Genomic DNA, 144,179 nt, shown 5'->3' with positions numbered 1-144,179 from the left:
AGGACTTCTACATCATTAACAGTAAGCCTAGAGGTCAACAATAGGACTTCTACATCATTAACAGTAAGCCTAGAGGTCAACACTAGGACTTCTACATCAGTAACAGTAATCCTAGAGGTCAACAATAGGATATCTACATCATTAACAGTAAGCCTAGAGGTCAACAATAGGATATCTACATCATTAACAGTAAGCCTAGAGGTCAACAATAGGACTTCTACATCATTAACAGTAAGCCTAGAGGTCAACACTAGGACTTCTACATCATTAACGGTAAGCCTAGAGGTCAACAATAGGACTTCTACATCATTAACAGTAAGCCTAGAGGTCAACAATAGGACTTCTACATCATTAACAGTAAGCCTAGAGGTCAACAATAGGACTTCTACATCGTTAACAGTAAGCCTAGAGGTCAACAATAGGACTTCTACATCATTAACAGTAAGCCTAGAGGTCAACAATAGGACTTCTACATCATTAACAGTAAGCCTAAAGGTCAACAATAGGACTTCTACATCATTAACAGTAAGCCTAGAGGTCAACAATAGGACTCCTACATCATTAACAGTAAGCCTAGAGGTCAACAATAGGACTTCTACATCATTAACAGTAAGCCTAGAGGTCAACAAAAGGACTTCTACATCATTAACAGTAAACCTAGAGGTCAACAATAGGACTTCTACATCATTAACAGTAAGCCTAGAGGTCAACACTAGGACTTCTACATCATTAACAGTAAGCATAGAGGTCAACAATAGGACTTCTACATCATTAACAGTAAGCCTAGAGGTCAACAATAGGACTTCTACATCATTAACAGTAAGCCTAGAGGTCAACAATAGGACTTCTACATCATTAACAGTAAGCCTAGAGGTCAACACTACGACTTCTACATCATTAACAGTAAGCCTAGAGGTCAACAATAGGACTTCTACATTTATAACAGTAAGCCTAGAGTTCAACACTAGGACTTCTACATCATTAACAGTAAGCCTAGAGGTCAACACTAGGACTTCTACATCATTAACAGTAAGCCTAGAGGTCAACACTAGGACTTCTACATCATTAACAGTAAGCCTAGAGGTCAACACTAGGACTTCTACATCATTAACAGTAAGCCTAGAGGTCAACAATAGGATATCTACATCATTAACAGTAAGCCTAGAGGTCAACAATAGGACTTCTACATAAGAAACAGTAAGCCTAAAGGTCAACAATAGGACTTCTACATCATTAACAGTAAGCCTAGAGGTCAACTATAGGACTTCTACATCATTAACAGTAAGCCTAGAGGTCAACAATAGGACTTCTACATCATTAACAGTAAGCCTAGAGGTCAACAATAGGACTTCTACATCAGTAACAGTAAGCCTAGAGGTCAACAATAGGACTTCTACATCATTAACAGTAAACCTAGAGGTCAACAATAGGACTTCTACATCATTAACAGTAAGCCTAGAGATCAACAATAGGACTTCTACATCATTAACAGTAAGCCTAGAGGTCAACAATAGGACGTCTACATCATTAACAGTAAGCCTAGAGGTCAACAATAGGACTTCTACATCATTAACAGTAAGCCTAGAGGTCAACACTAGGACTTCTACATCATTAACGGTAAACCTAGAGGTCAACAATAGGACTTCTACATCATTAACAGTAAGCCTAGAGGTCAACACTAGGACTTCTACATCATTAACAGTAAGCCTAGAGGTCAACAATAGGACTTCTACATCATTAACAGTAAGCCTAGAGGTCAACAATAGGAATTCTACATCATTAACAGTAAGCCTAGAGGTCAACACTTGGACTTCTACACCATTAACAGTAAGCCTAGATGTCAACACTAGGACTTCTACATCATTAACAGTAAGCCTAGAGGTCAACAATAGGATATCTACATCATTAACAGTAAGCCAAGAGGTCAACAATAGGACTTCTACATCAGAAACAGTAATCCTAGAGGTCAACACTAGGACTTCTACATCAGTAACAGTAAGCCTAGAGGTCAACAATAGGACTTCTACATCATTAACAGTAAGCCTAGAGGTCAACACTAGGACTTCTACATCATTAACAGTAAACCTAGAGGTCAACAATAGGACTTCTACATCATTAACAGTAAGCCTAGAGGTCAACAATAGGACTTCTACATCATTAACAGTAAACCTAGAGGTCAACAATAGGACTTCTACATCATTAACAGTAAGCCTAGAGGTCAACAATAGGACTTCTACATCAGTAACAGTAAGCCTAGAGGTCAACAATAGGACTTCTACATCATTAACAGTAAACCTAGAGGTCAACAATAGGACTTCTACATCATTAACAGTAAGCCTAGAGGTCAACAATAGAACTTCTACATCATTAACAGTAAGCCTAGAGGTCAACAATAGGACTTCAACATCATTAACAGTAAGCCTAGAGGTCAACAATAGGACTTCTACATCATTAACAGTAAGCCTAGAGGTCAACACTAGGACTTCTACATCATTAACAGTAAACCTAGAGGTCAACAATAGGACTTCTACATCATTAACAGTAAGCCTAGAGGTCAACACTAGGACTTCTACATCATTAACAGTAAGCCTAGAGGTCAACAATAGGACTTCTACATCATTAACAGTAAGCCTAGAGGTCAACAATAGGACTTCTACATCATTAACAGTAAGCCTAGAGGTCAACACTAGGACTTCTACATCATTAACAGTAAGCCTAGAGGTCAACACTAGGACTTCTACATCATTAACAGTAAGCCTAGAGGTCAACAATAGGATATCTACATCATTAACAGTAAGCCAAGAGGTCAACAATAGGACTTCTACATCAGAAACAGTAATCCTAGAGGTCAACACTAGGACTTCTACATCAGTAACAGTAAGCCTAGAGGTCAACATTAGGACTTCTACATCATTAACAGTAAGCCTAGAGGTCAACACTAGGACTTCTACATCATTAACAGTAAGCCTAGAGGTCAACAATAGGACTTCTACATCATTAACAGTAAGCCTAGAGGTCAACAATAGGACTTCTACATCATTAACAGTAAATCTAGAGGTCAACAATAGGACTTCTACATCATTAACAGTAAGCCTAGAGGTCAACAATAGGACTTCTACATCAGTAACAGTAAGCCTAGAGGTCAACAATAGGACTTCTACATCATTAACAGTAAACCTAGAGGTCAACAATAGGACTTCTACATCATTAACAGTAAGCCTAGAGGTCAACACTAGGACTTCTACATCATTAACAGTAAGCCTAGAGGTCAACACTAGGACTTCTACATCATTAACAGTAAGCCTAGAGGTCAACAATAGGACTTCTACATCAGAAACAGTAAGCCTAGAGGTCAACAATAGGACTTCTACATCATTAACAGTAAGCCTAGAGGTCAACAATAGGACTTCTACATCATTAACAGTAATCCTAGAGGTCAACACTAGGACTTCTACATCAGTAACAGTAATCCTAGAGGTCAACAATAGGACTTCTACATCATTAACAGTAAGCATAGAGGTCAACAATAGGACTTCTACATCATTAACAGTAAGCCTAGAGGTCAACAATAGGACTTCTACATCATTAACAGTAAGCATAGAGGTCAACAATAGGACTTCTACATCATTAACAGTAAGCCTAGAGGTCAACAATAGGACGTCTACATCATTAACAGTAAGCCTAGAGGTCAACAATAGGACTTCTACATCATTAACAGTAAGCCTAGAGGTCAACACTATGACTTCTACATCATTAACAGTAAGCCTAGAGGTCAACAATAGGACTTCTACATTTATAACAGTAAGCCTAGAGTTCAACACTAGGACTTCTACATCATTAACAGTAAGCCTAGAGGTCAACACTAGGACTTCTACATCATTAACAGTAAGCCTAGAGGTCAACACTAGGACTTCTACATCATTAACAGTAAGCCTAGAGGTCAACAATAGGACTTCTACATCAGAAACAGTAAGCCTAGAGGTCAACAATAGGACTTCTACATCATTAACAGTAAGCCTAGAGGTCAACAATAGGACTTCTACATCATTAACAGTAATCCTAGAGGTCAACACTAGGACTTCTACATCAGTAACAGTAATCCTAGAGGTCAACAATAGGATATCTACATCATTAACAGTAAGCCTAGAGGTCAACAATAGGACTTCTACATCATTAACAGTAAGCCTAGAGGTCAACACTAGGACTTCTACATCATTAACGGTAAGCCTAGAGGTCAACAATAGGACTTCTACATCATTAACAGTAAGCCTAGAGGTCAACAATAGGACTTCTACATCATTAACAGTAAGCCTAGAGGTCAACAATAGGACTTCTACATCGTTAACAGTAAGCCTAGAGGTCAACAATAGGACTTCTACATCATTAACAGTAAGCCTAGAGGTCAACAATAGGACTTCTACATCATTAACAGTAAGCCTAAAGGTCAACAATAGGACTTCTACATCATTAACAGTAAGCCTAGAGGTCAACAATAGGACTCCTACATCATTAACAGTAAGCCTAGAGGTCAACAATAGGACTTCTACATCATTAACAGTAAGCCTAGAGGTCAACAAAAGGACTTCTACATCATTAACAGTAAACCTAGAGGTCAACAATAGGACTTCTACATCATTAACAGTAAGCCTAGAGGTCAACACTAGGACTTCTACATCATTAACAGTAAGCATAGAGGTCAACAATAGGACTTCTACATCATTAACAGTAAGCCTAGAGGTCAACAATAGGACTTCTACATCATTAACAGTAAGCCTAGAGGTCAACAATAGGACTTCTACATCATTAACAGTAAGCCTAGAGGTCAACACTACGACTTCTACATCATTAACAGTAAGCCTAGAGGTCAACAATAGGACTTCTACATTTATAACAGTAAGCCTAGAGTTCAACACTAGGACTTCTACATCATTAACAGTAAGCCTAGAGGTCAACACTAGGACTTCTACATCATTAACAGTAAGCCTAGAGGTCAACACTAGGACTTCTACATCATTAACAGTAAGCCTAGAGGTCAACACTAGGACTTCTACATCATTAACAGTAAGCCTAGAGGTCAACAATAGGATATCTACATCATTAACAGTAAGCCTAGAGGTCAACTATAGGACTTCTACATCATTAACAGTAAGCCTAGAGGTCAACAATAGGACTTCTACATCATTAACAGTAAGCCTAGAGGTCAACAATAGGACTTCTACATCAGTAACAGTAAGCCTAGAGGTCAACAATAGGACTTCTACATCATTAACAGTAAACCTAGAGGTCAACAATAGGACTTCTACATCATTAACAGTAAGCCTAGAGATCAACAATAGGACTTCTACATCATTAACAGTAAGCCTAGAGGTCAACAATAGGACTTCTACATCATTAACAGTAAGCCTAGAGGTCAACAATAGGACTTCTACATCATTAACAGTAAGCCTAGAGGTCAACACTAGGACTTCTACATCATTAACGGTAAACCTAGAGGTCAACAATAGGACTTCTACATCATTAACAGTAAGCCTAGAGGTCAACACTAGGACTTCTACATCATTAACAGTAAGCCTAGAGGTCAACAATAGGACTTCTACATCATTAACAGTAAGCCTAGAGGTCAACAATAGGAATTCTACATCATTAACAGTAAGCCTAGAGGTCAACACTTGGACTTCTACACCATTAACAGTAAGCCTAGATGTCAACACTAGGACTTCTACATCATTAACAGTAAGCCTAGAGGTCAACAATAGGATATCTACATCATTAACAGTAAGCCAAGAGGTCAACAATAGGACTTCTACATCAGAAACAGTAATCCTAGAGGTCAACACTAGGACTTCTACATCAGTAACAGTAAGCCTAGAGGTCAACAATAGGACTTCTACATCATTAACAGTAAGCCTAGAGGTCAACACTAGGACTTCTACATCATTAACAGTAAACCTAGAGGTCAACAATAGGACTTCTACATCATTAACAGTAAGCCTAGAGGTCAACAATAGGACTTCTACATCATTAACAGTAAACCTAGAGGTCAACAATAGGACTTCTACATCATTAACAGTAAGCCTAGAGGTCAACAATAGGACTTCTACATCAGTAACAGTAAGCCTAGAGGTCAACAATAGGACTTCTACATCATTAACAGTAAACCTAGAGGTCAACAATAGGACTTCTACATCATTAACAGTAAGCCTAGAGGTCAACAATAGAACTTCTACATCATTAACAGTAAGCCTAGAGGTCAACAATAGGACTTCAACATCATTAACAGTAAGCCTAGAGGTCAACAATAGGACTTCTACATCATTAACAGTAAGCCTAGAGGTCAACACTAGGACTTCTACATCATTAACAGTAAACCTAGAGGTCAACAATAGGACTTCTACATCATTAACAGTAAGCCTAGAGGTCAACACTAGGACTTCTACATCATTAACAGTAAGCCTAGAGGTCAACAATAGGACTTCTACATCATTAACAGTAAGCCTAGAGGTCAACAATAGGACTTCTACATCATTAACAGTAAGCCTAGAGGTCAACACTAGGACTTCTACATCATTAACAGTAAGCCTAGAGGTCAACACTAGGACTTCTACATCATTAACAGTAAGCCTAGAGGTCAACAATAGGATATCTACATCATTAACAGTAAGCCAAGAGGTCAACAATAGGACTTCTACATCAGAAACAGTAATCCTAGAGGTCAACACTAGGACTTCTACATCAGTAACAGTAAGCCTAGAGGTCAACATTAGGACTTCTACATCATTAACAGTAAGCCTAGAGGTCAACACTAGGACTTCTACATCATTAACAGTAAGCCTAGAGGTCAACAATAGGACTTCTACATCATTAACAGTAAGCCTAGAGGTCAACAATAGGACTTCTACATCATTAACAGTAAATCTAGAGGTCAACAATAGGACTTCTACATCATTAACAGTAAGCCTAGAGGTCAACAATAGGACTTCTACATCAGTAACAGTAAGCCTAGAGGTCAACAATAGGACTTCTACATCATTAACAGTAAACCTAGAGGTCAACAATAGGACTTCTACATCATTAACAGTAAGCCTAGAGGTCAACACTAGGACTTCTACATCATTAACAGTAAGCCTAGAGGTCAACACTAGGACTTCTACATCATTAACAGTAAGCCTAGAGGTCAACAATAGGACTTCTACATCAGAAACAGTAAGCCTAGAGGTCAACAATAGGACTTCTACATCATTAACAGTAAGCCTAGAGGTCAACAATAGGACTTCTACATCATTAACAGTAATCCTAGAGGTCAACACTAGGACTTCTACATCAGTAACAGTAATCCTAGAGGTCAACAATAGGATATCTACATCATTAACAGTAAGCCTAGAGGTCAACAATAGGACTTCTACATCATTAACAGTAAGCCTAGAGGTCAACACTAGGACTTCTACATCATTAACGGTAAGCCTAGAGGTCAACAATAGGACTTCTACATCATTAACAGTAAGCCTAGAGGTCAACAATAGGACTTCTACATCATTAACAGTAAGCCTAGAGGTCAACAATAGGACTTCTACATCGTTAACAGTAAGCCTAGAGGTCAACAATAGGACTTCTACATCATTAACAGTAAGCCTAGAGGTCAACAATAGGACTTCTACATCATTAACAGTAAGCCTAGAGGTCAACAATAGGACTTCTAAATCATTAACAGTAAGCCTAGAGGTCAACAATAGGACTCCTACATCATTAACAGTAAGCCTAGAGGTCAACAATAGGACTTCTACATCATTAACAGTAAGCCTAGAGGTCAACAAAAGGACTTCTACATCATTAACAGTAAACCTAGAGGTCAACAATAGGACTTCTACATCATTAACAGTAAGCCTAGAGGTCAACACTAGGACTTCTACATCATTAACAGTAAGCATAGAGGTCAACAATAGGACTTCTACATCATTAACAGTAAGCCTAGAGGTCAACAATAGGACTTCTACATCATTAACAGTAAGCCTAGAGGTCAACAATAGGACTTCTACATCATTAACAGTAAGCCTAGAGGTCAACACTACGACTTCTACATCATTAACAGTAAGCCTAGAGGTCAACAATAGGACTTCTACATTTATAACAGTAAGCCTAGAGTTCAACACTAGGACTTCTACATCATTAACAGTAAGCCTAGACGTCAACACTAGGACTTCTACATCATTAACAGTAAGCCTAGAGGTCAACACTAGGACTTCTACATCATTAACAGTAAGCCTAGAGGTCAACAATAGGATATCTACATCATTAACAGTAAGCCTAGAGGTCAACAATAGGACTTCTACATCAGAAACAGTAAGCCTAGAGGTCAACAATAGGACTTCTACATCATTAACAGTAAGCCTAGAGGTCAACTATAGGACTTCTACATCATTAACAGTAAGCCTAGAGGTCAACAATAGGACTTCTACATCATTAACAGTAAGCCTAGAGGTCAACAATAGGACTTCTACATCAGTAACAGTAAGCCTAGAGATCAACAATAGGACTTCTACATCATTAACAGTAAACCTAGAGGTCAACAATAGGACTTCTACATCATTAACAGTAAGCCTAGAGATCAACAATAGGACTTCTACATCATTAACAGTAAGCCTAGAGGTCAACAATAGGACTTCTACATCATTAACAGTAAGCCTAGAGGTCAACAATAGGACTTCTACATCATTAACAGTAAGCCTAGAGGTCAACACTAGGACTTCTACATCATTAACGGTAAACCTAGAGGTCAACAATAGGACTTCTACATCATTAACAGTAAGCCTAGAGGTCAACACTAGGACTTCTACATCATTAACAGTAAGCCTAGAGGTCAACAATAGGACTTCTACATCATTAACAGTAAGCCTAGAGGTCAACAATAGGACTTCTACATCATTAACAGTAAGCCTAGAGGTCAACACTTGGACTTCTTCACCATTAACAGTAAGCCTAGATGTCAACACTAGGACTTCTACATCATTAACAGTAAGCCTAGAGGTCAACAATAGGATATCTACATCATTAACAGTAAGCCAAGAGGTCAACAATAGGACTTCTACATCAGAAACAGTAATCCTAGAGGTCAACACTAGGACTTCTACATCAGTAACAGTAAGCCTAGAGGTCAACAATAGGACTTCTACATCATTAACAGTAAGCCTAGAGGTCAACACTAGGACTTCTACATCATTAACAGTAAGCCTAGAGGTCAACAATAGGACTTCTACATCATTAACAGTAAGCCTAGAGGTCAACAATAGGACTTCTACATCATTAACAGTAAACCTAGAGGTCAACAATAGGACTTCTACATCATTAACAGTAAGCCTAGAGGTCAACAATAGGACTTCTACATCAGTAACAGTAAGCCTAGAGGTCAACAATAGGACTTCTACATCATTAACAGTAAACCTAGAGGTCAACAATAGGACTTCTACATCATTAACAGTAAGCCTAGAGGTCAACTATAGGACTTCTACATCATTAACAGTAAGCCTAGAGGTCAACAATAGGACTTCTACATCATTAACAGTAAGCCTAGAGGTCAACAATAGGACTTCTACATCAGTAACAGTAAGCCTAGAGGTCAACAATAGGACTTCTACATCATTAACAGTAAACCTAGAGGTCAACAATAGGACTTCTACATCATTAACAGTAAGCCTAGAGATCAACAATAGGACTTCTACATCATTAACAGTAAGCCTAGAGGTCAACAATAGGACTTCTACATCATTAACAGTAAGCCTAGAGGTCAACAATAGGACTTCTACATCATTAACAGTAAGCCTAGAGGTCAACACTAGGACTTCTACATCATTAACGGTAAACCTAGAGGTCAACAATAGGACTTCTACATCATTAACAGTAAGCCTAGAGGTCAACACTAGGACTTCTACATCATTAACAGTAAGCCTAGAGGTCAACAATAGGACTTCTACATCATTAACAGTAAGCCTAGAGGTCAACAATAGGACTTCTACATCATTAACAGTAAGCCTAGAGGTCAACACTTGGACTTCTTCACCATTAACAGTAAGCCTAGATGTCAACACTAGGACTTCTACATCATTAACAGTAAGCCTAGAGGTCAACAATAGGATATCTACATCATTAACAGTAAGCCAAGAGGTCAACAATAGGACTTCTACATCAGAAACAGTAATCCTAGAGGTCAACACTAGGACTTCTACATCAGTAACAGTAAGCCTAGAGGTCAACAATAGGACTTCTACATCATTAACAGTAAGCCTAGAGGTCAACACTAGGACTTCTACATCATTAACAGTAAGCCTAGAGGTCAACAATAGGACTTCTACATCATTAACAGTAAGCCTAGAGGTCAACAATAGGACTTCTACATCATTAACAGTAAACCTAGAGGTCAACAATAGGACTTCTACATCATTAACAGTAAGCCTAGAGGTCAACAATAGGACTTCTACATCAGTAACAGTAAGCCTAGAGGTCAACAATAGGACTTCTACATCATTAACAGTAAACCTAGAGGTCAACAATAGGACTTCTACATCATTAACAGTAAGCCTAGAGGTCAACAATAGAACTTCTACATCATTAACAGTAAGCCTAGAGGTCAACAATAGGACTTCAACATCATTAACAGTAAGCCTAGAGGTCAACAATAGGACTTCTACATCATTAACAGTAAGCCTAGAGGTCAACACTAGGACTTCTACATCATTAACAGTAAACCTAGAGGTCAACAATAGGACTTCTACATCATTAACAGTAAGCCTAGAGGTCAACACTAGGACTTCTACATCATTAACAGTAAGCCTAGAGGTCAACAATAGGACTTCTACATCATTAACAGTAAGCCTAGAGGTCAACAATAGGACTTCTACATCATTAACAGTAAGCCTAGAGGTCAACACTAGGACTTCTACATCATTAACAGTAAGCCTAGAGGTCAACACTAGGACTTCTACATCATTAACAGTAAGCCTAGAGGTCAACAATAGGATATCTACATCATTAACAGTAAGCCAAGAGGTCAACAATAGGACTTCTACATCAGAAACAGTAATGCTAGAGGTCAACACTAGGACTTCTACATCAGTAACAGTAAGCCTAGAGGTCAACATTAGGACTTCTACATCATTAACAGTAAGCCTAGAGGTCAACACTAGGACTTCTACATCATTAACAGTAAGCCTAGAGGTCAACAATAGGACTTCTACATCATTAACAGTAAGCCTAGAGGTCAACAATAGGACTTCTACATCATTAACAGTAAATCTAGAGGTCAACAATAGGACTTCTACATCATTAACAGTAAGCCTAGAGGTCAACAATAGGACTTCTACATCAGTAACAGTAAGCCTAGAGGTCAACAATAGGACTTCTACATCATTAACAGTAAACCTAGAGGTCAACAATAGGACTTCTACATCATTAACAGTAAGCCTAGAGGTCAACAATAGGACTTCTACATCATTAACAGTAAGCCTAGAGGTCAACAATAGGACTTCTACATCATTAACAGTAAGCCTAGAGGTCAACACTAGGACTTCTACATCATTAACAGTAAACCTAGAGGTCAACAATAGGACTTCTACATCATTAACAGTAAGCCTAGAGGTCAACACTAGGACTTCTACATCATTAACAGTAAGCCTAGAGGTCAACAATAGGACTTCTACATCATTAACAGTAAGCCTAGAGGTCAACAATAGGACTTCTACATCATTAACAGTAAGCCTAGAGGTCAACACTAGGACTTCTACATCATTAACAGTAAGCCTAGAGGTCAACACTAGGACTTCTACATCATTAACAGTAAGCCTAGAGTTCAACAATAGGATATCTACATCATTAACAGTAAGCCAAGAGGTCAACAATAGGACTTCTACATCAGAAACAGTAATCCTAGAGGTCAACACTAGGACTTCTACATCAGTAACAGTAAGCCTAGAGGTCAACAATAGGACTTCTACATCATTAACAGTAAGCCTAGAGGTCAACAATAGGACTTCTACATCATTAACAGTAAGCCTAGAGGTCAACAATAGAACTTCTACATCATTAACAGTAAGCCTAGAGGTCAACAATAGGACTCCTACATCATTAACAGTAAGCCTAGAGGTCAACAATAGGACTTCTACATCATTAACAGTAAGCCTAGAGGTCAACAAAAGGACTTCTACATCATTAACAGTAAACCTAGAGGTCAACAATAGGACTTCTACATCATTAACAGTAAGCCTAGAGGTCAACACTAGGACTTCTACATCATTAACAGTAAGCATAGAGGTCAACAATAGGACTTCTACATCATTAACAGTAAGCCTAGAGGTCAACAATAGGACTTCTACATCATTAACAGTAAGCCTAGAGGTCAACAATAGGACTTCTACATCATTAACAGTAAGCCTAGAGGTCAACACTACGACTTCTACATCATTAACAGTAAGCCTAGAGGTCAACAATAGGACTTCTACATTTATAACAGTAAGCCTAGAGTTCAACACTAGGACTTCTACATCATTAACAGTAAGCCTAGAGGTCAACACTAGGACTTCTACATCATTAACAGTAAGCCTAGAGGTCAACACTAGGACTTCTACATCATTAACAGTAAGCCTAGAGGTCAACACTAGGACTTCTACATCATTAACAGTAAGCCTAGAGGTCAACAATAGGATATCTACATCATTAACAGTAAGCCTAGAGGTCAACAATAGGACTTCTACATCAGAAACAGTAAGCCTAGAGGTCAACAATAGGACTTCTACATCATTAACAGTAAGCCTAGAGGTCAACTATAGGACTTCTACATCATTAACAGTAAGCCTAGAGGTCAACAATAGGACTTCTACATCATTAACAGTAAGCCTAGAGGTCAACAATAGGACTTCTACATCAGTAACAGTAAGCCTAGAGGTCAACAATAGGACTTCTACATCATTAACAGTAAACCTAGAGGTCAACAATAGGACTTCTACATCATTAACAGTAAGCCTAGAGATCAACAATAGGACTTCTACATCATTAACAGTAAGCCTAGAGGTCAACAATAGGACTTCTACATCATTAACAGTAAGCCTAGAGGTCAACAATAGGACTTCTACATCATTAACAGTAAGCCTAGAGGTCAACACTAGGACTTCTACATCATTAACGGTAAACCTAGAGGTCAACAATAGGAGTTCTACATCATTAACAGTAAGCCTAGAGGTCAACACTAGGACTTCTACATCATTAACAGTAAGCCTAGAGGTCAACAATAGGACTTCTACATCATTAACAGTAAGCCTAGAGGTCAACAATAGGACTTCTACATCATTAACAGTAAGCCTAGAGGTCAACACTTGGACTTCTACACCATTAACAGTAAGCCTAGATGTCAACACTAGGACTTCTACATCATTAACAGTAAGCCTAGAGGTCAACAATAGGATATCTACATCATTAACAGTAAGCCAAGAGGTCAACAATAGGACTTCTACATCAGAAACAGTAATCCTAGAGGTCAACACTAGGACTTCTACATCAGTAACAGTAAGCCTAGAGGTCAACAATAGGACTTCTACATCATTAACAGTAAGCCTAGAGGTCAACACTAGGACTTCTACATCATTAACAGTAAGCCTAGAGGTCAACAATAGGACTTCTACATCATTAACAGTAAGCCTAGAGGTCAACAATAGGACTTCTACATCATTAACAGTAAACCTAGAGGTCAACAATAGGACTTCTACATCATTAACAGTAAGCCTAGAGGTCAACAATAGGACTTCTACATCAGTAACAGTAAGCCTAGAGGTCAACAATAGGACTTCTACATCATTAACAGTAAACCTAGAGGTCAACAATAGGACTTCTACATCATTAACAGTAAGCCTAGAGGTCAACAATAGAACTTCTACATCATTAACAGTAAGCCTAGAGGTCAACAATAGGACTTCAACATCATTAACAGTAAGCCTAGAGGTCAACAATAGGACTTCTACATCATTAACAGTAAGCCTAGAGGTCAACACTAGGACTTCTACATCATTAACAGTAAACCTAGAGGTCAACAATAGGACTTCTACATCATTAACAGTAAGCCTAGAGGTCAACACTAGGACTTCTACATCATTAACAGTAAGCCTAGAGGTCAACAATAGGACTTCTACATCATTAACAGTAAGCCTAGAGGTCAACAATAGGACTTCTACATCATTAACAGTAAGCCTAGAGGTCAACACTAGGACTTCTACATCATTAACAGTAAGCCTAGAGGTCAACACTAGGACTTCTACATCATTAACAGTAAGCCTAGAGGTCAACAATAGGATATCTACATCATTAACAGTAAGCCAAGAGGTCAACAATAGGACTTCTACATCAGAAACAGTAATCCTAGAGGTCAACACTAGGACTTCTACATCAGTAACAGTAAGCCTAGAGGTCAACATTAGGACTTCTACATCATTAACAGTAAGCCTAGAGGTCAACACTAGGACTTCTACATCATTAACAGTAAGCCTAGAGGTCAACAATAGGACTTCTACATCATTAACAGTAAGCCTAGAGGTCAACAATAGGACTTCTACATCATTAACAGTAAATCTAGAGGTCAACAATAGGACTGCTACATCATTAACAGTAAGCCTAGAGGTCAACAATAGGACTTCTACATCAGTAACAGTAAGCCTAGAGGTCAACAATAGGACTTCTACATCATTAACAGTAAACCTAGAGGTCAACAATAGGACTTCTACATCATTAACAGTAAGCCTAGAGGTCAACAATAGGACTTCTACATCATTAACAGTAAGCCTAGAGGTCAACAATAGGACTTCTACATCATTAACAGTAAATCTAGAGGTCAACAATAGGACTTCTACATCATTAACAGTAAGCCTAGAGGTCAACAATAGGACTTCTACATCAGTAACAGTAAGCCTAGAGGTCAACAATAGGACTTCTACATCATTAACAGTAAACCTAGAGGTCAACAATAGGACTTCTACATCATTAACAGTAAGCCTAGAGGTCAACAATAGGACTTCTACATCATTAACAGTAAGCCTAGAGGTCAACAATAGGACTTCTACATCATTAACAGTAAGCCTAGAGGTCAACACTAGGACTTCTACATCATTAACAGTAAACCTAGAGGTCAACAATAGGACTTCTACATCATTAACAGTAAGCCTAGAGGTCAACACTAGGACTTCTACATCATTAACAGTAAGCCTAGAGGTCAACAATAGGACTTCTACATCATTAACAGTAAGCCTAGAGGTCAACAATAGGACTTCTACATCATTAACAGTAAGCCTAGAGGTCAACACTAGGACTTCTACATCATTAACAGTAAGCCTAGAGGTCAACACTAGGACTTCTACATCATTAACAGTAAGCCTAGAGTTCAACAATAGGATATCTACATCATTAACAGTAAGCCAAGAGGTCAACAATAGGACTTCTACATCAGAAACAGTAATCCTAGAGGTCAACACTAGGACTTCTACATCAGTAACAGTAAGCCTAGAGGTCAACAATAGGACTTCTACATCATTAACAGTAAGCCTAGAGGTCAACAATAGGACTTCTACATCATTAACAGTAAGCCTAGAGGTCAACAATAGAACTTCTACATCATTAACAGTAAGCCTAGAGGTCAACAATAGGACTCCTTCATCATTAACAGTAAGCCTAGAGGTCAACAATAGGACTTCTACATCATTAACAGTAAGCCTAGAGGTCAACAAAAGGACTTCTACATCATTAACAGTAAACCTAGAGGTCAACAATAGGACTTCTACATCATTAACAGTAAGCCTAGAGGTCAACACTAGGACTTCTACATCATTAACAGTAAGCATAGAGGTCAACAATAGGACTTCTACATCATTAACAGTAAGCCTAGAGGTCAACAATAGGACTTCTACATCATTAACAGTAAGCCTAGAGGTCAACAATAGGACTTCTACATCATTAACAGTAAGCCTAGAGGTCAACACTACGACTTCTACATCATTAACAGTAAGCCTAGAGGTCAACAATAGGACTTCTACATTTATAACAGTAAGCCTAGAGTTCAACACTAGGACTTCTACATCATTAACAGTAAGCCTAGAGGTCAACACTAGGACTTCTACATCATTAACAGTAAGCCTAGAGGTCAACACTAGGACTTCTACATCATTAACAGTAAGCCTAGAGGTCAACACTAGGACTTCTACATCATTAACAGTAAGCCTAGAGGTCAACAATAGGATATCTACATCATTAACAGTAAGCCTAGAGGTCAACAATAGGACTTCTACATCAGAAACAGTAAGCCTAGAGGTCAACAATAGGACTTCTACATCATTAACAGTAAGCCTAGAGGTCAACTATAGGACTTCTACATCATTAACAGTAAGCCTAGAGGTCAACAATAGGACTTCTACATCATTAACAGTAAGCCTAGAGGTCAACAATAGGACTTCTACATCAGTAACAGTAAGCCTAGAGGTCAACAATAGGACTTCTACATCATTAACAGTAAACCTAGAGGTCAACAATAGGACTTCTACATCATTAACAGTAAGCCTAGAGATCAACAATAGGACATCTACATCATTAACAGTAAGCCTAGAGGTCAACAATAGGACTTCTACATCATTAACAGTAAGCCTAGAGGTCAACAATAGGACTTCTACATCATTAACAGTAAGCCTAGAGGTCAACACTAGGACTTCTACATCATTAACGGTAAACCTAGAGGTCAACAATAGGAGTTCTACATCATTAACAGTAAGCCTAGAGGTCAACACTAGGACTTCTACATCATTAACAGTAAGCCTAGAGGTCAACAATAGGACTTCTACATCATTAACAGTAAGCCTAGAGGTCAACAATAGGACTTCTACATCATTAACAGTAAGCCTAGAGGTCAACACTTGGACTTCTACACCATTAACAGTAAGCCTAGATGTCAACACTAGGACTTCTACATCATTAACAGTAAGCCTAGAGGTCAACAATAGGATATCTACATCATTAACAGTAAGCCAAGAGGTCAACAATAGGACTTCTACATCAGAAACAGTAATCCTAGAGGTCAACACTAGGACTTCTACATCAGTAACAGTAAGCCTAGAGGTCAACAATAGGACTTCTACATCATTAACAGTAAGCCTAGAGGTCAACACTAGGACTTCTACATCATTAACAGTAAGCCTAGAGGTCAACAATAGGACTTCTACATCATTAACAGTAAGCCTAGAGGTCAACAATAGGACTTCTACATCATTAACAGTAAACCTAGAGGTCAACAATAGGACTTCTACATCATTAACAGTAAGCCTAGAGGTCAACAATAGGACTTCTACATCAGTAACAGTAAGCCTAGAGGTCAACAATAGGACTTCTACATCATTAACAGTAAACCTAGAGGTCAACAATAGGACTTCTACATCATTAACAGTAAGCCTAGAGGTCAACAATAGAACTTCTACATCGTTAACAGTAAGCCTAGAGGTCAACAATAGGACTTCAACATCATTAACAGTAAGCCTAGAGGTCAACAATAGGACTTCTACATCATTAACAGTAAGCCTAGAGGTCAACACTAGGACTTCTACATCATTAACAGTAAACCTAGAGGTCAACAATAGGACTTCTACATCATTAACAGTAAGCCTAGAGGTCAACACTAGGACTTCTACATCATTAACAGTAAGCCTAGAGGTCAACAATAGGACTTCTACATCATTAACAGTAAGCCTAGAGGTCAACAATAGGACTTCTACATCATTAACAGTAAGCCTAGAGGTCAACACTAGGACTTCTACATCATTAACAGTAAGCCTAGAGGTCAACACTAGGACTTCTACATCATTAACAGTAAGCCTAGAGGTCAACAATAGGATATCTACATCATTAACAGTAAGCCAAGAGGTCAACAATAGGACTTCTACATCAGAAACAGTAATCCTAGAGGTCAACACTAGGACTTCTACATCAGTAACAGTAAGCCTAGAGGTCAACATTAGGACTTCTACATCATTAACAGTAAGCCTAGAGGTCAACACTAGGACTTCTACATCATTAACAGTAAGCCTAGAGGTCAACAATAGGACTTCTACATCATTAACAGTAAGCCTAGAGGTCAACAATAGGACTTCTACATCATTAACAGTAAATCTAGAGGTCAACAATAGGACTTCTACATCATTAACAGTAAGCCTAGAGGTCAACAATAGGACTTCTACATCAGTAACAGTAAGCCTAGAGGTCAACAATAGGACTTCTACATCATTAACAGTAAACCTAGAGGTCAACAATAGGACTTCTACATCATTAACAGTAAGCCTAGAGGTCAACAATAGGACTTCTACATCATTAACAGTAAGCCTAGAGGTCAACAATAGGACTTCTACATCATTAACAGTAAGCCTAGAGGTCAACACTAGGACTTCTACATCATTAACAGTAAACCTAGAGGTCAACAATAGGACTTCTACATCATTAACAGTAAGCCTAGAGGTCAACACTAGGACTTCTACATCATTAACAGTAAGCCTAGAGGTCAACAATAGGACTTCTACATCATTAACAGTAAGCCTAGAGGTCAACAATAGGACTTCTACATCATTAACAGTAAGCCTAGAGGTCAACACTAGGACTTCTACATCATTAACAGTAAGCCTAGAGGTCAACACTAGGACTTCTACATCATTAACAGTAAGCCTAGAGTTCAACAATAGGATATCTACATCATTAACAGTAAGCCAAGAGGTCAACAATAGGACTTCTACATCAGAAACAGTAATCCTAGAGGTCAACACTAGGACTTCTACATCAGTAACAGTAAGCCTAGAGGTCAACAATAGGACTTCTACATCATTAACAGTAAGCCTAGAGGTCAACACTAGGACTTCTACATCATTAACAGTAAGCCTAGAGGTCAACAATAGGACTTCTACATCATTAACAGTAAGCCTAGAGGTCAACAATAGGACTTCTACATCATTAACAGTAAGCCTAGAGGTAAACACTAGGACTTCTACATCATTAACAGTAAGCCTAGAGGTCAACACTAGGACTTCTACATCATTAACAGTAAGCCTAGAGGTCAACAATAGGATATCTACATCATTAACAGTAAGCCAAGAGGTCAACAATAGGACTTCTACATCAGAAACAGTAATCCTAGAGGTCAACACTAGGACTTCTACATCAGTAACAGTAAGCCTAGAGGTCAACAATAGGACTTCTACATCATTAATAGTAAGCCTAGAGGTCAACACTAGGACTTCTACATCATTAACAGTAAGCCTAGAGGTCAACAATAGGACTTCTACATCATTAACAGTAAGCCTAGAGGTCAACAATAGGACTTCTACATCATTAACAGTAAACCTAGAGGTCAACAATAGGACTTCTACATCATTAACAGTAAGCCTAGAGGTCAACAATAGGACTTCTACATCATTAACAGTAAGCCTAGAGGTCAACAATAGGACTTCTACATCAGTAACAGTAAGCCTAGAGGTCAACAATAGGACTTCTACATCATTAACAGTAAGCCTAGAGGTCAACACTAGGACTTCTACATCATTAACAGTAAGCCTAGAGGTCAACACTAGGACTTCTACATTTATAACAGTAAGCCTAGAGGTCAACAATAGGAATCCTACATCAGTAACAGTAAGCCTAGAGGTCAACAATAGGACTTCTACATCATTAACAGTAAACCTAGAGGTCAACAATAGGACTTCTACATCATTAACAGTAAGCCTAGAGGTCAACACTATGACTTCTACATCATTAACAGTAAGCCTAGAGGTCAACACTAGGACTTCTACATCATTAAAAGTAAGCCTAGAGGTCAACAATAGGAATCCTACATCAGTAACAGTAAGCCTAGAGGTCAACAATAGGACTTCTACATCATTAACAGTAAACCTAGAGGTCAACAATAGGACTTCTACATCATTAACAGTAAGCCTAGAGGTCAACACTAGGACTTCTACATCATTAACAGTAAGCGTAGAGGTCAACAATAGGATATCTACATCATTAACAGTAAGCCTAGAGGTCAACAATAGGACTTCTACATCAGAAACAGTAAGCCTAGAGGTCAACAATAGGACTTCTACATCATTAACAGTAAACCTAGAGGTCAACAATAGGACTTCTACATCATTAACAGTAAGCCTAGAGGTCAACAATAGGAATCCTACATCAGTAACAGTAAGCCTAGAGGTCAACAATAGGACTTCTACATCATTAACAGTAAACCTAGAGGTCAACAATAGGACTTCTACATCATTAACAGTAAGCCTAGAGGTCAACACTATGACTTCTACATCATTAACAGTAAGCCTAGAGGTCAACACTAGGACTTCTACATCATTAACAGTAAGCCTAGAGGTCAACAATAGGAATCCTACATCAGTAACAGTAAGCCTAGAGGTCAACAATAGGACTTCTACATCATTAACAGTAAACCTAGAGGTCAACAATAGGACTTCTACATCATTAACAGTAAGCCTAGAGGTCAACAATAGGACTTCTACATCATTAACAGTAAGCCTAGAGGTCAACACTAGGACTTCTACATCATTAACAGTAAGCCTAGAGGTCAACAATAGGACTTCTACATCATTAACAGTAAGCCTAGAGGTCAACACTAGGACTTCTACATCATTAACAGTAAACCTAGAGGTCAACAATAGGACTTCTACATCATTAACAGTAAGCCTAGAGGTCAACACTAGGGCTTCTACATCATTAACAGTAAGCCTAGAGGTCAACAATAGACTTCTACATCATTAACAGTAAGCCTAGAGGTCAACAATAGGACTTCTACATCAGTAACAGTAAGCCTAGAGGTCAACAATAGGACTTCTACATCATTAACAGTAAGCCTAGAGGTTAACACTACGACTTCTACATCATTAACAGTAAGCCTAGAGGTCAACAATAGGACTTCTACATTTATAACAGTAAGCCTAGAGTTCAACACTAGGACTTCTACATCATTAACAGTAAGCCTAGAGGTCAACACTAGGACTTCTACATCATTAACAGTAAGCGTAGAGGTCAACAATAGGATATCTACATCATTAACAGTAAGCGTAGAGGTCAACAATAGGACTTCTACATCATTAACAGTAAGCCTAGAGGTCAACACTAGGACTTCTACATAATTAACAGTAAGCCTAGAGGTCGACAATAGGACTTCTACATCATTAACAGTAAGCCTAGAGGTCAACAATAGGACTTCTACATCATTAACAGTAAGCCTAGTGGTCAACAATAGGACTTCTACATCATTAACAGTAAGCCTAGAGGTCAACAATAGGACTTCTACATCATTAACAGTAAGCCTAGAGGTCAACAATAGGACTTCCACATCATTAACAGTAAGCCTAGAGGTCAACAATAGGACTTCTACATCATTAACAGTAAACCTAGAGGTCAACAATAGGACTTCTACATCATTAACAGTAAGCCTAGAGGTCAACAATAGGACTTCTACATCATTAACAGTAAGACTAGAGGTCAACACTAGGACTTCTACATCATTAACAGTAAGCCTAGAGGTCAACAATAGGACTTCTACATCATTAACAGTAAGCCTAGAGGTCAACAATAGGACTTCTACATTTATAACAGTAAGCCTAGAGTTCAACACTAGGACTTCTACATCATTAACAGTAAGCCTAGAGGTCAACAATAGGACTTCTACATCATTAACAGTAAACCTAGAGGTCAACAATAGGACTTCTACATCATTAACAGTAAGAATAGAGGTCAACAATAGGACTTCTACATCATTAACAGTAAGCCTAGAGGTCAACAATAGGACTCCTACATCATTAACAGTAAGCCTAGAGGTCAACAATAGGACTTCTACATCATTAACAGTAAGCCTAGAGGTCAACAATAGGACTTCTACATCAGTAACAGTAAGCCTAGAGGTCAACAATAGGACTTCCACATCATTAACAGTAAGCCTAGAGGTCAACAATAGGACTTCTACATCATTAACAGTAAACCTAGAGGTCAACAATAGGACTTCTACATCATTAACAGTAAGCCTAGAGGTCAACAATAGGACTTCTACATCATTAACAGTAAGACTAGAGGTCAACACTAGGACTTCTACATCATTAACAGTAAGCCTAGAGGTCAACAATAGGACTTCTACATCATTAACAGTAAGCCTAGAGGTCAACAATAGGACTTCTACATTTATAACAGTAAGCCTAGAGTTCAACACTAGGACTTCTACATCATTAACAGTAAGCCTAGAGGTCAACAATAGGACTTCTACATCATTAACAGTAAACCTAGAGGTCAACAATAGGACTTCTACATCATTAACAGTAAGCCTAGAGGTCAACAATAGGACTTCTACATCATTAACAGTAAGCCTAGAGGTCAACAATAGGACTCCTACATCATTAACAGTAAGCCTAGAGGTCAACAATAGGACTTCTACATCATTAACAGTAAGCCTAGAGGTCAACAATAGGACTTCTACATCAGTAACAGTAAGCCTAGAGGTCAACAATAGGACTTCTAAATAATTAACAGTAAACCTAGAGGTCAACAATAGGACTTCTACATCATTAACAGTAAGCCTAGAGGTCAACAATAGGACTTCTACATCATTAACTGTAAGCCTAGAGGTCAACACTAGGACTTCTACATCATTAAAAGTAAGCCTAGAGGTCAACAATAGGACTTCTACATCATTAACAGTAAGCCTAGAGGTCAACACTAGGACTTCTACATCATTAACAGTAAACCTAGAGTACAACAATAGGACTTCTACATCATTAACAGTAAGCCTAGAGGTCAACATTAGGACTTCTACATCATTAACAGTAAGCCTAGAGGTCAACAATAGGACTTCTACATCATTAACAGTAAGCCTAGAGGTCAACACTAGGACTTCTACATCATTAACAGTAAGCCTAGAGGTCAACAATAGGACTTCTACATCATTAACAGTAAGCCTAGAGGTCAACACTAGGACTTCTACATCATTAACAGTAAACCTAGAGGTCAACAATAGGACTTCTACATCATTAACAGTAAGCCTAGAGGTCAACACTAGGACTTCTACATCATTAACAATAAGCCTAGAGGTCAACAATAGGACTTCTACATCATTAACAGTAAGCCTAGAGGTCAACACTAGGACTTCTACATCATTAACAGTAAGCCTAGAGGTCAACAATAGGACTTCTACATCATTAACAGTAAGCCTAGAGGTCAACAATAGGACTTCTACATCATTAACAGTAAACCTAGAGGTCAACAATAGGACTTCTACATCATTAACAGTAAGCCTAGAGGTCAACAATAGGACTTCTACATCATTAACAGTAAGCCTAGAGGTCAACAATAGGACTTCTACATCAGTAACAGTAAGCCTAGAGGTCAACAATAGGACTTCTAAATAATTAACAGTAAACCTAGAGGTCAACAATAGGACTTCTACATCATTAACAGTAAGCCTAGAGGTCAACAATAGGACTTCTACATCATTAACTGTAAGCCTAGAGGTCAACACTAGGACTTCTACATCATTAAAAGTAAGCCTAGAGGTCAACAATAGGACTTCTACATCATTAACAGTAAGCCTAGAGGTCAACACTAGGACTTCTACATCATTAACAGTAAACCTAGAGTACAACAATAGGACTTCTACATCATTAACAGTAAGCCTAGAGGTCAACATTAGGACTTCTACATCATTAACAGTAAGCCTAGAGGTCAACAATAGGACTTCTACATCATTAACAGTAAGCCTAGAGGTCAACACTAGGACTTCTACATCATTAACAGTAAGCCTAGAGGTCAACAATAGGACTTCTACATCATTAACAGTAAGCCTAGAGGTCAACACTAGGACTTCTACATCATTAACAGTAAACCTAGAGGTCAACAATAGGACTTCTACATCATTAACAGTAAGCCTAGAGGTCAACACTAGGACTTCTACATCATTAACAATAAGCCTAGAGGTCAACAATAGGACTTCTACATCATTAACAGTAAGCCTAGAGGTCAACACTAGGACTTCTACATCATTAACAGTAAGCCTAGAGGTCAACAATAGGACTTCTACATCATTAACAGTAAGCCTAGAGGTCAACAATAGGACTTCTACATCATTAACAGTAAACCTAGAGGTCAACAATAGGACTTCTACATCATTAACAGTAAGCCTAGAGGTCAACAATAGGACTTCTACATCATTAACAGTAAGCCTAGAGGTCAACAATAGGACTCCTACATCATTAACAGTAAGCCTAGAGGTCAACAATAGGACTTCTACATCATTAACAGTAAGCCTAGAGGTCAACAATAGGACTTCTACATCAGTAACAGTAAGCCTAGAGGTCAACAATAGGACTTCTACATCATTAACAGTAAACCTAGAGGTCAACAATAGGACTTCTACATCATTAACAGTAAGCCTAGAGGTCAACAATAGGACTTCTACATCATTAACAGTAAGCCTAGAGGTCAACAATAGGACTTCTACATCATTAACAGTAAGCCTAGAGGTCAACAATAGGACTTCTACATCATTAACAGTAAACCTAGAGGTCAACAATAGGACTTCTACATCATTAACAGTAAGCCTAGAGGTCAACAATAGGACTTCTACATCATTAACAGTAAGCCTAGAGGTCAACACTAGGACTTCTACATCATTAACAGTAAGCCTAGATGTCAACAATAGGACTTCTACATCATTAACAGTAAGCCTAGAGGTCAACACTAGGACTTCTACATCATTAACAGTAAACCTAGAGGTCAACAATAGGACTTCTACATCATTAACAGTAAGCCTAGAGGTCAACACTAGGGCTTCTACATCATTAACAGTAAGCCTAGAGGTCAACAATAGACTTCTACATCATTAACAGTAAGCCTAGAGGTCAACAATAGGACTTCTACATCAGTAACAGTAAGCCTAGAGGTCAACAATAGGACTTCTACATCATTAACAGTAAGCCTAGAGGTTAACACTACGACTTCTACATCATTAACAGTAAGCCTAGAGGTCAACAATAGGACTTCTACATTTATAACAGTAAGCCTAGAGTTCAACACTAGGACTTCTACATCATTAACAGTAAGCCTAGAGGTCAACACTAGGACTTCTACATCATTAACAGTAAGCGTAGAGGTCAACAATAGGATATCTACATCATTAACAGTAAGCGTAGAGGTCAACAATAGGACTTCTACATCATTAACAGTAAGCCTAGAGGTCAACACTAGGACTTCTACATAATTAACAGTAAGCCTAGAGGTCGACAATAGGACTTCTACATCATTAACAGTAAGCCTAGAGGTCAACAATAGGACTTCTACATCATTAACAGTAAGCCTAGTGGTCAACAATAGGACTTCTACATCATTAACAGTAAGCCTAGAGGTCAACAATAGGACTTCTACATCATTAACAGTAAGCCTAGAGGTCAACAATAGGACTTCCACATCATTAACAGTAAGCCTAGAGGTCAACAATAGGACTTCTACATCATTAACAGTAAACCTAGAGGTCAACAATAGGACTTCTACATCATTAACAGTAAGCCTAGAGGTCAACAATAGGACTTCTACATCATTAACAGTAAGACTAGAGGTCAACACTAGGACTTCTACATCATTAACAGTAAGCCTAGAGGTCAACAATAGGACTTCTACATCATTAACAGTAAGCCTAGAGGTCAACAATAGGACTTCTACATTTATAACAGTAAGCCTAGAGTTCAACACTAGGACTTCTACATCATTAACAGTAAGCCTAGAGGTCAACAATAGGACTTCTACATCATTAACAGTAAACCTAGAGGTCAACAATAGGACTTCTACATCATTAACAGTAAGAATAGAGGTCAACAATAGGACTTCTACATCATTAACAGTAAGCCTAGAGGTCAACAATAGGACTCCTACATCATTAACAGTAAGCCTAGAGGTCAACAATAGGACTTCTACATCATTAACAGTAAGCCTAGAGGTCAACAATAGGACTTCTACATCAGTAACAGTAAGCCTAGAGGTCAACAATAGGACTTCCACATCATTAACAGTAAGCCTAGAGGTCAACAATAGGACTTCTACATCATTAACAGTAAACCTAGAGGTCAACAATAGGACTTCTACATCATTAACAGTAAGCCTAGAGGTCAACAATAGGACTTCTACATCATTAACAGTAAGACTAGAGGTCAACACTAGGACTTCTACATCATTAACAGTAAGCCTAGAGGTCAACAATAGGACTTCTACATCATTAACAGTAAGCCTAGAGGTCAACAATAGGACTTCTACATTTATAACAGTAAGCCTAGAGTTCAACACTAGGACTTCTACATCATTAACAGTAAGCCTAGAGGTCAACAATAGGACTTCTACATCATTAACAGTAAACCTAGAGGTCAACAATAGGACTTCTACATCATTAACAGTAAGCCTAGAGGTCAACAATAGGACTTCTACATCATTAACAGTAAGCCTAGAGGTCAACAATAGGACTCCTACATCATTAACAGTAAGCCTAGAGGTCAACAATAGGACTTCTACATCATTAACAGTAAGCCTAGAGGTCAACAATAGGACTTCTACATCAGTAACAGTAAGCCTAGAGGTCAACAATAGGACTTCTAAATAATTAACAGTAAACCTAGAGGTCAACAATAGGACTTCTACATCATTAACAGTAAGCCTAGAGGTCAACAATAGGACTTCTACATCATTAACTGTAAGCCTAGAGGTCAACACTAGGACTTCTACATCATTAAAAGTAAGCCTAGAGGTCAACAATAGGACTTCTACATCATTAACAGTAAGCCTAGAGGTCAACACTAGGACTTCTACATCATTAACAGTAAACCTAGAGTACAACAATAGGACTTCTACATCATTAACAGTAAGCCTAGAGGTCAACATTAGGACTTCTACATCATTAACAGTAAGCCTAGAGGTCAACAATAGGACTTCTACATCATTAACAGTAAGCCTAGAGGTCAACACTAGGACTTCTACATCATTAACAGTAAGCCTAGAGGTCAACAATAGGACTTCTACATCATTAACAGTAAGCCTAGAGGTCAACACTAGGACTTCTACATCATTAACAGTAAACCTAGAGGTCAACAATAGGACTTCTACATCATTAACAGTAAGCCTAGAGGTCAACACTAGGACTTCTACATCATTAACAATAAGCCTAGAGGTCAACAATAGGACTTCTACATCATTAACAGTAAGCCTAGAGGTCAACACTAGGACTTCTACATCATTAACAGTAAGCCTAGAGGTCAACAATAGGACTTCTACATCATTAACAGTAAGCCTAGAGGTCAACAATAGGACTTCTACATCATTAACAGTAAACCTAGAGGTCAACAATAGGACTTCTACATCATTAACAGTAAGCCTAGAGGTCAACAATAGGACTTCTACATCATTAACAGTAAGCCTAGAGGTCAACAATAGGACTTCTACATCAGTAACAGTAAGCCTAGAGGTCAACAATAGGACTTCTAAATAATTAACAGTAAACCTAGAGGTCAACAATAGGACTTCTACATCATTAACAGTAAGCCTAGAGGTCAACAATAGGACTTCTACATCATTAACTGTAAGCCTAGAGGTCAACACTAGGACTTCTACATCATTAAAAGTAAGCCTAGAGGTCAACAATAGGACTTCTACATCATTAACAGTAAGCCTAGAGGTCAACACTAGGACTTCTACATCATTAACAGTAAACCTAGAGTACAACAATAGGACTTCTACATCATTAACAGTAAGCCTAGAGGTCAACATTAGGACTTCTACATCATTAACAGTAAGCCTAGAGGTCAACAATAGGACTTCTACATCATTAACAGTAAGCCTAGAGGTCAACACTAGGACTTCTACATCATTAACAGTAAGCCTAGAGGTCAACAATAGGACTTCTACATCATTAACAGTAAGCCTAGAGGTCAACACTAGGACTTCTACATCATTAACAGTAAACCTAGAGGTCAACAATAGGACTTCTACATCATTAACAGTAAGCCTAGAGGTCAACACTAGGACTTCTACATCATTAACAATAAGCCTAGAGGTCAACAATAGGACTTCTACATCATTAACAGTAAGCCTAGAGGTCAACACTAGGACTTCTACATCATTAACAGTAAGCCTAGAGGTCAACAATAGGACTTCTACATCATTAACAGTAAGCCTAGAGGTCAACAATAGGACTTCTACATCATTAACAGTAAACCTAGAGGTCAACAATAGGACTTCTACATCATTAACAGTAAGCCTAGAGGTCAACAATAGGACTTCTACATCATTAACAGTAAGCCTAGAGGTCAACAATAGGACTCCTACATCATTAACAGTAAGCCTAGAGGTCAACAATAGGACTTCTACATCATTAACAGTAAGCCTAGAGGTCAACAATAGGACTTCTACATCAGTAACAGTAAGCCTAGAGGTCAACAATAGGACTTCTACATCATTAACAGTAAACCTAGAGGTCAACAATAGGACTTCTACATCATTAACAGTAAGCCTAGAGGTCAACAATAGGACTTCTACATCATTAACAGTAAGCCTAGAGGTCAACAATAGGACTTCTACATCATTAACAGTAAGCCTAGAGGTCAACAATAGGACTTCTACATCATTAACAGTAAACCTAGAGGTCAACAATAGGACTTCTACATCATTAACAGTAAGCCTAGAGGTCAACAATAGGACTTCTACATCATTAACAGTAAGCCTAGAGGTCAACAATAGGACTTCTACATCATTAACAGTAAGCCTAGAGGTCAACAATGTGACTTCTACATCAGTAACAGTAAGCCTAGAGGTCAACAATAGGACTTCTACATCATTAACATTAAGCCTAGAGGTCAACACTAGGACTTCTACATCATTAACAGTAAACCTAGAGGTCAACAATAGGACTTCTACATCATTAACAGTAAGCCTAGAGGTCAACACTAGGACTTCTACATCATTAACAGTAAGCCTAGAGGTCAACAATAGGACTTCTATATCATTAACAGTAAGCCTAGAGGTCAACAATAGGACTTCTACATCATTAACAGTAAGCCTAGAGGTCAACACTAGGACTTCTACATCATTAACAGTAAGCCTAGAGGTCAAGACTAGGACTTCTACATCATTAACAGTAAGCCTAGAGGTCAACAATAGGATATCTACATCATTAACAGTAAGCCTAGAGGTCAACAATAGGACTTCTACATCAGAAACAGTAATCCTAGAGGTCAACTCTAGGACTTCTACATCAGTAACAGTAAGCCTAGAGGTCAACAATAGGACTTCTACATCATTAACAGTAAGCCTAGAGGTCAACACTAGGACTTCTACATCATTAACAGTAAGCCTAGAGGTCAACAATAGGACTTCTACATCATTAACAGTAAGCCTAGAGGTCAACAATAGGACTTCTACATCATTAACAGTAAACCTAGAGGTCAACAATAGGACTTCTACATCATTAACAGTAAGCCTAGAGGTCAACAATAGGACTTCTACATCATTAACAGTAAGCCTAGAGGTCAACAATAGGACTTCTACATCAGTAACAGTAAGCCTAGAGGTCAACAATAGGACTTCTACATCATTAACAGTAAGCCTAGAGGTCAACACTAGGACTTCTACATCATTAACAGTAAGCCTAGAGGTCAACACTAGGACTTCTACATCATTAACAGTAAGCCTAGAGGTCAACAATAGGAATCCTACATCAGTAACAGTAAGCCTAGAGGTCAACAATAGGACTTCTACATCATTAACAGTAAACCTAGAGGTCAACAATAGGACTTCTACATCATTAACAGTAAGCCTAGAGGTCAACAATAGGACTTCTACATCATTAACAGTAAGCCTAGAGGTCAACACTAGGACTTCTACATCATTAACAGTAAGCCTAGAGGTCAACAATAGGACTTCTACATCATTAACAGTAAGCCTAGAGGTCAACACTAGGACTTCTACATCATTAACAGTAAACCTAGAGGTCAACAATAGGACTTCTACATCATTAACAGTAAGCCTAGAGGTCAACACTAGGGCTTCTACATCATTAACAGTAAGCCTAGAGGTCAACAATAGACTTCTACATCATTAACAGTAAGCCTAGAGGTCAACAATAGGACTTCTACATCAGTAACAGTAAGCCTAGAGGTCAACAATAGGACTTCTACATCATTAACAGTAAGCCTAGAGGTTAACACTACGACTTCTACATCATTAACAGTAAGCCTAGAGGTCAACAATAGGACTTCTACATTTATAACAGTAAGCCTAGAGTTCAACACTAGGACTTCTACATCATTAACAGTAAGCCTAGAGGTCAACACTAGGACTTCTACATCATTAACAGTAAGCGTAGAGGTCAACAATAGGATATCTACATCATTAACAGTAAGCGTAGAGGTCAACAATAGGACTTCTACATCATTAACAGTAAGCCTAGAGGTCAACACTAGGACTTCTACATCATTAACAGTAAGCCTAGAGGTCGACAATAGGACTTCTACATCATTAACAGTAAGCCTAGAGGTCAACAATAGGACTTCTACATCATTAACAGTAAGCCTAGTGGTCAACAATAGGACTTCTACATCATTAACAGTAAGCCTAGAGGTCAACAATAGGACTTCTACATCATTAACAGTAAGCCTAGAGGTCAACAATAGGACTTCCACATCATTAACAGTAAGCCTAGAGGTCAACAATAGGACTTCTACATCATTAACAGTAAACCTAGAGGTCAACAATAGGACTTCTACATCATTAACAGTAAGCCTAGAGGTCAACAATAGGACTTCTACATCATTAACAGTAAGACTAGAGGTCAACACTAGGACTTCTACATCATTAACAGTAAGCCTAGAGGTCAACAATAGGACTTCTACATCATTAACAGTAAGCCTAGAGGTCAACAATAGGACTTCTACATTTATAACAGTAAGCCTAGAGTTCAACACTAGGACTTCTACATCATTAACAGTAAGCCTAGAGGTCAACAATAGGACTTCTACATCATTAACAGTAAACCTAGAGGTCAACAATAGGACTTCTACATCATTAACAGTAAGAATAGAGGTCAACAATAGGACTTCTACATCATTAACAGTAAGCCTAGAGGTCAACAATAGGACTCCTACATCATTAACAGTAAGCCTAGAGGTCAACAATAGGACTTCTACATCATTAACAGTAAGCCTAGAGGTCAACAATAGGACTTCTACATCAGTAACAGTAAGCCTAGAGGTCAACAATAGGACTTCCACATCATTAACAGTAAGCCTAGAGGTCAACAATAGGACTTCTACATCATTAACAGTAAACCTAGAGGTCAACAATAGGACTTCTACATCATTAACAGTAAGCCTAGAGGTCAACAATAGGACTTCTACATCATTAACAGTAAGACTAGAGGTCAACACTAGGACTTCTACATCATTAACAGTAAGCCTAGAGGTCAACAATAGGACTTCTACATCATTAACAGTAAGCCTAGAGGTCAACAATAGGACTTCTACATTTATAACAGTAAGCCTAGAGTTCAACACTAGGACTTCTACATCATTAACAGTAAGCCTAGAGGTCAACAATAGGACTTCTACATCATTAACAGTAAACCTAGAGGTCAACAATAGGACTTCTACATCATTAACAGTAAGCCTAGAGGTCAACAATAGGACTTCTACATCATTAACAGTAAGCCTAGAGGTCAACAATAGGACTCCTACATCATTAACAGTAAGCCTAGAGGTCAACAATAGGACTTCTACATCATTAACAGTAAGCCTAGAGGTCAACAACAGGACTTCTACATCAGTAACAGTAAGCCTAGAGGTCAACAATAGGACTTCTAAATAATTAACAGTAAACCTAGAGGTCAACAATAGGACTTCTACATCATTAACAGTAAGCCTAGAGGTCAACAATAGGACTTCTACATCATTAACTGTAAGCCTAGAGGTCAACACTAGGACTTCTACATCATTAAAAGTAAGCCTAGAGGTCAACAATAGGACTTCTACATCATTAACAGTAAGCCTAGAGGTCAACACTAGGACTTCTACATCATTAACAGTAAACCTAGAGTACAACAATAGGACTTCTACATCATTAACAGTAAGCCTAGAGGTCAACATTAGGACTTCTACATCATTAACAGTAAGCCTAGAGGTCAACAATAGGACTTCTACATCATTAACAGTAAGCCTAGAGGTCAACACTAGGACTTCTACATCATTAACAGTAAGCCTAGAGGTCAACAATAGGACTTCTACATCATTAACAGTAAGCCTAGAGGTCAACACTAGGACTTCTACATCATTAACAGTAAACCTAGAGGTCAACAATAGGACTTCTACATCATTAACAGTAAGCCTAGAGGTCAACACTAGGACTTCTACATCATTAACAATAAGCCTAGAGGTCAACAATAGGACTTCTACATCATTAACAGTAAGCCTAGAGGTCAACACTAGGACTTCTACATCATTAACAGTAAGCCTAGAGGTCAACAATAGGACTTCTACATCATTAACAGTAAGCCTAGAGGTCAACAATAGGACTTCTACATCATTAACAGTAAACCTAGAGGTCAACAATAGGACTTCTACATCATTAACAGTAAGCCTAGAGGTCAACAATAGGACTTCTACATCATTAACAGTAAGCCTAGAGGTCAACAATAGGACTTCTACATCAGTAACAGTAAGCCTAGAGGTCAACAATAGGACTTCTAAATAATTAACAGTAAACCTAGAGGTCAACAATAGGACTTCTACATCATTAACAGTAAGCCTAGAGGTCAACAATAGGACTTCTACATCATTAACTGTAAGCCTAGAGGTCAACACTAGGACTTCTACATCATTAAAAGTAAGCCTAGAGGTCAACAATAGGACTTCTACATCATTAACAGTAAGCCTAGAGGTCAACACTAGGACTTCTACATCATTAACAGTAAACCTAGAGTACAACAATAGGACTTCTACATCATTAACAGTAAGCCTAGAGGTCAACATTAGGACTTCTACATCATTAACAGTAAGCCTAGAGGTCAACAATAGGACTTCTACATCATTAACAGTAAGCCTAGAGGTCAACACTAGGACTTCTACATCATTAACAGTAAGCCTAGAGGTCAACAATAGGACTTCTACATCATTAACAGTAAGCCTAGAGGTCAACACTAGGACTTCTACATCATTAACAGTAAACCTAGAGGTCAACAATAGGACTTCTACATCATTAACAGTAAGCCTAGAGGTCAACACTAGGACTTCTACATCATTAACAATAAGCCTAGAGGTCAACAATAGGACTTCTACATCATTAACAGTAAGCCTAGAGGTCAACACTAGGACTTCTACATCATTAACAGTAAGCCTAGAGGTCAACAATAGGACTTCTACATCATTAACAGTAAGCCTAGAGGTCAACAATAGGACTTCTACATCATTAACAGTAAACCTAGAGGTCAACAATAGGACTTCTACATCATTAACAGTAAGCCTAGAGGTCAACAATAGGACTTCTACATCATTAACAGTAAGCCTAGAGGTCAACAATAGGACTCCTACATCATTAACAGTAAGCCTAGAGGTCAACAATAGGACTTCTACATCATTAACAGTAAGCCTAGAGGTCAACAATAGGACTTCTACATCAGTAACAGTAAGCCTAGAGGTCAACAATAGGACTTCTACATCATTAACAGTAAACCTAGAGGTCAACAATAGGACTTCTACATCATTAACAGTAAGCCTAGAGGTCAACAATAGGACTTCTACATCATTAACAGTAAGCCTAGAGGTCAACAATAGGACTTCTACATCATTAACAGTAAGCCTAGAGGTCAACAATAGGACTTCTACATCATTAACAGTAAACCTAGAGGTCAACAATAGGACTTCTACATCATTAACAGTAAGCCTAGAGGTCAACAATAGGACTTCTACATCATTAACAGTAAGCCTAGAGGTCAACAATAGGACTTCTACATCATTAACAGTAAGCCTAGAGGTCAACAATGTGACTTCTACATCAGTAACAGTAAGCCTAGAGGTCAACAATAGGACTTCTACATCATTAACATTAAGCCTAGAGGTCAACACTAGGACTTCTACATCATTAACAGTAAACCTAGAGGTCAACAATAGGACTTCTACATCATTAACAGTAAGCCTAGAGGTCAACACTAGGACTTCTACATCATTAACAGTAAGCCTAGAGGTCAACAATAGGACTTCTATATCATTAACAGTAAGCCTAGAGGTCAACAATAGGACTTCTACATCATTAACAGTAAGCCTAGAGGTCAACACTAGGACTTCTACATCATTAACAGTAAGCCTAGAGGTCAAGACTAGGACTTCTACATCATTAACAGTAAGCCTAGAGGTCAACAATAGGATATCTACATCATTAACAGTAAGCCTAGAGGTCAACAATAGGACTTCTACATCAGAAACAGTAATCCTAGAGGTCAACTCTAGGACTTCTACATCAGTAACAGTAAGCCTAGAGGTCAACAATAGGACTTCTACATCATTAACAGTAAGCCTAGAGGTCAACACTAGGACTTCTACATCATTAACAGTAAGCCTAGAGGTCAACAATAGGACTTCTACATCATTAACAGTAAGCCTAGAGGTCAACAATAGGACTTCTACATCATTAACAGTAAACCTAGAGGTCAACAATAGGACTTCTACATCATTAACAGTAAGCCTAGAGGTCAACAATAGGACTTCTACATCATTAACAGTAAGCCTAGAGGTCAACAATAGGACTTCTACATCAGTAACAGTAAGCCTAGAGGTCAACAATAGGACTTCTACATCATTAACAGTAAGCCTAGAGGTCAACACTAGGACTTCTACATCATTAACAGTAAGCCTAGAGGTCAACACTAGGACTTCTACATCATTAACAGTAAGCCTAGAGGTCAACAATAGGAATCCTACATCAGTAACAGTAAGCCTAGAGGTCAACAATAGGACTTCTACATCATTAACAGTAAACCTAGAGGTCAACAATAGGACTTCTACATCATTAACAGTAAGCCTAGAGGTCAACAATAGGACTTCTACATCATTAACAGTAAGCCTAGAGGTCAACACTAGGACTTCTACATCATTAACAGTAAGCCTAGAGGTCAACAATAGGACTTCTACATCATTAACAGTAAGCCTAGAGGTCAACACTAGGACTTCTACATCATTAACAGTAAACCTAGAGGTCAACAATAGGACTTCTACATCATTAACAGTAAGCCTAGAGGTCAACACTAGGGCTTCTACATCATTAACAGTAAGCCTAGAGGTCAACAATAGACTTCTACATCATTAACAGTAAGCCTAGAGGTCAACAATAGGACTTCTACATCAGTAACAGTAAGCCTAGAGGTCAACAATAGGACTTCTACATCATTAACAGTAAGCCTAGAGGTTAACACTACGACTTCTACATCATTAACAGTAAGCCTAGAGGTCAACAATAGGACTTCTACATTTATAACAGTAAGCCTAGAGTTCAACACTAGGACTTCTACATCATTAACAGTAAGCCTAGAGGTCAACACTAGGACTTCTACATCATTAACAGTAAGCGTAGAGGTCAACAATAGGATATCTACATCATTAACAGTAAGCGTAGAGGTCAACAATAGGACTTCTACATCATTAACAGTAAGCCTAGAGGTCAACACTAGGACTTCTACATCATTAACAGTAAGCCTAGAGGTCGACAATAGGACTTCTACATCATTAACAGTAAGCCTAGAGGTCAACAATAGGACTTCTACATCATTAACAGTAAGCCTAGTGGTCAACAATAGGACTTCTACATCATTAACAGTAAGCCTAGAGGTCAACAATAGGACTTCTACATCATTAACAGTAAGCCTAGAGGTCAACAATAGGACTTCCACATCATTAACAGTAAGCCTAGAGGTCAACAATAGGACTTCTACATCATTAACAGTAAACCTAGAGGTCAACAATAGGACTTCTACATCATTAACAGTAAGCCTAGAGGTCAACAATAGGACTTCTACATCATTAACAGTAAGACTAGAGGTCAACACTAGGACTTCTACATCATTAACAGTAAGCCTAGAGGTCAACAATAGGACTTCTACATCATTAACAGTAAGCCTAGAGGTCAACAATAGGACTTCTACATTTATAACAGTAAGCCTAGAGTTCAACACTAGGACTTCTACATCATTAACAGTAAGCCTAGAGGTCAACAATAGGACTTCTACATCATTAACAGTAAACCTAGAGGTCAACAATAGGACTTCTACATCATTAACAGTAAGAATAGAGGTCAACAATAGGACTTCTACATCATTAACAGTAAGCCTAGAGGTCAACAATAGGACTCCTACATCATTAACAGTAAGCCTAGAGGTCAACAATAGGACTTCTACATCATTAACAGTAAGCCTAGAGGTCAACAATAGGACTTCTACATCAGTAACAGTAAGCCTAGAGGTCAACAATAGGACTTCCACATCATTAACAGTAAGCCTAGAGGTCAACAATAGGACTTCTACATCATTAACAGTAAACCTAGAGGTCAACAATAGGACTTCTACATCATTAACAGTAAGCCTAGAGGTCAACAATAGGACTTCTACATCATTAACAGTAAGACTAGAGGTCAACACTAGGACTTCTACATCATTAACAGTAAGCCTAGAGGTCAACAATAGGACTTCTACATCATTAACAGTAAGCCTAGAGGTCAACAATAGGACTTCTACATTTATAACAGTAAGCCTAGAGTTCAACACTAGGACTTCTACATCATTAACAGTAAGCCTAGAGGTCAACAATAGGACTTCTACATCATTAACAGTAAACCTAGAGGTCAACAATAGGACTTCTACATCATTAACAGTAAGCCTAGAGGTCAACAATAGGACTTCTACATCATTAACAGTAAGCCTAGAGGTCAACAATAGGACTCCTACATCATTAACAGTAAGCCTAGAGGTCAACAATAGGACTTCTACATCATTAACAGTAAGCCTAGAGGTCAACAATAGGACTTCTACATCAGTAACAGTAAGCCTAGAGGTCAACAATAGGACTTCTAAATAATTAACAGTAAACCTAGAGGTCAACAATAGGACTTCTACATCATTAACAGTAAGCCTAGAGGTCAACAATAGGACTTCTACATCATTAACTGTAAGCCTAGAGGTCAACACTAGGACTTCTACATCATTAAAAGTAAGCCTAGAGGTCAACAATAGGACTTCTACATCATTAACAGTAAGCCTAGAGGTCAACACTAGGACTTCTACATCATTAACAGTAAACCTAGAGTACAACAATAGGACTTCTACATCATTAACAGTAAGCCTAGAGGTCAACATTAGGACTTCTACATCATTAACAGTAAGCCTAGAGGTCAACAATAGGACTTCTACATCATTAACAGTAAGCCTAGAGGTCAACACTAGGACTTCTACATCATTAACAGTAAGCCTAGAGGTCAACAATAGGACTTCTACATCATTAACAGTAAGCCTAGAGGTCAACACTAGGACTTCTACATCATTAACAGTAAACCTAGAGGTCAACAATAGGACTTCTACATCATTAACAGTAAGCCTAGAGGTCAACACTAGGACTTCTACATCATTAACAATAAGCCTAGAGGTCAACAATAGGACTTCTACATCATTAACAGTAAGCCTAGAGGTCAACACTAGGACTTCTACATCATTAACAGTAAGCCTAGAGGTCAACAATAGGACTTCTACATCATTAACAGTAAGCCTAGAGGTCAACAATAGGACTTCTACATCATTAACAGTAAACCTAGAGGTCAACAATAGGACTTCTACATCATTAACAGTAAGCCTAGAGGTCAACAATAGGACTTCTACATCATTAACAGTAAGCCTAGAGGTCAACAATAGGACTTCTACATCAGTAACAGTAAGCCTAGAGGTCAACAATAGGACTTCTAAATAATTAACAGTAAACCTAGAGGTCAACAATAGGACTTCTACATCATTAACAGTAAGCCTAGAGGTCAACAATAGGACTTCTACATCATTAACTGTAAGCCTAGAGGTCAACACTAGGACTTCTACATCATTAAAAGTAAGCCTAGAGGTCAACAATAGGACTTCTACATCATTAACAGTAAGCCTAGAGGTCAACACTAGGACTTCTACATCATTAACAGTAAACCTAGAGTACAACAATAGGACTTCTACATCATTAACAGTAAGCCTAGAGGTCAACATTAGGACTTCTACATCATTAACAGTAAGCCTAGAGGTCAACAATAGGACTTCTACATCATTAACAGTAAGCCTAGAGGTCAACACTAGGACTTCTACATCATTAACAGTAAGCCTAGAGGTCAACAATAGGACTTCTACATCATTAACAGTAAGCCTAGAGGTCAACACTAGGACTTCTACATCATTAACAGTAAACCTAGAGGTCAACAATAGGACTTCTACATCATTAACAGTAAGCCTAGAGGTCAACACTAGGACTTCTACATCATTAACAATAAGCCTAGAGGTCAACAATAGGACTTCTACATCATTAACAGTAAGCCTAGAGGTCAACACTAGGACTTCTACATCATTAACAGTAAGCCTAGAGGTCAACAATAGGACTTCTACATCATTAACAGTAAGCCTAGAGGTCAACAATAGGACTTCTACATCATTAACAGTAAACCTAGAGGTCAACAATAGGACTTCTACATCATTAACAGTAAGCCTAGAGGTCAACAATAGGACTTCTACATCATTAACAGTAAGCCTAGAGGTCAACAATAGGACTCCTACATCATTAACAGTAAGCCTAGAGGTCAACAATAGGACTTCTACATCATTAACAGTAAGCCTAGAGGTCAACAATAGGACTTCTACATCAGTAACAGTAAGCCTAGAGGTCAACAATAGGACTTCTACATCATTAACAGTAAACCTAGAGGTCAACAATAGGACTTCTACATCATTAACAGTAAGCCTAGAGGTCAACAATAGGACTTCTACATCATTAACAGTAAGCCTAGAGGTCAACAATAGGACTTCTACATCATTAACAGTAAGCCTAGAGGTCAACAATAGGACTTCTACATCATTAACAGTAAACCTAGAGGTCAACAATAGGACTTCTACATCATTAACAGTAAGCCTAGAGGTCAACAATAGGACTTCTACATCATTAACAGTAAGCCTAGAGGTCAACAATAGGACTTCTACATCATTAACAGTAAGCCTAGAGGTCAACAATGTGACTTCTACATCAGTAACAGTAAGCCTAGAGGTCAACAATAGGACTTCTACATCATTAACATTAAGCCTAGAGGTCAACACTAGGACTTCTACATCATTAACAGTAAACCTAGAGGTCAACAATAGGACTTCTACATCATTAACAGTAAGCCTAGAGGTCAACACTAGGACTTCTACATCATTAACAGTAAGCCTAGAGGTCAACAATAGGACTTCTATATCATTAACAGTAAGCCTAGAGGTCAACAATAGGACTTCTACATCATTAACAGTAAGCCTAGAGGTCAACACTAGGACTTCTACATCATTAACAGTAAGCCTAGAGGTCAAGACTAGGACTTCTACATCATTAACAGTAAGCCTAGAGGTCAACAATAGGATATCTACATCATTAACAGTAAGCCTAGAGGTCAACAATAGGACTTCTACATCAGAAACAGTAATCCTAGAGGTCAACTCTAGGACTTCTACATCAGTAACAGTAAGCCTAGAGGTCAACAATAGGACTTCTACATCATTAACAGTAAGCCTAGAGGTCAACACTAGGACTTCTACATCATTAACAGTAAGCCTAGAGGTCAACAATAGGACTTCTACATCATTAACAGTAAGCCTAGAGGTCAACAATAGGACTTCTACATCATTAACAGTAAACCTAGAGGTCAACAATAGGACTTCTACATCATTAACAGTAAGCCTAGAGGTCAACAATAGGACTTCTACATCATTAACAGTAAGCCTAGAGGTCAACAATAGGACTTCTACATCAGTAACAGTAAGCCTAGAGGTCAACAATAGGACTTCTACATCATTAACAGTAAGCCTAGAGGTCAACACTAGGACTTCTACATCATTAACAGTAAGCCTAGAGATCAACAATAGGACTTCTACATCATTAACAGTAAGCCTAGAGGTCAACAATAGGACTTCTACATCATTAAGAGTAAACCTAGAGGTCAACAATAGGACTTCTACATCATTAACAGTAAGCCTAGAGGTCAACAATAGGACTTCTACATCATTAACAGTAAGCCTAGAGGTCAACAATAGGACTTCTACATCATTAACAGTAAGCCTAGAGGTCAACACTAGGACTTCTACATCATTAACAGTAAGCCTAGAGGTCAACACTAGGACTTCTACATCATTAACAGTAAGCCTAGAGGTCAACAATAGGATATCTACATCATTAACAGTAAGCCTAGAGGTCAACAATAGGACTTCTACATCAGAAACAGTAATCCTAGAGGTCAACACTAGGACTTCTACATCAGTAACAGTAAGCCTAGAGGTCAACACTAGGACTTCTACATCATTAACAGTAAGCCTAGAGATCAACAATAGGACTTCTACATCATTAACAGTAAGCCTAGAGGTCAACAATAGGACTTCTACATCATTAACAGTAAACCTAGAGGTCAACAATAGGACTTCTACATCATTACCAGTAAGCCTAGAGGTCAACAATAGGACTTCTACATCATTAACAGTAAGCCTAGAGGTCAACAATAGGACTTCTACATCATTAACAGTAAGCCTAGAGGTCAACAATAGGACTTCTACATCATTAACAGTAAGCCTAGAGGTCAACAATAGGACTTCTACATTATTAACAGTAAGCCTAGAGGTCAACAATAGGACTTCTACATCAGTAACAGTAAGCCTAGAGGTCAACAATAGGACTTCTACATCATTAACAGTACACCTAGAGGTCAACAATAGGACTTCTACATCATTAACAGTAAGCCTAGATGTCAACACTAGGACTTCTACATCATTAACAGTAAGCCTAGAGGTCAACACTAGGACTTCTACATCATTAACAGTAAACCTAGAGTACAACAATAGGACTTCTACATCATTAACAGTAAGCCTAGAGGTCAACATTAGGACTTCTACATCATTAACAGTAAGCCTAGAGGTCAACAATAGGACTTCTACATCATTAACAGTAAGCCTAGAGGTCAACACTAGGACTTCTACATCATTAACAGTAAGCCTAGAGGTCAACAATAGGACGTCTACATCATTAACAGTAAGCCTAGAGGTCAACACTAGGACTTCTACATCATTAACAGTAAACCTAGAGGTCAACAATAGGACTTCTACATCATTAACAGTAAGCCTAGAGGTCAACACTAGGACTTCTACATCATTAACAATAAGCCTAGAGGTCAACAATAGGACTTCTACATCATTAACAGTAAGCCTAGAGGTCAACACTAGGACTTCTACATCATTAACAGTAAGCCTAGAGGTCAACAATAGGACTTCTACATCATTAACAGTAAGCCTAGAGGTCAACAATAGGACTTCTACATCATTAACAGTAAACCTAGAGGTCAACAATAGGACTTCTACATCATTAACAGTAAGCCTAGAGGTCAACAATAGGACTTCTACATCATTAACAGTAAGCCTAGAGGTCAACAATAGGACTCCTACATCATTAACAGTAAGCCTAGAGGTCAACAATAGGACTTCTACATCATTAACAGTAAGCCTAGAGGTCAACAATAGGACTTCTACATCAGTAACAGTAAGCCTAGAGGTCAACAAAAGGACTTCTACATCATTAACAGTAAACCTAGAGGTCAACAATAGGACTTCTACATCATTAACAGTAAGCCTAGAGGTCAACAATAGGACTTCTACATCATTAACAGTAAGCCTAGAGGTCAACAATAGGACTTCTACATCATTAACAGTAAGCCTAGAGGTCAACAATAGGACTTCTACATCATTAACAGTAAACCTAGAGGTCAACAATAGGACTTCTACATCATTAACAGTAAGCCTAGAGGTCAACAATAGGACTTCTACATCATTAACAGTAAGCCTAGAGGTCAACAATAGGACTTCTACATCATTAACAGTAAGCCTAGAGGTCAACAATGTGACTTCTACATCAGTAACAGTAAGCCTAGAGGTCAACAATAGGACTTCTACATCATTAACATTAAGCCTAGAGGTCAACACTAGGACTTCTACATCATTAACAGTAAACCTAGAGGTCAACAATAGGACTTCTACATCATTAACAGTAAGCCTAGAGGTCAACACTAGGACTTCTACATCATTAACAGTAAGCCTAGAGGTCAACAATAGGACTTCTATATCATTAACAGTAAGCCTAGAGGTCAACAATAGGACTTCTACATCATTAACAGTAAGCCTAGAGGTCAACACTAGGACTTCTACATCATTAACAGTAAGCCTAGAGGTCAAGACTAGGACTTCTACATCATTAACAGTAAGCCTAGAGGTCAACAATAGGATATCTACATCATTAACAGTAAGCCTAGAGGTCAACAATAGGACTTCTACATCAGAAACAGTAATCCTAGAGGTCAACTCTAGGACTTCTACATCAGTAACAGTAAGCCTAGAGGTCAACAATAGGACTTCTACATCATTAACAGTAAGCCTAGAGGTCAACAATAGGACTTCTACATCATTAACAGTAAACCTAGAGGTCAACAATAGGACTTCTACATCATTAACAGTAAGCCTAGAGGTCAACAATAGGACTTCTACATCATTAACAGTAAGCCTAGAGGTCAACAATAGGACTTCTACATCATTAACAGTAAGCCTAGAGGTCAACAATGTGACTTCTACATCAGTAACAGTAAGCCTAGAGGTCAACAATAGGACTTCTACATCATTAACATTAAGCCTAGAGGTCAACACTAGGACTTCTACATCATTAACAGTAAACCTAGAGGTCAACAATAGGACTTCTACATCATTAACAGTAAGCCTAGAGGTCAACACTAGGACTTCTACATCATTAACAGTAAGCCTAGAGGTCAACAATAGGACTTCTATATCATTAACAGTAAGCCTAGAGGTCAACAATAGGACTTCTACATCATTAACAGTAAGCCTAGAGGTCAACACTAGGACTTCTACATCATTAACAGTAAGCCTAGAGGTCAAGACTAGGACTTCTACATCATTAACAGTAAGCCTAGAGGTCAACAATAGGATATCTACATCATTAACAGTAAGCCTAGAGGTCAACAATAGGACTTCTACATCAGAAACAGTAATCCTAGAGGTCAACTCTAGGACTTCTACATCAGTAACAGTAAGCCTAGAGGTCAACAATAGGACTTCTACATCATTAACAGTAAGCCTAGAGGTCAACACTAGGACTTCTACATCATTAACAGTAAGCCTAGAGGTCAACAATAGGACTTCTACATCATTAACAGTAAGCCTAGAGGTCAACAATAGGACTTCTACATCATTAACAGTAAACCTAGAGGTCAACAATAGGACTTCTACATCATTAACAGTAAGCCTAGAGGTTAACAATAGGACTTCTACATCATTAACAGTAAGCCTAGAGGTCAACAATAGGACTTCTACATCAGTAACAGTAAGCCTAGAGGTCAACAATAGGACTTCTACATCATTAACTGTAAGCCTAGAGGTCAACACTAGGACTTCTACATCATTAACAGTAAGCCTAGAGATCAACAATAGGACTTCTACATCATTAACAGTAAGCCTAGAGGTCAACAATAGGACTTCTACATCATTAAGAGTAAACCTAGAGGTCAACAATAGGACTTCTACATCATTAACAGTAAGCCTAGAGGTCAACAATAGGACTTCTACATCATTAACAGTAAGCCTAGAGGTCAACAATAGGACTTCTACATCATTAACAGTAAGCCTAGAGGTCAACACTAGGACTTCTACATCATTAACAGTAAGCCTAGAGGTCAACAATAGGACTTCTACATCATTAACAGTAAGCCTAGAGGTCAACACTAGGACTTCTACATCATTAACAGTAAACCTAGAGGTCAACAATAGGACTTCTACATCATTAACAGTAAGCCTAGAGGTCAACACTAGGACTTCTACATCATTAACAATAAGCCTAGAGGTCAACAATAGGACTTCTACATCATTAACAGTAAGCCTAGAGGTCAACACTAGGACTTCTACATCATTAACAGTAAGCCTAGAGGTCAACAATAGGACTTCTACATCATTAACAGTAAGCCTAGAGGTCAACAATAGGACTTCTACATCATTAACAGTAAACCTAGAGGTCAACAATAGGACTTCTACATCATTAACAGTAAGCCTAGAGGTCAACAATAGGACTTCTACATCATTAACAGTAAGCCTAGAGGTCAACAATAGGACTCCTACATCATTAACAGTAAGCCTAGAGGTCAACAATAGGACTTCTACATCATTAACAGTAAGCCTAGAGGTCAACAATAGGACTTCTACATCAGTAACAGTAAGCCTAGAGGTCAACAAAAGGACTTCTACATCATTAACAGTAAACCTAGAGGTCAACAATAGGACTTCTACATCATTAACAGTAAGCCTAGAGGTCAACAATAGGACTTCTACATCATTAACAGTAAGCCTAGAGGTCAACAATAGGACTTCTACATCATTAACAGTAAGCCTAGAGGTCAACAATAGGACTTCTACATCATTAACAGTAAACCTAGAGGTCAACAATAGGACTTCTACATCATTAACAGTAAGCCTAGAGGTCAACAATAGGACTTCTACATCATTAACAGTAAGCCTAGAGGTCAACAATAGGACTTCTACATCATTAACAGTAAGCCTAGAGGTCAACAATGTGACTTCTACATCAGTAACAGTAAGCCTAGAGGTCAACAATAGGACTTCTACATCATTAACATTAAGCCTAGAGGTCAACACTAGGACTTCTACATCATTAACAGTAAACCTAGAGGTCAACAATAGGACTTCTACATCATTAACAGTAAGCCTAGAGGTCAACACTAGGACTTCTACATCATTAACAGTAAGCCTAGAGGTCAACAATAGGACTTCTATATCATTAACAGTAAGCCTAGAGGTCAACAATAGGACTTCTACATCATTAACAGTAAGCCTAGAGGTCAACACTAGGACTTCTACATCATTAACAGTAAGCCTAGAGTTCAAGACTAGGACTTCTACATCATTAACAGTAAGCCTAGAGGTCAACAATAGGATATCTACATCATTAACAGTAAGCCTAGAGGTCAACAATAGGACTTCTACATCAGAAACAGTAATCCTAGAGGTCAACTCTAGGACTTCTACATCAGTAACAGTAAGCCTAGAGGTCAACAATAGGACTTCTACATCATTAACAGTAAGCCTAGAGGTCAACACTAGGACTTCTACATCATTAACAGTAAGCCTAGAGGTCAACAATAGGACTTCTACATCATTAACAGTAAGCCTATAGGTCAACAATAGGACTTCTACATCATTAACAGTAAACCTAGAGGTCAACAATAGGACTTCTACATCATTAACAGTAAGCCTAGAGGTCAACAATAGGACTTCTACATCATTAACAGTAAGCCTAGAGGTCAACAATAGGACTTCTACATCAGTAACAGTAAGCCTAGAGGTCAACAATAGGACTTCTACATCATTAACAGTAAGCCTAGAGGTCAACAATAGGATATCTACATCATTAACAGTAAGCCTAGAGGTCAACAATAGGACTTCTACATCAGAAACAGTAATCCTAGAGGTCAACTCTAGGACTTCTACATCAGTAACAGTAAGCCTAGAGGTCAACAATAGGACTTCTACATCATTAACAGTAAGCCTAGAGGTCAACACTAGGACTTCTACATCATTAACAGTAAGCCTAGAGGTCAACAATAGGACTTCTACATCATTAACAGTAAGCCTAGAGGTCAACAATAGGACTTCTACATCATTAACAGTAAACCTAGAGGTCAACAATAGGACTTCTACATCATTAACAGTAAGCCTAGAGGTCAACACTAGGACTTCTACATCATTAACAGTAAGCCTAGAGGTCAACACTAGGACTTCTACATCATTAACAGTAAGCCTAGAGGTCAACAATAGGATATCTACATCATTAACAGTAAGCCTAGAGGTCAACAATAGGACTTCTACATCAGAAACAGTAATCCTAGAGGTCAACACTAGGACTTCTACATCAGTAACAGTAAGCCTAGAGGTCAACACTAGGACTTCTACATCATTAACAGTAAGCCTAGAGATCAACAATAGGACTTCTACATCATTAACAGTAAGCCTAGAGGTCAACAATAGGACTTCTACATCATTAACAGTAAACCTAGAGGTCAACAATAGGACTTCTACATCATTACCAGTAAGCCTAGAGGTCAACAATAGGACTTCTACATCATTAACAGTAAGCCTAGAGGTCAACAATAGGACTTCTACATCATTAACAGTAAGCCTAGAGGTCAACAATAGGACTTCTACATCATTAACAGTAAGCCTAGAGGTCAACAATAGGACTTCTACATCATTAACAGTAAGCCTAGAGGTCAACAATAGGACTTCTACATCAGTAACAGTAAGCCTAGAGGTCAACAATAGGACTTCTACATCATTAACAGTAAACCTAGAGGTCAACAATAGGACTTCTACATCATTAACAGTAAGCCTAGATGTCAACACTAGGACTTCTACATCATTAACAGTAAGCCTAGAGGTCAACACTAGGACTTCTACATCATTAACAGTAAGCCTAGAGGTCAACACTAGGACTTCTACATCATTAACAGTAAGCCTAGAGATCAACAATAGGACTTCTACATCATTAACAGTAAGCCTAGAGGTCAACAATAGGACTTCTACATCATTAAGAGTAAACCTAGAGGTCAACAATAGGACTTCTACATCATTAACAGTAAGCCTAGAGGTCAACAATAGGACTTCTACATCATTAACAGTAAGCCTAGAGGTCAACAATAGGACTTCTACATCATTAACAGTAAGCCTAGAGGTCAACACTAGGACTTCTACATCATTAACAGTAAGCCTAGAGGTCAACACTAGGACTTCTACATCATTAACAGTAAGCCTAGAGGTCAACAATAGGATATCTACATCATTAACAGTAAGCCTAGAGGTCAACAATAGGACTTCTACATCATTAAGAGTAAACCTAGAGGTCAACAATAGGACTTCTACATCATTAACAGTAAGCCTAGAGGTCAACAATAGGACTTCTACATCATTAACAGTAAGCCTAGAGGTCAACAATAGGACTTCTACATCATTAACAGTAAGCCTAGAGGTCAACACTAGGACTTCTACATCATTAACAGTAAGCCTAGAGGTCAACACTAGGACTTCTACATCATTAACAGTAAGCCTAGAGGTCAACAATAGGATATCTACATCATTAACAGTAAGCCTAGAGGTCAACAATAGGACTTCTACATCAGAAACAGTAATCCTAGAGGTCAACACTAGGACTTCTACATCAGTAACAGTAAGCCTAGAGGTCAACACTAGGACTTCTACATCATTAACAGTAAGCCTAGAGATCAACAATAGGACTTCTACATCATTAACAGTAAGCCTAGAGGTCAACAATAGGACTTCTACATCATTAACAGTAAACCTAGAGGTCAACAATAGGACTTCTACATCATTACCAGTAAGCCTAGAGGTCAACAATAGGACTTCTACATCATTAACAGTAAGCCTAGAGGTCAACAATAGGACTTCTACATCATTAACAGTAAGCCTAGAGGTCAACAATAGGACTTCTACATCATTAACAGTAAGCCTAGAGGTCAACAATAGGACTTCTACATCATTAACAGTAAGCCTAGAGGTCAACAATAGGACTTCTACATCAGTAACAGTAAGCCTAGAGGTCAACAAAAGGACTTCTACATCATTAACAGTAAACCTAGAGGTCAACAATAGGACTTCTACATCATTAACAGTAAGCCTAGAGGTCAACAATAGGACTTCTACATCATTAACAGTAAGCCTAGAGGTCAACAATAGGACTTCTACATCATTAACAGTAAGCCTAGAGGTCAACAATAGGACTTCTACATCATTAACAGTAAACCTAGAGGTCAACAATAGGACTTCTACATCATTAACAGTAAGCCTAGAGGTCAACAATAGGACTTCTACATCATTAACAGTAAGCCTAGAGGTCAACAATAGGACTTCTACATCATTAACAGTAAGCCTAGAGGTCAACAATGTGACTTCTACATCAGTAACAGTAAGCCTAGAGGTCAACAATAGGACTTCTACATCATTAACATTAAGCCTAGAGGTCAACACTAGGACTTCTACATCATTAACAGTAAACCTAGAGGTCAACAATAGGACTTCTACATCATTAACAGTAAGCCTAGAGGTCAACACTAGGACTTCTACATCATTAACAGTAAGCCTAGAGGTCAACAATAGGACTTCTATATCATTAACAGTAAGCCTAGAGGTCAACAATAGGACTTCTACATCATTAACAGTAAGCCTAGAGGTCAACACTAGGACTTCTACATCATTAACAGTAAGCCTAGAGGTCAAGACTAGGACTTCTACATCATTAACAGTAAGCCTAGAGGTCAACAATAGGATATCTACATCATTAACAGTAAGCCTAGAGGTCAACAATAGGACTTCTACATCAGAAACAGTAATCCTAGAGGTCAACTCTAGGACTTCTACATCAGTAACAGTAAGCCTAGAGGTCAACAATAGGACTTCTACATCATTAACAGTAAGCCTAGAGGTCAACACTAGGACTTCTACATCATTAACAGTAAGCCTAGAGGTCAACAATAGGACTTCTACATCATTAACAGTAAGCCTAGAGGTCAACAATAGGACTTCTACATCATTAACAGTAAACCTAGAGGTCAACAATAGGACTTCTACATCATTAACAGTAAGCCTAGAGGTTAACAATAGGACTTCTACATCATTAACAGTAAGCCTAGAGGTCAACAATAGGACTTCTACATCAGTAACAGTAAGCCTAGAGGTCAACAATAGGACTTCTACATCATTAACAGTAAGCCTAGAGGTCAACACTAGGACTTCTACATCATTAACAGTAAGCCTAGAGATCAACAATAGGACTTCTACATCATTAACAGTAAGCCTAGAGGTCAACAATAGGACTTCTACATCATTAAGAGTAAACCTAGAGGTCAACAATAGGACTTCTACATCATTAACAGTAAGCCTAGAGGTCAACAATAGGACTTCTACATCATTAACAGTAAGCCTAGAGGTCAACAATAGGACTTCTACATCATTAACAGTAAGCCTAGAGGTCAACACTAGGACTTCTACATCATTAACAGTAAGCCTAGAGGTCAACAATAGGACTTCTACATCATTAACAGTAAGCCTAGAGGTCAACACTAGGACTTCTACATCATTAACAGTAAACCTAGAGGTCAACAATAGGACTTCTACATCATTAACAGTAAGCCTAGAGGTCAACACTAGGACTTCTACATCATTAACAATAAGCCTAGAGGTCAACAATAGGACTTCTACATCATTAACAGTAAGCCTAGAGGTCAACACTAGGACTTCTACATCATTAACAGTAAGCCTAGAGGTCAACAATAGGACTTCTACATCATTAACAGTAAGCCTAGAGGTCAACAATAGGACTTCTACATCATTAACAGTAAACCTAGAGGTCAACAATAGGACTTCTACATCATTAACAGTAAGCCTAGAGGTCAACAATAGGACTTCTACATCATTAACAGTAAGCCTAGAGGTCAACAATAGGACTCCTACATCATTAACAGTAAGCCTAGAGGTCAACAATAGGACTTCTACATCATTAACAGTAAGCCTAGAGGTCAACAATAGGACTTCTACATCAGTAACAGTAAGCCTAGAGGTCAACAAAAGGACTTCTACATCATTAACAGTAAACCTAGAGGTCAACAATAGGACTTCTACATCATTAACAGTAAGCCTAGAGGTCAACAATAGGACTTCTACATCATTAACAGTAAGCCTAGAGGTCAACAATAGGACTTCTACATCATTAACAGTAAGCCTAGAGGTCAACAATAGGACTTCTACATCATTAACAGTAAACCTAGAGGTCAACAATAGGACTTCTACATCATTAACAGTAAGCCTAGAGGTCAACAATAGGACTTCTACATCATTAACAGTAAGCCTAGAGGTCAACAATAGGACTTCTACATCATTAACAGTAAGCCTAGAGGTCAACAATGTGACTTCTACATCAGTAACAGTAAGCCTAGAGGTCAACAATAGGACTTCTACATCATTAACATTAAGCCTAGAGGTCAACACTAGGACTTCTACATCATTAACAGTAAACCTAGAGGTCAACAATAGGACTTCTACATCATTAACAGTAAGCCTAGAGGTCAACACTAGGACTTCTACATCATTAACAGTAAGCCTAGAGGTCAACAATAGGACTTCTATATCATTAACAGTAAGCCTAGAGGTCAACAATAGGACTTCTACATCATTAACAGTAAGCCTAGAGGTCAACACTAGGACTTCTACATCATTAACAGTAAGCCTAGAGGTCAAGACTAGGACTTCTACATCATTAACAGTAAGCCTAGAGGTCAACAATAGGATATCTACATCATTAACAGTAAGCCTAGAGGTCAACAATAGGACTTCTACATCATTAACAGTAAACCTAGAGGTCAACAATAGGACTTCTACATCATTAACAGTAAGCCTAGAGGTCAACAATGTGACTTCTACATCAGTAACAGTAAGCCTAGAGGTCAACAATAGGACTTCTACATCATTAACATTAAGCCTAGAGGTCAACACTAGGACTTCTACATCATTAACAGTAAACCTAGAGGTCAACAATAGGACTTCTACATCATTAACAGTAAGCCTAGAGGTCAACACTAGGACTTCTACATCATTAACAGTAAGCCTAGAGGTCAACAATAGGACTTCTATATCATTAACAGTAAGCCTAGAGGTCAACAATAGGACTTCTACATCATTAACAGTAAGCCTAGAGGTCAACACTAGGACTTCTACATCATTAACAGTAAGCCTAGAGGTCAAGACTAGGACTTCTACATCATTAACAGTAAGCCTAGAGGTCAACAATAGGATATCTACATCATTAACAGTAAGCCTAGAGGTCAACAATAGGACTTCTACATCAGAAACAGTAATCCTAGAGGTCAACTCTAGGACTTCTACATCAGTAACAGTAAGCCTAGAGGTCAACAATAGGACTTCTACATCATTAACAGTAAGCCTAGAGGTCAACACTAGGACTTCTACATCATTAACAGTAAGCCTAGAGGTCAACAATAGGACTTCTACATCATTAACAGTAAGCCTAGAGGTCAACAATAGGACTTCTACATCATTAACAGTAAGCCTAGAGGTCAACAATAGGACTTCTACATCATTAACAGTAAGCCTAGAGGTCAACAATAGGACTTCTACATCATTAACAGTAAGCCTAGAGGTCAACAATAGGACTTCTACATCAGTAACAGTAAGCCTAGAGGTCAACAATAGGACTTCTACATCATTAACAGTAAGCCTAGAGGTCAACAATAGGATATCTACATCATTAACAGTAAGCCTAGAGGTCAACAATAGGACTTCTACATCAGAAACAGTAATCCTAGAGGTCAACTCTAGGACTTCTACATCAGTAACAGTAAGCCTAGAGGTCAACAATAGGACTTCTACATCATTAACAGTAAGCCTAGAGGTCAACACTAGGACTTCTACATCATTAACAGTAAGCCTAGAGGTCAACAATAGGACTTCTACATCATTAACAGTAAGCCTAGAGGTCAACAATAGGACTTCTACATCATTAACAGTAAACCTAGAGGTCAACAATAGGACTTCTACATCATTAACAGTAAGCCTAGAGGTCAACAATAGGACTTCTACATCATTAACAGTAAGCCTAGAGGTCAACAATAGGACTTCTACATCAGTAACAGTAAGCCTAGAGGTCAACAATAGGACTTCTACATCATTAACAGTAAGCCTAGAGGTCAACACTAGGACTTCTACATCATTAACAGTAAGCCTAGAGATCAACAATAGGACTTCTACATCATTAACAGTAAGCCTAGAGGTCAACAATAGGACTTCTACATCATTAAGAGTAAACCTAGAGGTCAACAATAGGACTTCTACATCATTAACAGTAAGCCTAGAGGTCAACAATAGGACTTCTACATCATTAACAGTAAGCCTAGAGGTCAACAATAGGACTTCTACATCATTAACAGTAAGCCTAGAGGTCAACACTAGGACTTCTACATCATTAACAGTAAGCCTAGAGGTCAACACTAGGACTTCTACATCATTAACAGTAAGCCTAGAGGTCAACAATAGGATATCTACATCATTAACAGTAAGCCTAGAGGTCAACAATAGGACTTCTACATCAGAAACAGTAATCCTAGAGGTCAACACTAGGACTTCTACATCAGTAACAGTAAGCCTAGAGGTCAACACTAGGACTTCTACATCATTAACAGTAAGCCTAGAGATCAACAATAGGACTTCTACATCATTAACAGTAAGCCTAGAGGTCAACAATAGGACTTCTACATCATTAACAGTAAACCTAGAGGTCAACAATAGGACTTCTACATCATTACCAGTAAGCCTAGAGGTCAACAATAGGACTTCTACATCATTAACAGTAAGCCTAGAGGTCAACAATAGGACTTCTACATCATTAACAGTAAGCCTAGAGGTCAACAATAGGACTTCTACATCATTAACAGTAAGCCTAGAGGTCAACAATAGGACTTCTACATCATTAACAGTAAGCCTAGAGGTCAACAATAGGACTTCTACATCAGTAACAGTAAGCCTAGAGGTCAACAATAGGACTTCTACATCATTAACAGTAAACCTAGAGGTCAACAATAGGACTTCTACATCATTAACAGTAAGCCTAGATGTCAACACTAGGACTTCTACATCATTAACAGTAAGCCTAGAGGTCAACACTAGGACTTCTACATCATTAACAGTAAGCCTAGAGGTCAACACTAGGACTTCTACATCATTAACAGTAAGCCTAGAGATCAACAATAGGACTTCTACATCATTAACAGTAAGCCTAGAGGTCAACAATAGGACTTCTACATCATTAAGAGTAAACCTAGAGGTCAACAATAGGACTTCTACATCATTAACAGTAAGCCTAGAGGTCAACAATAGGACTTCTACATCATTAACAGTAAGCCTAGAGGTCAACAATAGGACTTCTACATCATTAACAGTAAGCCTAGAGGTCAACACTAGGACTTCTACATCATTAACAGTAAGCCTAGAGGTCAACACTAGGACTTCTACATCATTAACAGTAAGCCTAGAGGTCAACAATAGGATATCTACATCATTAACAGTAAGCCTAGAGGTCAACAATAGGACTTCTACATCATTAAGAGTAAACCTAGAGGTCAACAATAGGACTTCTACATCATTAACAGTAAGCCTAGAGGTCAACAATAGGACTTCTACATCATTAACAGTAAGCCTAGAGGTCAACAATAGGACTTCTACATCATTAACAGTAAGCCTAGAGGTCAACACTAGGACTTCTACATCATTAACAGTAAGCCTAGAGGTCAACACTAGGACTTCTACATCATTAACAGTAAGCCTAGAGGTCAACAATAGGATATCTACATCATTAACAGTAAGCCTAGAGGTCAACAATAGGACTTCTACATCAGAAACAGTAATCCTAGAGGTCAACACTAGGACTTCTACATCAGTAACAGTAAGCCTAGAGGTCAACACTAGGACTTCTACATCATTAACAGTAAGCCTAGAGATCAACAATAGGACTTCTACATCATTAACAGTAAGCCTAGAGGTCAACAATAGGACTTCTACATCATTAACAGTAAACCTAGAGGTCAACAATAGGACTTCTACATCATTACCAGTAAGCCTAGAGGTCAACAATAGCCTAGATGTCAATCGGTGTTTAGTGTAAATCCCATGTCACAACTTTAAGTTAAAGATGCAGTCTGGGATCTTATGCACAACAAATTTGTAACATATTGTATGAATTGGATTCCTAACATAATATACGAACTGCAAAAACAATTCTACAACATATCATACGAAATGGATGACGTAATACACAATTGGATGACGTACTGTAGTACCTAAACGTGAGCACTACTTTCAAAACTACTGTCTGAAATTATACAAAAGTTCTGGAGCATCACTTGAATGTTACGTGAGCGTTACTAACCCATTGATCAAAATGTTGTTCATTGTTGTTCTCGCCATTCTCCACCCACGACTCCTAATTGGTCAATGGTCACTGCGGACATAGGAAAGCAATTGCATACTCCTCGAGTCCTCTCTCCTTGCCTCCTTCTCAAAACCCATTGGAGGCGAAGGTCAGAGGGGCGGGACCTCTGGCATTCTCATCCAATGGGTTTTGAGAAGGAGATGAGGAAAGAGGAAAGAGGACACAATGAGTATGCAATTGAGATATTCCCATAGTCTGCTGCCAGAACAAAAAACAGATGCGCAGTTCTAAATTAACCACTAGATGGAGGCATTTACATACACTTTATCATGTTAAAACCACACATCTGTTAGAGAAGAAAGGGTTTACTCACTCAACCACAGAGTATCTTTGACTCAACTCAACATGTATAGCAGTTAGATAGTAATATTTCATTGAACTAGAAAATCTGGGACTTTTAAGAGGAACTTACCAATATGACCAATAACGCTCCTCGTTGACATTACAGAGCAGTGCAGTCAGGAGCTGATAATGAACAATAGATGGAGATCATGGTGTTATCCAGTATTAATATGTTTCATTCAGTAAAGAGTTATTGATAACATAACACAGCCTGGGGAAATTACTATTCAGAAGATGAAGGACTGGGAATCTAGGAAAGGTCTAAATGTCACTGGATCATATTGGTTGTCATTGTTTTCTTAAATGAAATGGAACCTATACTTCAACATACAATACATAAGAGAAAGTCATGACAAAAGTAACAGGTCTACATCATAGCTGTGATTTGTCAGTTGATAACTGTCAACATGATGTCTGTTGCCCTAGAACGATGCATGAAGAGTGTCTACTACCCAGATGCAATTTCTCCATCTCTCTCTCTCACACACACACCTCCAGATGAATGATGGGAACCAGGGCGCTTCATTAAAAGCCTGCTGTTAGACAGACCGTGATTGCCAGCTGTGATTTCCACCTTCAATTGGATTTAACCTTTTCAAATGTACAGAGCCCATTTAATTTTAATAACAATTAAAATCAATTAAATCACATTGTTGTTGTCTTGTCTGGTGTTGTTTTTCTCCTACTCTCTCTCTCTCTCTTTCTCAGTCTGTTCTGCATCTCTCTCAATATTGCCGTATCCATTCCAACCCTACCCGGGGGTAAACCTGTCTGGTTAGATTGCAGGCGATCAGTGTTTGTAATCGGGTTTGGTCTCCTCTCCTGCAGAGATGTGGCTGGTCATTGGGGCTGTGGCTGGACCGAGCGGTCAGACAGATGAGAGGCCTCAGTGCTGGCCAGAGCCATAAAGAAAAGGTCATCCCTGACAGCAACAACAGGCTAATTGACACGCTGCAATCGAATGGCTTTTATTTATCTCACCAGGTAGGTAGGAGGAGTCAGATGGGCGCGTGTTCTCCTTTGCGCTGACGGCTTAATAATACAGACAACAAACACTGAAAGATGAACTTATGTGTGTTTCACCCTTTTCATGCCTGGAGTTTCCCACTAAGAACATATGTGCCGAGTGTCTCTCAATTAGTCTAGATGGGTGCTATACACTGTAAGTAGTAGGACCCTCCCTTGATTGTAAAGGACAGTGACCTAGTGTCTATCTGAGTGTATACACGTGTTGATTCATGTGTTGATATTTAAGATGGAGCCTAGGAGGTGCTGTACATCTATGCCCCCCTACAGAGTCCACCACCCCCCAGTCAGGCATTGCACATAGAGGTGTGACATAGAGTCACCTCAAAAATGATTGACACCCTTGATAAAGATGAGCAAAAAAGACTGTATAAAATAAATGATATAAATACTGAGCTATATTGTACGCTCAACAAACATTTTAAAATTATATAATTTTTTACTAATACAATTGCTCAGGAAATATATTTTGTTTAACAAAATAATCAATAAAATTATTCTCAAAAAGAATTCTCGGCGCATACATTGAGTGTACAAAACATTAAGAACAGCTGCTGTTTCCATGACAGACATGACAGAGCCAGGCTCACTGGTTTGTGTGAAGAACTGCAACGCTGCTGCAACGCTGCTGGGTTTTTCACGCTCAATGGTTACGTTTTTTATTTTACCCCTTTTTCTTCCCAATTTCGTGGTATCCAATTGGTAGTTACAGTCCTGTCTCATCACTGCAACTCCCGTACGGACTCGGGAGAGGCGAAGGTCGAGAGCAGTGCATACTTGAAACACAACCCAACCAAGCCACACTGCTTCTTGACACAATGTCCACTTAACCCGGAAGCCAGCCGCATCAATGTGTCGGAGGAAACACCGCACACCTGGTGACTGTGTTAGCGTGCACTGTGCCTGGCCCGTCACAGGAGTTGCTAGTGCGCGATGGGACAAGGACATCCCTGCCGGCCAAACCCTCCCCTAACCCGGACGACGCTGGGAAATTGTGTGCCGCCCCATGGGTCTCCCGGTCGCGGCCGGCTGCGACAGAACATGGACTCGAACCCAGAATCTCTAGCGGCACAGCTAGCACTGCGATGCAGTGCCTTAGACCACCGTGCCACTCGGGAGGCCCTCAACAGTTTTTGATAGTATTTTTTTATCCAAATAATTTTGGAGTTGACTGTATCTGTAGGGTCTTTTTACTCTTCCAGCTGACACCCAGTCACCCTTGGCTGTAGCATGGCTGACTCTGGCACAGTTCCCCCAGTTTACCATTCAGCTCTCTGGGAGTTTCAGGGAGTGCCTCAACACCACATTGTTGGCACTTACTAGTTCCTCCAGTTAGCTTAAACTGGCAGATGACATCTTGTTGATTTTCTCAATTCTATTATTTTCTCCAAAAAGATAAACAAAATCTTGTTCGACGGTTTTCCAGAATAATAACAAAGTTCTGGACAAAGAAAAATATTTTTGGAGAAAGTTTTGAACATCAATGGCCAACCAACCGATATTTGGTTGTGCACGGTTGTTTTCCAACTCATTGTATAATTTCACAACCCTGGGATAGAGTGTGTGTGATTTGTTTCCAGACATCTGGAGCGGGATAGAGAGTATTCCTGAGCTCTAGCTCAAGTGTGGGTCAGCTTGCTCTTTGGTTGGAAAAGAGGATCCATAATGGGGTGAAAGTGGCCAGAGAAGGTGGGAGACAGCTGGCAGAGGAAGGTTTGTTAGGTAGGCCAGTTATTAGTTTGTTACGAACCAATAAGTAGCCTACGGATATTGTTGCACTCACTTTCTGTAGGGGTCCTAGGCCTAGTTACATGGTCTGTAACCTGAATGAATGTGTGCATTTATGTGAGAAATCAGCGTATGCGCCTAGGTGTTGAAGATACATGTGCCCAGGGAGACAGCAACCTAAACTTGGTCCAGGGCCAGCTCTGTCCACCTTGACCTCTTGGTTGGCCAGTCAAAGCAGATTATTATTTGTTCACATGGTGAGGAAACATAAATATGTACAAAAGGGAAACTACAGGCATGCCCAAACTAAAGACTATAAAACCAACAAAGGGCCTCCTGCCCACCAAACCAATCAGCAGCCTCACGGCACTCCAAGCAGGCACTCTGGCTGATTATTGATTACATGTCTGATTACTGAGCACAGACACAGGTCACCTTCCCCTGCTCAGATGTTGCATCCATCAACCAATGGTTGCGTGCCATCAACTGTGCCAGTCGGGCACCAGATTGCTACAACATATGATGTGGTTAGCTGATACGTAAAATAGCTATGCAGGCGTTGTAAGATCTGACATGCGTCAGCAACATCTGGGCAGAGGAATGCGCCCGCACTGTAAACACCAACCCATGTCCCCTTGTCAATCAATCTTATTGTTTGATTGATAGGAAATTGAAGTTGATTTATAGGATATTCTGCTTGATTACTAGGGAATTATTAATGTATTTGCTAGATTTTTTATTTTTTTTTATTTTGGGGAAGTGGTAAATTAGGCTTTACACCGATTTATCAATCACTCTAACCATCTTTTCTCTGTGACGCCAAATAGCATTCCACACCAACCAATAAACCCTGCTTCAAATTAGTTACACAGCTGATCCTATTGTCACTATGAAGAGCTTTTGTGCATCTCTGATTGGTGATTCATTTGTATGTCTCTTAGAAGCAGCTGAAACTGGATGAAAAGTCCTATTATTAATTGTCAATTGATCAAATGACAGTTGTAGGGAGCTTTTTCTTCTCACTGTGTGGGTGGGTATCTGACTCAGTAAGACTTAACATTGCTGGGGTACTTAAATCTCTTCACATCTGTAGGTCACACGGAGAGGCTTATAGGCACAAAGGAAATTCACCAAAATATGAACCAGAGGATTTCTAAAAGAAGCTGAAGTGTAAAGTAGAGTATGATGTTTGAGACAGAGTGTTTAGAGCCAACACACACATCCTAAGGAGCCCCTCAGAAATCTAATTTGACCTGACTGCTTGTGCCATTCTCCTGGTATGATGACTACCCAGCCAGGCTACATATATGCACATGGTACAGTGCTGTCCTACATAAGGGATGTTCAGGGACATTAACAGGGCTCAACGCTGGTAATGACAGCTTGCACTAGGTCTCGTCAGGCACATTGTGTACTTCCATAGATCAGGGCCTAAATTATAAAATGTGCTCAGCGTGGAGTCAGTTCTTCAAAGTGAGGACATACAATTTAGAACATGTGCATAAGCATCTACTGTATATAAAATAAATCACATATAGACTACCGGTCAAAAGTTTGGACACACCTACTCATTCAAGGGTTTTTCTTTCTTTTTTACCATTTTCTACATTGCAGAATAATAGTGAAGACATCAAAACTATGAAATAACACATATGGAATCATGTAGTAACCAAAAAAAAGCGTTAAACAAATCAATATATATTTTATATTTGAGATTCTTCAAAGTAGCCACCATGCCTTGATGACAGCTTTGCACACTCTTGACCGGTAGTGTAAATGAATACATTATAACACATTTTATTTGTAAATCTAATTCAAAATCAAAAGAAAATGCACATTTCCACATCATGTTCTGTTAATAAATTACAATATTGGTGTAAATTTCACACAATGATCAAATCTATGCATGAGAACATTTTAGAAATTATAGAATTCTATAAACAAGATTTTCAAACCCAACCCAACCACCTACTGGAGAAATACTAAAAGAGCAAATGTTCTATAACCTGTAGGTAGGTAGGACTGGGTTCTGAACGGAGAGTTCAGAGATTCTGCTCTTTTATATAACCTGTATGGAATATGGTATATACAGTTGAAGTCGGAAGTTTACATACACCTTAGCCAAATACATTTAAACTCAGTTTTTCACAATTCCTGATATTTAATCCAAGTAAAGATGCCCTGTCTTAGGTCAGTTAGGATCACCACTTCATTTTAAGAATGTGAAATGTCAGAATGATAGTAGAGAGAATGATTTATTTCAGCTTTTATTTCTTTCATCACATTCCCAGTGGGTTAGAAGTTTACATTCACTCAATTAGTATTTGGTAGCATTGCCTTTCAATTGTTTACCTTGGGTCAAACATTTCGAGTAGCCTTCCACAAGCTTCCCACAATAAGTTGGGTGAATTTTGGCCCATTCCTCCTGACAGAGCTGGTGTAACTGAGTCAGGTCTGTAGGCCTCCTTGCTCGCACAGGCTTTTTTAGTTCTGCCCACAAATGTTCTATAGGATTGAGGTCAGGGCTTTGTGATGGCAACTCCAATACCTTGACTTTGTTGTCCTTAAGCCATTTTGCCACAACTTTGGAAGTATGCTTGGGGTCATTGTCCATTTGGAAGACCCATTTGCGACCAAGCTTTAACTTCCTGACAGATGTCTTGAGATGTTGCTTCAATATATCCACATCATTTTCCTTCCACATGATGCCATCTATTTTGTGAAGTGCAGCAGTCCCTCCTGCAGCAAAGCACCCCCACAACATGATGCTGCCACCCCCATGCTTCACGGTTGGGATGGTGTTCTTCGGCTTGCAAGCATCCCCCTTTTTCCTCCAAACATAATGATGTTCATTATGGCCAAACAGTTCTATTTTTGTTTCATCAGACCAGAAGACATTTCTCCAAAAAGTACAATCTTTGTCCCCATGTGCAGTTGCAAACCGTAGTCTGGCTTTTTTTATGGTGGTTTTGGAGCAGTGGCTTCTTCTTTGCTGAGTGGGAAGTGTTTTACTGTGGATATAGATACTTTTGTACCTGTTTCCTCCAGCATCTTCACAAGGTCCTTTGCTGTTGTTCTAGGATTGATTTGCACTTTTCGCACCAAAGTACGTTCATCTCTAGGAGACAGAACGCGTCTCCTCCTGAGCGGTATGATGGCTAAACTTCCCACTTCAACTGTACTTGGCCTGTAGGTTTCTCACAAATTGGGATATGGTGAGAGGAATGGGCAGGGTAAATGCAAATGAAATACTGTAGTATTTACTCTAGTAAATAAAAATGTGTTTTGCGGACTATAGTGTAGTATTTAGTTTAGTATTTAATACAATGTTTTTTGGGGATAATACTGTAGTATTTACTATAGTATTCTACAGTATACTGCAAAATTCTATACTAAGTTGTTCACATGATCGAGGGATATTATTGTGTAGTATAGTATTCTACATTATACTACAGTTAACTACAGAATTCTATAGTAAGTACTGTAGTATTCCATAGTAAACTTTAGTATTATTTAATGTGGGCTAAATCTATAAAGAAACAAAGTGCTGTAGCCTAAGTTCATATTACAAGTGCATGGAAATCAACTTGAATGCCTTTGGCAATATAACTTTGGCAATGCATTCAGTACAATATGAAACATAAGAACATGGTACTTAAGAAACCACTAATTTCATTTAATCTCAAAACATATTGAAAACAGTCCTACTCATGACCTACTCATCCTAGCTCAAACAACATTTCTCCACTCTCTTCCCTGAGTCACTTGGACTGAGCCTGAATGACCAGGACCTGCCTCTGCTCTTTCCAGGGTTAAGAGATGGGGTGGTCCTCTGATGGCAGGGCAGGCCTGGAAGATGGAGAGCGTTGTGGACAGAGAGCACAGGGGTCCCTGGCTGGCTATGGTCCTAGAGGAGGCTGGGGCCTTTCTGGACTGTTGTGAGAGACATTTCACGTCTCATCAACCTCATCTGATCTGAGATCAGGATCTAGCTTGCCCATGGAGAGAAGAGGCCCCGGGGCAGAGGGAAGACGGAGGGAAGGAAGAGAGGGAGAGGAAGGGAAGGAGGCAGGCGGGTAGGCAGATGGATGGACGGATGCTGGTACACAGAGACAGAAAGGCAGGCAGGCAGGCAGACAGGAACACAGACAGACGGACAGACAGACAGAGAAACAGGCATGGAGGCAGGCAGACAGGCATGGAGGAAGACAGACTGGCTGCAGGGGCCTGGAAGGGATGGTTGATAGAGGCCAGAAGGGAGGGAAGAGATTGCTTTGCCGTGAGCAGTTAGAATGGGATTCAGAAATAAGGGTAAGGCAGCAGTAAATGCCGGCCTGGGTGTTAGTAGTTATCCTTGACCTAGGTCACTAGGATCTGCATCTAAAAGGAAGGGAAGCTTCCTTATGACAGAATGATGGTGCTCCATGTCATGTGGGTTGGTGTCAGAGGTTATCAGAACTGCTGTGGTTTTGGAGGACAAATATGCCCCTGTCAAGACAACCAGAGCACAATAGAGTTGATCTAGGCCATCACTGCAATCCATCTCCAGTCACAGGTCATCTTCTAGGCTGACAGCCAGGCACAATGCTGGACAGCCTATCCATCGAAGTGTAAGGATGTAATATGTCACCAAGGCTGAAAATCTATCCTGAGACGTCACTTCAACTGTTACGTAATACTAGCCTGGAAACCAAACTGATATGTTTCACTAGTTTGTATTCCCGGCTATCTTAATACATTGATATCAATGGAAGATATGTATGGAAATTCACATTATGTATGTTAAGATTCAGTCCTTAGTTAGTACATGTGTTTGAAATTGCCATTTATTCTTTAACATGAATAGGCCTTCATATGAATTAAAACATGAACTTTAGACAGGTATTGTTTTCCATCTGTTTGTCCTGGGTTCACCTATTCAAATGTAGCCTACCTTCACAACTCTGTTAAATGGGAGGAAATACATCCAAGCTGCCAGAGGAAAACACCACTAATAACATATAACCCATCCATATAGGCCTCACCTCGCTCTTTCCTTTTCTATCACTTCAATTATTTCATCTTTACAAACAAAACGCCCCCAAATAGCCCTTTTAAGGTTTTATAAGAGAAGCCTGGAAAGCACTGGAGAGCTTTAAGGGGACATTCATTGACTTTAATGGGATGAACTGATCAACCATATCTAATAGAAATCATTGCCCATGGCAAAAGCTGGTGTGTTATTTAATTATGTATGGAACACAGTGCTTTTACCGCTTCTTAGAAAACTGTAATTCAATATATTTAGTTGAGAGAAGAAACAGATAAATAAAGTCCAAATTAAAACATTTCTGAAAGAAGTTTTATTTTCTTGCTTTCGGTAAAAGAAAAAACAATTTTAGAAAATATCAAAATAGAACAAAAATAGAACTGTCATTTTTAACTGTTCATACTTTCAAAAAATGTTATGGCTTCAATATGCTACAAAAAATTTATTACATTCAGTCTGTCAACACTTTTAAATATCCTATTGAAAATTGCCTATAATAAGTCATCCAAATCTAATTGCGTGAGAAGAAGGCCTATTGCATTCTCTGTATCCTATGCTGCATTTACCACGGATTAAATTCAACATGTATGTACACATGTGCATTCGGAAAGTATTCACACCCCTTCCCTTTTTCCACATGTCAATTACATAAGTATTCAGACCCTTTGCTATGATACTCGAAATTGAGCACAGGTGCATTCTGTTTCCATTGATCATCCTTGAGATGTTTCTATAACTTGATTGGAGTCCACCTGTGGTATATTCAATTGTTTGGACATGATTTGGAAAGGGACACACCTGTCTATATAAGGTCCCACAGTTGACAGTGCATGTCATAGGAAAAACCAAGCCATGAGGTCGAAGGAATTGTCCGTAGAGCTCTGAGACAGGATTGTGTAGAGGCAATTCTGTAAACAATTGAAGGTCCCCAAGAACACAGTGGCCTCCATCAATGTAAGAAGTTTGGAACCATCAAGACTCTTCCTAGAGCTGGCCGCCCGGCCAAACTGAGCAATCAGGGGAGAAGGGCCTTAGTCAGGGAGGTGACCAAGAACCCGATGGTCACTCTGACAGAGCTCCAGAGTTCCTCTGTGGAGATGGGAGAACCTTCCAGAAGGACAACCATCTCTCCAGCACTCCACCAATCAGGCCTTTATGGTAGAGTGGCCAGACGGAAGCCACTCCTCACTAAAAGGCACATGACAGCCCGCTTGGAGTTTGCCAAAATACACCTGAATGACACTCAGACCATGAGAAAGAAGATTCTCTGGTCTGATGAAACCAAGATTGAACTCTTTGGCCTGAATGTCAAGCTTCACGTCTGGAGGTAACCTGGCACCATCCCTATGGTGAGGCGTGGGGGTGGCAGCATCATGATAAGTTTTTCAGCGGCAGGGACTGAGAGACTAGTCAGGATCAAGGGAAAGATGAACGGAACAAAGTACTGAGAGATCCTTGATGAAAACCTTCTCCACAGCGCTCAGGACCTCAGACTGGAGCGATGGTTCACCTTCCAACAGGACAACGACCCTAAGCACACAGCCTAGACAGCGCAGGAGTGGCTTCAGGACAAGTCTCTGAATGTCCTTGAGTAGCCCACCCAGAGCACGGACTTGAACCTGATCAAACATTTCTGGAGAGACCTGAAAATAGCTGACCTGAAAATAACCGTCACGCTCCCCATCCAACCTGACAGAGCTTGAAAGGATCTTCAGAGAAAAATTAGAGAAACTCCCCAAATACAGGTGTGCCAAGCTTGTAGCGTCATACCCAAGGAAACTCAAGGCTGTAATCGCTGCCAAAGGTGCTTCAACAAAAAGCGTAAAGGGTCTGAATACTTATGAAAATGTGAGTCAGTCCTGTTTTGTTTTGTCATTATGGGGTATTGTGTGTAGATTGACGAAGGGAAAAAAACAATTTAATCAGTTTTAGAATAAGGCTGTAATGTAACAAAATGTGGAATAAGTCAAGGGGTCTGAATACTTTCCGAATGCACTGTATATACAAAAGTATGTTTGACACCCCTTCAAATTAGTGGATTCGGCTATTTCAGCCACACCCATTGCTGACAGGTGTATAAAATCAAGCACACAGCCTTGCAATTTCCATAGACAAACATTGGCAGTAGAATGGCCTTAATGAACAGCTCAGTCACTTTCAACGTGGCACCGTCATAGGATGCCACCTTTTCAACAAGTCAGTTCGTCAAGTCAGCCCTGCTAGAGCTGCCCTAGTCAACTGTAAGGGCTGTTATTGTGAGGTTGAAATGGTGTAAAGCTCACCGCCATTGGACTCTGTAGCAGTGGAAACGCGTTCTCTGGAGTGATGAATCACACTTCACCATCTGGCAGTCCAACGATTGAATCTGGGTTTGGCAGATGCCAGGAGAACGCTACCTACCCCAATGTGTAGTGCCAACTGTAAAGTTTGGTGGGGAAGGAATAATGGTCTGGGGATGTTTTTCATGGTTCTTAGTAGGCCCCTTAGTTGCATTAAAGGGAAATCTTAACACTACAGCATACAATGACATTCAGACGGTTCTGTGCTTCCAACTTTGTGGCAACAGTTTGGGGAAAGCCCTTTCCTGTTTCAGCATGACAATGCCCCCGTGCACAAAGTGAGGTTCATACAGAAATAATTTGTCGAGATCAGTGTTTAAGACCTTGACTGGCCTGCACAGAAGCCCTAAAATCAATCTCATCGAACACCTTTAGGATGAATTGGAACACCAACTGCGAGCCAGACCTAATCGGCCAATATCAGTGCCTGACCTTACTAATGCTCTTGTGGCTGAATGGAAGCAAGTCCCTGCAGCAATGTCCCAACATTTAGTGGAAAGCCTTCCCTGAAGAGTGGAGGCTGTCATTGCAGCAAAGGGGGGACCGACTCCATATTAATGCCCATGATTTTTGGAAGGAGATGTTTGATGAGCAGGTGTCCACATACTTTTGGTCATGTAATGTATATTCCTTTAGGTCTGATGCTGCGGGTTTGGCGAGGTGAGACCAGGGCGCATGTTGGCGCGCACTTCACAACAGTGGCGACGGCGTGCCAAGAAAGATCCAACATGAAGTGAGGGAGGGAGGAGCAGAAAGAACATTTTCAATTATAAAAAATCACGTGGAGAGAGAGAGAGAGGACCTGATTTAAAAGCTCTGAATGTATATCGTCTATCTCTCATGAGAAGGTGAGTCTTAAAGTTCCATCAGAATGGGCAGTCTCTCCTCAGACGCAGCAGGACGACAGCAGCAACGGGTCATGGAGAGGTGTCCGTAGCTTCACAAGTACGGACCAACCGTCGCTCCTCTTCTACTTATACGGGTTTTAATGTGCTTTAATAACGATACTATGCATCACTGACTATACTATTGTACTTTTAACTGATATTTTATGGTGTATTGCTGCCAGTTTGTATCAATTTGATTGATTAACCAATGTTGCTTAGCTGCGTTCAACAAATGCGCACGGGGATTATGAGAAATACGCAGGAGCAATGGAATAGCCTAAGCCTATTATACGACGTTCACCTGTTATTTACGTGTATTTTAACATTTTGAAATGTGTTTCCAATAGCATAACTAGTAGTTTATATGATTTAATATAATATAAGACAATGTATTTGTAAAACATGACTGAGGTTTCTGAAACAAGGAAATCATTTTCTATCACCCATATATTGCCTATTCCTCTCTGTGCGCTAGCGTAGCTATAAAACTTATCATAACAATTCTACCTCTGCAAACTATTGTTTTACCTCTCTAGCCGATGAATGCGGTGGAGTCCACTGTAGTTCGTGGAGAAAATAGTCACTTATGCAGAGTTTGCCTTTCCACGCTAGCGGGACTCCCATCGTCGTCACGGTCCACTGCAGCGCGAGCATCACCTCCGCTGCGGATACTTCCTCCGTGCGGTGAGAGCACAAGGCCGTCGGCGAGCTGCACACCGACTCCGGAGAAAAGATGAACATCCAGGTCCTGCCAGACCACAAGCTGTCATCAGTGGCCCCGCTGAAACCCTGCAATGTGGAGAAGAAGGAAGTGCAACTGATACTGGTGAAGGACCAAAATGGGGTCCAGTATACCAGTTCGACCATCATGCCCACCCCCAGCACGCACGGCACCCCCTGCACGGCTGAGGAGCTGGAGGAGAGAGAAACATGGGGAAAGAAAATAGACTTTCTCCTATCCGTCATAGGTTTCGCAGTGGACTTGGCCAATGTCTGGAGATTCCCTTACCTCTGCTACAAGAATGGAGGTGGTGAGTGAACTGTTAAAACTTCTGTAAAGACTTCTGTTAAGACTTTCCCAGGTTCCTTTGGAACTATCCTCGTAGAGAACCAGGCTTGGTATGGCAACGCGAGACTGCTTTGGAACTAATATCAAGTTTGTTTTACTGTTGTGAAATAACTTTCTACGTGATTTTATGATAAAATCTGCCAATCTGTTAGTTTGTATGCTACCATACGTACCAGTGACTAGTCAGTGATTTTTTGAAATCCCCAAATAGCTTTGCGCAGGCTTTCTTGAGCCAAGAGGCTTTGCTGGTAAGAGGGAAACGGAAATACCTCATTGCATAAATTCATTCAGGTCAGTGTAGTTTAAGAGGAAAACGGAAATACCTCATTGCATAAATTCATTCAGGTCAGTGTGGTTGACTCAACTGCAAATACTGTATCTGGGTGCAACTGTATCTTACTGTAAAGGGTTGATTTATAACCCATTCACACCAGTTGCTGGCTCATAAGTGCTTTATTGCTGATGGCACATGTTAGGAAATATTTAAATACTCACAGTTGAACAGATAGCTATGTAAATATGTTAATAATTAATCATTTAATTTAAATGTGTCTAGATCAGCGGTGTCGAACCCATTTTTCCTGCGGGCCGCATTCGGTCTTCACCGAGGTCTGGGGGGGGGGGGGGGGGGGGGGCACACTTAAGATGTATTATATTTCCTCGCAGTCAAAATATTTGCTCAACAATTGTTTTTAACTATTGGTTTTGGAATTTTGAATGGGCTCGAGGGCCAGATCCTGCCTGCAGGCCTCGATATGTGGTATTGACCATTAAGAGTTACAGCCTGGTCTCATAATCCAGACTTAACATAGTAAAAATGTATCCCTGACACTCAAATTAGTATGACATGTTACTTTTGGTATGGTTACAGATGGTTTGGGTGGGTGGGCGTGTAATGCTAACTTCTAGAAATCCAAAGGTTGCGAATTCAAATCTCATGACAGACAACTTTAGCTCATTTGTAACTTTTCAAATACTTGCTACTTTGCAAATACTTAGCATGTTAGCTAACCCTTCCCAAACCGTATTTTAGCTAACCCTTCCCCTAACCCTTTAACCTAACTCCTAACCTTAACCCTAACCCCTAGCCTAGATAACGTTTGCCAGATAGCTAATGTTAGCCACCTTGCCAACTAGCTAGAATTCGTAACATATCATAAGTTCTGCAAATTCGTAACATATTGTAGGTTTTGCTAATTTGTAACATATACGAATTGTGATTCTTAACATATAATAAATGTAATGCCTCAGATTAACGTAGAGAATAATACAAAATGCTCTGAGACCAGGTTGAGAGTGAATAATAATGGCTGAGGCATATTTCAGTGGCTCAGTAGTGGTGGTGGAACAAGTAAGCAAATCACTTGAAATATGTGTGCTGCATTTGTTTGATAAGAAGAGTTTTAGATAACATCTGTTAGAAGTGCCAGTCACTGTTATCACAAATCTGAAGAATGAACAACAAAGCAAAGGCTAACTACAGAGATTATTGATTGCCAACAATGACCAAATCAAATGACCAAAACAAGAGAAAACATAAAAATTGCACCTGAATATATCTATAATCGAGCCGAGTGAATGTTAACAAACCAAAGGTCCTTGTTAATTACAAAGTGACATTTTGGGTTTGCCACCACAGACCTTCAGTAGCTTGTTGTAATAACAGTGATTACTAGTGTTTACTAGATTTCCTGTCCCCTTTGGCAGCATTACACTTCACGTGGTGAAAATAGACATGTGTATCTTTATCTGGTGAACTGTGTTGCAATGTTGTGTCCTGTGGTGCCAACTCTTCAGCTGTGGGTCATGTTCATTTGGCGCTCTCTGAAAGGCTGTAATGCAGCCCAACGCTCAGCTCTTTGTTAAAATGTTGCATACAAGATATTTTTAATTATACTAGATGAAGGGAATTTTATTCTTCCTTGAATTCACTGGAACATAAAAAGCTACCAAGCATGAACAATTCACTGTCTGTGCCTGGAGAGTCCATGTTGATGTCTGTTTCATGTGATTGTTCTTTAGATATCATCATCAACACAAATTGCTAGGGCGAAAACACCCACAAAATGCTAAATATGTTGTCTTGGCTGCAACACAAATGCCAAAAGGATCACATTCAAAAACGTTGTTTTGTGGGGTTTTGTCGTGATTTCAGGTGCCTTTCTAATCCCCTACATTCTGTTCCTGGTGATTGCTGGGATGCCTCTGTTCTATATGGAACTAGCCCTGGGACAGTACAATAGGGAAGGAGCTGCTACAGTCTGGAAGATCTGCCCTGTCTTTAAAGGTGAGCTTTCTCTCTCTCTCCCATCTTTGTATTCCATATTTTTCCTGACCTCTGCCTCATCTCCCACCTCTCACCTTCTCAAGTCTCCAGGCCTCTCTTTTCTTCTCTATCTTTGAACATCTCTCTCTTTTTTCACTCACCTCTTGTCCTTTCCCCTCCTTCCTTTCCCCGCTCTTTTAATGTTCCTTCCCAGTGGGCACACCACATCATTTCAATTTGGACAATGTGGACAAGACATTGATGAATGAGATTGCAACCTATATTCACCCACTCAAAAAGACAGCCAAAAGTTTATTGAAGGCGCACAGTATTCCGGATAGTAGCTCATATCCCGCTTAAGGTCTTATTCGGTATAAGCTGTTTACATGCATCTTTGATATTTTGTCAGTATTTTGGATCCCCATTAGCTGCTGCCAAGGCAGAAACTACACTTCCTGGGGTCCAGCAAAAATTACGGCCGTAATATAGATGATATATCCCGCTCATGAGTATACCTGTAACCATGAATAAACGGAATACTTCTAATTTAAGTTAATTTGGGTTAAATGGAATAGTAACTGAACTATGGACACTGACTGTAGGCCTATAACCTCTCACATGTAGTGTAATATAATATTAACTCTTGCAGAACTATGCATTTCTTGCAGTGAAATTATACAACAAATGTTAATTTTGTCTCGGGAACAGTAGTTAAGAAATATAATTTATTTATTTCAGCATCTCTTGAGAAAATGCAAATGCTTGTGTAATGTGTTATCTTTCACACTGTTATGCAAGCAGACAGTATTTCAACCACATAAAATATGCACCGAAGACGAACTAAAGTCTTATCCCAAACGTGTTTCGGCGTTTTCTCAGCTTTTCATTTCCTTAAAACAGGTCAAACTGATGACGTTTGGACAGACAACTTTACCGGTGTTAACTAGATTACTAATGCATTCATTTTATCCATGGAAGACATTATTCTGGTGAGCACTACTTTATTTAGTCTTCTGGGGCAACAAGTCATTTTTTTTTTATATAACCTTTATTTAATTAGGCAGAAGATGTAACTAGGCAGAAGTTATGACAGAAGAGAAGCTGCATGTATCAATCTTTAGTTGACAAACAAATTGCAAATGCTTGAAATTATAATATGCCCTCCCAAATGTCGGAAATTATAAGCAGAAACGTAATTTAAATTGTAGTAAATTAATTATAGTATGCTAAATTATTATGGAATTCTTTGTGTGGATCGAACTGAGCAGGTAACCTACTTTTTGAAGTGATTAGTTTGACAATCAGATGAAAACATCATCACACAACACTCCTGATATGTGAAACTGAGCCTGACAGCACAGACCACAGAAACAACAGTAAATGGGTTAGGATGTTTACATGACACAGTATCCCGTCTTAGATCAGCCTGTCCCAGGCATCTTATCCAGGTTTCTTTTAGCCGGGATTCAAGCTTTTTCAGGTTATTGTAAACTGGATGTGATGTTTATATGCGTCAACTCAAACACAGAATACTTGAGTATCCTGAATAATAACGGGATATTGATGTGCATGTAAATGTGGTCAGTATGCGTTCAACCATCTAAAAGCAAAACCAAATTCCAATGGAAAAACAATGTCTGATTTTGGTTTCGTTGTCACCTAAATGTGTATCAATGCACTTTAAGCCATTTAAAAGCACAACAAAGTTGAAATGGTAACACAATGACAGTGATTTTGCTGATTAATACAACAACTTAATTTGTTATCACAGTGCTTCATGTAATAGCACAACCAAATTACCTGGATTGCAGTTGAGATTACATTAAAAGTATATTCATGATGCAAGTGATCAATGCTGTTGGAGATTCCGGGGAGATTATTATAGAAATTGTGAAGATCTCCACAGACCTGCGATCTTCAACACGTCCGCTTTATATGATTACATAAGAAGACATTTATAGTTACAGTGTCACCGTTTGAAGGAGATGTATCTTCTGCTTGGAAAGTTTCATCTGTGCCACTGAGTCTGGCTTTAATTCCAATTTCGCTTGATTTCAAATTGAATCTACAAGTTTATAATGAATATGTTGGATTCAACGGCTCCATCTCAACCAAAAATCAAAGTTATAGAACAGGACAAAATCAAACACAACTTCATTTAAAGTGCATTTGAAGTTTGATTTGATTTGATTTTGTCCTGTTCTATAACTTTGATTTTTGGTTGAGATGGAGACGTGAATCCAACATATTCATTATTAACTTGTAGACTAAATTTGAAATCAAGCTAAACTTGAAATCCTAGGCCTATTTATTGTCTATTTTTAAGTTGAATTGAAACAATAGCTGTTGATGCAAAGGCTATATAGGCCTAAATAGTATCATTAATGCTATATGTTAAACCTCTGTTAAACCTATCCTTTGGAAATGACTTTAATTGCAACAGTGACTCTATTTAGTTTTTAAGTGGAGATCTCTCATTCTCACGATAGCACAATGGTGTCAGTGATACATTTCAAAGCAAAGCACGGCTGGGCTTTTTTAAAACCCTGGTTGAGAGACCAAAGGGGATAGCTGTAGATAGAGACATTCTCCAGTAAGAGGTGCTGCCCAGCCTATCATTTCTTATGCTAGTGGATATAACTCAACATACAAATTCAACATGTTTTATTCAAGCTTTGTCTACGCTGAAAATTGCTAACTATGATGACATAATCCTTTGGTTGTAATTTCACCCTCAAAACAACAGTTTTACCAAACTCAATGTATAGTATATTACACACAGAGTCCACGTCACAATATGTTGACAAATTACATTGAAACAACGTTGATTCAACCAGTTTCTACCCAGTGGGTTTTCCCTATAATCTCCTTCGTTCATCTCTCCTTTCTCCTATATACAGTACCTCTCTTTTTCATTTTCCCGTCTTCAGCTCTCACTGTCCACTTTTCCAAAAGCCTTGATCAGAGGAGAGAGGAAGGAGAGATGTGGTCTTTTAGAAGTATCCAGTAAATCTCAAGACACTGTACAACAGTAAACATACAGTAGATATACTGTAGAAACATAGATATGCATTGGAATGAAGATGGACACATAAAGGCTGTTTGTTGATTAGTTTTATTACTGACAGCATTATCACCATGACATACTGTTACCACACACACCATGGCATACTGTTACCACACACACCATGACATACTGTTACCACACACACCATGGCATACTGTTACCACACACACCATGGCATACTGTTACCACACACACACCATGACATACTGTTACCACACACACCATGGCATACTGTTACCACACACACCATGGCATACTGTTACCACACACACACCATGACATACTGTTACCACACACACCATGGCATACTGTTACCACACACACCATGACATACTGTTACCACACACACCATGGCATACTGTTACCACACACACCATGGCATACTGTTACCACACACACACCATGACATACTGTTACCACACACAGCATGGCATACTGTTACCACACACACACCATGACATACTGTTACCACACACACCATGGCATACTGTTACCACACACACCATGGCATACTGTTACCACACACACACCATGGCATACTGTTACCACACACACCATGGCATACTGTTACCACACACACACACCATGACATACTGTTACCACACACACCATGGCATACTGTTACCACACACACCATGACATACTGTTACCACACACACCATGACATACTGTTACCACACACACACCATGGCATACTGTTACCACACACACACCATGACATACTGTTACCACACACACCATGGCATACTGTTACCACACACACCATGGCATACTGTTACCACACACACACCATGGCATACTGTTACCACACACACCATGGCATACTGTTACCACACACACACCATGACATACTGTTACCACACACACCATGGCATACTGTTACCACACACACACCATGACATACTGTTACCACACACACCATGGCATACTGTTACCACACACACCATGACATACTGTTACCACACACACCATGACATACTGTTACCACACACACCATGGCATACTGTTACCACACACACCATGACATACTGTTACCACACACACCATGACATACTGTTACCACACACACCATGACATACTGTTACCACACACACCATGACATACTGTTACCACACACACCATGGCATACTGTTACCACACACACCATGACATACTGTTACCACACACACACCATGACATACTGTTACCACACACACCATGACATACTGTTACCACACACACACACCATGACATACTGTTACCACACACACCATGACATACTGTTACCACACACACCATGGCATACTGTTACCACACACACCATGGCATACTGTTACCACACACACACCATGGCATACTGTTACCACACACACACCATGGCATACTGTTACCACACACACACCATGACATACTGTTACCACACACACCATGGCATACTGTTACCACACACACCATGGCATACTGTTACCACACACACCATGACATACTGTTACCACACACACACACCATGACATACTGTTACCACACACACCATGACATACTGTTACCACACACACACACACCATGACATACTGTTACCACACACACACCATGACATACTGTTACCACACACACCATGGCATACTGTTACCACACACACCATGACATACTGTTACCACACACACCATGACATACTGTTACCACACACACCATGGCATACTGTTACCACACACACCATGACATACTGTTACCACACACACCATGGCATACTGTTACCACACACACCATGGCATACTGTTACCACACACACCTTGACATACTGTTACCACACACACACCATGACATACTGTTACCACACACACCATGACATACTGTTACCACACACACCATGACATACTGTTACCACACACACACCATGGCATACTGTTACCACACACACCATGACATACTGTTACCACACACACCATGACATACTGTTACCACACACATCATGGCATACTGTTACCACACACACCATGGCATACTGTTACCACACACACCATGACATACTGTTACCACACACACCATGACATACTGTTACCACACACACCATGGCATACTGTTACCACACACACCATGGCATACTGTTACCACACACACCATGACATACTGTTACCACACACACCATGGCATACTGTTACCACACACACCATGGCATACTGTTACCACACACACCATGACATACTGTTACCACACACACCATGGCATACTGTTACCACACACACCATGACATCTGAACTGTTGAACCTGAAAGCTTCACCAGAAGTTTACAGGCAGTGTTGTGATTTACAGTATGTTACACATTAAGTCTATTGTATATTGTTGTTTGGCCGGCAGGGATGTCCTTGTCCCATTGCGCTCTAGCGACTCCTGTGGCGGGCCGGGCGCATGCACGAGGACACAGTTGCCAGTTGTACGGTGTTTCCTCTGACACATTGGTGTGGCTGGCTTCCAGGTTAAGTGGGCATTGTGTCAAAAAGCAGTGCGGCTTGGTTGTGTTGTGTTTCGGAGGACGCATGGCTCTGTGTCTATACGGGAGTTGCAGCAACAAGACTGTAACTACCAATTGGATACCACGAAATTGGGGAGAAAAAGGGGTAAAAGTAAAAAAGATAATGTTAAACTGACGTTGTTAAGTTCATCTGCTGCTTGTTCTGATGGTAGAGTTATAGCACATCACATGTTGCTCAAATAATACATTGAATCAGGTGAAATAAGTGGTTGAATCCTCACATTTCCTCAAGTTCTTATTTTTTTACATAATACTAGCTGGTATTCCACTGCTGTGCTTGTTTTTCAGTAGTCTCTGCTGTCCAAGGTCTTGTGGATACATGCTGCATAGTTTGGCTTGATATTTGTGTTCCCTCACACATACACATTTATGATTGGCATTACACAGGAGTAGCAGCATTCCACCCTCTGTAACCCTATGTAACCTACAGTATGTAACCATCTCTCTTTCTCTCTGCTCTCTCTCTCGCTCTCTGTTTCTCTCTCTGTTTCTCTCGTTCCCTCAGGTGTGGGCTACACTGTGATCATCATAGCGTTGTATGTGGGTTTCTACTACAACGTCATCATAGCCTGGTCCCTGTACTACCTGTTCTCCTCTATGACCAGTGAGCTGCCCTGGCTCCATTGTGACAACGCCTGGAACAGTCCGAACTGCACAGACCCCAAGCTACTAAACGGATCCTTCCTGGGCAACGGGACGTCTTATGCCAAGTACAAGATGACGCCGGCTGCAGAGTTCTATGAGTGAGTACAGTGGGTTCTGTCCTGTTCTATGAGTGAGTACAGTGGGTTCTGTCCTGTTCTATGAGTGAGTACAGTGGGTTCTGTCCTGTTCTATGAGTGAGTACAGTGGGTTCTGTCCTGTTCCTGTTCTATGAGTGAGTACAGTGGGTTCTGTCCTGTTCTATGAGTGAGTACAGTGGGTTCTGTCCTGTTCCTGGTCTATGAGTGAGTACAGTGGGTTCTGTTCTGTTCTATGAGTGAGTACAGTGGGTTCTCTCCCTGTTCTATGAGTGAGTACAGTGGGTTCTGTCCCTGTTCTATGAGTGAGTACAGTGGATTCTGTTCCTGTTCTATGAGTGAGTACAGTGGGTTCAGTACCTGTTCTATGAGTGAGTACAGTGGATTATGTCCCTGTTCTATGAGTGAGTACAGTGGATTCTGTTCCTGTTCTATGAGTGAGTACAGTGGGTTCTGTCCCTGTTCTATGAGTGAGTACAGTGGATTATGTCCCTGTTCTATGAGTGAGTACAGTGGGTTCAGTACCTGTTCTATGAGTGAGTACAGTGGGTTCTGTCCCTGTTCTATGAGTGAGTACAGTGGGTTCAGTACTCTATGAGTGAGTACAGTGGATTATGTCCCTGTTCTATGAGTGAGTACAGTGGGTTCAGTACCTGTTCTATGAGTGAGGACAGTGGATTATGTCCCTGTTCTATGAGTGAGTACAGTGGGTTCAGTACCTGTTCTATGAGTGAGTACAGTGGATTATGTCCCTGTTCTATGAGTGAGTACAGTGGTTCCTGTCCCTGTTCTATGAGTGAGTACAGTGGGTCCTATCCGTGTCCTATGAGTGAGTACAGTGGGTCCTGTCCTGTCCTGACCCTCCTCTGTCGCGGAATCTAAAAGATAAATAAACCAGCCTTTTAACATGTTTCTCGTTGGGATAGACCTGACCTACAGTGCCAAATATGAACTGTGTCAAAATAAGTATTTTCATTAGAGACTAAATGTGTTAGAAGTAGGCTTAACCTTTTCGAAGCTTGGTTATTTAGTCTGGCCACTTTTTGAAGTGGACATTGTACACTTAAGCATTTCATAAACAGGAAATAACTGTTTTTAAATGTATTATTAATGGCGTGTACAGTATGGCAGGTCTTCATAAATCAATATTTAGTTAGTGGACATCAGTGAGTGGACAGCAAACTGCACACACTCACTCTCATCACCTGCCATGAAACCCCTGCTTACTCACTCTACATCTTACCAAGACTGACCAGTATGAAGTCTAAAGTTCTGGAGTGGCTTGAGGAATAGATAAGCTTTGGACTTCTGCAGAGTCACAGTCTTACAGTGTGTCTTTAAGCTTCTGGGCCCTTGTCTCATTGAAGAGTGACTTTTACCATTCAGTAGATTCTGATGACGTGGCTCAATCTGCTTACATGCTGAGCAGAACGTGTTCAGGCAACAAAGGCCTTTACTAAGCAATGAATCTAAATTGAAAGTGTTTTTATTGACTATTATTGCATCTCTGCATGGTACCAGTGTATATGACACTTCATTTTAGGTTACCAAAATTCCTGGAACTTTCAATAAATTCCCCGGTTTTCCAGAAATCCTGGTTGGAGGATTACAGATTTCCTGCTTATTCCCTCCGGATTCCAGAATTTCGGGAAAACCAGAGAATTTATTGAACGTTTCAGGAATTTTGCAACCCTACTCATACTCAAACAGTTCCACTGTGAAGTGGGCCACTGTCATTAAAACTTTTGTGTAGTATCCCCAAAATGTCTGAAGCCATCCGCCCATATACCGATTGCTCTACAAAAAGGCATAAAAAGCTTAGATGCTGCGTTTGAAGTTGACACGAAAAGCCCCATCCGTTTGCACTTCAAAGAATTCCTTTCCAGAGCTCTGTGTGAAGATTACTTCTGCAGCCCAAAGGAAGTCGTCTGAAATGACTGGGACATACAGCAGCATCCTTATCCTGCAGCTGATGTGCAGTACAGAGTAGAGCGCCAGGGAGGCACCAACAAAACATTCTAAGCTTGCATTCCAAACTTTACAAGTGCACTATATAAGGAATAGTGAGCCATTTGGGACGCAGCCTAAGAGTGCGTGACAGGCGGCCAATAAGAGCAGATGAAAGACCCTCTACCAGAATGCTGATCTGCATTGATGTCCTGTGTGTTTATGTAATCAACATCTCTGGTTTTCCTCCAATGTTTTTCTCTCATCAATCCCTCTAAACCTGAATACAGTCAGTTCCCATTACATCCTATTTTCTTCCTTTTACCATAAAATTGCACTCTCATTCTTTCAACCCAGTGATGTAGTGGTAAAAAGAATAGGTGGGTAAACTCTGATCGCCATCTGTGGTGAATAAAGTTACTCTCCGTATACTTTCAATGCCTTTTTTTTGCAAAAGGTGGGTAAACTGTTGGGGGAAAAAAAGTTAGGTGAACAACGTTTACGTGCGTTTACCCTCCACTTAACCACTGCTTCTACCGTACTGTAAAAATTATTAATAGACCTTCAATTCTTGGTAATTAAAGGAAGTCAATGGAGTCAAGTTGGTTCCTTTATCAGCATATCTTCCTGCATTTATTTACCAGAAAATGTCATTCTTTGTGTACTCTACCATCTTCACAGACCTTAAATACTCATTGGTGTATTGACAACGGCTCTATCAAAAAGCTTTAGGTCCATACTCCCCTGAGAGCCACTATATCCCAGTATTACTATAGTTGATTCTAGACAGGCTGAATGAAAAACACAGAGACCCAAGCAGTGGGAGCTCTGGAATAGACAGTGATTTTTCTCTGACAACACTTCTAATCTCATTGTATATTTCAGTCAGGCCTTGTGTGGGGGACATAAACCCCTGCTCCCACAGAGCACCAGGAACAGGAACAAGGCCATCAGACCACTGCACGCTGCCACTGCACACTCTGGGAGACATATTTCTCTCTCTCCTTCTTTCCCTCATTTTCTCCCTCTCCTTTTCTCCCTCTTTCTCTTTTTTTTCTTCTCTTTTTCTTCATCTTTCTCTCTTACATTCTCTCTTTCTCTCTCATTTTTCCCCTCGTTTTCTCATTTTCTACCTCTTTCTGTCCTTTTCCTCTCTTTTTATTTTTCTCCCTCTCTTTCTTTCTTTCTTTCTTTCTCTCTTTCTCTCTCTTAATTTACCTCTCTCTATCTCTTCCCCTCATGTTTTCCCTCTCTATTCTTTCTCTTTCTTTCTGACGTCAGTTTGCCTCCTTATGTAATGAGCAGTGATCTCTGAGTCTCAAGGAGCTGCAGGTGTTCTTAGTTCGGAGATATGGAGATTTGATCCTCCTGTATCCCCTAGAGATGAACAGAGACAGAGGAGACATTTTCTCAAGAGATTTTAGAGATTTGAGGGCATGTGGTTAACCTGTAACATTCAACACACACACACACACACACACACACACACACACACACACACACACACACACACACACACACACACACACACACACACACACACACACACACACACACACACACACACACACACACACACACACAGCTTACTTTTCCTTTGCTGCTGCATTGCTCTGGTTCTCACACCAGGCCACGTTGATGTGCTGCTGTGTGATGTGTTGCTGTCCTCTCCTCAGCTGACTGAGGATGTGCTAGGCCCTCATTTCCTCTCCTATTAGGCCTTTATTATTGGTTTCATTGATCACGGCTGCCCTGCAATCTGTGGAGCTGCAGTGCAAAGGTCCCTGGAGTATAGTCATTAGTGTCATGGCAACGTCCCGGGGCGGACACACAGCAGGTGTCAGTTACAATGCTATCACAGGGGCTCAACATAGCTATCAACACCTAATGAGAGACTAGGATTCTCAGAAACCAAGCTGGGCTACCGAGAGGCTGGGTAAATATATACCTTCTGTGTTGATGGTGCTGATGGGTTGTCTCAGCTTATATCAATAAAGGTCAATCAGTCATGTCAATTTATACAGTTTGAGTACAGATCAGTTTGTTATATTAATTAGAGAATGCCATCAATAATATTACGCACAGTCTAATCTGTTACTCAACAAATGATCTGTCTTTTTCTACCTTGAAATAGTGAAATAGTGATAGTGGATTTGGAGGTTTGAAGCAGGTGTTTATAATTGCAAGCATTGCTTAATTAAATGGCGAGTGAAAATCCAGTCCAAATGAAATCAACACAAATTGAGAGCCATTTTATTCTATTAGCAGCTCAGATTATCCATTAAATAACTATTAGATTATCAAAAGGTTAGAACTCAGAACACCTCCATTGGAAGTCTCACACAACCTTTATCGGTCTTAATTGAACAAGTCCACTGCTGGGACATCAATAGGTCATGTGTTCCAAGTCTAGACATTGTGAACACTCACAGGGGATCTGAAACATATACCATGACCCGCTCAGACTTCTCTTTCCAATACCTTGGATAAAATGCCTTTTTAATGATACATAAGACAATAAGAAAACAGATTTATTTTGAATCAAACATCAAATCTTGAAATCTCGTCTTGAAACAACTATTGTATTCTTGTCCTCTTTATCAATCAAATTCTCCCCCCAACCAAATTCTCCCCCATCTAAATACTCCTCCAACCAAATTCTCCCTCATCCAAATACCTCCCCAACCAAATACTGCCCCAACCAAATACTCATCTCAACCAAATACTCCCGCCAACCAAATACTCCCCCCAACCAAATACTCCCATTAACCAAATACTCCCCCCAACCAAATACTCCTCCCCAACCAAATACTGCCCCAACCAAATACTCCTCTCAACGAAATACTCCCCCAACCAAATACTCCTCCCCAACCGAATACTCTCGCCAAACGTACTGTAGACACTTTCTATCCCTCTGCCCCTAACATATTGCTTTTGTCAGTTCCAGGAAAGCATTGACCCCATATTAGCCCTAACCTGATTTGACCCTTTCCCCATACCACCAAATGATTTCTCATTCACTGAGTAATGAGAATGTGTGTAAACTAGAAATGCTTTTAGGCCATTGTTTTTCTGCCTTGTTTTTTTAAGCACACCCCATTGTTCACTGAGAGTGTTATTTAAAAAATATATATATTTCACCTTTATTTAACCAGGTAGGCTAGTTGAGAACAAGTTCTCATTTGCAACTGCGACCTGGCCAAGATAAAGCAAAGCAGTTCAACACATAAAACATCACAAAGTTACACATGGAATAAGAAAACATACAATCAATCATACAGTTGAAAAATCTATATTCGGCATGTGCAAATGAGGTAGGATAAGAGAGGTAAGCAATAAATAGGCCATGGTGGTGAAGCAATCACAATATAGCAAGTAAACACTGGAATGGTAGGGTGTGCAGAAGATGAATGTGCAAGTAGAGATACTAGGGTGCAAAGGAGCAAGATAAATAAATAAATACAGTATGGGGATGAGGTAGATTGGATGGGCTATTTACAGATGAGCTATGTACAGGTGCAGTGATCTGTGAGCTGCTCTGACAGCTGGTGCTTAAAGCTAGTGAGGGAGGTAAGAGTCTCCAGCTTCAGAGATTTTTGCAGTTCGTTCCAATCATTGGCAGCAGAGAACTGGAAGGAGAGGCGGCCAAAGGAAAAATTGGCTTTGGGGGTGACCAGTGAGATATACCTGCTGGAGTGCGTGCTACGTGTGGGTGCTGCTATGGTGACCAGTGAGCTGAGATAAGGTGGGGCTTTATCTAGCAAAGACTTGTAGATGACCTGGAGCCGGTGGGTTTGGCGACGAGTATGAAGCGAGGGCCAGCAAACGAGAGCATACAGGTCGCAGTGGTGGGTAGTATATGGGGCTTTGGTGACAAAACGGATGGCACTGTGATAGACTGCATCCAATCTGTTGAGTAGAGTGTTGGAGGCAATTTTGTAAATGACATCGCCGAAGTCGAGGATCGGTAGGATGGTCAGTTTTACGAGGGTATGTTTGGCAGCATGAGTGAAGGATGCTTTGTTGCGAAATAGGAAGCCGATTCTAGATTTAATTTTGGATTGGAGATGCTTAATGTGAGTCTGGAAGGAGAGTTTACAGTCTAACCAGACACCTAGGTATTTGTAGTTGTCCACATATTCTAAGTCAGAACCGTCCAGAGTAGTGATGCTGGATGGGCGGGCAGGTGCGGGCAGCAAATGGTTGAAGAGCATGCATTTAGTTTTACTTGCATTTAAGAGCAGTTGGAGGCCACGGAAGGAGAGTTGTATGGCATTGAAGCTCATCTGGAGGTTAGTTAACACAGTGTCCAAAGAGGGGCCAGAGGTAAACAGAATGGTGTCATCTGCGTAGAGGTGGATCAGAGAATCACTAGCAGCGAGAGCGACATCATTGATGTATACAGAGAAGAGAGTCGGCCCGAGAATTGAACCCTGTGGCACCCCCATAGAGACTGCCAGAGGTCCGGACAACAGGCCCTCCAATTTGACATACTGAACTCTATCGGAGAAGTAGTTGTTGAACCAAGCGAGGCAGTCATTTGAGAAACCAAGGCTGTTGAGTCTGCCAATAAGAATGTTGTGATTGACAGAGTCGAAAGCCTTAGCCAGGTCGATGAATACGGCTGCACAGTAATGTCTCTTATCGATGGCGGTTATGATATCATTTAGGACCTTGAGCGTGGCTGAGGTGCACCCATGACCAGCTCTAAAACCAGATTGCATAGCGGAGAAGGTACGGTGAGATTCGAAGTGGTCGGTAATCTGTTTGTTAACTTGGCTTTCAACGACCTTAGAAAGGCAGGGTAGAATAGATATAGGTCTGTAGCAGTTTGGGTCTAGAGTGTCTCCCCCTTTGAAGAGGGGGATGACTGCGGCAGCTTTCCAATCTTTGGGAATCTCAGACGATACAAAAGAGAGGTTGAACAGGCTAGTAACAGGGGTTGCAACAATTTCGGCAGATAATTTTAGAAAGAGTGGGTCCAGATTGTCTAGCCCGGCTGATTTGTAGGGGTCCAGATTTTGCAGCTCTTTCAGAACACTCGCTATCTGGATTTGGGTGAAGGAGAAGTGGGGGAGGTTTGGGCGAGTTGCTGTGGGGAGCACAGGGCTGTTGACCGGGGTAGGGGTAGCCAGGTGGGAAGCATGGCCAGCCGTAGAAAAATGCTTATTAGTGGCTTTGTGTCGGACCCTGTACCCTAATTATAAAGGCCAAAGATAACAGACATCAGGCATACTTCTGGGCCTGGATCCATGAAGTGTCTCAGAAAAGGCCCTAGGAATCCTGTTAAAACCAGTTTTAAGACAAAAAAAACCTCCCAGCTCAAAGCAGGTTTTAGGATGATGTTAAGAAACTCTGAACCAGGAGTAAAATCAATTCACAAAAGTTTATCTCAGCTGGTAATCACGACAGTTTGAGATACCGCAAAGGAAAGATAATGATTACGCTCATTGAGATTGTTGCAAATGACTAATCACGATGAGGGATCGCCATCTGTGAACTCTAGCAAGCTTCAGACAACCGCTTTGAATGTGACTGTAGCCTATCAAATGTTTCAATTCTAAAACGTTTGATATCATTTTCGCATTGTGCGTGTGAATCCTCTCATAAATCTATTCCTACATCTGTGGTAGGTTATCAATCACACAGTTACATGGAATTAAGTTGGGCGTGATTTCTAGAATGTAATATAATGTGGACGAGGGGAGCCTGTAGACCACTGGATGGGAAAGAGAGTGATTGAGTAAGAGCAGAGGCTGACCTGGGTCAGTGATTATGAACACATGGGGCTCTAAAAAGAGGTGTGGTAAGAGGATGGCCAAAAGCCTAGCTTCCTCAGGAGACGACTGCTTTAGACATGTTTCTCTCCCTCTGACTCTAGTTGTCTCCGTGCTTTAGACATGTTTCTCTCCCTCTGACTCTAGTTGTCTCCCTGCTTTAGACATGTTTCTCTCCCTCTGACTCTAGTTGTCTCCGTGCTTTAGACATGTTTCTCCCCCTCTGACTCTAGTTGTCTCCCTGCTTTAGACATGTTTCTCTCCCTCTGACTCTAGTTGTCTCCGTGCTTTAGACATGTTTCTCTCCCTCTGACTCTAGTTGTCTCCGTGCTTTAGACATGTTTCTCTCCCTCTGACTCTAGTTGTCTCCGTGCTTTAGACATGTTTCTCTCCCTCTGACTCTAGTTGTCTCCGTGCTTTAGACATGTTTCTCTCCCTCTGACTCTAGTTGTCTCCGTGCTTTAGACATGTTTCTCCCCCTCTGACTCTAGTTGTCTCCCTGCTTTAGACATGTTTCTCTCCCTCTGACTCTAGTTGTCTCCGTGCTTTAGACATGTTTCTCTCCCTCTGACTCTAGTTGTCTCCGTGCTTTAGACATGTTTCTCTCCCTCTGACTCTAGTTGTCTCCGTGCTTTAGACATGTTTCTCTCCCTCTGACTGTAGTTGTCTCCCTGCTTTAGACATGTTTCTCTCCCTCTGACTCTAGTTGTCTCCGTGCTTTAGACATGTTTCTCTCCCTCTGACTCTAGTTGTCTCCCTGCTTTAGACATGTTTCTCTCCCTCTGACTCTAGTTGTCTCTCTGCTTTAGACATGTTTCTCTCCCTCTGACTCTAGTTGTCTCTCTGCTTTAGACATGTTTCTCTCCCTCTGACTGTAGTTGTCTCCCTGCTTTAGACATGTTTCTCTCCCTCTGACTCTAGTTGTCTCCCTGCTTTAGACATGTTTCTCTCCCTCTGACTCTAGTTGTCTCCCTGCTTTAGACATGTTTCTCTCCCTCTGACTCTAGTTGTCTCCCTGCTTTAGACATGTTTCTCTCCCTCTGACTCTAGTTGTCTCCCTGCTTTAGACATGTTTCTCCCCCTCTGACTCTAGTTGTCTCCGTGCTTTAGACATGTTTCTCTCCCTCTGACTCTAGTTGTCTCCCTGCTTTAGACATGTTTCTCTCCCTCTGACTCTAGTTGTCTCCCTGCTTTAGACATGTTTCTCTCCCTCTGACTCTAGTTGTCTCCGTGCTTTAGACATGTTTCTCTCCCTCTGACTCTAGCTGTCTCCCTGCTTTAGACATGTTTCTCTCCCTCTGACTCTAGTTGTCTCTCTGCTTTAGACATGTTTCTCTCCCTCTGACTCTAGTTGTCTCCCTGCTTTAGACATGTTTCTCTCCCTCTGACTCTAGTTGTCTCCCTGCTTTAGACATGTTTCTCTCCCTCTGACTCTAGTTGTCTCTCTGCTTTAGACATGTTTCTCTCCCTCTGACTCTAGTTGTCTCCGTGCTTTAGACATGTCTCCCCCCTCTGACTCTAGTTGTCTCCGTGCTTTAGACATGTTTCTCTCCCTCTGACTCTAGTTGTCTCCGTGCTTTAGACATGTTTCTCTCCCTCTGACTGTAGTTGTCTCCGTGCTTTAGACATGTTTCTCTCCCTCTGACTCTAGTTGTCTCCGTGCTTTAGACATGTTTCTCTCCCTCTGACTCTAGTTGTCTCCCTGCTTTAGACATGTTTCTCTCCCTCTGACTCTAGTTGTCTCCGTGCTTTAGACATGTTTCTCTCCCTCTGACTCTAGTTGTCTCCGTGCTTTAGACATGTTTCTCCCCCTCTGACTCTAGTTGTCTCCCTGCTTTAGACATGTTTCTCTCCCTCTGACTCTAGTTGTCTCCGTGCTTTAGACATGTTTCTCTCCCTCTGACTCTAGTTGTCTCCGTGCTTTAGACATGTCTCCCCCCTCTGACTCTAGTTGTCTCCCTGCTTTAGACATGTCTCCCCCCTCTGACTCTAGTTGTCTCCCTGCTTTAGACATGTTTCTCTCCCTCTGACTCTAGTTGTCTCCGTGCTTTAGACATGTTTCTCTCCCTCTGACTCTAGTTGTCTCCCTGCTTTAGACATGTTTCTCTCCCTCTGACTCTAGTTGTCTCCCTGCTTTAGACATGTTTCTCTCCCTCTGACTGTAGTTGTCTCCCTGCTTTAGACATGTTTCTCTCCCTCTGACTCTAGTTGTCTCCGTGCTTTAGACATGTTTCTCTCCCTCTGACTCTAGTTGTCTCCCTGCTTTAGACATGTCTCCCCCCTCTGACTCTAGTTGTCTCCCTGCTTTAGACATGTTTCTCTCCCTCTGACTCTAGTTGTCTCCGTGCTTTAGACATGTTTCTCTCCCTCTGACTCTAGTTGTCTCCCTGCTTTAGACATGTTTCTCTCCCTCTGACTCTAGTTGTCTCCCTGCTTTAGACATGTTTCTCTCCCTCTGACTCTAGTTGTCTCCCTGCTTTAGACATGTTTCTCTCCCTCTGACTCTAGTTGTCTCCCTGCTTTAGACATGTTTCTCTCCCTCTGACTCTAGTTGTCTCCCTGCTTTAGACATGTCTCCCCCCTCTGACTCTAGTTGTCTCCGTGCTTTAGACATGTTTCTCCCCCTCTGACTCTAGTTGTCTCCGTGCTTTAGACATGTTTCTCTCCCTGTGACTCTAGTTGTCTCCCTGCTTTAGACATGTCTCCCCCCTCTGACTCTAGTTGTCTCCCTGCTTTAGACATGGTTCTCTCCCTCTGACTCTAGTTGTCTCCCTGCTTTAGACATGTTTCTCTCCCTCTGACTCTAGTTGTCTCCGTGCTTTAGACATGTCTCCCCCCTCTGACTCTAGTTGTCTCCCTGCTTTAGACATGTTTCTCTCCCTCTGACTCTAGTTGTCTCCGTGCTTTAGACATGTTTCTCTCCCTCTGACTCTAGTTGTCTCCCTGCTTTAGACATGTTTCTCTCCCTCTGACTCTAGTTGTCTCTCTGCTTTAGACATGTTTCTCTCCCTCTGACTCTAGTTGTCTCCCTGCTTTAGACATGTTTCTCTCCCGCTGACTCTAGTTGTCTCCCTGCTTTAGACATGTTTCTCTCCCTCTGACTCTAGTTGTCTCCGTGCTTTAGACATGTTTCTCTCCCTGTGACTCTAGTTGTCTCTCTGCTTTAGACATGTTTCTCTCCCTCTGACTCTAGTTGTCTCCGTGCTTTAGACATGTTTCTCTCCCTCTGACTCTAGTTGTCTCCGTGCTTTAGACATGTTTCTCTCCCTCTGACTCTAGTTGTCTCCGTGCTTTAGACATGTTTCTCTCCCTCTGACTGTAGTTGTCTCCCTGCTTTAGACATGTTTCTCTCCCTCTGACTCTAGTTGTCTCCGTGCTTTAGACATGTTTCTCTCCCTCTGACTCTAGTTGTCTCCCTGCTTTAGACATGTTTCTCTCCCTCTGACTCTAGTTGTCTCCGTGCTTTAGACATGTTTCTCTCCCTCTGACTGTAGTTGTCTCCCTGCTTTAGACATGTTTCTCTCCCTCTGACTCTAGTTGTCTCCGTGCTTTAGACATGTTTCTCTCCCTCTGACTCTAGTTGTCTCCCTGCTTTAGACATGTTTCTCTCCCTCTGACTGTAGTTGTCTCCGTGCTTTAGACATGTTTCTCTCCCTCTGACTCTAGTTGTCTCCGTGCTTTAGACATGTTTCTCTCCCTCTGACTCTAGTTGTCTCCCTGCTTTAGACATGTTTCTCTCCCTCTGACTGTAGTTGTCTCCCTGCTTTAGACATGTTTCTCTCCCTCTGACTGTAGTTTTCTCCCTGCTTTAGACATGTTTCTCTCCCTCTGACTCTAGTTGTCTCCCTGCTTTAGACATGTTTCTCTCCCTCTGACTCTAGTTGTCTCTCTGCTTTAGACATGTTTCTCTCCCTCTGACTCTAGTTGTCTCCCTGCTTTAGACATGTTTCTCTCCCTCTGACTCTAGTTGTCTCCCTGCTTTAGACATGTTTCTCTCCCTCTGACTCTAGTTGTCTCCGTGCTTTAGACATGTTTCTCTCCCTCTGACTGTAGTTGTCTCCGTGCTTTAGACATGTTTCTCTCCCTCTGACTCTAGTTGTCTCCGTGCTTTAGACATGTTTCTCTCCCTCTGACTCTAGTTGTCTCCCTGCTTTAGACATGTTTCTCTCCCTCTGACTCTAGTTGTCTCCGTGCTTTAGACATGTTTCTCTCCCTCTGACTCTAGTTGTCTCCGTGCTTTAGACATGTTTCTCCCCCTCTGACTCTAGTTGTCTCCCTGCTTTAGACATGTTTCTCTCCCTCTGACTCTAGTTGTCTCCGTGCTTTAGACATGTTTCTCTCCCTCTGACTCTAGTTGTCTCCGTGCTTTAGACATGTCTCCCCCCTCTGACTCTAGTTGTCTCCCTGCTTTAGACATGTCTCCCCCCTCTGACTCTAGTTGTCTCCCTGCTTTAGACATGTTTCTCTCCCTCTGACTCTAGTTGTCTCCGTGCTTTAGACATGTTTCTCTCCCTCTGACTCTAGTTGTCTCCCTGCTTTAGACATGTTTCTCTCCCTCTGACTCTAGTTGTCTCCCTGCTTTAGACATGTTTCTCTCCCTCTGACTGTAGTTGTCTCCCTGCTTTAGACATGTTTCTCTCCCTCTGACTCTAGTTGTCTCCGTGCTTTAGACATGTTTCTCTCCCTCTGACTCTAGTTGTCTCCCTGCTTTAGACATGTCTCCCCCCTCTGACTCTAGTTGTCTCCCTGCTTTAGACATGTTTCTCTCCCTCTGACTCTAGTTGTCTCCGTGCTTTAGACATGTTTCTCTCCCTCTGACTCTAGTTGTCTCCCTGCTTTAGACATGTTTCTCTCCCTCTGACTCTAGTTGTCTCCCTGCTTTAGACATGTTTCTCTCCCTCTGACTCTAGTTGTCTCCCTGCTTTAGACATGTTTCTCTCCCTCTGACTCTAGTTGTCTCCCTGCTTTAGACATGTCTCCCCCCTCTGACTCTAGTTGTCTCCGTGCTTTAGACATGTTTCTCCCCCTCTGACTCTAGTTGTCTCCGTGCTTTAGACATGTTTCTCTCCCTGTGACTCTAGTTGTCTCCCTGCTTTAGACATGTCTCCCCCCTCTGACTCTAGTTGTCTCCCTGCTTTAGACATGTTTCTCTCCCTCTGACTCTAGTTGTCTCCCTGCTTTAGACATGTTTCTCTCCCTCTGACTCTAGTTGTCTCCGTGCTTTAGACATGTCTCCCCCCTCTGACTCTAGTTGTCTCCCTGCTTTAGACATGTTTCTCTCCCTCTGACTCTAGTTGTCTCCGTGCTTTAGACATGTTTCTCTCCCTCTGACTCTAGTTGTCTCCCTGCTTTAGACATGTTTCTCTCCCTCTGACTCTAGTTGTCTCTCTGCTTTAGACATGTTTCTCTCCCTCTGACTCTAGTTGTCTCCCTGCTTTAGACATGTTTCTCTCCCTCTGACTCTAGTTGTCTCCCTGCTTTAGACATGTTTCTCTCCCTCTGACTCTAGTTGTCTCCGTGCTTTAGACATGTTTCTCTCCCTGTGACTCTAGTTGTCTCTCTGCTTTAGACATGTTTCTCTCCCTCTGACTCTAGTTGTCTCCGTGCTTTAGACATGTTTCTCTCCCTCTGACTCTAGTTGTCTCCGTGCTTTAGACATGTTTCTCTCCCTCTGACTCTAGTTGTCTCCGTGCTTTAGACATGTTTCTCTCCCTCTGACTGTAGTTGTCTCCCTGCTTTAGACATGTTTCTCTCCCTCTGACTCTAGTTGTCTCCGTGCTTTAGACATGTTTCTCTCCCTCTGACTCTAGTTGTCTCCCTGCTTTAGACATGTTTCTCTCCCTCTGACTCTAGTTGTCTCCGTGCTTTAGACATGTTTCTCTCCCTCTGACTGTAGTTGTCTCCCTGCTTTAGACATGTTTCTCTCCCTCTGACTCTAGTTGTCTCCGTGCTTTAGACATGTTTCTCTCCCTCTGACTCTAGTTGTCTCCCTGCTTTAGACATGTTTCTCTCCCTCTGACTGTAGTTGTCTCCGTGCTTTAGACATGTTTCTCTCCCTCTGACTCTAGTTGTCTCCGTGCTTTAGACATGTTTCTCTCCCTCTGACTCTAGTTGTCTCCCTGCTTTAGACATGTTTCTCTCCCTCTGACTGTAGTTGTCTCCCTGCTTTAGACATGTTTCTCTCCCTCTGACTGTAGTTTTCTCCCTGCTTTAGACATGTTTCTCTCCCTCTGACTCTAGTTGTCTCCCTGCTTTAGACATGTTTCTCTCCCTCTGACTCTAGTTGTCTCTCTGCTTTAGACATGTTTCTCTCCCTCTGACTCTAGTTGTCTCCCTGCTTTAGACATGTTTCTCTCCCTCTGACTCTAGTTGTCTCCCTGCTTTAGACATGTTTCTCTCCCTCTGACTCTAGTTGTCTCCGTGCTTTAGACATGTTTCTCTCCCTCTGACTCTAGTTGTCTCCCTGCTTTAGACATGTTTCTCTCCCTCTGACTGTAGTTGTCTCCCTGCTTTAGACATGTTTCTCTCCCTCTGACTCTAGTTGTCTCCGTGCTTTAGACATGTTTCTCTCCCTCTGACTCTAGTTGTCTCCCTGCTTTAGACATGTTTCTCTCCCTCTGACTCTAGTTGTCTCCGTGCTTTAGACATGTTTCTCTCCCTCTGACTGTAGTTGTCTCCCTGCTTTAGACATGTTTCTCTCCCTCTGACTCTAGTTGTCTCCGTGCTTTAGACATGTTTCTCTCCCTCTGACTCTAGTTGTCTCCCTGCTTTAGACATGTTTCTCTCCCTCTGACTGTAGTTGTCTCCGTGCTTTAGACATGTTTCTCTCCCTCTGACTCTAGTTGTCTCCGTGCTTTAGACATGTTTCTCTCCCTCTGACTCTAGTTGTCTCCCTGCTTTAGACATGTTTCTCTCCCTCTGACTGTAGTTGTCTCCCTGCTTTAGACATGTTTCTCTCCCTCTGACTGTAGTTGTCTCCCTGCTTTAGACATGTTTCTCTCCCTCTGACTCTAGTTGTCTCCCTGCTTTAGACATGTTTCTCTCCCTCTGACTCTAGTTGTCTCTCTGCTTTAGACATGTTTCTCTCCCTCTGACTCTAGTTGTCTCCCTGCTTTAGACATGTTTCTCTCCCTCTGACTCTAGTTGTCTCCCTGCTTTAGACATGTTTCTCTCCCTCTGACTGTAGTTGTCTCTCTGCTTTAGACATGTTTCTCTCCCTCTGACTCTAGTTGTCTCCGTGCTTTAGACATGTTTCTCTCCCTCTGACTGTAGTTGTATCTCTGCTTTAGACATGTTTCTCTCCCTCTGACTCTAGTTGTCTCCCTGCTTTAGACATGTTTCTCTCCCTCTGACTCTAGTTGTCTCCCTGCTTTAGACATGTTTCTCTCCCTCTGACTCTAGTTGTCTCCCTGCTTTAGACATGTTTCTCTCCCTCTGACTCTAGTTGTCTCCGTGCTTTAGACATGTTTCTCCCCCTCTGACTCTAGTTGTCTCCCTGCTTTAGACATGTCTCCCCCCTCTGACTCTAGTTGTCTCCGTGCTTTAGACATGTTTCTCTCCCTCTGACTCTAGTTGTCTCCGTGCTTTAGACATGTTTCTCTCCCTCTGACTCTAGTTGTCTCCGTGCTTTAGACATGTTTCTCTCCCTCTGACTCTAGTTGTCTCCCTGCTTTAGACATGTTTCTCTCCCTCTGACTCTAGTTGTCTCCGTGCTTTAGACATGTTTCTCTCCCTCTGACTCTAGCTGTCTCCCTGCTTTAGACATGTTTCTCTCCCTCTGACTGTAGTTGTCTCCGTGCTTTAGACATGTTTCTCTCCCTCTGACTCTAGTTGTCTCCCTGCTTTAGACATGTTTCTCTCCCTCTGACTCTAGTTGTCTCCCTGCTTTAGACATGTTTCTCCCCCTCTGACTCTAGTTGTCTCCCTGCTTTAGACATGTTTCTCTCCCTCTGACTCTAGTTGTCTCCGTGCTTTAGACATGTTTCTCTCCCTCTGACTCTAGTTGTCTCCCTGCTTTAGACATGTTTCTCTCCCTCTGACTCTAGTTGTCTCTCTGCTTTAGACATGTTTCTCTCCCTCTGACTCTAGTTGTCTCCCTGCTTTAGACATGTTTCTCTCCCTCTGACTCTAGTTGTCTCCCTGCTTTAGACATGTTTCTCTCCCTCTGACTCTAGTTGTCTCCGTGCTTTAGACATGTTTCTCTCCCTGTGACTCTAGTTGTCTCTCTGCTTTAGACATGTTTCTCTCCCTCTGACTCTAGTTGTCTCCGTGCTTTAGACATGTTTCTCTCCCTCTGACTCTAGTTGTCTCCGTGCTTTAGACATGTTTCTCTCCCTCTGACTCTAGTTGTCTCCGTGCTTTAGACATGTTTCTCTCCCTCTGACTGTAGTTGTCTCCCTGCTTTAGACATGTTTCTCTCCCTCTGACTCTAGTTGTCTCCGTGCTTTAGACATGTTTCTCTCCCTCTGACTCTAGTTGTCTCCCTGCTTTAGACATGTTTCTCTCCCTCTGACTCTAGTTGTCTCCGTGCTTTAGACATGTTTCTCTCCCTCTGACTGTAGTTGTCTCCCTGCTTTAGACATGTTTCTCTCCCTCTGACTCTAGTTGTCTCCGTGCTTTAGACATGTTTCTCTCCCTCTGACTCTAGTTGTCTCCCTGCTTTAGACATGTTTCTCTCCCTCTGACTGTAGTTGTCTCCGTGCTTTAGACATGTTTCTCTCCCTCTGACTCTAGTTGTCTCCGTGCTTTAGACATGTTTCTCTCCCTCTGACTCTAGTTGTCTCCCTGCTTTAGACATGTTTCTCTCCCTCTGACTCTAGTTGTCTCCCTGCTTTAGACATGTTTCTCTCCCTCTGACTCTAGTTGTCTCCCTGCTTTAGACATGTCTCTCCCCTCTGACTCTAGTTGTCTCCCTGCTTTAGACATGTTTCTCTCCCTCTGACTCTAGTTGTCTCCGTGCTTTAGACATGTTTCTCTCCCTCTGACTCTAGTTGTCTCCCTGCTTTAGACATGTCTCTCCCCTCTGACTCTAGTTGTCTCCGTGCTTTAGACATGTTTCTCTCCCTCTGACTCTAGTTGTCTCCGTGCTTTAGACATGTTTCTCTCCCTCTGACTCTAGTTGTCTCCGTGCTTTAGACATGTTTCTCTCCCTCTGACTCTAGTTGTCTCCGTGCTTTAGACATGTTTCTCTCCCTCTGACTCTAGTTGTCTCCCTGCTTTAGACATGTTTCTCTCCCTCTGACTCTAGTTGTCTCCCTGCTTTAGACATGTTTCTCTCCCTCTGACTCTAGTTGTCTCCGTGCTTTAGACATGTTTCTCTCCCTCTGACTCTAGTTGTCTCCCTGCTTTAGACATGTTTCTCTCCCTCTGACTCTAGTTGTCTCCCTGCTTTAGACATGTTTCTCTCCCTCTGACTCTAGTTGTCTCCCTGCTTTAGACATGTTTCTCTCCCTCTGACTCTAGTTGTCTCCGTGCTTTAGACATGTTTCTCTCCCTCTGACTCTAGTTGTCTCCGTGCTTTAGACATGTTTCTCTCCCTCTGACTCTAGTTGTCTCCCTGCTTTAGACATGTTTCTCTCCATCTGACTCTAGTTGTCTCCCTGCTTTAGACATGTTTCTCTCCCTCTGACTCTAGTTGTCTCCCTGCTTTAGACATGTTTCTCTCCCTCTGACTCTAGTTGTCTCCCTGCTTTAGACATGTTTCTCTCCCTCTGACTCTAGTTGTCTCCCTGCTTTAGACATGTTTCTCTCCCTCTGAATCTAGTTGTCTCCGTGCTTTAGACATGTTTCTCTCCCTCTGACTGTAGTTGTCTCCGTGCTTTAGACATGTTTCTCTCCCTCTGACTCTAGTTGTCTCCGTGCTTTAGACATGTTTCTCTCCCTCTGACTCTAGTTGTCTCCGTGCTTTAGACATGTTTCTCTCCCTCTGACTCTAGTTGTCTCCGTGCTTTAGACATGTTTCTCTCCCTCTGACTCTAGTTGTCTCCCTGCTTTAGACATGTTTCTCTCCCTCTGACTCTAGTTGTCTCCGTGCTTTAGACATGTTTCTCTCCCTCTGACTCTAGTTGTCTCCCTGCTTTAGACATGTTTCTCTCCCTCTGACTCTAGTTGTCTCCGTGCTTTAGACATGTTTCTCTCCCTTTGACTCTAGTTGTCTCCGTGCTTTAGACATGTTTCTCTCCCTCTGACTCTAGTTGTCTCCGTGCTTTAGACATGTTTCTCTCCCTCTGACTCTAGTTGTCTCTCTGCTTTAGACATGTTTCTCTCCCTCTGACTCTAGTTGTCTCTCTGCTTTAGACATGTTTCTCTCCCTCTGACTCTAGTTGTCTCTCTGCTTTAGACATGTTTCTCTCCCTCTGACTCTAGTTGTCTCCGTGCTTTAGACATGTTTCTCTCCCTCTGACTGTAGTTGTCTCCCTGCTTTAGACATGTTTCTCTCCCTCTGACTCTAGTTGTCTCCGTGCTTTAGACATGTTTCTCTCCCTCTGACTCTAGCTGTCTCCCTGCTTTAGACATGTTTCTCTCCCTCTGACTGTAGTTGTCTCCGTGCTTTAGACATGTTTCTCTCCCTCTGACTCTAGTTGTCTCCCTGCTTTAGACATGTTTCTCTCCCTCTGACTCTAGTTGTCTCCCTGCTTTAGACATGTTTCTCCCCCTCTGACTCTAGTTGTCTCCCTGCTTTAGACATGTTTCTCTCCCTCTGACTCTAGTTGTCTCCGTGCTTTAGACATGTTTCTCTCCCTCTGACTCTAGTTGTCTCCCTGCTTTAGACATGTTTCTCTCCCTCTGACTCTAGTTGTCTCTCTGCTTTAGACATGTTTCTCTCCCTCTGACTCTAGTTGTCTCCCTGCTTTAGACATGTTTCTCTCCCTCTGACTCTAGTTGTCTCCCTGCTTTAGACATGTTTCTCTCCCTCTGACTCTAGTTGTCTCCGTGCTTTAGACATGTTTCTCTCCCTGTGACTCTAGTTGTCTCTCTGCTTTAGACATGTTTCTCTCCCTCTGACTCTAGTTGTCTCCGTGCTTTAGACATGTTTCTCTCCCTCTGACTCTAGTTGTCTCCGTGCTTTAGACATGTTTCTCTCCCTCTGACTCTAGTTGTCTCCGTGCTTTAGACATGTTTCTCTCCCTCTGACTCTAGTTGTCTCCCTGCTTTAGACATGTTTCTCTCCCTCTGACTCTAGTTGTCTCCGTGCTTTAGACATGTTTCTCTCCCTCTGACTCTAGTTGTCTCCCTGCTTTAGACATGTTTCTCTCCCTCTGACTCTAGTTGTCTCCGTGCTTTAGACATGTTTCTCTCCCTCTGACTGTAGTTGTCTCCCTGCTTTAGACATGTTTCTCTCCCTCTGACTCTAGTTGTCTCCGTGCTTTAGACATGTTTCTCTCCCTCTGACTCTAGTTGTCTCCCTGCTTTAGACATGTTTCTCTCCCTCTGACTGTAGTTGTCTCCGTGCTTTAGACATGTTTCTCTCCCTCTGACTCTAGTTGTCTCCGTGCTTTAGACATGTTTCTCTCCCTCTGACTCTAGTTGTCTCCCTGCTTTAGACATGTTTCTCTCCCTCTGACTCTAGTTGTCTCCCTGCTTTAGACATGTTTCTCTCCCTCTGACTCTAGTTGTCTCCCTGCTTTAGACATGTTTCTCTCCCTCTGACTCTAGTTGTCTCCCTGCTTTAGACATGTTTCTCCCCCTCTGACTCTAGTTGTCTCCCTGCTTTAGACATGTTTCTCTCCCTCTGACTCTAGTTGTCTCCGTGCTTTAGACATGTTTCTCTCCCTCTGACTCTAGTTGTCTCCCTGCTTTAGACATGTCTCTCCCCTCTGACTCTAGTTGTCTCCGTGCTTTAGACATGTTTCTCTCCCTCTGACTCTAGTTGTCTCCGTGCTTTAGACATGTTTCTCTCCCTCTGACTCTAGTTGTCTCCGTGCTTTAGACATGTTTCTCTCCCTCTGACTCTAGTTGTCTCCGTGCTTTAGACATGTTTCTCTCCCTCTGACTCTAGTTGTCTCCCTGCTTTAGACATGTTTCTCTCCCTCTGACTCTAGTTGTCTCCCTGCTTTAGACATGTTTCTCTCCCTCTGACTCTAGTTGTCTCCGTGCTTTAGACATGTTTCTCTCCCTCTGACTCTAGTTGTCTCCCTGCTTTAGACATGTTTCTCTCCCTCTGACTCTAGTTGTCTCCCTGCTTTAGACATGTTTCTCTCCCTCTGACTCTAGTTGTCTCTCTGCTTTAGACATGTTTCTCTCCCTCTGACTCTAGTTGTCTCCGTGCTTTAGACATGTTTCTCTCCCTCTGACTCTAGTTGTCTCCGTGCTTTAGACATGTTTCTCTCCCTCTGACTCTAGTTGTCTCCCTGCTTTAGACATGTTTCTCTCCATCTGACTCTAGTTGTCTCCCTGCTTTAGACATGTTTCTCTCCCTCTGACTCTAGTTGTCTCCCTGCTTTAGACATGTTTCTCTCCCTCTGACTCTAGTTGTCTCCCTGCTTTAGACATGTTTCTCTCCCTCTGACTCTAGTTGTCTCCCTGCTTTAGACATGTTTCTCTCCCTCTGACTCTAGTTGTCTCCGTGCTTTAGACATGTTTCTCTCCCTCTGACTGTAGTTGTCTCCGTGCTTTAGACATGTTTCTCTCCCTCTGACTCTAGTTGTCTCCGTGCTTTAGACATGTTTCTCTCCCTCTGACTCTAGTTGTCTCCGTGCTTTAGACATGTTTCTCTCCCTCTGACTCTAGTTGTCTCCGTGCTTTAGACATGTTTCTCTCCCTCTGACTCTAGTTGTCTCCCTGCTTTAGACATGTTTCTCTCCCTCTGACTCTAGTTGTCTCCGTGCTTTAGACATGTTTCTCCCCCTCTGACTCTAGTTGTCTCCCTGCTTTAGACATGTTTCTCTCCCTCTGACTCTAGTTGTCTCCGTGCTTTAGACATGTTTCTCTCCCTCTGACTCTAGTTGTCTCCGTGCTTTAGACATGTTTCTCTCCCTCTGACTCTAGTTGTCTCCGTGCTTTAGACATGTTTCTCTCCCTCTGACTCTAGTTGTCTCTCTGCTTTAGACATGTTTCTCTCCCTCTGACTCTAGTTGTCTCTCTGCTTTAGACATGTTTCTCTCCCTCTGACTCTAGTTGTCTCTCTGCTTTAGACATGTTTCTCTCCCTCTGACTCTAGTTGTCTCCGTGCTTTAGACATGTTTCTCTCCCTCTGACTGTAGTTGTCTCCCTGCTTTAGACATGTTTCTCTCCCTCTGACTCTAGTTGTCTCTCTGCTTTAGACATGTTTCTCTCCCTCTGACTCTAGTTGTCTCCCTGCTTTAGACATGTTTCTCTCCCTCTGACTGTAGTTGTCTCCGTGCTTTAGACATGTTTCTCCCCCTCTGACTCTAGTTGTCTCCGTGCTTTAGACATGTTTCTCTCCATCTGACTCTAGTTGTCTCCCTGCTTTAGACATGTTTCTCTCCCTCTGACTCTAGTTGTCTCTCTGCTTTAGACATGTTTCTCTCCCTCTGACTCTAGTTGTCTCCCTGCTTTAGACATGTTTCTCTCCCTCTGACTCTAGTTGTCTCCCTGCTTTAGACATGTTTCTCTCCCTCTGACTCTAGTTGTCTCCGTGCTTTAGACATGTTTCTCTCCCTGTGACTCTAGTTGTCTCTCTGCTTTAGACATGTTTCTCTCCCTCTGACTCTAGTTGTCTCCGTGCTTTAGACATGTTTCTCTCCCTCTGACTCTAGTTGTCTCCCTGCTTTAGACATGTTTCTCTCCCTCTGACTCTAGTTGTCTCCCTGCTTTAGACATGTTTCTCTCCCTCTGACTCTAGTTGTCTCCCTGCTTTAGACATGTTTCTCTCCCTCTGACTCTAGTTGTCTCCCTGCTTTAGACATGTTTCTCTCCCTCTGACTCTAGTTGTCTCCCTGCTTTAGACATGTTTCTCCCCCTCTGACTCTAGTTGTCTCCGTGCTTTAGACATGTTTCTCTCCCTCTGACTGTAGTTGTCTCCGTGCTTTAGACATGTTTCTCTCCCTCTGACTCTAGTTGTCTCCGTGCTTTAGACATGTTTCTCTCCCTGTGACTCTAGTTGTCTCTCTGCTTTAGACATGTTTCTCTCCCTCTGACTCTAGTTGTCTCCGTGCTTTAGACATGTTTCTCTCCCTCTGACTCTAGTTGTCTCCCTGCTTTAGACATGTTTCTCTCCCTCTGACTCTAGTTGTCTCCGTGCTTTAGACATGTTTCTCTCCCTCTGACTCTAGTTGTCTCCCTGCTTTAGACATGTTTCTCTCCCTCTGACTCTAGTTGTCTCCGTGCTTTAGACATGTTTCTCTCCCTCTGACTCTAGTTGTCTCCCTGCTTTAGACATGTTTCTCTCCCTCTGACTCTAGTTGTCTCCCTGCTTTAGACATGTTTCTCTCCCTCTGACTCTAGTTGTCTCCCTGCTTTAGACATGTTTCTCTCCCTCTGACTCTAGTTGTCTCTCTGCTTTAGACATGTTTCTCTCCCTCTGACTCTAGTTGTCTCCCTGCTTTAGACATGTTTCTCTCCCTCTGACTGTAGTTGTCTCCGTGCTTTAGACATGTTTCTCTCCCTCTGACTCTAGTTGTCTCCGTGCTTTAGACATGTTTCTCTCCCTCTGACTGTAGTTGTCTCCGTGCTTTAGACATGTCTCTCTCCCTCTGACTGTAGTTGTCTCCCTGCTTTAGACATGTTTCTCTCCCTCTGACTCTAGTTGTCTCCCTGCTTTAGACATGTTTCTCTCCCTCTGACTCTAGTTGTCTCCCTGCTTTAGACATGTTTCTCTCCCTCTGACTCTAGTTGTCTCCCTGCTTTAGACATGTTTCTCTCCCTCTGACTCTAGTTGTCTCCCTGCTTTAGACATGTTTCTCTCCCTCTGACTGTAGTTGTCTCCCTGCTTTAGACATGTTTCTCTCCCTCTGACTCTAGTTGTCTTCCTGCTTTAGACATGTTTCTCTCCCTCTGACTCTAGTTGTCTCCGTGCTTTAGACATGTTTCTCTCCCTCTGACTCTAGTTGTCTCCCTGCTTTAGACATGTTTCTCTCCCTCTGACTCTAGTTGTCTCCCTGCTTTAGACATGTTTCTCTCCCTCTGACTCTAGTTGTCTCCCTGCTTTAGACATGTTTCTCTCCCTCTGACTCTAGTTGTCTCCCTGCTTTAGACATGTTTCTCTCCCTCTGACTCTAGTTGTCTCCCTGCTTTAGACATGTTTCTCTCCCTCTGACTCTAGTTGTCTCCGTGCTTTAGACATGTTTCTCTCCCTCTGACTCTAGTTGTCTCCCTGCTTTAGACATGTTTCTCTCCCTCTGACTCTAGTTGTCTCCCTGCTTTAGACATGTTTCTCTCCCTCTGACTCTAGTTGTCTCCGTGCTTTAGACATGTTTCTCTCCCTCTGACTCTAGTTGTCTCCGTGCTTTAGACATGTTTCTCTCCCTCTGACTCTAGTTGTCTCTCTGCTTTAGACATGTTTCTCTCCCTCTGACTCTAGTTGTCTCCCTGCTTTAGACATGTTTCTCTCCCTCTGACTCTAGTTGTCTCCGTGCTTTAGACATGTTTCTCTCCCTCTGACTCTAGTTGTCTCCCTGCTTTAGACATGTTTCTCTCCCTCTGACTCTAGTTGTCTCCCTGCGTTAGACATGTTTCTCTCCCTCTGACTCTAGTTGTCTCCCTGCTTTAGACATGTTTCTCTCCCTCTGACTCTAGTTGTCTCCGTGCTTTAGACATGTTTCTCTCCCTCTGACTCTAGTTGTCTCCGTGCTTTAGACATGTTTCTCTCCCTCTGACTCTAGTTGTCTCCGTGCTTTAGACATGTTTCTCTCCCTCTGACTCTAGTTGTCTCCGTGCTTTAGACATGTTTCTCTCCCTCTGACTCTAGTTGTCTCCGTGCTTTAGACATGTTTCTCTCCCTCTGACTCTAGTTGTCTCCCTGCTTTAGACATGTTTCTCTCCCTCTGACTGTAGTTGTCTCCGTGCTTTAGACATGTTTCTCTCCCTCTGACTCTAGTTGTCTCCGTGCTTTAGACATGTTTCTCTCCCTCTGACTGTAGTTGTCTCCGTGCTTTAGACATGTTTCTCCCCCTCTGACTCTAGTTGTCTCCCTGCTTTAGACATGTTTCTCTCCCTCTGACTCTAGTTGTCTCCCTGCTTTAGACATGTTTCTCTCCCTCTGACTCTAGTTGTCTCTCTGCTTTAGACATGTCTCCCCCCTCTGACTCTAGTTGTCTCCGTGCTTTAGACATGTTTCTCTCCCTCTGACTGTAGTTGTCTCCGTGCTTTAGACATGTTTCTCTCCCTCTGACTCTAGTTGTCTCCCTGCTTTAGACATGTTTCTCCCCCTCTGACTCTAGTTGTCTCCGTGCTTTAGACATGTTTCTCTCCCTCTGACTCTAGTTGTCTCTCTGCTTTAGACATGTTTCTCTCCCTCTGACTCTAGTTGTCTCCCTGCTTTAGACATGTTTCTCTCCCTCTGACTCTAGTTGTCTCCCTGCTTTAGACATGTTTCTCTCCCTCTGACTCTAGTTGTCTCCCTGCTTTAGACATGTTTCTCTCCCTCTGACTCTAGTTGTCTCCCTGCTTTAGACATGTTTCTCTCCCTCTGACTGTAGTTGTCTCCGTGCTTTAGACATGTTTCTCTCCCTCTGACTCTAGTTGTCTCTCTGCTTTAGACATGTTTCTCTCCCTCTGACTCTAGTTGTCTCTCTGCTTTAGACATGTTTATCTCCCTCTGACTCTAGTTGTCTCCCTGCTTTAGACATGTCTCCCCCCTCTGACTCTAGTTGTCTCTCTGCTTTAGACATGTTTCTCTCCCTCTGACTCTAGTTGTCTCCCTGCTTTAGACATGTTTCTCTCCCTCTGACTCTAGTTGTCTCTCTGCTTTAGACATGTTTCTCTCCCTCTGACTCTAGTTGTCTCCCTGCTTTAGACATGTTTCTCTCCCTCTGACTCTAGTTGTCTCCCTGCTTTAGACATGTTTCTCTCCCTCTGACTCTAGTTGTCTCCGTGCTTTAGACATGTTTCTCTCCCTCTGACTCTAGTTGTCTCCGTGCTTTAGACATGTTTCTCTCCCTCTGACTCTAGTTGTCTCCGTGCTTTAGACATGTTTCTCTCCCTCTGACTCTAGTTGTCTCCGTGCTTTAGACATGTTTCTCTCCCTCTGACTCTAGTTGTCTCCCTGCTTTAGACATGTCTCCCCCCTCTGACTCTAGTTGTCTCCCTGCTTTAGACATGTTTCTCTCCCTCTGACTCTAGTTGTCTCCGTGCTTTAGACATGTTTCTCTCCCTCTGACTCTAGTTGTCTCCCTGCTTTAGACATGTTTCTCTCCCTCTGACTCTAGTTGTCTCTCTGCTTTAGACATGTTTCTCTCCCTCTGACTCTAGTTGTCTCCCTGCTTTAGACATGTTTCTCTCCCTCTGACTCTAGTTGTCTCCCTGCTTTAGACATGTTTCTCTCCCTCTGACTCTAGTTGTCTCCCTGCTTTAGACATGTTTCTCTCCCTCTGACTCTAGTTGTCTCCCTGCTTTAGACATGTTTCTCTCCCTCTGACTCTAGTTGTCTCCCTGCTTTAGACATGTTTCTCTCCCTCTGACTCTAGTTGTCTCCCTGCTTTAGACATGTTTCTCTCCCTCTGACTCTAGTTGTCTCCGTGCTTTAGACATGTTTCTCTCCCTCTGACTCTAGTTGTCTCCGTGCTTTAGACATGTTTCTCTCCCTCTGACTCTAGTTGTCTCCCTGCTTTAGACATGTTTCTCTCCCTCTGACTCTAGTTGTCTCCCTGCTTTAGACATGTTTCTCTCCCTCTGACTCTAGTTGTCTCCCTGCTTTAGACATGTTTCTCTCCCTCTGACTGTAGTTGTCTCCCTGCTTTAGACATGTTTCTCTCCCTCTGACTCTAGTTGTCTCCGTGCTTTAGACATGTTTCTCTCCCTCTGACTCTAGTTGTCTCCGTGCTTTAGACATGTTTCTCTCCCTCTGACTCTAGTTGTCTCTCTGCTTTAGACATGTTTCTCTCCCTCTGACTGTAGTTGTCTCCGTGCTTTAGACATGTTTCTCTCCCTCTGACTCTAGTTGTCTCCCTGCTTTAGACATGTTTCTCTCCCTCTGACTCTAGTTGTCTCCCTGCTTTAGACATGTTTCTCTCCCTCTGACTCTAGTTGTCTCCCTGCTTTAGACATGTTTCTCCCCCTCTGACTCTAGTTGTCTCCGTGCTTTAGACATGTTTCTCCCCCTCTGACTCTAGTTGTCTCTCTGCTTTAGACATGTCTCCCCCCTCTGACTCTAGTTGTCTCCCTGCTTTAGACATGTTTCTCTCCCTCTGACTCTAGTTGTCTCCGTGCTTTAGACATGTTTCTCTCCCTCTGACTCTAGTTGTCTCCCTGCTTTAGACATGTTTCTCTCCCTCTGACTCTAGTTGTCTCCCTGCTTTAGACATGTTTCTCTCCCTCTGACTCTAGTTGTCTCCCTGCTTTAGACATGTCTCCCCCCTCTGACTCTAGTTGTCTCCCTGCTTTAGACATGTCTCCCCCCTCTGACTCTAGTTGTCTCCCTGCTTTAGACATGTTTCTCTCCCTCTGACTCTAGTTGTCTCCGTGCTTTAGACATGTTTCTCTCCCTCTGACTCTCGTTGTCTCCGTGCTTTAGACATGTTTCTCTCCCTCTGACTCTCGTTGTCTCCGTGCTTTAGACATGTTTCTCCCCACTCTGACTCTAGTTGTCTCCGTGCTTTAGACATGTCTCCCCACTCTGTCTCTAGTTGTCTCCCTGCTTTAGACATGTTTCTCTCCCTCTGACTCTAGTTGTCTCCCTGCTTTAGACATGTTTCTCCCCACTCTGACTCTAGTTGTCTCCGTGCTTTAGACATGTTTCTCCCCACTCTGACTCTAGTTGTCTCCGTGCTTTAGACATGTCTCCCCACTCTGACTCTAGTTGTCTCCCTCGCCCACCCTCTATCAGTGGGATATATCCAAGAGCTGTTGCAAGTCCACCAGAGGTTAGCTGAACCTTAATGGAATATTTTATTATCATGTTCTCTGGGAAGGTCAGAGGAGACTGTTTATAGAGCATTGATTTAATCTCCTTTTGACACAGCATGTATTTGATACACAGTGCTATGTGTGTATTATTCTTGTTAGATAACTTAGTTCGTTTTATTATGTTAACATGTGTTTAAAAACCATGGCAGTTCAATTAGTGTTAAAGGTGAGTCACGTGGCAGGGTGGCTCACTCGGCGCTTTGCATGGTAGAGGCTAATCCCTAAAAGTCAGGGGTCAGGGCACAGGTCAACATGAACACTTGTTAGGTTATGACCTGTCTACCCCACAGGTGCCCATAGTTCTCAAGGTCAAACACTTCAATCTTAAATCCAGCACAAATATGTCTCCATACAGAACATCAACCTAGCTACTGGCCAATCACCTAGACACTGAGAGAAGTAATCAGTCATGTTTGTAGATGTTTGACCAGGGTAAAGGTATGTGATAGAAGCTTGGCACATCGAGCCCATCAGTCCGATACATCCTCAGGCTGGACTTTGGTCTTAGTAGGAATATCCCAGTGGTCCTTGCATGGTCAGTTCAACAATGATCTGTATTTAAATCAGCAGACATGCTATACACATCCTGTGTGAACGTTGAAACATTACATTATCACACTGTTTCATCAACAACAGATGGTTTGTATAGATTCTTTACATGCTAAAATAGCTGCGTTTGATTTAGTGTCAGGGATGGCTTGACTTGATGGAAAGGAAAGGAAAAGGGGGATACCTAGTCAGTTGTACAACTGACTGCCTTCAACTGAAATGTGTCCTCCGCATTTAACCCAACCCCTCTGAATCAGAGAGGTGCAGGGGGCTGCTTAATCGACATCCACGTCTTCAGCGCCCGGGGAACAGTGGGTTAACTGCCTTGCTCAGGAGCAGAACGACAGCTTTTTACCTTGTCAGCTCGGGGATTCCATCCAGCAACCTGATACACTCTTAGAAATAAAAGTGCTATCTAGAACCTTAAAGGTTTCTTCGGCTGTCCCCATAGGATAACTCTTTGAAGAACCCTTTTTAATTGCAGGTAGAACCCTTTTCGGTTCCATGTAGAACCCTTTCTATAGAGGGTTCTACATGGAACCAAGAAGGGTTCTACCTGGAACCAAAAATAGTTGTCCTATAGGGACAGCCGAAGAACCCTTTTGGAGAAAAAATTTTCTAAGAGTGTAGCCTTCTTTAAAAAAGGGCTATTTGCATTTTTAGACGATTGACTTCAATGTCACTCGATTGATGAAGTGCTCAATTAAACCGTTTTTTTTGGAAATTGCTTGAACAATTACATAAGAGATAATTAGCTTTTATTTGATCAATCTCACTTTCCATCAGTTCCACTTGCATGGTTCTGAGGGTATTGGTAGTAAGTAGTGTTGCTGCTTGGTGTGTCTACTTAAAGTCAAGTCAGACGTTTACCTCATTCTGGAGAACTTGCTATACATGTCTGGGAAAATGGCCCAAAGAGATTAATACTGGTCAATAATTACATTTTACATTTTAGTCATTTAGCAGACGCTCTTATCCAGAGCGACTTACAGTAGTGAATGCATACATTTCATACATTTTTTTCTCCCTACTGGTCCCCCGTGGGAATAATATTTGATAAAGCATACAGAATTGCTTGAATTTTTCCTGGAAGACATTGTTTTCCTTTTTTTAAAGGCATATTGTTCATATCACTACCATATTATATGTGTGTCTCTGTTGTGTATATATATGCTTCTTAAAGAACATTTTAGCCCAGAATTTGTAAAAGAGGCCTTAGGGATTGATATACTTTGGCCAAATAGCTTCAGATCACTTATGTGTTGACCATTTCAGGGAAAGCAGATAAGAGTTTGTTTTTAGAATAACTGGTCCAAAGAACATGCATTGATGTTTGATGACATTTACGGTTAGTGTGATATCAGATAGACTGTACAGCCTGGAAGCACCACAACAACCCTAGACCCCCTGCCTATAAATGACTAGTCATAAATATCAACATGTCTGTCTCTTGTTCCGTTCTGTCCTTCTTAGACAGCCTCTCTCCTCTCCTCTCCTCTCCTCTCCTCTCCTCTCCTCTCCTCTCCTCTCCTCTCCTCTCCTCTCCTCTCCTCTCCTCTCCTCTCCTCTCCTCTCCTCTCCTCTCCTCTCCTCTCCTCTCCTCTTCCCTCCACTGCCCTCTCCTCTATCTCTCGTTCTCTCTTCACCTGGTGAAGTGGCAAACTAATTTTGAAACGCGTGTTCTAACAGCTTTAAATGTATTATCATCAGGATATAAATCACATCAGTTAGACATATTTATGACTGGGCTGTCTGATCTGACAGATGTCCCCTTGTCCTTGATGTCTAGTCTGGACAGACAGTTGGCTTGTTCCTGTGTCTTCTCTTCTGGCTTGCCAGGCGGTGGATTGTGTAACCATCCGGGGGCATCAGATCCACATGTAATTTCGTAGCTACACTTATCAGCATAATCACAGAGAGAGGCTGCCCGCCAGATCGAATCGCCTCGTTAGCCCACCGGTCCAACAGACAGAGAGGAGGAATCAGAAACAGATAATGAAGTTAAAGGATGGATTGTTTTGATGTGCAGCTCTTAGACAGCTGTTTCTCTGATGAATAGGATGGGTGTTATTTTTATTCATTTTATTTAACCTTTATTTAACTAGGCAAGTGAACATAGTATTAGGGAAAGGGGGATACCTAGCCAGTTAAGAACAAATTCTTATTTATAATGGCGGCCTACCAAAAGGCAAAAGGCCTCCTGCGGGGACGGAGGCTGGGATTAAAAATACAAATATAGGACAAAACACACATCATGACAAGAGAGACACCACAACACTACATAAAGAGACCTAAGACAACAACATAGCATGGCAGCAACACATGACAACAACTTTGAGGGCTCCAGAAAGAGACAGCAGACAAAACATCAGGTCTTGGAGAGACAGAGGAGACCCTAAAGATCATGTTGTCTTGGATATGAGCTTCGTGGTGAGCATAATTCTGGCCTGGCTCTTTGTTGTCGGCTCCATGGAGTCCCACATCTCTCTCCCCAATGGTGGTGAGCCCTCGGCTGGGCTGAACACTGAGCCTCAGGCCTGTTTCAAAGACTGGAAGATGAAGAAACAAGCAGCCATCAACCCGCTCCTCAGGGAGCTATGATTACCTGGTTTTGAAAGCAGAAACAAACCATCTGTCATCTCGATGTAAACTTAAATCGTTTTAGGGCACCCTCTGCGATTAGAATGAGATCAGATGTCCCATAATACTGTCCACTTGTGATGACTCACGTTTACTTCTTCCTCCTTACTCAGTTTAGAAGAAGAGGGAAAAAAACACATGACCGTTCTCGCTAGAGGTCAATATTGGTCAATACCGTTGATCATTTAAACACTATGACCTCTGACCCCTGCTTCCCTTTGAGCAAGGCAGTGTCTTTAAATGGCACCCTATTCCCTTATATAGTGCACAGCTTTTGACCAAATCCCTATGGTCCCAGGACAAAAGTAGCGCACTATAAAGGGAATAGGGTGCCACTTGAGATGCAGAGCAGGAACGGGATGCTCCCTAATATCGCTGAGCTGGAAGTTGATCCAGATCCGCTGTCAGTCCGGTCAGTCCGGTGGGACTCAGAGCAGGTGTGGCTCAGTATGCCTGTCCTGGGAAGATCCGAGAATGATCTGGGAATGAGGAGATAGATAGCAGGAAACAATATTTATGTAGGGAAGGATGAGACACCATTTGTCTTCCTGCCGTCTCCCCTCTTTTATTTATGTTCCGGTAAAGCACTTGAACCTTTGAGCGCCCCTTCAACTGAGAGTAGTAGTCAGAGTGCTTTGAGGGGAATGGCTCCCAAGAGGGTTGACAAAGTCTGTTATTAAAACCTCTAGCTGCCAAGGTCTTTGAAGGAGTGTGAGAGAGAGTGTGTGTGTGCATGCATGCGTGCTTTTGTGCATATTAAGAGTAGAAAATCTTTTCTCAGGTACTCCAAACCCAGAGTCCTTCATTCTTCCCTCGTGATTCTGTTAGCTAGATGATTGAATGGATACAGAACAAATGTTGAGATAAAAGCTTTGAACTTTGCTATCTCATTCTTAAGTTGTTTGATTTAGTGAGCAATAACAGTAAGCTTGTGGAATGGTTAGTTCAATGATGAATGTATAGATGCTGTGACTGGGTTTTAACACCTCAGGAACCAAATTGAACTAGGTTGTCTCTGTCGCGACCCAATATTCACATCGCGAAAAATAATCGGCAAAATACAATCTGGAAAACTAATTTTAATGCTATATTGATATTAAATGTTGCAATTACGTATATGACAAGTGAACAACATTCCCACCTCATTCATTGTCAATAATTACATTTTGTCCATATTCATGTTAATAGTCTCACTGGCTTGAGACCACAAAATCAACCAGAATACTGCTGCTAATAGCTCTTTATTGAAAATACTGTGATTGAAGATTTTTTTTTGAGATTATTTAAAAAAGTTGAGTTCATTATCATTTCTACATACTTTCTACCTGATTGAAGTGGTTTAAGTTCAGACTGGAGTAAATGGTGTGTAGATGACTGACTGTTGGGTGTTGTCAGAATCCTGTCCTCCCTTAGAGCAGGTGACTCCCCTCGCTCTTCTCAGGGACTGTTCATGTGTTGAGTCTGTCCTAGCTGAGTCATAGCCTAGGTGGATCCACCATACAAACACAGCACTCTCTGGGGGCTGGCCAGGGAAAAGAGAATACTGTGGGTAGCCTGCAATATAGCCTTGTACTGTATGTTTCCTAATAAGGCATGTCTATCTTCCTATCTTTTTCTTTGTGTTTTATGAGGTATCTATGCTGTGGACAGTTTGGTCATGAATCTGGTTCTAAATGAAGTTGGGTGTGTTGTTGGAGTGTGTGTGGTCTGGTTGTGTTACACATGTCATCCTCCACACCACTGTCTTGTTAAATATGTGGATGCTTCCAGATTCTACACCCTTTTCCAGAAGTACACACTTTCAGACTCCCCGTCATTGATTTAAAAGCACAGGGTTGGTGTAAGCATTGGCCATGTGAATGTGTGCAAAGGACACTACAGTAGAAGCTTGTAGAATCGGGACTCAGCCTTAGTGTGTGTGTGTTCTCCAGGCGTGGCGTACTCCACCTCCATGAGAGCAGGGGGATCCAGGACCTGGGCATGCCTCGCTGGGAGCTGGTCCTCTGTCTGGTGGCTGTGGTCTTTCTTCTCTACTTCAGTCTCTGGAAGGGCGTCAAGTCCTCCGGCAAGGTACTGCTGACACACTGTGCTGTACCCTACCGCTTAGGACAGCACACACTCCTACTGTAGTACAACACACACTCCTACTGTAATATAGCACACACTCCTACTGTAATACAACACACACTCCTACTGTAGTACAACACACACTCCTACTGTAGTACAACACACACTCCTACTGTAATATAGCACACACTCCTACTGTAGTACAACACACACTCATACTGTAGTACAACACACACTCCTACTGTAATACAACACACACTCCTACTGTAATACAACACACACTCCTACTGTAGTACAACGCACACGCCTACTGTAATACAACACACACTCCTACTGTAGTACAACACACAATCCTACTGTAATATAACACACACTCCTACTGTAGTACAACACACACTCCTACTGTAGTACAACACACAATCCTACTGTAATACAACACACACTACTACTGTAGTACAACAAATCAAATCAAAATCAAATCAAATTTATTTATATAGCCCTTCTTACATCAGCTGATATCTCAAAGTGCTGTACAGAAACCCAGCCTAAAACCCCAAACAGCAAGCAATGCCGGTGTAGAAGCACGGTGGCTAGGAAAAACTCTCTAGAAAGGCCAAAACCTAGGAAGAAACCTAGAGAGGAACCAGGCTATGAGGGGTGGCCAGTCCTCTTCTGGCTGTGCCGGGTGGAGATTATAACAGCATATGGCCTAGATGTTCAAATGTTCATAAATGACCAGCATTGTCAAATAATAATAATCATAGTAGTTGTCGAGGGTGCAACAAGTCAGTAACACAAGAGTAAGTGTCAGTTGGCTTTTTCATAGCCGATCTTTGAGAGTATCTCTACCGCTCCTGCTGTCTCTAGAGAGTTGAAAACAGCAGGTCTGGGACAGGTAGCACGTCCGGTGAATAGGTCAGGGTTCCAGCAGGTCTGGGACAACAGGTCTGGGACAGGTAGCACGTCCGGTGAACAGGTCAGGGTTCCATAGCTGCAGGCAGAACAGTTGGAACTGGAGCAGCAGCACGGCCAGGTGAACTGGGGACAGCAAGGAGTCATCAAGCCAGGTAGTTCTGAGGCATGGTCCTAGGGCTCAGGTCCTCCGAGAGAGAGAAAGAAAGAAAGAAAGAAAGAGAAAGAGAGAATTAGAGAGAGCATATTTCAATTCACACAGGACACCGGAAAAGACAAGAGAAATACTCCAGATGTGACAGACTGACCCTAGCCCCCCGACACATAAACTACTGCAGCATAAATACTGGAGGCTGAGACAGGAGAGGTCAGGAGACACTGTGGCCCCATCCGATGAAACCCCCGGACAGGGCCAAACAGGTAGGATATAACCCCACCAACTTTGCCAAAGCACAGCCTCCACACCACTGGAGGGATATCTCCAGCCACCAACATACCATCCCGGGACAAGGCCGAGTATAGCCCACAAAGATCTCCGCCACGGCACAGCCCAAGGGGGGGCACCAACCCAGACAGGAAGACCACGTCAGTGACTCAACCCACTCAAGTGACGCACCCCTCCCAGGGACGGCATGGAAGAACACCAGTAAGCCAGTGACTCAGCCCCCGTAATAGGGGTAGAGGCAGAGAATCCCAGTGGAAAGTGGGGAAACCGGCCAGGCAAAGACAGCAAGGGCGGTTCGTTGCTCCAGCCTTTCCGTTCACCTTCACACCCCTGGGCCAGACTACACTTAATCATAGGACCTACTAAAGAGATGTGTCTTCAGTAAAGACTTAAAGGTTGAGACTGAGTCTGCGTCTCTCACATGGGTAGGCAGACTATTCCATAAAAATGGAGCTCTATAGGAGAAAGCCCTGCCTCCAGCTGTTTGCTTAGAAATTCTAGGAACAATTAGGAGGCCCGCGTCTTGTGACCGTAGCATACGTGTAGGTATGTATGGCAGGACCAAATCGGAAAGATAGGTAGAGGCAAGCCCATGTAATGCTTTGTAGGTTAGCAGTAAAACCTTGAAATCAGCCCTTGCCTTAACAGGAAGCCAGTGTAGGGAGGCTAGCACTGGAGTAATATGATCAAATATTTTAGTTCTAGTCAGGATTCTAGCAGCCGTATTTAGCACTAACTGAAGTTTATTTTGTGCTTTATCCGGGTAGCCGGAAAGTAGAGCAATGCAGTAGTCCAACCTAGAAGTAACAAAGGCATGGATTAATTTTTCTGCGTAATTTTTGGACAGAAAGTTTCTGATTTTTGCAATGTTACGTAGATGGAAAAAAGCTGTCCTTGAAACAGTCTTGATATGTTCTTCAAAAGAGAGATCAGGGTCCAGAGTAACGCCGAGGTCCTTGACAGTTTTATTTGAGATGACTGTACAACCATCCAGATTAATTGTCAGATTCAACAGAAGATCTCTTTGTTTCTTGGGACCTAGAACAAGCATCTCTGTTTTGTCCGAGTTTAAGAGTAGAAAGTTTGCAGCCATCCACTTCTTTATGTCTGAGACACAGGCTTCTAGCGAGGGCAATTTTGGGGCTTCACCATGTTTCACTGAAATGCACAGCTGTGTGTCATCCGCATAGCAGTGAAATTTAACATTATGTTTTCAAATGACATCCCCAAGAGGTAAAATATATAGTGAAAACAATAGTGGTCCTAAAACGGAACCTTGAGGAACACCGAAATGTACAGTTGATTTGTCAGAGGACAAACCATTCACAGAGACAAACTGATATCTTTCCGACAGATAAGACCTAAACCAGGCCAGAACTTGTCCATGTAGACCAATTTGGGTTTCCAATCTCTCCAAAAGAATGTGGTGATCGATGGTATCAAAAGCAGCACTAAGATCTAGGAGCACGAGGACAGACGCAGAACCTCGGTCTGACGTCATTAAAAGGTCATTTACCACCTTCACAAGTGCAGTCTCAGTGCTATGATGGGGTCTAAAACCAGACTGAAGCGTTTCGTGTACATTGTTTGTCTTCAGGAAGGCAGTGAGTTGCTGCGCAACAGCTTTTAATTTTTTTTTTGAGAGGTATGGAAGATTCGATATAGGCCGATAGTTTTTTATAATTTCTGGGTCAAGATTTGGCTTTTTCAAGAGAGGCTTTATTACTGCCACTTTTAGTGAGTTTGCTACACATCCGGTGGATAGAGAGCCGTTTATTATGTTCAACATAGGAGGGCCAAGCATAGAAAGCAGCTCTTTCAGTAGTTTAGTTGGAATAGGGTCCAGTATGCAGCTTGAAGGTTTAGAGGCCATGATTATTTTCATCATTGTGTCAAGAGATATAGTACTAAAGCACTTTAGTGTCTCCCTTGATCCTAGGTCCTGGCAGGGTTGTGCAGACTCAGGACAACGGAGCTTTGGAGGAATACGCAGATTTAAAGAGGAGTCCGTAATTTGCTTTCTAATGATCATGATCTTTTCCTCAAAGAAGTTCATGAATTCATCACTGCTGAAGTGAGAGCCATCCTCTCTTGGGGAATGCTGCTTTTTAGTTAACTTTGCGACAGTATCAAAAATAAATTTCGGATTGTTCTTATTTTCCTCAATTAAGTTGGAAAAATAGGATGATCGAGCAGCAGTGAGGGCTCTTCGATACTGCACGGTACCTACTGTAGTACAACACACAATCCTACTGAAATACAACACACACTCCTACTGTAATACAACACACACTCCTACTGTAGTACAACACACACTCCTACTGTAATATAGCACACACTCCTACTGTAATACAACACACACTCCTACTGTAGTACAACACACACTCCTACTGTAATATAACACACACTCCTACTGTAATATAACACACACTCCTACTGGAGTACAACACACACTCCTACTGTAGTACAACACACACTCCTACTGTAGTACAACACACACTCCTACTGTAATATAACACACACTCCTACTGTAGTACAACACACACTCCTACTGTAGTACAACACACACTCCTACTGTAGTACAACACACAATCCTACTGTAATACAACACACACTCCTACTGTAGTACAACACACACTCCTACTGTAATACAACACACACTCCTACTGTAGTACAACACACAATCATACTGTAATACAACACACACTCCTACTGTAGTACAACAAACACTCCTACTGTAATATAGCACACACTCCTACTGCAATACAACACACACTCCTACTGTAGTACAACACACACTCCTACTGTAGTACAACACACACTCCTACTGTAGTTCAACACACACTCCTACTGTAATATAACACACACTCCTACTGTAGTACAACACACACTCCTACTGTAGTACAACACACACTCCTACTGTAATACAACACACACTACTACTGTAGTACAACACACACTCCTACTGTAGTACAACACACACTCCTACTGTAATATAACACACACTCCTACTGTAGTACAACACACACTCCTACTGTAATACAACACACAATCCTACTGTAATACAACACACAATCCTACTGTAGTACAACACACACTCCTACTGTAATACAACACACACTCCTACTGTAGTACAACACACACATCCTACTGTAGTACAACACATACTCCTACTGTAATACAACACACACTCCTACTGTAATATAGCACACACTCCTACTGTAATACAACACACACTATCCTACTGTAGTACAACACACACTCCTACTGTAATATAACACACACTCCTACTGTAATACAACACACACTACTACTGTAGTACAACACACACTCCTACTGTAGTACAACACACACTCCTACTGTAATATAACACACACTCCTACTGTAGTACAACACACACTCCTACTGTAATACAACACAGTCCTACTGTAATACAACACACACTATCCTACTGTAGTCCAACACACACTCCTACTGTAGTACAACACACACTATCCTACTGTAGTACATCACACACTCCTACTGTAATACAACACACACTATCCTACTGTAGTACAACACATACTCCTACTGTAATACAACACACACTCCTACTGTAGTACAACACACACTCCTACTGTAATACAACACATACTCCTACTGTAATACAACACACACTCCTACTGTAATATAGCACACACTCCTACTGTAGTACAACACACACTCCTACTGTAATATAGCACACACTCCTACTGTAGTACAACACACACTCCTACTGTAATATAGCACACACTCCTACTGTAGTACAACACACACTCCTACTGTAATATAACACACACTCCTACTGTAATACAACACACACTCCTACTGTAGTACAACACACACTCCTACTGTAGTACAACACACACTCCTACTGTAGTACAACACACACTCCTACTGTAGTACAACACACACTCCTACTGTAGTACAACACACACTCCTACTGTAATATAACACACACTCCTACTGTAATACAACACACACTCCTACTGTAATACAACACACACTCCTACTGTAGTACAACACACACTCCTACTGTAATACAACACACACTCCTACTGTAGTACAACACACACTCCTACTGTAATACAACACACACTCCTACTGTAATACAACACACACTCCTACTGTAATACAACACACACTCCTACTGTAGTACAACACACTATCCTACTGTAGTACAACACACACTCCTACTGTAATACAACACACACTCCTACTGTAATACAACACACACTCCTACTGTAGTACAACACACACTCCTACTGTAATACAACACACACTCCTACTGTAATACAACACACACTCCTACTGTAGTACAACACACTATCCTACTGTAGTACAACACATACACCCTACTGTAATACAACACACACTATCCTACTGTAGTACAACACACACTCCTACTGTCGTTCTGCCCTTGAGCAAGGCACTTAACCCCCAACAACAACTGCTCCCCAGGTGCCGATGACGTTGATTGAAGCAGCCCCCTGCACCTCTCTGATTCAGAGGGGTTGGGTTAAATGCGGAAGACACATTTCGGTATCCCCCTTCCCTTTCCCTAGTATAGCACTCACTCCTACTGTACACAAAATGAAATGTGGTTGTGCTACACTCCAGTACCTTGAGAAATAAAATCTATAAACAGTAACCGGAGTGTGACCATAACCAGTCTCTGAGTTGACAGATCTAAGCCCTGTTTAGTACGGCTTGGTGCGTGAGTCTACACACATCTGAAAAAGAACATCTATACGGTCACCAAAGCTGACAGACCAGGGAGAATACAATTCACATGATGTCTGCATGTCATAGGACATGATCTCACAGCAATAATCTGCAGTAATCTGTAATGTTATGTTGTCCAGGTGGTGTATTGAACACTACTGTACACTCTTAGAAATAAAGGTGCTATCTAGAACCATAAAGGGTTCTTCGGCTGTCCCCATAGGATAAGCCTTTGAAGAAATGTTTTTGGTTCCAGGTAGACGCTCTTATCCAGAGCGGCTTACAATTAGTGCATTAATCTTAGGATAGCTAGGTGAGACAACCACATATCACAGTTGTAGCTTGCACATTTTCCCTCAATAAAGTAGTTATCAGCAAAATCTGTGATGGTAAGAAAAGACAGGTGCAGATAGTCATGTATCTAATGTTCTGTATTGTGTCCAGGTGGTGTATTGAACACTACTGTTGTCATGTATCTAATGTTCTGTGTTGTGTTGTGTCCAGGTGATGTATTGAACACTACTGTTGTCATGTATCTAATGTTCTGTGTTGTGTTGTGTCCAGGTGATGTATTGAACACTACTGTTGTCATGTAGCTAATGTTCTGTGTTGTGTTGTGTCCAGGTGATGTATTGAACACTACTGTTGTCATGTAGCTAATGTTATGTGTTGTGTTGTGTCCAGGTGGTGTATTGAACACTACTGTTGTCATGTATCTAATGTTCTGTGTTGTGTTGTGTCCAGGTGGTGTATTGAACACTACTGTTGTCATGTATCTAATGTTCTGTGTTGTGTCCAGGTGGTGTATTGAACACTACTGTTGTCATGTATCTAATGTTCTGTGTTGTGTTGTGTCCAGGTGATGTATTGAACACTACTGTTGTCATGTAGCTAATGTTCTGTGTTGTGTTGTGTTGTGTCCAGGTGGTGTATTGAACACTACTGTTGTCATGTATCTAATGTTCTGTGTTGTGTTGTGTTGTGTCCAGGTGGTGTATTGAACACTACTGTTGTCATGTATCTAATGTTCTGTGTTGTGTTGTGTCCAGGTGATGTATTGAACACTACTGTTGTCATGTATCTAATGTTCTGTGTTGTGTTGTGTCCAGGTGGTGTATTGAACACTACTGTTGTCATGTATCTAATGTTCTGTGTTGTGTTGTGTCCAGGTGATGTATTGAACACTACTGTTGTCATGTATCTAATGTTCTGTGTTGTGTTGTGTCCAGGTGATGTATTGAACACTACTGTTGTCATGTAGCTAATGTTCTGTGTTGTGTTGTGTCCAGGTGATGTATTGAACACTACTGTTGTCATGTATCTAATGTTCTGTGTTGTGTTGTGTCCAGGTGGTGTATTGAACACTACTGTTGTCATGTATCTAATGTTCTGTGTTGTGTTGTGTCCAGGTGATGTATTGAACACTACTGTTGTCATGTATCTAATGTTCTGTGTTGTGTTGTGTCCAGGTGGTGTATTGAACACTACTGTTGTCATGTATCTAATGTTCTGTGTTGTGTTGTGTCCAGGTGATGTATTGAACACTACTGTTGTCATGTATCTAATGTTCTGTGTTGTGTTGTGTCCAGGTGATGTATTGAACACTACTGTTGTCATGTATCTAATGTTCTGTGTTGTGTTGTGTCCAGGTGGTGTATTGAACACTACTGTTGTCATGTATCTAATGTTCTGTGTTGTGTTGTGTCCAGGTGGTGTATTGAACACTACTGTTGTCATGTATCTAATGTTCTGTGTTGTGTTGTGTCCAGGTGGTGTATTGAACACTACTGTTGTCATGTATCTAATGTTCTGTGTTGTGTTGTGTCCAGGTGGTGTATTGAACACTACTGTTGTCATGTATCTAATGTTCTGTGTTGTGTCCAGGTGGTGTATTGAACACTACTGTTGTCATGTATCTAATGTTCTGTGTTGTGTTGTGTCCAGGTGGTGTATTGAACACTACTGTTGTCATGTATCTAATGTTCTGTGTTGTGTCCAGGTGGTGTATTGAACACTACTGTTGTCATGTAGCTAATGTTCTGTGTTGTGTTGTGTCCAGGTGATGTATTGAACACTACTGTTGTCATGTATCTAATGTTCTGTGTTGTGTTGTGTCCAGGTGATGTATTGAACACTACTGTTGTCATGTATCTAATGTTCTGTGTTGTGTTGTGTCCAGGTGATGTATTGAACACTACTGTTGTCATGTAGCTAATGTTCTGTGTTGTGTTGTGTCCAGGTGATGTATTGAACACTACTGTTGTCATGTAGCTAATGTTCTGTGTTGTGTTGTGTTGTGTCCAGGTGGTGTATTGAACACTACTGTTGTCATGTATCTAATGTTCTGTGTTGTGTTGTGTCCAGGTGGTGTATTGAACACTACTGTTGTCATGTAGCTAATGTTCTGTGTTGTGTTGTGTCCAGGTGGTGTACATCACGGCCACAATGCCCTATGTGGTGCTGTTCGTCCTGCTGATCAGAGGCATCACTCTGCCAGGGGCTATGGACGGCATACGGGCCTACCTCCACATCGACTTTAAACAACTCAACGACCCCAAGGTCAGACAGGTCTTTTGAGTACAATACAGTGTGTTACTGAAATTAGGGATGCAATATTTCCAATAACTTACAAAATTCCCACGTTCCCGGAATCAAGAGAGAATTAACTAGAAATCCGGGATCCACCTAACAGGATTTCTTAAAACCTGGGAATTTTGGAAAAGATACAAGAATTTGTAAACCCTTTTACTGAGAGACACAGCCTCAGAGTGCAGGACAGTGTTACTGCTCGAGCTCCCATAGTCACGTCCAATATGGAAATACATGTAATTAACTCATTTAGAAACCAAAACATGTGTTAGCTGTTTTTGTAAACAAAGTGGAGGGAAAAAAGATAGGAATAAAATGTGCCATATTCAATATAGAACGCAGTAAATGAACGGTAAGGAGCTCTTTTTGAAAACATGGCCAAGGAATCATATCAGAGATGAGATTATTTAGAGCCAATAGTCAGTAGATAGTCAGTACTCAGGAGAGATTCTGTCAAATGTAGTGCTCTTCTCTGTATTTTATTGTAATGCCATGGGCTCTTTGAGGACAAATATTTTATATTTTTTTAAGGAGTGGGGCAGTTTCTTAATTTCTTCGCTTGATTGAAGAGATAGTAAAGTGTTGGAAAGATGGGGGGGATAGGGGAAGGGTGAGTCAAAGGGCAGTGGGCCGGGGTCAGAGGCTGTAACCTCCGGATCACACAGGCCACGAAGACAAATCTTTGAGAGCAACACATAAAGTATCTTTCTATGTTCCTGCTGTAGGTGTGGATTGATGCTGCTACCCAGATCTTCTACTCCTTGGGAGCTGGCTTTGGAGTGCTCATTGCATTTGCCAGCTACAATAAATTTGACAACAACTGTTACAGGTAAGACGTATCACTGTGTTGATATCACGGTGCTGTCCTCAGTGCTTCTCTATCATGACCTTACAAGGCTTACATGACCTTCTATAACCCGTAACCAGACAATGAGATAGAACAGATCCTGTGCTTTGTTTAGTGCTCTTTAGGTTTATCTTTCCTGTTTTAACTGGACAGAAAGGTGATGTGTATCAGGCCAGTGGACCTTCTGGCTTGGAGCTAACAGGATAAGTGCAGGCCATGCTAGGCCAGATGATGGCTGTAGCCATAGGCAGTGTTACCTTCCCTGCCATTCTGTCGTCCTCTAAACCCCTCACCGTGAAACAGACATTAGACTGTGGGGTCTGCTGATCCTTGTCATCAATAATAGGTTCCTGTGAAAGTGGAGAGGTGGGTGCTGCTATCAGACCCATTCTGCTTTTAAAAACACGTGTGTAGATATATGGTCTCTTTTGTATTCCAGCTGTGTTTGTGTATGTATAGGTCAGTAGGTGTCTCGCTGGCTGCAGTGGTAACAATACAGTAATGTTTGTCCATGGACCATTGTCCACCCATTCAATAGACCAATTTCCCGGCCGCATCATGAAAAGTTGCATGCGCAGGTTCGCACCAGATAATGGGCTTGTTTACATTGAAGTGAATATGACCACATCCAACTTCAGACGCAGCTCATGTATTCAGATAGTTATCATCTACAGCATCACAGATGTCATCAGAGGATTGATTACCTAGCAAACTATCAAGCCAGCAAGGCAAGGTAAAATATCACAAGTAGAGCTAGATAAAGACAGAAGAATAATATACTTGTTGAACACAGCTAATTAGCTATAGCCATCAGTCATGTGTGTTTTTATGGTCATCACTCACTCACTGCTAAGTTTGTCAAGGTGTATAGCTACAGTATCTGCTACAAATCTGTAGCAAACGTTATGAATTTCCCACCTAAGAAACATATGGTTCTCAGAACAGTATGTGCTAACTGGGTGTCCTGCATCATTCACAGAACATTGTGGGAAGGTTGTATGCAAAATTACTATAGGACTACCACGCTTTCACCAAGGTCTCGGAAACATAGGGTTCTCAGAACGTTATGTGTTAGCTGGGTAGTCTTATTGTAGTGTGACGCTGTACAGCCAATTGAATTTCCCACTCTTATAGATTACTTGTCTTGATCTAAACACCTCCCCCAACACAGCTGAAGGCCTCATGTGTGCTCAGCTGGGCCATATTTGGGAGCTGAGAGGCTGAATGAGGACTTGTGAAAGTTGGCTGTTACATCCGTAGATATTCTCAAATGACATCCAAGTGGCTAGCAGCTGGTTGTATTATTCTCCATATTGTACACAGATGGGACGGTTGAGGTCAGACTGTGGTCCATGTTCTCTCTGTCTGTCTGCTGACTGATCGTGGGTTACTGACCACAAACAGTCTTCAGGCTTTCACCTAGTTTGATTTCCAGGTGGGCCTCAAAGGCTCTCAAACAACATCCAGTCCCTCTGGCATCAAAATGGTTAATTAAAACCAATACAAAATTAAACTCTTTAAAGGGGCAATCAGCAGTTGATGCATCCATTTTTGGACATATTATTTAATGACATGTACTCATTGATTCTTGAAGAATATAACTTATAAATGCCTCATGAGCTTAGTTCAACTGTCGTACCCCATCAGAACCCAAAATATAAGCTTTGTTTTACTCCAAAGTTTGTAAACAAAGTAAATGTAAACAAACACTATATAGCCTTAAAGCATGGTTTACACTATACATTTGATATCGTGGATGGTCAGTCCTTAAATCCATAGCTCTGTCTATGAATTTGAGAGAGGTTACATTTCTCCAGCCCCATCCCACAGCTTCTTACCAAAACAGGGGTGGGGGGGACCCTTTTTTATTGTTTCTGTGATGTGGTGAGGTTGGACCCAGGTGCAGAGAAGAGACCAGACGTGGTTAAGGATAAACAGAAATACTTTACTGAGAAACAGTAGCCGCAGGATCACAGTACACTAGAAAAACACCAAACACTAAGTCTCAAACTCACTCAATAAACAAACAAAACGCACACGGTAAACAATTCAAGCTTCTGCAAAGAAACCACAGAAAACACACCTCTTTTAACAGGGACACAATCATGAAATAATAAGACACACCTGAGTCCAATAAAAGTCTCTCTGGTGCCAGGAGGAACCATGACAGTACCTGTTTGGAGAAAAAGGGACATGGGTGCAGTTTCTTGTTCTACTTGTTCCGCTGTGAAATGGCCACCCTGCTCCGGTGTCCGAGGCGTCCACCTCCACCACAAAGGGATGAGTCGGATCAGGATGAACGAGGATGGGTCCAGAGGTGAAACGTCCCTTGAGCTCCATGAATGCCCTGTCATCTTCGGGGTCCAGCAAAAACGGGTCTGGGACTTGCGGGTTAGGACCGTGAGAGGCTCTGCACCCGCACCAAAGTTGTATGTAAAACGCCTGTAAAATTTGGAAAACCCAAGGAACCGCTGGACCTGCTTGAGTGAGGTGGGACGGGGCCAGTTTGCGACCGCCTCAATCTTTACGGGGTCCATTTGGATGCCTGTGGTAGAGATAATGTGACCCAGGAAGGAATCCTGGGATACGTGGAACTCACACTTCTCTACCTTGACATATAGTTGGCTCTGCAGGAGGCGTCTCAGGACTTGGCGGACGTGCAGTATGTGTTCCGGAAGGGTCTTGGAGAAAATCAAGATGTCGTTGAGGTTAACAAAGACGAACCGATTCAACATATCCCTCAGGGTGTCATTGACCAATGCTTGAAAGACTTCTGGTGAGTTCGATAATCTGAAGGGCATGACTAAATACTCATTGTGGCCACTAGGGGTGTTAAAGGCAGTCTTCCATTCATCTCCCTCCCTGATTCTCACCAGATTGTAAGCGTTGCGGAGGTCCAGTTTGGTGAAGAATTGTGCCCCTTGGACCAACTCCAATGCGGAGGACATCAGGGATAGGGGGTAACAATTCTTGATTGTAATCTGGTTCAGCCCTCTGTAGTCGATGCAGGGATGCAGGCCTCCATTCTTCTTACATCCACCAGCAGGGGATGTAGAGGGGCGATTGAAACCCGCCTCCAGCGACTCCCGGATGTAATTGTCCATGACTGCTGCATTAGGGGTCGAGAGGGAATACAGACAACCCCGGGGTGCCTTTGTGCATGCGCCTGTCACGCTCCTGTGGGCTCAGACGTGTGCGACCCAGCTGTATGGGATCCTCCATGCTGGGCTCGGTGGCCTTGGGGTGCTCAGGAAACCGGAATCCCGGAGTGGGGTGTCAAAAGGGCGCTGTCTGCCCCGTTCCCGGTTGTCAATTCTGATTTCCAGTGTTTTCAGGGACTCGAGGTCCTCTCCCAGTTCCCGAGTGGACAGTTCATCTTTGATGGAGTTAGACAGACCCTGGTGGAAAGCGTGCCTCCGTATTCCACCCACTCCCGGCGGCGAGGATGCGGAACTCAATGGCCCCTTGGCGGAGGTTGAACAGTCGGCTGGCCACTTCTCGTCCGGCAGACTGGGTGGTTGAAGACTCGTTGCAGTGAAGGCTACTACAGATCTGCAAGATGGTGGCTGCTGTTCCCACACCGCCATTGCCCACGCCAGGGCCTTGCCCGAGAGTAGAGTGATGATGTAGGTGATCATGGCCTGATCGGTGTGGAACGAGGAGGACTGTAGCCCGAACACCAGAGTACACTGAGTGAGAAACCCCTTGCATCCTCCCGGGTGACCGTCATACCGCTCAGGGGCTGGGATCTTGGGCTCCCGGTGCAGGTTCCCTGGAGGAACCACAACGACGTCTGTAGCACTGGGCGATGAGACCTGGGCATTGGCTCCTCCTTGGTTGGGGGCATGCCATGGTTGGAGCGACTCAGCAATTGCCCGACGGTTCCCGGAGATTTGGGAGAGGTGTTCTTGCTGCCGTCCTAACAGTGCTCCTTGGTGGGCTACCACATTCCGGATCTGGGAGATCTCTGCTGGGTCCATGTTGTGGCAGAAGCTTGCTATGATGTGGTGAGGTTGGACCCAGGGCTTGGTGGTGGGGTGGGGGGTTACGGCCCCTTCGTTATTCTGTCTTCTAATACCTTGACAAGACCCTCAAGACAAGACCCTCAAGACAAGACCCAAGATATGGTTCCAATAAAAATGTTGGTTTAGATTGACTATGGTTCAAGGAAGCAACAGGAAGTCCAATAGTCTAAGTGTTAATATGGTGGGTTTATTATTGTTCTAAAACCTGTCCTGGTACTTTCATGGTAGCTTTATTTTTCTAAACATGTTTTATGTGTGTGTGTTCTCTTCCCAACAGGGATGCTATCCTGACCAGTACAGTGAACTGTGTCACCAGCTTCTTTTCAGGGTTCGCCATCTTCTCTGTGCTCGGCTACATGGCCTACAAACACGGAGTCAGGATAGAGGACGTGGCCACTGAAGGTGAAAGGAACCCTACTAGACATGCATACACACACACACACACACACACACACACACACACACACACACACACACACACACACACACACACACACACACACACACACACACACACACACACACACACACACAAGCAAGAACACGAACACGAACACGAACACACACACACACACACACACACACACACACACACACACACACACACACACACACACACACACACACACACACACACACACACACACAAGCAAGAACACGAACACACACACAATAAGTGGTGTGGAGGATGACATGTGTAACACAACCAGACCACACACACTCCAACAACACACCCAACTTCATTTAGAACCAGATTCATGACCAAACTGTCCACAGCATAGATACCTCATAAAACACAAAGAAAAAGATAGGAAGATAGACATGCCTTATTAGGAAACATACAGTACAAGGCTATATTGCAGGCTACCCACAGTATTCTCTTTTCCCTGGCCAGCCCCCAGAGAGTGCTGTGTTTGTATGGTGGATCCACCCAGGCTATGACTCAGCTAGGACAGACTCAACACATGAACAGTCCCTGAGAAGAGCGAGGGGAGTCACCTGGTCTAAGGGAGGACAGGATTCTGACAACACCCAACAGTCAGTCATCTACACACCATTTAGAGAGTTTCAAACCCAGTCAAAACATAAATTCATCATGGAACTAAACATTCCTCAAGCTTACTGTTACTGCTCACTAAATCAAACAACTTAAAATAAAGATTCACCCATTTTGAATGTTATATCGTTTTTGTGCGTCTATAAGCGATTTCATGTTTTCATGTATATCTGAGCTACTGCCATTCAAGCAGGCAGAAATACAGCCGGTATGACAAGTGATGCAAAAGTCTTCCTGCTTGTACGGCAATAGCTCAGATACACATGAAAACATGAAATGATCCCAGGAATCGATCAAACATCGCTCAGTGATGCACAAAAATGATATAACATTCAAAATGGGTGAATCATCCCTTTAAGAATGAGCAGCAATGTGCAATGCTTTTCATATAATTGATTGCAACAGTAGCTGAGAGGCTCTGGGGTTCAGATGGAATTGAAATACCAGAGAACATTTCAAACTGTTTTTTTAAGGCAAGCAGTTTCCAAGAAGTCACATAAATACTGGCCTGCTGTGGAGAGGGGTTGGCAGACATACAAAAAGAATGGGATCTGTTAAAAATCTGCTTTGCTTTCTAGTTCTTTTGTCTTCTACTTTCTACTGTCTCTAGTTGTCTGTCATTTCTTTGTCATCTTGTGTCCTCACTTCTCTGTCTTTCTCCATCCGCTCCTCCTTCTTTCACTTTCCTTTCCATTGTTAAACCATCTCTTATTTCCTCTAAAACGACCTTGTGGACAGGGTCAAGCTCAGGACAAGGAAGTTATATATCAACATCCCACCCAACAATATACTGTTTTATTTCAGCATCCCACCAAACAAGGCACCGTTTTATAGACTGATGGTAATCAGTTGGCTCTGGTGTGTCCTATCACAAGTGTCTCTATCTGTGTATCTGTGAGTGCAGGTGCAGGACTGGTGTTCATCATCTATCCTGAGGCCATCTCCACCCTGCCTGGATCTACCTTCTGGGCCATAGTATTCTTCATCATGCTGCTGACTCTGGGCATCGACAGCTCTGTGAGTTACTGGCTTTCCTCAGGGTTGAATGACTGCATGCTATGTACCACCACAGGGCACATATGGCTACTGACCTTTTGTTTCTATCTTATGGTGGGTTTATCTGATCTATCTAGTGGATTTATAGTATGTGAAGATTAGAATACTATATAATCTCCTCCACTCTATCTATCTATATCTGTCTTTCTGTCTCTCTCTCTCTCTCTCTCTCTCTCTCTCTCTCTCTCTCTCTCTCTTCTCTCTCCCTCTTCTGTCTCTCTCTCTCTGTCTCTCCCTGTCTCGCTCTCTCTCTATCTGTCCCTCTGTCTCTCTCTCTCTCTGTCTCTCTCTGTCCCTCTCGCTGTCCCTCGCTCTGTCTCTCTCTGCATTATTCTACTTTCCCATGGTTGCAGTGAGTGCTCTAGGTATTGTCCAGACTAGCAGCAGTGAGGGAAGGCAGTTGTTTTGACTGTTACCCAATAACCATGAAGCATGAGGTGGAAAACCACATGCACCGCAACCTGAAACACAGGAAAACTTTGTTCAGAGAGATTTACATTTTTCCTCATTCAATTTCTGTTACACAAGGTGATAATTTACTGTAAATGAAGAGAGAAATGAAATTCCACAGCAGGGGAACATTTTCTTTTACAGTAGTAGTCATGCCCAATGTAGCACTGCACTAAGAAAGCTAGGTCTGATCATTTATATTCTAGGCCAAAGGTATTCTGTTTGGGTGCGAAGACTGTGATTCTGTTACATTACTACTGTAGGCACTACGGTTTATGTGTTTGTCACTGAATCATCCTTCTGTCTGTCTGTCTGTCTGTCTGTCTGTCTGTCTGTCTGTCTGTCTGTCTGTCTGTCTGTCTGTCTGTCTGTCTGTCTGTCTGTCTGTCTGTCTGTCTGTCTGTCTGTCTGTCTGTCTGTCTGTCTGTCTGTCTGTCTGTCTGTCTGTCTGTCTGTCTGTCTTCTAGATGGGCGGTATGGAGGCGGTCATCACAGGACTGTCAGACGACTTCAAGATCCTGAAGAGGAACAGGAAGCTGTTCACCTTCGCCACGGCATTTGGAACCTTCCTTGTCGCGCTCTTCTGCATCACTAATGTGAGGTCACTTCCTGTTCCTCTGAGTCACATATGATTTTCATAGTTGTCATATGATTGCATAAATCAAACCAAAGAGACACAAGATAGAGTGTGCCTCTGTGATTTAGGTGGATTAGTCACAGGAAAGACAGAAAAGGGAAACCCCTGTCCAACCATGTGAAGTGCTGTTATTGACTGACTGGATAAGCTTTGTGTTTCATGCTTATCCTTGCCAGCTCACAGTAGTTAACTGCAGCCAGGTTGCCCTCAGTAACATCTGCAACAACCTTTTGACATTGTGTCTCTGTATCTGTCTCTCTCTCTCAGGGAGGTATATATGTGCTGACTTTGTTGGATAACTACGCGGCAGGGACCTCCATCTTGTTTGGGGTGCTGATTGAGGCCATTGGGGTGTCCTGGTTCTACGGTATGTATAATCGGTCCCCCTTAGCATAGTACAGAGGCACATACTAATGCTGACTTCTTACTGTGGTGAACCTGCTTATTTACTGTACCTTTCCTCATCCTCTTCTGTTGTTCATTAGAGCCCAGCCCTTTGTTCTGTCCATCCCTCCATCACCCCACCCTCCATCACCTCCTGCCCACAGTTGCCCTCTCCTGGCCTGCCCTCTCCTCCGCTGGGCTCTCTCAACCTCCCTAACTCCCTGGCATCTTCACTACCCAGGCCCTGCAGCTACACCTGACATTTACTGGCAGTGTAGAGACACCGTGCTTCCCTTCCTTAGACTGCCACCGTTAACCCCCTTTCTCCATCTCTCCCAATACTCCTCTTTCCATTTCTCCATACACTCTCTCCCTCCTCTTATCTTCTAGACTGCCTCTCTTCACTAATAGATCTCCATCTCTCCCAATACTCCTCTCCTCTGCTCCCTCTCCATGTCTTCAGCTTTCCATACACTCCCCTCCTTCCCTACACCTCCTGCCTTCTCCCTTCCTCCCTGCTCCCTTCCACTCCTCTCCATCCCTCCATACACTCCCATTGTCAGACAGTAGATTGCAGCCATCATAAAGTAGGCCACAGCCAGAGCCACACACAGACCACTGATGGGAGGCTAACTACTGACTGTCTCCCTTGGTGGGGGTCAGAGGAGAGGGAGGCAAGGAGGAGAGGCTAACTACTGACTCTCTCCCTTGGTGGGGGTCAGAGGAGAGGGAGGCAAGGAGGGGAGAATAACTACTGACTCTCTCCCTTGGTGGGGGTCAGAGGAGAGGCAGGCAAGGAGGGGGGGCTAACTACTGACTGTCTCCCTTGGTGGGGGACAGAGGAGAGGGAGGCAAGGAGGGGAGGCTAACTACTGACTCTCTCCCTTGGTGGGGGTCAGAGGAGAGGGAGGCAAGGAGGGGAGGCTAACTACTGACTGTCTCCCTTGGTGGGGGTCAGAGGAGAGGGAGGCAAGGAGGGGAGGCTAACTACTCACTGTCTCCCTTGGTGGGGGTCAGAGGAGAGGGAGGCTAACTACTGACTGTCTCCCTTGGTGGGGGACAGAGGAGAGGGAGGCAGGGAGGGGAGGCTAACTACTGACTGTCTCCCTTGGTGGGGGTCAGAGGAGAGGGAGGCTGGGAGGGGAGGCATGGGGGAGTCATAAGAGACTGCACAGTACAGTGTGTTTGTAATTGTCTGTTTAGCGGTTTGTGTTATTCATCCAATAGAAACTTGAATAAATGTGACAGGGTCATCCATAGTAGTACAGAACCCCTGGAGCAAATTAGGGTTAAGTGCCTTGCTTTAGGGCACATCAACAGACTTCTCACCTTGGGGATTTGAACTAGCAACCTTTCGGTTACAGGCCCAATACTCTAACCGCTAGGCTACCTAGCATGGGCATGTGTGAGGGAGAGTAGTGAATAATTATATGGTGTGTGAAGAGTTGTATGCAGTCTGTTTAGTGTTTTATGTATTGCACAGAGATAATACTGTACGTCGACAAGATGACTTGTGCTTTATCTTTAAACTACAGCCCACCAATGTACACCATGATTTATAGTCAGCATTAACTGTTGAAACTGAACCTCATGAGGAGGTGAGACAGACAGAGCACCCCAGATGCTGAGCTGTTGTCGGGAGGAGATAAAAGGAGAGGGTCTTCTTGTAGATGTTAACAAGCCTGGGCTGCCTTGATTAAGAAACATTATGCCCAAGCTATAGAAACATCATGGTTGTGTACCGAATGGCACCATATTCCCTATATAGTGTACTACTTTTGGTCAAAAGTAGTGTATTATATAGTGCCGTTTGGGACACGATCCATCTCCTTATAGGCAGACTTAACCCTGTGTGAAATTATAATATAACATACTTGGAAGGCTTAGAGACTTTTATGAAACAGATATCATTGAGCTGCATTTTTACTGCTGTGTGAACTCATAATTATACAAGAAATTGGAGTTGGGTGCCATGAAGCTCTTTGTCAGCCAATGCTCCACCTGTTAGGTATGGAAATTGATGAGAGGAGCGTTAGTTCTCCTGTGAACTTGAGACATCAGAAGCAAAGCGGACTGTGGGTCTGACCTGGGTGCAAATAGTATTTGCAAGTACGTTGAGTGTTGATTCAACCTTACCGTAGTGCCAGATGGGCAGGGTTTATACTTTCGGGACTATTGGTTGTATTGCACCGGGCAAGCTCAATCAAGCTCAGCTTCAGTGTTTGTAAGGAAACAAGTACTATTTGAACCCAGGTCTGCAGTGGGTTTATGGATCTGGTTCTGTGTGCGTGAGTTCAAGCCCTGGTCTTCTGCCCTGTGTTTCCTCTCCAGGCGTGGACCGCTTCAGTGAGGATATCGAGCGCATGATGGGCTTCAAGCCAGGTCTCTACTGGAGGCTGTGCTGGAAGTTTGTCAGCCCCACCTTCCTACTGGTGAGACCCCCGGGGGGCAAGAAAGGGCGGGTTGGGGGACTGGGGTGGGGCGGAAGCCTTTGGCATGGTGCTGGGGGTGGGGATGGGAGGGAAAAGTGCCTGACACAAGCCTAAGGTATTAAACATACTGTAGGAATCATGATCTAAGGTATGTCATTGTGCTTAAATGAGGAAATTCACAACAGAGGTTTCTTAATTGTTACTGGCTGCCATATACTGTACTATAGTCTTTTTAAACTCCTATTATGTGCCAGCAATTCGTAATTTTCCACAGGAAATATGTTTTCCTGTTACATTTTTTTAAAGGTTGTTCGCCTCCATGTTAGAAGTACTGTTTCTCCAAGAATAGATTAGCATCACATGAACTCTGCATGAAAACTGATTAAACTACAATATAACTACATTTGAACATCTTGGCCATACTGTTATAATCTCAACCCAGCTCAGCCAGAAGAGGACTGGGCCCCCCTCAGCCTGGTTCCTCTCTAGGTTTATTCCTAGGTTCCTGCCTTTCTAGGGTTTTTCCTAGCCACCGTGCTTCTACATCTGCTTTGCTTGCATGTTTGGGGTTTTAGGCTGGGTTTCTGTATAGCACTTTGTGACATCGGCTGATGTTAAAAGGGCTTTATAAATACATTTGATTGATTGATTGAACTACAACTTACTGAACATATTGATTTACAGAATGTTCAGTGCACTAGGAATTAGTTAAGGATGTGTAGGTCTCTATATTTTATAATATTAGAAATACGCTATGTCAATGAAGCACAGATACTGTATGGGTTTGTATAGATAGGGATTACCAAAAGCACATTATCTGTCTTGGTGGGAAATTATGTTATTCCCTTAATGCTTTTACATTGATTATGATCAGTCATAAGTCAATATTCTTCCTTCCATATGGGAAGTGTATATGTTTTATATGGCAAACAGGAAATAAAAAGAGCAGAGGAAGATTGAAAGCCAGGAAAAGAGGTAGATTAGATTGTAAACCAATACATCACCATGATCTTTAAACCTTATGTCTGAGGGGAGCTATCATTGTTTAGTTTTAATGTGTAGTGTATGCTACCATAGTTCTGCTAGCCTTACCTCCAGAAGCAAGGCAGAAACAGCAGATGTCAGGAAGATAGCACGCAACTTTGGCTGTTGCATAGATGGCATTTGTAGAAGAGGGACATAGAATAATGTTGTTGGCCTTTGATATTCAGTTGGAGATGAGGAAGAGACACTTCCCTGACCTTCCAGTGTTGTATTATAACTACTAGTGATGTTTGCTGCTCTCTGGGGCAACAGTTACAAAGCTACAGAGCTACAGTTCAATGGTGATGGGCCTCCAGTCTCTAGTCTACAGCAGCCAGGTGAACCAGAGTACTTACAGTGAAAGCCTATTACAGTATGTTCAAACCCCAGAGGGAGCAACCATGCCCTAATCTGTTCTATTCAACTCAATTTCATCTCTGCAATGCTTACATTTTTTGTCAAAATGAACAGTGGCGGAGTGGAGGAGGAGTATTCGTTATTTCTACAGAAGCTCTGTTTGATGTCTCGTTGGAAATATTATAACCACTCTGTTGTTTTTTCCCCTCTCCTTACTTTGTGGTGATAGCCAGCATCAAGACCTAGTGGATCTGTTGTTCCTCCTGTCCTCTGTTGATATGATGACCTAGCTAACCGTTCTGTTGTTTCCCCTGTCCTCAGTTTATATGGTGACCTAACTAACCGTTCTGTTGTTTCTCCTGTCCTCAGTTTATATGGTGACCTAGCTAACCGTTCTGTTGTTTCTCCTGTCCTTAGTTTATATGGTGACCTAGCTAACGGTTCTGTTGTTTCCCCTGTCCTCAGTTTATATGGTGACATAGCAAACCGTTCTGTTGTTTCTCCTGTCCTCAGTTTATATGGTGACCTAGCTAACCGTTCTGTTGTTTCTCCTGTCCTCAGTTTATATGGTGACCTAGCTAACGGTTCTGTTGTTTCTCCTGTCCTCAGTTTATATGGTGACCTAGCTAACGGTTCTGTTGTTTCTCCTGTCCTCAGTTTATATGGTGACCTAGCTAACCGTTCTGTTGTTTCTCCTGTCCTCAGTTTATATGGTGACCTAGCTAACGGTTCTGTTGTTTCTCCTGTCCTCATTTTATATGGTGACCTAGCTAACGGTTCTGTTGTTTCCCTGTCCTTAGTTTATATGGTGACCTAGCTAACGGTTCTGTTGTTTCTCCTGTCCTCATTTTATATGGTGACCTAGCTAACGGTTCTGTTGTTTCCCTGTCCTTAGTTTATATGGTGACCTAGCTAACGGTTCTGTTGTTTCCCTGTCCTTAGTTTATATGGTGACCTAGCTAACCGTTCTGTTGTTTCTCCTGTCCTCAGTTTATATGGTGACCTAGCTAACGGTTCTGTTGTTTCTCCTGTCCTCAGTTTATATGATGACCTAGCTAACGGTTCTGTTGTTTCTCCTCTCCTCTGTTTATATGGTGACCTAGCAACTGTTCTGTTGTTTCTCCTGTCCTCAGTTTATATGGTGACCTAGCTAACGGTTCTGTTGTTTCTCCTGTCCTCAGTTTATATGGTGAGCTAGCTAACGGTTCTGTTGTTTCTCCTGTCCTCAGTTTATATGGTGAGCTAGCTAACGGTTCTGTTGTTTCTCCTGCCCTCAGTTTATATGGTGAGCTAGCTAACGGTTCTGTTGTTTCTCCTGTCCTCAGTTTGTATGATGACCTAGCTAACCATTCTGTTTTTACACCTGTCCTCAGTTTATATGGTGACATAGCAAACCGTTCTGTTGTTTCTCCTGTCCTCAGTTTATATGGTGACCTAGCTAACCGTTCTGTTGTTTCCCCTGTCCTCAGTTTATATGATGACCTAGCTAACGGTTCTGTTGTTTTCCCTGTCCTTAGTTTATATGGTGAGCTAGCTAACCGTTTTGTTGTTTCTCCTGTCCTCAGTTTATATGGTGACCTAGCTAACGGTTCTGTTGTTTCTCCTGTCCTCAGTGTATATGGTGACCTAGCTAACCGTTCCGTTGTTTCTCCTGCCCTCAGTTTATATGGTGACCTAGCTAACGGTTCTGTTGTTTCTCCTGTCCTCAGTTTGTATGATGACCTAGCTAACCGTTCTGTTTTTACACCTGTCCTCTGTTTATATGTGACCTAGCTAACCGTTCTGTTGTTTCTCCTGTCCTCAGTTTATATGGTGACCTAACTAACCGTTCTGTTGTTTCTCCTGTCCTTAGTTTGTATGGTAACCTAGCTAACGGTTCTGTTGTTTCTCCTGTCCTCAGTTTATATGGTGACCTAGCTAACAGTTCTGTTGTTTCTCCTGTCCCCAGTTTATATGGTGACCTATATGGTTCTGTTGTTTCTCCTGTCCTCAGTTTATATGGTGACCTAGCTAACGCTTCTGTTGTTTCTCCTGTCCTCAGTTTGTATGATGACCTAGCTAACGGTTCTGTTGTTTCTCCTGTCCTCAGTTTATATGGTGAGCTAGCTAACGGTTCTGTTGTTTCTCCTATCCTCCGTTTATATGGTGAGCTAGCTAACAGTTCTGTTGTTTCTCCTGTCCTCAGTTTATATGATGACCTAGCTAACGGTTCTGTTGTTTCTCCTGTCCTCAGTTTATATGGTGACCTAGCTAACGGTTCTCTTGTTTCTCCTGTCCTCAGTTTGTATGATGACCTAGCTAACCGTTCTGTTGTTTCTCTTGTCCTCAGTTTATATGGTGACCTAGCTAACGGTTCTGTTGTTTCTCCTGTCCCCAGTTTATATGGTGACCTAGCTAACGGTTCTGTTGTTTCTCCTGTCCTCAGTTTGTATGATGACCTAGCTAACCGTTCTGTTGTTTCTCCTGTCCTCAGTTTATATGGTGACCTAGCTAACGGTTCTGTTGTTTCTCCTGTCCTCAGTTTGTATGATGACCTAGCTAACAGTTCTGTTGTTTCTCCTGTCCTCAGTTTGTATGATGACCTAGCTATCTGTTCTGTTGTTTCTCTCCTCTCCCCAGGTCGTGGTGATAGCCAGCATCGTGACGTCCACGGGCCTGAGTTATGATGACTATGTCTTTCCTTCATGGTCCAATGTGATTGGCTGGGGCGTAGCTCTGTCCTCCATGATGTTTGTGCCCATCTACGCCATCTACAAGTTCCTCAGTATGCCAGGGACATTCAAACAGGTCTGTGGAAAAACAAATCCCTCTCATCTGCATAGTTGTTGTTTATATAATGTAAAGATAACCTTAGATCGATTTGATTTGATTTATTAGGATGCCCATTAGCCAACGCCAATGGCGACAGCTAGTCTTACTGTGGTCCGACATATATCATAAAAGACATTACAGACAAAAGACTTTACAATTTACATACATGTAAAAACATTAACCTCTACGGGATCGGTGTCAACGGTTGTTGCTCATATGCAATAATGTGACTAGAAAATGTTGTATACAACAGCCAACTTTCCGGAACATAGACATGTCTTATATGGGCAGAAAGCTGAAATTCTTGTTAATCTAACTGCAGTGTCCAATTTACAGTAGCTATTACAGAAAAAACGACCATTCTATTGTTCGAGGATAGTGCACAACAACAAAACACTGGTTTGAGACATTCACCTCTGAAGGTAAATAATGTACTTACATTCAGTAATCTTGCTCTGATTTGTCATGCTGAGGGTCCCAGAGATAAAATGCGACTCACCACTTGGATTCGGTCTTATGTAGCAACATTTGAATTTCTGTTTTTTACATTGGATAAAAGTAGAGATTTAGAGATCCAAAATGGTATATCATACTCTGCATTTGAGGAAACAATGGGAAAGTAATTCTGCTTTGAAAGTTGATCAACTTGTAAACTCACTTTTGAGAAAACCGTCGTTCAATGTTTTGGTGCTACTATTGGAGAGCCCTTCTTTGTCTACACCCATTCAACATTGTTCATACCCTCTTAAGCCTTAGCCCCACCAATCTCTTTAAGGGTTGATCCGTGCGTTCTGTACTAACTTGCCAACAACTTCCAGACATCTGAGAGAGAGAACAGCTCATTGAACATTACTCGCCCTATTGCTCTGTCTGTGGTTTCGCGTTCAGAGTGCACACTGGATGCTCTGGCCAATAAGTAGGATTGGTACGAAAGCTCTGACCTCACAACTACAGTCAAGCATCCAAGCTAACTGGCTAACATTGGCTAGCTTCTTCCAGACACATAATGAGAGAACACTGACCATTTTACTCACCCTAGCAGAGCTGGTTAGGTTTTTTTCATGTTATCCAGAGCGTTGGTGACTAACTGTGCTGCTGGCAACAATTGAAATACGCTTTGTTGCCGACGTTTACTGACACCGGACATATTCAACAGGTGTGGAGCGTTCAAAAATGCATCAGTTTTTCTGCGCTCTGGCACACTAAGATGAGAGTCTTTTGTTAAGAAATGTAGCTAGATAGCTAGCTAGGTATACAATGAATCCCAATGCATGACGTAACGTTAGTTAGCGAGCCAGCCATGTAACGTTAGCTAGCTAGCTAACAATACACTTTAACTTGAAATGAAAATACTTTGTCAAAATTAGAGTAGGGTCTTTTGTTAAGATATGTAGCTAGCTAGCTAGCAAGCTAAACAATGGACCATAATCAGAACTCATGACGTTACTACCCTGCATGAATCTGCAGGTAGCTAACCAACCAGGTTCTATGGCTATAACTAGTCAAGCAAATGAGATACGAAGAATAAGATCATACACTTAATTTTAGCTAGCGACCCAGCCAGCTAACGTTAGCTAGCTAACAGTTCACTTTCTGTCAAACATGTAATATCTGAAAATCTTACCAGTATACATCATGGTTGGACGTGTCTCCTGTCTGATGCCATGCATGGTTGCCTTAGTTTGACAGTGTAATCCAGACTGGTGTTTTCTCTATCTCCTTAGCTATCATGCTCGGATTCCACTGATTTCTAAACTCGGTCTTCCAGAAAGTGGAGAGCATACACATATTGTTAGCTAGCGAGCCAGCCAGCTAACGTTAGCTAGCTAACAGTACACTTTAACTTGACATTAGCTTTATTCAGTTGTACAACATGATAAAAATTACCTAAACATACTGACCAGCTCCAGTAGACAGACGTGGGCTATATGGTAGACCCAAATCCAACTCTCGGCATGTCCAGCCCACTCATTATCTCAAGTAAATCATGACTAACGGGAAGGTTGCTCACTTTTTCTGTGGCTAAACCAACTAGGCTCGTAATTTAACAATTGTATTAATATTTACAGATGGCATACAAGTTTGATATTAAGGCACATGAAAGTTCACGTTTGAGAAGGCATTTCTGCCAAAAAACGCATTTTGCTAAAAAAAAAATATTTTTGATGTTCAAACAGCTCCCTTGTGAAGTCGTGACTTGCGACATACGCATAGTTTCCTGAATCGGGTCACAAATGTAGTGTAGTTTTGTTTGAAAAAAATCGATTTTGATATTCAAATGTAGGAACTGGGTTCTATAGTTTGACCCCACTGCTGTGTCTGGCTCCACACCCACCCTGCCGGGCCATCTTGATGTGTCTTTTCTGTTGGGGAGCTAATGATCCATCATGTATGACATTCCTGGGAGTGTGTAAACTTCAATTTTTTATTTCCATAGCATTTTTGTATGTTCTCTATAGTTATGTACTTGAAAATGTATAAATTGACCAATTCGGCACATTTTGGCAAACTCCTGGCAGAATTGATGCAAAATCTTGTATAGTGAGGTAATTCTTCTCTGGATCAGTCTGAAACTTTGCACACACACTGCTGCCATCTTGTGGACACAATCGAAATGACACATAGGCTACTATCTTAATGTATGGCCTTTCTCTTGCATCTAAAAGATTATGGAACCAAAAAATAAATAGAAAAAGCATGTTTTTTTGTTTGTATTATCTTTTACCTGATCTAATGTGTTATATTCTCCAACATTAATTTCACATTTCCACAAACTTCCAAGTGTTTCCTTTCAAATGGCTCCCGAGTGGCGCAGCGGTCTAAAGCACTGCATCTCAGTGCTAGAGGCGTTAATACAGTCCCTGGTTTGATTCCAGGCTATATCACAACCGGCTGTGATTGAGAGTCCCATAGGGCAGTGCACAATTGGCCCAGCATTGTCCGGGTTTGGCCGGGGTAGGCCGTCATTGTAAATAAGAATTTGTTCTTAACTGACTTGCCTAGTTAAATAAAGGTTAAATAAAAAATTATAAAAAATGTTATCAAGAATATGCATATCCTTGCTTCAGGTTCTGAGCTACAGGTAGTTAGATTTGGGTATATAATTTTAGGCGAAAAAGGGTCCAATCCTTAGGAGGTTTTAACATGTAGTGTGTTAATGTTGGCAGGTACAGTATGTACTGTAGCTTGAAGTCATGTAACTTGAAAGCTGTGGTAAATAGCAACCTCTTATCTGTATCCCAGCGGTCAAAACTGGTTGAAATGCCATCCTTATAACCAGATTATGATGTCATTTCAACCAGGGTTTCCCCCCTGGAATAGTATGTGTTTATTTTATGCAAAGATACTCTTAGATCAGTGGCAGGCATTTAGCTTGGAGTCTTCACGGCTTGACATTGAATTGACTCATAAACTGACTTTTTCCTTTTCAATGGTTGATGGTTGATGATGTCAATACTTTTGGGACGCTGGTTAGAGATCTTGAGGGTTCAAAGCCTGAACAGTGTACAGTACAATCATAAAAACAACATTCCACAGCTTTGATTATCTTCCTGAGCAGTAAACAGTGTTACCTTGTGTTTTCTTACTCACTCCTCGTGGCATTTCCTTCTGATATCCTGGCAGTGTTTAGACTCCTTCCGTGACTATCTCCCATGCTTTTCCTCCAGCTGAGATCACAGTCTACGGTTATTACACCAAGTGCGCTCAGTCAGATATGAGGAAGGGGGCAATCTGGAACAGACATCAGAGGTCATGCAGTACACACTACAGTACAGTGTACATCCAGTCCAGCCTGATCACATCAGAATCAGAAAGCTGTTCGACATATTTGAGCTATCTCGAAGTTCCTTATCTATAGAAGAAATGGTGGATCTATAGAATAAACTGTGACCATAGATTAAAGCGCTAGTTTATTACAAGCTTCAAGATCCTATCTCTTGTGCTTTGGACAATGTGCATCTAAACTCTTTGGATTCTGTTTTATGCAGTGTAAAACTATGTGTTTATTGTAAGGTATGAGTTATGTAATATAACGTACTGTAATGGTTTATTTTCAGAGGATAGCCTACTGCATCACACCAGAACACGAACATCATCTGGTGGCGGAGGGAGCTACCATCAGACAGTTCACGGTGAGTACAGATGTTGGATCTTAATTTGAGCCAGTGTGCTAGAGCAGGAAAATAATCCTGCAGCAACAGGACATTTGAATTATTATGTGTATTATAATGAATGGACATTTTTGTAGGGGTTGATATATTTTTCATTATGGCAAATTAAGTGACATTTTAAGGTGAAAATGAAAAACTTTAGAAACCTTTTTAAAACTCAATTTGATCACTCTTTTGTTGCTGACAATTTTCTTGCACAGCAGGAAATGCAGACTTGTAGTGTGTTTAAGGTTCTACATCTGTAAGGGCTGGAAAACAGAGAGGTATAGTGGAGGTAGACAGAGTGATGACCAGAATGGAAAACTATGAATGTGACATCTAATGATGCTCCATACTGCATTGGCAATGAAGCTTTATCAAATTCACCCTTTTCTATTTCAGCTCAAGCACTGGTTGGCTATCTGACAACCTGATGTCACCCAACCTTCCCCACTACTCACAATTCCGGGGTGTTGGAGTCATTGTGTTTCGACGGCAGATGTTCCTGCTGCTGAGCCTCCTGCTACTGGAGGATGGACAGGGAAAACGCCATGCTCCTTTCTGCCTCTCTGTGTTCTGTTGGTTCTGACCCAACCTGCGACCTGCCATCCCCTCTTTTCCACTCCGCCCCTCATCTCCTTCTCTCTATGTCGAGTGACTACAGATTCTCTCATCAACCTCTGCCTACAGAGTCAACCCAGTATCCTCCATGTTTTTTATTTTTAAATTTTTCTTTTTATTTAAAACTTTATACCATGTGACATCGTCATCATCGTCATTTTTTTAAATGTATACAACTCATAAGATGGAGACATTCCATGCAGAGCATCTACAGGTGTTTTCTGTGTTCATGGACACAATTATTGTTTTTCATATCATTCGTTTTTTTACATGTTTTTTTTACGATGACTGTTGTTCTGTGTTCATTAGTTATACATGGGTTAGACACTTAAACCATGTCAGAAAGTACCAAATGACCACTTCTGTCATCATGTATACTCTAGGCAGGGGGAGACAAACATGACTTACATTGCTTTTTATCTTCTTGATTCTTTTCAAAGAGGACCCTCAAGCTTTTAGGTGAATGAGAAAGGGAAGAAATCTAGTTTCATTGCCCTCTTTGTATGTCTGACTGAGTAGGTCTCCAGTCACTACTCTAGATAACAGCAGCTCAACTGTGTCAGTGCCTTATCGAGCTAGACACTTCAGAACCTGCCAATGTTTTCATTGGTCCATCCAGAAAGGTAAATGTTTTCATTGGTCCATACAGAAAGGTAAATGTTTTCATTGGTCCATACAGAAAGGTAAATGTTTTCATTGGTCCATACAGAAAGGTTTTACCCGACGACTCAGGAATCCTCCTGCAGATCAGAGCTCGTGGATGATAGATACACTTTATGGTTACCAACATACGTTATTAATTCAGTTTGAATGACAATGTGCTTTAGATATTCATCTTACAGCAGTAGAGGTTTTTCCCAGTTGCCTTCTCCATCTTTTGAAACCTTCCTGAAACAGATGTGAAGCTTTTGTCACCTGTCTCACAGAAAAGGGAACAATTTATGTTGAGACTCAGAAATGTTTTGTCTTGCAAGTGGTCGTCCTTATGCTTTCCACATGGCCTTTACACAGAGTAGAGGTCTACATTGTCCTGCTATGGTTACTAATGGTACTGTGTGTACCAACTTTAATGTGTTGCATAGTACTAGCATATTTGTGCCCTTGATCCAATGATTTTACCTTCACTGTGCTTGTGGATAAACAGTAGTAATTGAACAGTGGTGAAGACACAAAGGGAGGCTTTGATTAAATGAAGTTGAATCCAGCACTTGAAAGAAGTCTTTAACAGAAATACTTGTTTCAGTTTTCTATGGATAGGTAAGCACTCTTAGTGTTTTAGGGAATGTTTTCAGGCCTGCAAGAAATGCCCTGTTTTATCAAAAGCTTAACTGAATTACAGCACTAACACAGGTAGACTCAACAAAACAAGTGACGTTTCTTTACTTTTTATATAATGTTCTCTTTGTTATGTTGCATCTTTCCAATGCATTGTTTTGTGGTCCATATGGGTGAGGGAAATCAGGAGCTTCTCCTTCAAAGAGTGTGTGTGTGTGTGTGTGTGTGTGTGTGTGTGTGTGTGTGTGTGTGTGTGTGTGTGTGTGTGTGTGTGTGTGTGTGTGTGTGTGTGTGTGTGTGTGGGTGTGTGTGTGTGTGTGTGTGTGTGGATAGATAGTGTATTTTAAGTTTGAAATGCCTCATTCATTGTACAAGGATTGTTATGTTAAATAGTTTATGGTGTCTTTATATGTTACATTGGCATCTGTTGAAGCCTATTTTTTGTCAAACTTGACTTAAAGAAAATTCACCACCAAGGAAGTGCCAAAATGTTCACCCCTTTTTTTTTAGAGACGTCTGCTGTTTTTGTCTTTCGTTTTTGTTTTGTTCTGTTTCTCTATTTATTGAAATGGAGTTGAAATGTAATAGATTTTTTTTTAAATTGTGAAATAACATTAATGGCAGGAAGCAAGCCACACACAAAAATTATATTGTATGTGGAGTATAAGATATGGAAAAATATATAAATATATTCTTTTGTTATATATCTAATCTTGTATTTATCAAATTGTTTATAAACGAAACGTGAATGTAAAGTATTTTAAACGTAACTGTCCACTGTTACTGTTATATCATTGTGTTTGATGTAGGTAAGATTAATCTATTTACAGATGTATTCTCCAGTGTAACCGGGGTAACTTTGCAACGTGAATGTAGAGCCCTGGCATTACCTGAGCTAAGTTTACAGAACACTGTGTACAATACAAAAGTCCTGTTGAACGTGAGTGACAACTATATATGAAGAAGTCAAAATATGCACACTATTATAATAAAGAGTTCTTCTACACACACAGATGGGGGTATAAGCATTGATTTATTGTTGGAAGAATGGGATTATAAGCTTCTGTGAATGGAATTGAATTCCCGGTCCATTGTGTTGTGTTCGAGAGGGTAGACTGTACAGTATCCAAAGGATGAATGCATGGGGCTTAGATAATAGAGGAACCAGAAAGGGGGGATGTTTGGAGCTCTGATGAGGGAAAGGGGATTCTTCTTCTGGAAGGGACCATCTACATACGTTTCTCACTCTCTCTCCCTCTGTCTCTCTCTCTCTCTCTCTCTCTCTCCACTGATTCAGCAAGTGTTGCATAATTGTACTTCAACAGAAGAAAGAAATGTACTTCTGTTTTCACTGCTGGAGGCTCCAGCTCCATGCATCATGCGTTTATTCTGAGTTCTTTTTTGAAGTAAAGCTATGTGGGAATTGTATTGTTTATGTTTCGTCAGGATATATATTCTGCAGCGTTGACTGACACAGATACAGCGAAGCATCTCTGCCGGTGCAAAAACATTGCATATTCACAGCTATAGAGAGTAATGCAGGTTCCTTAAATGTATTTTTCAATTTTTGTCTCAGCAACAAGTGAAGGATATACAGTACAAAGAGAAGCTAATGGCAATAGCTTTATACAGAGGTGAATCATTTATAACAACAACAAAGCCTATTCATTTCTCTCACCTTACACAGACTGATGCAAATCAAATGTTATTTGTCACATGCGTCGAATATGTTGTATAGCGTGAAACGCTTACCTTAACCAACAATGCAGAGTTAAAAAAAAAAGTATGACAACTTTTGCTAAATAAACTAAAGGAAAAATAGTAATACAATAAAAATGACAATAACGAGTTAGTCAAACAAATCTCACATCTCACATCCATCAGATCTAGTATCCATGATTCAAAGGCATCGGAATCACTGTATATGATACAGAGTTTTAGCACTCTCCACATATAATATGAAGTTAACAGATGCTTAGTGTGTGGTGAGCCAAATAGCAATTTAACAGCACGGTTGATGCTGCTCTTTGACAATATTTTGACAGTGTTCTCCTCTGTTTCTGCTGAGCGAGGATTTCTCATTGCAGTACTGTAGCTAACTGTTGCATTCTGCTGTCATGTCTCTTTTCTCTTCATGTGCGGCTGCTCTGTGCCCATGTCATACCCCACACCACACAGGCCACCACACAATGACCAAAGCTTTGTGCCACTGTCCCTGAGCTCCGCTCTGCTGTCGGCTGAGTGGCCGGCTATGCTGCTATTGTTTTTAATCAGCAGCAGGTGTGGGATCCAGAACAGTACATAATCCTTGTCTGTTTCTCCTGCATGCCTATTGCCAAACTGCTCTATGGTATTAATGCACACATTTCTGGAGGGATCCCCAAAAGCTATTACATGTGACTGTGCAGTGCTTTTTAAGACTCTCTCTTTCTCTAGCTCTCCCCTCTCTCTTTTTATCTCTCTCTCCCCAACTGTCTCTCGATCTTCTATCTCCCTCCTCTCTCTCTTTCTCTCTCTCTGTACCTGTCCCCCTCTCTCTCTTTCTCTCTTTCTCTCTCTCCCTGTCCCCTTTCTCTCTCTCTTTCTGAACAGCTCACACCTACAGAGACTGACTACAGGCCTTTCTTGTCTTTTTGCTGTTGCTAATTCATTGACCTAATTAGATCCTATTCAATTAACAACATCCAATGTTCTAGTTTAGCCTGAGAACAAAACTAAACAATTACTAGAAAAATGGAATACCCACATGTAGAGTTCCACCCAGATATTCTCCTTATGATACTGTACGACTACATCTTCCATCATGTAGATGCCATTAATGGAACTGTGTTAATGTGGTTGAAAACTGTTCATAGGGAGTCATGGTACAGTAGTTATATCTAACACAGTACAGTAGTTATGACTGACACAGTACAGTAGTTATATCTAACACAGTACAGTAGATATATCTAACACAGTACAGTAGTTATATCTAACACAGTAGAGTAGTTATGACTGACACAGTACAGTAGTTATATCTAACACAGTACAGTAGTTATATCTAACACAGTACAGTAGTTATGTCTAACACAGTACAGTAGTTATATCTAACACAGTACAGTAGTTATATCTAACACAGTATAGTAGTTATATCTAACACAGTACAGTAGTTATGACTGACATAGTACAGTAGTTATATCTAACACAGTACAGTAGTTATGACTGACACAGTACAGTAGTTATATCTAACACAGTACAGTAGTTATATCTAACTCAGTACAGTAGTTATACCTAATACAGTACAGTAGTTATATCTAACACAGTACAGTAGTTATGACTGACACAGTACAGTAGTTATATCTAACACAGTACAGTAGTTATATCTAACACAGTACAGTAGTTATATCTAACACAGTACAGTAGTTATGACTGACACAGTACAGTAGTTATATCTAACACAGTACAGTAGTTATGTCTAACACAGTACAGTAGTTATGACTGACACAGTACAGTAGTTATATCTAACACAGTACAGTAGTTATACCTAACACAGAACAGTAGTTATATATAACACAGTACAGTAGTTATATCTAACACAGTACAGTAGTTATATCTAACACAGTACAGTAGTTATATCTAACACAGTACAGTAGTTATGACTGACATAGTACAGTAGTTATATATAACACAGTACAGTAGTTATATCTAACACAGTACAGTAGTTATACCTAAGACAGTACAGTAGTTATATCTAACACAGTACAGTAGTTATACCTAATACAGTACAGTAGTTATGACTGACACAGTACAGTAGTTATGACTGACACAATAGAGTAGTTATATCTAACACAGTACAGTAGTTATATCTAACTCAGTACAGTAGTTATATCTAACACAGAACAGTAGTTATGACTGACACAGTACAGCAGTTATATCTAACACAGTACAGTAGTTATATCTAACACAGTACAGTAGTTATATCTAACACAGTACAGTAGTTATGTCTAACACAGTACAATAGTTATTTCTAACACAGTACAGTAGTTATATCTAACACAGTACAGTAGTTATATCTAACACAGTACAGTAGTTATATCTGACACTGAACAGTAGTTATGTCTAACACAGTACAGTAGTTATATCTAACACAGTACAGTAGTTATATCTAACACAGTACAGTAGTTATATCTAACACAGTACAGTAGTTATATCTGACACTGAACAGTAGTTATGTCTAACACAGTACAGTAGTTATATCTAACACAGTACAGTAGTTATATCTGACACTGAACAGTAGTTATGTCTAACACAGTACAGTAGTTATATCTAACACAGTACAGTAGTTATATCTAACACAGTACAGTAGTTATATCTGACACTGAACAGTAGTTATGTCTAACACAGTACAGTAGTTATATCTAACAGTACATTAGTAATGACTGGCACAGCTCCATAATAAGATCACTTCATTATTGTAATTGCCAGGAGCATGTTTTGCTTTCTCTCCCACACTGACACTTCCACTGCCTGATCACCTCATTAACGTCAAAGAAATATGCTAACTTCTTTTTTTTGCCCATGTTGACAGTTTCATGTACTGCAAAGGTCTGCAGCTGGTGCAGAGATCATCACCTTGACATGGTGTGATAAACCTAATCAAATGAAGAGGAAATTAGTCTGATTAACGCATGTACAGCCAGTCATTGTGTAACATTACATTTAACTGACAAACATGGCGTATGACAGGTCAGGGGAGTGGGTGATGTACCGTAACAGTCCTTTATGACCCCAGGTAACCCCATACTGCTGTGCAGTAGATGTTCCTGGGAGAACAATGCTACAGCTTATCTCTCTGCATTCAGGCATGTTCACAGCCACCATACACAGTTCATCCTATTTGAAATGACATCGATTGACAGGTGACAGGTCTCTTACTGTAGTTTAAAGTACTAGTAGTAGTGCCCTACAGGGGGACATTTGAGATGGAGCCTGAGAATCTGTGCCAGTCTGGGATTTGATAGAACAGTCAGTCTTTGATAGAACAGTCAGTCTTTGAGAGAACAATCTTTCTTTGAGGAACAGTCTTTCTTTGAGAGAACAGTCAGTCTTTGATAGAACAGTCACTCTTTGAGAGAACAATCTTTCTTTGAGGAACAGTCTTTCTTTGAGAGAACAATCTTTCTTTGAGAGAACAGTCTTTCTTTGATAGAACAGTCAGTCTTTGAGAGAACAGTCAGTCTTTGAGAGGGGGTTCCTTTAAGTAGCAGGAGACTTTGAAGCCAAAGGATTAAGACCTAAGCTGAAACTGAGAAAATCCTTTATTAACAGCGCTGCATGGTTTCTATTGGCAACAACAGAGAAATATACTGTAACTCATTCCCCGTGTAGACAATGAGGGACTTACATGCTCTCCTCATGTGCCCTTCTATGCTGCCTCTCTGTTTCCTCAGTCTGAGGTTGGGTCTTTTCTCCATTATGACAACGATAAGAACCAAACACAATGTGTAGGCAATTGTCATATCAAAGGGGTTTTGTCAGCCATAAAGTAGGCTGTTATCAACACAGGTGATATGGTTATTACCTGTACCGCTGGGGCACCTAATGGGGAAAAAGTGCTGTGAGTGGAAGATAACACCATTTCAAAAAGCAGGATGTCTTTCATTTTATTTAGAAGTCCATTATTGGACACTTCCATTGATATTTACAGGAGATGCCCGCCATTCTCTCTCTCTCTCTCTCTCTCTCTCTCTCTCTCTCTCTCTCTCTCTCTCTCTCTCTCTCTGCTCTCTCTCTCTCTCTCCTCTCTTCTCTCTTCTCTTTATCCCTCCCTCCCTCTTTTTCTCTCTCTCTCTCTCTCTCTCTCTCTCTCTCTCTCTCTCTCTCTCACTCTCTCTCTCTCTCTCTCTCATGCTCTCTCGTGCTCTCTCTCACTCTCTCCCTCTATATCATTCACTCTGTCTTTCTCTCTCTCTCCCTCTCTCTCTTTCTGGTGATCTGGCCCTGACATCGTCTGCCATTCCATTTCGTTCAGTCTTATCTCTGCCTGCCTCTCTGAACCTCCCGTTGGGCCTTAACGCAGCAAAAAGGTCAAAACCACAAACTTTCATCAAATTTGTTTAGCCAATAAAAGTCAAGCTGGAGCTGGCCTTCCACAGACAGCCTCCTAATTACTGGCTCTGTGCAGAGCTAATGCGATTGGGGAGAAAATAAGGACTTTTTTTAGGTTTACCTCCTCTTCATATCCAAGCCTTGTTTTCTACTTATAATCCAATTGGTGGAGATGAATCCATGTGACCGACAGATCTTTCCTCCTGTTGATGGCAGGCAGCTAAAGACTCCTTGATGGATTTAGCCTCTGAGAGAACAGAGAAGGTGTTGTTAAAAATAGATAGATGCAGAGGTCTGCTTGGTGGAATTCAGAAGTGTGGTTGGCATAGAGGAGAACATTATTCAGCCAAATCTTTGTTGAGGCTTTACGCATGATAAATCAAAGTACCATTGGCACCCAAGACCACAGTAGGTACCCAATGTTGTAAATTGAAGGAATTGAGCAACTGAATGGAGATAGTAAAACAAATATCAGATTCCATGAGCTCACAAATGAATGCCAAGGTTAACATGAGTTATTGCACATTCTAGGATAACCACAATAACAAGAATTCCTGGGCCTTAATTGTGTTTATGTTGTTCTATTTCCCTGTGTTACGCAATGATATTTCTCCCCAGCGTACGTTCAAGCCTGAGATGGTTCTAGGTATTATGAAACTAAGTAGTAACCAGCATGATGTTCAATTCAATAGAAGCGCTTGTTTCAACATAGTTTGCCATTATCAACACTTGTTCATTGTCCTCATAGTGTTACATAAAACAAAAGCAGTGGCTCAATGAC

General features: G+C 41.4%; 1 protein-coding gene across 1 annotated transcript; it reads left to right on the top strand.

Moving 5' to 3' along the window:
• The first annotated feature begins 65,478 nt into the window (after positions 1–65,478).
• On the top strand, positions 65,479–138,323 carry LOC106562417 (sodium-dependent noradrenaline transporter-like). Its single transcript, XM_045708623.2, has 15 exons — positions 65,479–65,900; positions 66,455–66,873; positions 69,067–69,198; positions 75,259–75,496; positions 107,361–107,499; positions 116,021–116,155; positions 116,911–117,014; positions 121,335–121,459; positions 123,019–123,131; positions 124,088–124,216; positions 124,525–124,624; positions 126,973–127,073; positions 131,073–131,240; positions 135,323–135,397; positions 135,818–138,323. The coding sequence occupies exons 2-15, from the start codon at positions 66,576–66,578 to the stop codon at positions 135,839–135,841; spliced, it is 1,881 nt and encodes a 626-aa protein (XP_045564579.1). The 5' UTR covers positions 65,479–65,900; positions 66,455–66,575; the 3' UTR covers positions 135,842–138,323.
• Positions 138,324–144,179: the final 5,856 nt, after the last annotated feature.

Source organism: Salmo salar, chromosome 26, assembly GCF_965601325.2.
Source record: "Salmo salar chromosome 26, fSalSal1, whole genome shotgun sequence".
Taxonomy (NCBI): Eukaryota; Metazoa; Chordata; class Actinopteri; order Salmoniformes; family Salmonidae; genus Salmo; species Salmo salar.
The sequence above is the reverse complement of the archived record's forward strand: the minus strand, read 5'-3'. Positions and strand labels throughout refer to the sequence as shown.

Coding starts and splice junctions, on each gene's coding strand:
- LOC106562417 (XM_045708623.2), top strand. CDS start 66,576: ATGAACATCCAGGTCCTGCCAGACCACAAGCTGTCATCAGTGGCCCCG. Junction 107,500..116,020: donor GCGTCAAGTCCTCCGGCAAG/GTACTGCTGACA, acceptor TGTTGTGTCCAG/GTGGTGTACATCACGGCCAC. Junction 131,241..135,322: donor TGCCAGGGACATTCAAACAG/GTCTGTGGAAAA, acceptor GTTTATTTTCAG/AGGATAGCCTACTGCATCAC.